Below are 136,974 nucleotides of genomic sequence, written 5' to 3'. Positions count from 1 at the left end.
CAAACCATCAGGGAAGTACTGCCTGATCATAAACCGCAGGAACCTAAACAGATTCCTAGAATGCAAGAGGTTTTCCATGGAAAAGTATTTATTTACTCGGTGCGGGAAAAAAAACTGCTAAAAGATGTCTTTATGACCACTCTGGATCTCAGGGGTGCCTATTTGTATGTCCCAATCCACCTGGAACACCAGGCATTCCTGAGATTCGAGGTAGGTAACCCAAGAAGGGACTCTCCATTGGAAATTGAGGGCCCTCCCTTTCGGGTTAGCAGCCAGTCCAAGGGTCTTCACAAAGAACCTTGCCAAATACAGTGGCCTATCTGCAACTCCAGGGAATAGCGTTAATACCTTACCTGGATGACCTGCTCATCTTTGGTCTGTCAGCCTCTCAGGTAGAACAGATACCCGAAGGGCAATTTCAGTCCTTCAGAAGTTTTAGGCTGACTGGTGAGTGTGGAAAAATCATCCCTGGTACTGGCTCAGATCCAAACCTACTTCTATGCTATCGGGTAGATTCACAGGCCCAAAAGCTCTTCCTCCTAAGGGAGAAGGTGGAGAAACTAGTCGCAGCTGACAGGCGCCCTCATGTGATCCAGGAGAGATATTCTCAGGGTCCTGGGACTCATATCAGCCAGCATCCCAGCAGTCGCTTGGGCGCAATTGCATTCCAGAGACCTTTAATTTTTCCACCTTTCCTCTTGGGATAAAAGGACAAAAGTTTAGTCATAGCTCAGGTAAAATCTTTCCTAGAGTGGTTAGTCCCATAAAATCTGGAAAAAGGCAGACCATGGGGGCAGTGGGATCCACTAAAGCTTACCACTGATGCCTGGGGTTGGGCAGCCCACCTAGAAAAAGTCAAGGCACAGGGCACCTGGGACAAGGGGGCAGTAAGATCCTCTTGCAACCTCAGGGAGCTCAGAGCAGTGGGCGAAGCCTTAAGGGTCTTCAAAGGCAGAGTCTTAGGCAAAGAAATCCAGATTTGCACAGACAACACCACGGCGGTAGCCTACCTAAACCACCAGGGGGAACCAGATCCAAAGACCTTTTGGACTTTGCAAAGGAGCTTTTGAGCTGGGCCGAGCACAGGGTACTCTTGCTGTCAGCAGTCTACATAAAGAGGGTGGACAATCGGGAAGCAGTCTTCCTCACTCGCAAACCTGTCAGACAGGGAGCTCAACTCCAAGGTATTCCAGGCATTAGTCCAAAAATTTGGCCGCCCAAAAATAGACCTCTTTGCCAGTTTCAAGAACAGGAAGGTAAAGAAGTTCTCCCACTCTCAGGAAAGAGTCGGAGGGCCTGGATGGCCTAGCCCAGGAATGGAGGTTCCAAATGGTTTATGCCTTCCCTCCTCTGGCACTGATTCTTTGAGTCATTAAAGAACTCAACCGGTTCTCGTGCTGCTTCCTCCTGGTTGCTCCATGGTGGCCAGGGAGGGCGTGGTTTGCAACCTTGAAAGCATTGTCAGTAGCGCTTATGGACCTTCGGGGCTTGCTCTCTCAGGGTCCACCCCACACCAGAGTTCTTCCACCTGACGGCCTGGTTAGTGAGTGCCAGATCCTCGGAGGTAAAGGCTGCTTAGTGATGGACACTCTCCTCTTCAGCAGGAAACCAGTAACGAGAAAGATATACTTTAAAGTATGGAAAACCTTTTTGTACCTGGTGTACACAAAAACAGGTTGTTTCCACCTCAATGCCCATAACCCTAGAATTTCTTATTGATGGGGTAGAGAAGGGTGTGGCAGTGAACACTCTTCGGGTAGGTGGGTGCGCTTTCTGTTTTCCTTAATGTTAGGTTAGCAAAGCAACCCTTAGTTAAAAGGTTTTTGGTGGCCAGGGATAGGACTACCCCGGTCGCGAAAGATAGGTTCCCACCTTGGAACCTAAGCATGGTTCTAGAGGCATTATCTAGACACCCCTTTGAACCCATAGAAGAGGTTCCTCTTAAATCCTTAAGTTTAAAATAAGCCTTACTGCTGGCAATTACCACAGCTAGAAGGGTAGGAGATGTACAGGATCTCTCCATTAACCACTTGAGATCCGCGCTATAGACGAAATACGTCCGCAGCGCGGCTCTCAAGTGCCAAGTGGCCGTTTAAACACGGCCTTTTATGTGCATTACCCACGCGCGCCACTGGGTGGCGCGCGGCGGGTAAAAACTGTCCCGGCGCATCGCCGAAGACCCGATGCGTGTACCTGGCGGCCGCGATGTCCGCCGGGTACACGCGATCGTCGGTGACATGGCGGTGACAGCAGGGACGTGGAGCTCTGTGTGTAAACACAGAGCTCCACGTCCTGTCAGGGAGAGAGGAGACCGATCTGTGTCTCTTGTACATAGAGACACAGCATCGGTCCCCTCCCCCAGTCAACCACCCTCCCCCCACACAGTTATAACACACCCAGGCTACACAGTTAACCCCTTCCTCACCCCCTAGTGTTATCCCCTTCACTGCCAGTCACATTTATACAGTAATTCGTGCATTTTTATAGCACTGATCGCTGTATAAATGTGAATGGCGCCAAATTTGTGTCAAAAGTGTCCGATACGTCCGCCGCAATATCCCAGTCCCAATAAAAATCGCAGATCGCCGCCATTACTAGTAAAAAAAAAATAATAAAAAAAATCATAATTCTGTTCCCCATTTTGTAGGCGCTATAACTTTTGCGCAAACCAGTCGCTTATTGCGATTTTTTTTTTTTTTTTTTACAAAAATACGTCGAAAAATACGTATCGGCCTTAACTGAGAAAAAAAATAGTTTTTTAAAAAAAAAATTGGGATATTTATTATAGCAACAAGTAAAAAAAATATATATATTTTTTAAATTGTTGCTCTTTTTTTGTTTATAGCGCAAAAAATAAAAACCGTAGAGGTGATCAAATACCACCAAAAGAAAGCTCTATTTGTGGGGAAAAAAGGACGCCAATTTTGTTTGGGAGCCACGTCGCACGACCGCGCAATTGTCAGTTAAAGCGACGCAGTGCCGGACGCTGAGATTTCGCCTGGGAACGAAGGGGGTTTATGTGCCCAGTAAGCAAGTGGTTAAAGAACCTTTTTTGTTGATCTTGCCAAACAGGATCACCCTCAGACCAGATCCTTTATATCTGCCCAAGGTGTCTTCCATAGGATGCAGGTAATAAACCTACCATCCTTTTGTGACAACCCTAAAAATGAGGGGGAGATTCCATTACCTAGACGTAAGGAGATGCCTCTTCTCTTATCTAGAAAGGGTTAGGGGTCCTGGGCTTTCCCCCACCCCTCCCTGGTTTATGGTATGGGATAGTGGGGCCCTCACACTTAGGTTTTGGTAATAATTCCATGTATACTCACTGTGGACGCACGCTGTAATAGATGGTTTGGTCACTCCCATTTGGCTTGCTGGATGGAATGTGGCCCCTTCCTCTCCTCCCCCCCTTCCCTCTCCCTTTCCCCCTTTCTTTCCTCTCCTATCTGGATAAGCTATCATGATGTTTTACAATGAAGATGGTTTTCCTTGCACTGTCTGTAACAACTGTTTGGAGCCTTGTGGCCCTGTTTGTATTATTTGACTGGTATAAGCATGTAACCATTTGATTTTCTTGAATAAATATTCCTTCTGTTAAAAAAAAAAGAGAAAGGGTTAGGGATTTCAGAAGATCCAATCACCTCCTAATCCTTTTTCTGGACCAAGGAAGGGACTTAAGGCCTCAAAATCCTCCAGTCTCTAGGTGGATAATACAAACCATTTCTGTATCCCTGCACCAGCAAAGTTTAAAGCACACTCAACTAGAGCCCTGGCAACCTCCTGGGCCGAAAGCAAATTTGTAATGCAGCCATCTGGTCCAGCCAAGACCCCTTCCTGAAGCACTACCGAGTGGAGGTCCTATCGCAAGACCTAGCCTTCGGTCGAAAAGATGCAACAGGCAGTGGCCCACCCTAAGGTAGGCCTGTGGATTAATTGATTATCCTCTCATGTGTTGTCGTCCTGGAAGGTGAGAAAAACGATCGGTTAATTACCGATAACAGTATTTCTACAAACCTTCCAGGATGGCAGGCCTATTTCCCGCCCTGTTATGGGTGGAGGAAAGAGTGTACCCAATAGGTGGTAAGTGCTTAAGTGTCTAAAGACCCCTTGTAAATCGGTTGGAGAATTACTTTACAACAACTGAGGGGGATGGTGGGGTCTTTTAACAGCTATGACCCAATTGTGTTTCCTGTAAGGAGGAGCCTATCATCTCTCATGTGTTGCCGTCCTGGAAGGTTCGTAGAAATACCATTATCGGTAAGTAACCATCGATCGGTTTTCTCATTCATTAGTATAACTAAAAGCAAAACCCCCCCCCCCCCTTTATTTTTTTTTATAGAGTAAAGAGGAATTGGATCACCTGTGAGTTCTTATTGCTGTCTGTGTCCCCATTTGGGAGATTCACCCTCTTGTCTGTGTTTGCTTTTATTTTCACAGAGAGTGAAAGTAGAAATTCCTAAATTTGGTTTTCTCACAAGATGGGGAAATAAAGAAGGAATAGGGTGAAAATAGTCCAATGGGGAAACTAGTTCTGATGAACCCTGTTTGACAGCCAGGAACACTCTCACTTTGGAGGGATTTCCTTGCACTTCCTCTATTGGCTGGAACAAGTGAAGTCAAGGGAAATCTCCCCATTGGGACACAAATGGCAACAAACCTAACAGAACTTTTAACCTTCCCCTATTCTATTCTGTCCAAAATAATGATGAAAAGGTTTTCCCCTTGGTTCTACTTCAATAAACTCAGTTATTCAGATACAGTTGTGTTAAACTGCCATTAATCAGAAGTAATTGGACACTGGAAAAACAAAAATGTAATTTGCCATCTCACTCCCATCATGCTTCATTATTTTATTTTTTAACAAGTGTTCTAGGAGGATAAATGACCTTTTCCCTATTTGAGAAAAATGGCCCCATTTCTACTAGCCTTTCAAGACTTCATCTGCATGCTGCTGAGCTGGACTTTTTATGCAGCTATTAGTGTATCCTAAAAATTTAAAATGGTATCATACTTACTGTAATTGTCCTTTCCTGGTGCCAATCCATGGCAGCATACATGTGATAAAGCTCCGCCCGACTCCTCCTTCAGGACTAGTGAATAGCATAAATTAAAGACCTCCCCCAACATGCTCCATAATATAGAATACCGAGGGTGGGAGCGTATGCTGCCATGGATTGGCAACAGGAAAGGAAAATTATGGTAAGTAGGATACAATTTTCCATTTTTCCTGGTGCCTCCATGGCAGCATACATGTGATAAATAACTACAGTAGCTCACACGGGTGGGTTTAATGCTTTAATGAACATTTTTTTTATTAGACACAGACATAGTAGCACAAAGTGCTCTTCTCCTGAAACTCTACTGTTGTAAGAGCCCCGGGATCAATGTGTGTCGAGAAGACCAAGTGGCAGCCCTGCATACTGTTTGCAAAGAAACATTTGCCCTCACAGCCCAAGATTCTGGTACCGCTCTTGTTGAATGAGCATTCACCTGAGCCTGGAGGTTCCAAGCTTTCTAAATTAACTTGACAAACCAGGATGCCAAGGTTCTGGCTGAAGCTTCCTTCCCTCTATTCTTGCCCCAGGGGATGATGAATAGTCTTTCAGAGTTCCTGAAACTTGCTGTGGCTTCCAAGTAGGCCCTGAGGACTTTGGATAAGTCTAACTTATGACAGGAGTTTGATTCTGAGTCCAAGAAAACTGGTAATACCCAATTGCACATGGTTCAGATAGACGTGCTGTTGTGGTGACTTTAGGCGTAAACCCATGGAGAGGGCAAAGTTCTAGGGAAAGTTCTGGGGAAAAAGGATATGTGTTCATCCCCCACGCCCAGAGAGTGAAGTTCCGAAATCCTCTTACCGAATGTGATAGCCAACAGAAAAGTTGTTTTTAGGGTTAGCTTCCAAAATTAGGTCTCTTCCACCGGCACGAACGGGTGAGTGAATAAAACTTCCAGTATTAGAGGAAGATCCCATTTTGGAAAGGAACACCTGGATGGAGTACGCATCTTCAGTACACCTCTTAGGAACGTAACCACTAGAGGTTTTTATGCCCACCTGGTGTTAGTAGCTGCAGAAATTGCGGATACTTGTACCTTAAGGGAACTCTGGCTGAGCCCCAATTTGAGATCAGTTTGAAGGAAGCCCAAGACATCAGCAGCAGAAGGAGAGACTGGATAAAAACCTTTTCCTGTGACGTAGGATATGAACTTGTCCCAAATCCGCGCATATGCGTTGGTTGTTGGTTTTCTGTTTTTTATCAGGGTGGGAATGACCTCTTGGGAACAGCCTAACAATTCAAACGTCCCTACACGAACATCCGGCTTCTGTGGGTTTGGATGAGACAGCCTGCCCTGGGTCAACAACTGTGGGACGGGGGGGAATTCTGATTGGAGGATCCACACTGAGGTGCATGGCTAGTGGGAACCAAGGTCTCTTCGGCCAATAAGGTAGTACTGCTAGCAATTGGACTGGTTCCCTCAGGAGCCTGAGGAGAAACTTCGAGATGAGTGGGCGAGGAGGAAAGCGTAAGCTGTCTTGAAGTTCCAAGGACATAACGTGTCCACTCCCTCCATTTGTGGGTGAGGGAGGCGAGAGAAGAATCCGAATTCTGCGTAGCAAAGAGGTCCACCTGTGGGGTCTACCATAGATGGGAGATTTGGTTGAAGACGTGGGGGTGGAGTCCCCAAACCTCCTCGATAAGACATCTGCCTCTGAGTTCATTTTGCCTGAGAAATATATTGCTCTGAGGTCTACCAGGTTCCTCTCGGCCCAGACCATTACAGGTTCCACTTCCCTCAGAAGTGTCTTGCTGTGGGTTCCCCCTTGTTTCTGAAGGTACCAGACTGCAGCTTTGTTGTCCAGATGCAGAAGTACCCCCTGCCCCTTAATCTGAGATGCAAAAGAGGTTAAGGCTAGAAATGCTGCCCTCATTTCTAAGATGTTGGACACTATCCCTCTGGTGGGAAAGGACCATCTTCCCTGAATCCGGAATTCTCTGCAATGGGCACACCATCCCTGGCATCTGAAGTAATTGTGGTCCATGAGTGGGAACCCAAGTTATGGGACCGGGTGAGATTCTCTGGATTCGTCCACCAGTGCAGACTCCTGCTCATTAGTGAACACTCTAGTATCTTTGACACATAGTTATAGGATACAAATAAAATGAATTCACATGGAACAAATGATTTGCCCCATAGGTGAGATGAAATGTCCCAATGATTAAAAAATAATATATAAACCAAAAGTAAAAGGTGAAAAATAAGTCTATTTCAAAACACGAAAAAATTGCATCTGATGATATTTGATAGCAGTGAAATATCGTTCTCCTTCAAGCAGATAGTGACATCAATGCAAGAAAACCTCAGAATAGTGCATGGATAGACAAAACACCTTCACCTTTTCAATCACACTGCCCCTTACCATAGGGGAAGATCCCAACTAGACATCTTCTGACGGCAGATGACTTACTCTCCAGCCAAGGGCTTGTGTGGCAGGATATCTGAGAGCTGAAATTTCTCCCACAGTGGACCGATGATCAGTGTAGTTTAAAACCAATATGGAGAAGGAAAAGAGCTGACATAGTGTGAACCCATTTTTATTGTAAAAAATTTAAATCACACTTACAGAAATGTAGATAAAATTTGATTGTGAATATATATAGCCGGCCGGCTGGCTAGCACAACCCGTTCACTCCAGGACACAGTGTGCGGTTATAGACGTCAGCACGCCGCTACCCTACGCCGTTTCGTCTTAGAAGACTTCGTGCCCCTCGTGTCACATTAGTTGCGCAGCTTGTTTTCCATTGTACTAGTTTTTGTGGGTATCTCACATTTTAAGCTGCTAGCATTTTTATTTAGTTTGTTCATTTACCAGACAGCGCAGTATCACCACATTTTTCTCCTGCTCATTAGTGTTGTCAACCGAATTGTCTGAGATAGATGATGCCGTAAGCGTCCTGTAGGTCTATCAATATTAACCAATCTCCCGGTTGTATGGTTTGGATAATTGTTTTGAGCGAATCCATCTGGAAGCTGTCGAGATGGATGTATCGGTTGAGCCTTTTCAAATCTATTACAGGTCTACAGTCACCTGTTTTCTTCTGTACCAGGAAAAGTGTTTAATAGAAACCTGTAAATCACTCCAATGGGGGGACAGGTACTGCTGCTCCTTGACGCTACTGGTTTAGGGCCAGTTCTTTCTGTGGGGAGGCTGGTGTCTGTGTTTCTTTGAAAGACGTGAGGAGGCTGATTAGAGAGGGTCCAGAAGTGACCGTCATGGATAGTTGATAGGACCCATGGGTCTTGGCACTTGGCAGCCCAGATTGGCGTCAAAAGGACTTCGCCCCCTCCTGGGGAGCGATGAGGGACATTCTGGCTCCTAAAAAAGATGTCTGAGTGCCTCTCCACAATCTTTTGTTATCTTTAAATGGGCAGGACTGCCTGAAGTCTTTGGAATTTGATTGCCAGAATCTGGACAAATAGGCCCTTGTTCTCTGGACCTTCCTGTCCTGGGGGAGCAAGCCAGATTTACCACCTGTTACTCGAGAGATTGCTTTGTCGAGTTTCTCACTGAAGATTTTCCATTAAAAGGACTCTTGCACAAATTGTGCTTTGATGCCAGATCTGCTCTCCAAGGTTTTAGCCACAAGGCTCGTTTTGCCATAACCAAGTGCAGCATTGAGTTGGCAGAACAACGGATTGCGTCAATCACAGCTTCTCCTATGAAATCAACCGCCAACTCCAGAGCTTTATGTCGTCCTTGGGGATGTCTTGGTGCAGGGCTGTCTCAATATTTTCTGTCCACGACCTGATGGCATTGGAAACAGAAGTCAGTGCAATGGCTGGCCTACAAGCCACCGTTGCAGCTAGATGGCTCCTTTTGAGGACTAGGTAAATTCGTCTATCCAGGGGATCCTTGAATGATGTTGAATCCTCCATCGGCAAGGTTACATTTTTTACCAGACACACTACTGCCACATCAACCACAGGCACTGAACTTAAGGACTGAGTATGCAAATCCATTGGATCTGAATCTGATTCAATTCAGAAATTGGATTTTGGACATATTAAGAATGTTCCCCTTTCCACTCTCACTCACAAAGTTGTGTTCCCTGTTGTCAGCACCATTACTTGGTCCTACATAAGAAAAAGGGAGTATTGAGGACTAGAGTATTTTTCTTTCTAAGGTGGGTTTGGCCTTTACCCTCACCAATGACATTGCTCTTCCTTCTCTCTCTAATATTTTAACAGGTAGATGTTCAAGCCTCTTCTGATGCCAGCTTCAGGTGAAAGTTCCTTCAGGCAGCTCTTTGAGCTGCAGACTGCCCCCATTTACATTTTTTGTTATGTGGGCCTGTTTGTTTTGTTACTCTTGCCCACCGCTCCCACCATTTGTCTTCTTAAGGATGCATACATTGTCTCTGATTATGATTTTACTAATATTTTTTTTCTACAAAAAGGGACCATGATGGAAATACAAGGGCTTATACCTAGCTGGCCATTTTTTTTAGGTTTGCCAATATTCAGTTTCTACTGAAAGTGGCATTATAACTTAGTTGTCTCTGAATAACTGATTCCTGTGTCCATTTAAAGACCAAGGAAATTATTTTAGGGTGGGTACAAAAATCCTGTTTCTTTAGGATACTACTTGGGCACAATTAACATTCTATATTCACACCTACAAATGGGCCTGAAAGCATTTCTATGTAATAACCTTAGCGGAGTTTCATGGCAGATAGCTGTTGGGATAACAATGGGAGGCTGCTTGCCTGTAATCGCTATGCAACAAACAACTGTAACTGATTGATCCTGGACAAACTGATCACTTACAGGTGATCGCAGCTATTACATGCAAGATGCGACTAGCTGTGGGAGTCGGCAGCCTTTCAATTGGGCTGCCTTCCACAGCTAATCACACGGAACCCCTCAGGCGTTCTTTTGTGTAAATGCAGTTGGGCCCATTTGCAGATGCGAATGTTGCCTAAAGAGCACAGTTAATGAACAGAATGTTGTAGGATTGCCGATGCCGTCTGTCAAGCATTTTTTGTAATGATGTGAATACATTTAATGGCAACTTGATTAAAAAAAAAATTGCTGTAAAATCGTTTTCGTTGACTTATACAGTGGAGATCTGAAAATCTTAATTGGTTATAGTACCACCTGTTGAAGTAGAATGCTAGGTTTAAAAAAAACAGAAGCACAGCCTAGGCGTAGCCCCTGCTGGTGGCCTGGCCCCCAACCTGCTGGAGGCAGCTTATTTAGTCACAGACAAAACAACCAGAAGAGTGGGTGCTGTGTCTTTCAAAGAATGTAGAGAAATGAATCCTATTTGCTGTACTGTTAATGGGAGGACACAGCAAGGATCTAAAGATTTTTACCATTGGGACATTCCGATGCAGTGTCTACTGAGGAGTGAGTAAAACAACAAAATTCCCTCAGACAAGAAAACTTACACTGCCCCTTAAGACTCTGTGACCAAAAGAAAGATCCAACAATATGTATTTTGTACATGTTCTAAAAATATGAACTGATGATAGGTGACTACCTTGCAAACCAAGAAAACAGATACTTGATTATGAAAATCTCAATAAAGACTAACAATTTTAGTGAAGTGAGCCTAGAAACTGAGGTAACAAATGTTGGTATTGTGACTGTGAGAAGGTTGCCTGACCTGACCATGTAGCAGAAAGATAAACTCCCACAGCCAAGCTTCTTTTGATTGTACCAGATGAGGACAGTAAAAGGGAAGGATGATATCCTCACTATGATGAAAGGCTGACACCACCTTCAGCAAAAAAAGTCTCGGACAAAAAAACACAAGCTGAGAATATGCTGAGAAGGAGGTATCTGTAAAATAGAAAGCACTAAGTTCAGGTGCCACATAAACATGAGAGGTCTGACTAGAGAAGCTGCATATATTGTGATATGCAAGACTGCATATATTAGTGCTGCAGTCTTGCATATCATAGTATTGGGACTCGTTTAGCAGTCTTCCTGCTGACAGCTGTTTTCCACAATAAAGCCCCATACACACTATTTTCTGCAGATTTTTGTCTTCAGATTTACCAAAATCATGTAGTGCAAGGGCCTGCCTGATTGCATACAAATTTAAACTCTTAAGCCCCATGCACACTATTGGATTTTGTGGGGTAGATTCAGAGAGAAGATACAACGGCGTATCTCTGAGTCCGGCCGGTCGTATCTATGCGCCTGATTCATAGAATCAGTTACGCATAGATTTCCCTAAGATCCGACCGGCATAAGTGTTTTACACCGTCGTATCTTAGGCTGCATATTTACACTGGCCGCTAGGTGGCGCTTCCATAGATTTACGAGAGTAATATGCAAATGAGCTAGATACGCCGATTCAGAAACGTACGTCCGTCCGGTGCATTTTTTTACGTCGTTTACGTTAGGCTTTTTTCGACGTATAGTTACCCCTGCTATATGAGGCGTATCCTATGTTAAGTATGGCCGTCGTTCCCGCGTCGAGTTTTGAAAATTGTACGTCGTTTGCGTAAGTTGTTCGCGAATAGGGCTGGACGTAATTTACGTTCACGTCGAAAGCAATGACGATTTGCGGCGGAATTTCGAGCATGCGCACTGGGTTTTTTTCACGAACGGCACATGCGCCGTTCGGAAAAACGTCAAATACGCAGGGTCACAGTTAATATACATAAAACACGCCCACATCATCCACATTTGAATTAGGCGGGCTTACGCCGACACAGATACGTTACGCCGCCGTAACTAAGGGCGCAAGTTGTTTCTGAATACAGAACTTGCACCCTAATTTACAGCGGCACCCTAATTTACAGCGGCGTAACGTATCTGAGATACGTTACGCCGGGCGGACAGATAGACCATTCTATCTGAATCTACCCCTCTGTAGATTTTTATCTTGAGATTTACCAAAACCATATAATAGAAGGTCAAACCTTAAGAGTTTAAATCTGTATGCAATCAGGCAGGCCCTTGCACTACATGGTTTTGGTAAATCTGAAGACAAAAATCTTCAGAAAATGTAATAGTGTGTATGGGGCTTTATTGTGGAAAACAGCTGTCAGCAGGAAGACTGCTAAACGAGTCCTAATACTATGGTATGCAAGACTGCAGCACTTTAGAGTGTGCACAAAGCCACAAGGATATGGTTGCACATGCTCACTACCCCTCCCTTTTCTAGGCCAGCCAAGTGTTGCATGCTTGAAAAAAGGGTCTGGCGTGGATTTTGATTGTTTTCTATTTTCCATAGGGTCCCCCTTAAAAATATTTACTTGACTCCTCTTTAAGGTAAGGGTCTGATTTTTCATGGGGACCCCGCAGTTTTTTTTCTTTTTTAATGGAATGACTTTTTTCAAAATTCATACAAGACTCCTATCGAGGTTAAGGGTCTGATATGGATTTTGGTGGGGAGGGAATCATGCCATTTTTGCATTTTATTTATGGGGTCCCCTTAAAACCTTATACCAGCTCTGTATTCTAGGTAGGGGTCTGATATGGATTTTAGGGGGACACCAGAAAAAAAACCAGTGTGGGATATCAATGAAAATCTATACCATTTTGAGGGGAAACCACTGCAAAAACCTACACTAGGTCTTGTCAATGTGCATGAATCCTTCCAGGAAAAGCACAAATCCTCCCCCCAAACTCTCCTTAACTGTGTTGGTCTACTACATTGGCTCAACACTGGGAGGGTGATTTGACAGCCCCCCCCCCCATACACACCTTCCACAGGGGGCCAGATTCAGGTAGAATCGCGGCGGCATAACGTATCGTAGATACTTTGTGCTTTGCGCGAACTGACGTAATTTTTTCGATCGATGTGCGTAGCGTACTTCCGTATTCCCGGACGTCTTACGCAAACGACGTGAAATTTTAAAATTTGACGCGGGAACGACGCCCATACTTTATACAGCACATACGTGTGCTGTGTAAAGTTAAGGCACCAAAAACGACGACTAACTTTGCGACGGGAAACTAGACTAGCGGGGACGTAGCGAAAATCCGTTGTGGATCGCCGTAACTCCTAATTTGCATACCCGACGCTGGTTTACAACGCAAACTCCCCCCAGCAGCGGCCGCGGTACTGCATCCTAAGATCCGACAGTGTAAAACAATTACACCTGTCGGATCTTAGGGATATCTATGCGTAACTGATTCTATGAATCGGTCGCATAGATACTCTGAGAGATACGACGGAGTATCTGAGATACTCCGTCGTATCTCCGCTGCGAATCTGGCCCATTGTCCCCATGTTTAGGAAAATAATTCCTACATTTCAGCACAGTGGATATGGGGGTCTGCAGGTGGTGGAACTTCTCAGAATCTTGAAGCTCTTGTTTTAAAATAACATAAGTCCCCAGAAATGTCCCTCTCTTCATGAATGAGAAAGGGTAAAAAAAAAAATCCCAGAATGTAAATCCAACCAAATTTAATCAAGTTACCCAGCAATGTAGATCCTTTAATCACGGGGGAACAATGCCCAGCTGGCCTATCAAAACAAAGACCTGTGCCTACGATTCTCTTCCACCCAGATCTTGCTGAAAATTACAGGTCCTTGGCCTATTGATGTATGTAAACATACTGGATGGTAATGCTGGTTGAAATAATTGACTAAACAATTTACTGGTGGGTAGGGATGAGCTTCGCGTTGGAGTCAAACTCATGTTCGAGTCGAACATCGTATGTTCGACCGTTAGTCGAAATACGAACGTTATGGGCCGTTCGCGCCAAATTCGAGTGGCGTGTCACGGCCCATAATTCACTGCGGCATTGCAGTGCATTGCTGGCTGATGATTGGCCAAGCATGCACTATGACCTGCATGCTTGCAATCACAGCGCGCAAAAAATGGAGAGCCATAATTGACCAAAGCCAGGGTGGCTTTGGCCAATTATGGCTCAGGGGGTTTAGGAAACGCCCCACACTATATAAGGCCGCCTCCGTGGCAGCCTTTGTGTAGTGTGTTGCGGTGGTTGAGAGAGAGAGTGTCATTTATTTTGAGGTAGATAGAGCAGGCAGGCGAGTTACGGTTACAGTGTGTAGAGGATATATATGCATCCCAGGTGTTGTATATATATTTATACACTGTATTGAGTTTAGCTAGATCCGCTCTTCCTAATATACTGACAGGCAGGCAGGTGATTGTGCTAGCTGCAGTATTCTCACTTGGTGTACTGTGTCCTCTGCACAGTGTGCACCTAAAGCTATGTGAATACAATTGTTGTTTTTCTCATATTAATACCACAGGTAGTGGCTGATCAGCAAGTATTCTCACTTGGTGTACTGTGTCCTCTGCAGAGTGTGCACTTAAAGCTACGTGAATACAATTGCTGTTGTTCTCATATTAATACCACAGGCAGTGGCTGATCAGCAAGTATTCTCACTTGGTGTACTGTGTCCTCTGCAGAGTGTGCACCTAAAGCTACGTGAATACAATTGCTGTTGTTTCTCATATTAATATACACAGGCAGTGGCTGATCAGCAAGTATTCTCACTTGGTGTACTGTGTCCTCTGCAGAGTGTGCACCTAAAGCTACGTCAATAGATTTGCTGGTGTTTTCATATTAATACCACAGGCAGGGATCTGCTCATATTAATACAACAGGCAGGGATCTGCAAGTATTCTCACTTGGTGTACTGTGTCCTCCGCACAGTGTGCACATAAAGCTACGTGAATACATTTGCTGGTGTTCTCATATTAATACCACAGGCAGGGATCTGCAAGTATTTCCACTTGGTGTACTGTGTTCTCTGCACAGTGTGCACCTAAAGCTACGTCAATACATTTGCTGGTGTTCTCATATTAATACCACAGGCAGTGATTAGCAAGTATTGTCAGTATTTGTGCAGGTACATCTCCCTGCAGGCCATTAGTATGTCTGGAAGGACAACAAGGAGAGGCAGAGAGTCACGAGCCGATAAAAGAGGGCAAGCAGGCTCTGTGTCTAGAGACAACAGTGCTGGTCGTGGACACTGTGCATCCTCATCAGCATATGCCCGTTGGACACGCTCGTCCTTTTTTTAGGCAGCTGGCCATGTTGAGCCGCAACATGCTGAAGACTTGGTAGAGTGGATGACCAAGCCGTCCTCATCCTCTCTCACCCAGGCTCAGGGTACTTTGTCTGGCAAAGCTGCTGCCAACGTGGCCTCTTCCCTAGCCCCACCATGTCCTTCTGAGGAGTCCCCCGAACTGTTTGACCACAGTGTTGGGTACATGCTGCAGGAGGATACGCAGCGTTTTGAAGGCTCCGATGATGGTACACAGCTAGAGGAAGGCAGTAACGTGAGCCCGGAGAGAGGGGGTGCCCAAGAAGGACAGCAATCTGGCATGTAATGTTCCCCCAGCTGCAGCATACTGACAGATTTTATACAGTGATGAGGAGGGAGGGGATGATGAGGTCACTGACTCCACGTGGGTGCCTGATAGGAGAGAGGAGGAGGCACATCTCCAACGAGGCAGGATGCCCTCCAGGGGCCAGCTTAAGGGCAGAACACCGGCTGCATCACAACGCAGAGCTCTGCATGTGCAGGGCGCTGCTGTCTCTCCACGTTATTCCAAAAGTTCTTTGGTGTGGGTCTTTTTTGAGACGAGTGCATCAGATCTCACCGCTGCTATTTGCAACATATGTCGCAAGCGTATCTTGCATGGCCAAAACATCACCCGCCTGGGCACCACATGCTTGACCAGACATATGTCGACCTGCCATGCAGTTCGTTGGCAAGCGTACCTCTAAGACCCACACCAAAGAACCAAGTGGACCTCTCCTTGCTCCTCATTAAGCTGGGATCTCCAACCCCACTATACCCTTAGTCCTCTGAAGCCTGCACTGATAGGACTGAAGGTGTAGAATTAGGTGTGTTACAGTCAAGTAGTTGTGGGCAATCTACTATCGGTACACTGACGTCAGATTGTACCAGGCAAATTTCCCTGCCCCAGCTGCTACAGCGCCAAAAGAAGTTCCCTCCCAGCCATCCACATGCCCAGCGGTTGAATTCTAGCTTTGCTAAATTGCTAGCACTTCAACTGCTGCCTTTTCAGATGGTAGACTCTGCCCCCTTCCGTGAGTTTGTGGAATGTGTGGTACCTCAGTGGCAAGTTCCCAAACGCCACTTTTTCTCACGGAAGGCGATTCCGGCTCTCTACCGGCATGTGGAAGGCAATGTTCATGCCTCGCTGGACAGGGCGGTCAGTGGTAAGGTGCATATTACCGCTGACTCATGGTCCAGCAGGCATGGACAGGGACGTTACCGATCTTTCACGGCGCATTGGGTGACTCGGCTGGCAGCTGGGAAGGATGCAGGACAAAGTACAGTAGTGTTGGAGGTTGTTCCGCCACCACGCCTCCAAAATGCTACTACTGGTTGTGACACACCTCTCTCCTCCACCCCCTCCTCTTCTTCCTCTGTGGCCTCTTCCTGTGCTGATGTGTATAAGGGGCTACGCAGGTACACAGGCAAAGAGATGCCATGCGGTGCTTGAGCTGGTGTGCTAGGGGGACAGGAGCCACACTGGGCCAGAGGTTCTGTCAGCTCTGCAGAGGTGGTTGACGTCATGCCAGCTTAGGCCAGGAATGGTGGTTTGCGACAATGGCACCAACCTCCTCTCCACCCTGCGACAGGGACAACTGACCCATGTGCACTGTTTTTCTCATGTCCTTAACTTTGTGGTACAGCGGTTCTTGGGCAGGTACCCGGGCTTACAGGATCTCCTGAAGCAGGCCAGGAAAGTCTGTGTGCATTTCCGATGGTCATATAATGCCAGTGCTGGGCTGGCAGACCTTAAAAAGGAATACAACCTGCCCAAGAACCGCCTAATCTGTGACATGCCCACCACACGCAGCAGAGGGCCATCAATGAGTATCTGTGCCAATATGGCAGCAGGACAGGGTCAGCGGAGCTTGGTTTTTTTCCCCACCCCAGTGGGCCATGATCAGGCATGCATGCACTGTCCTGTCATCATTTGAGGAGGCCACAAGGATGGTGAGCAGTGACAGTGCATGCATCAGTGACACTGTCCCTCGTATCCACCTGTTGGAGCACACGCTGTGTGGAATAATGGACAGGGTCCTTGAGGCAGAACAGAGGGAGGAAGAGGAGGACTTCCTTACCTCTCAAGGCCCCCTTTATCCAGACAGTGTTCCTGCTTGCCCGCCTATCACACAGGAAGAGGAGGAGGATTGTGTCAGCATGGAGGTGGAGCCTAGCACTCTGCATCAGCAGCAGTCTTCAAGGGATCAATTACAGTCCAAAGAAACCCATGGACTTATACGTGGCTGGGACGAGGTGGATGCGGATCCTGTCGTCCTCAGTGACTCAGAGGACTCCGCATCGAATGCCTCAGCAAACCTACGCTGTATGGCCTCCCTGAAGCCTGCGGAAGGATCCTCGTATTCATGCTATCAAGGAGAGAGATCATTACTGGCTGGCAACCCCCCTTGATCCACGTTACAAGGTTAAAGTGGATGTAAACCCCAATTTTTTTTTGAGGTCACAATGTAGAGTATAAGATTTCCTATCATCTGTGCCCAGTCTTGCCACACAGAGTTAATCCAGCTCTGAGCAATCCTCTTTTATTGTTCAGTGAAAATTAAAATTAATTAACAGACTTCCAGATAAAACCCTGCCTAAATACAAACTCCATACTCTCTCCTTGCTTTGAGTGACAGGTTATTTACATATCTAGCTTGGACATGTTTATCATATGTTATGTTATGTTTATCATAATATGAGGTGATCCACAGGTCATTGTATATTACCAGGATGTGTTATGTGGGGGAGGGGTGGATTTCTCACTTTTTATACTGTGGCAAGACTGGGCAAGATGATAGGAAATCTTACACTCTACATTGTGACATAAAAAAATAAATAAAAAAAATTGGGGTTTACATCCACTTTAAGGTTGCGGACCTTATCTTGCCGGTGCAGAGGGAGCAGAAGATGAAACATCTTCGGGAGGCCTTGTAGAAAGTTCTGTGCAACGCGTTCCCAGAGACTGGGAGATTACAAAATCCTGGTCCTGGACAACGTGTTGCTGAGGCTTCGGTCAGTCACAGAAGGAGCGGTGGAGAAAGTGGCCGTCTGACCGATGCGTTCAGACATTTTTTTAGTCCGCAGCCCCAAGGTATGACCGGTTCCAGCAACATGGTGATAGCTTGTAAGAACATGTTTGGTTCTGGGCACTGCCACCAGTGCCTAAGGCCCAATTTTTCTGCTCCTGTTTAACAGGGGCGTGTAATTACAATTTTTGATGCAATAATTTGCAACAGGGCTCATTCATGCGCTCAAACTAGAGTATCTGTGAGGGGTTACAGTGTTGTGGCACCAGCACCAGTGCCTAAGGCCCAATTGTTCTGCCCCTGTTTAACAGGGGCGTGTAATTACAATTTTTGATGCAATACTTTGCAGCAGGACTTTTTCCTGTGCTCCAACTAGAGTATCTGTGAGGATTTGCAGTGTTGTGGCACCAACACCAGTGCCTAAGGCCCATTTTTTCTGCCCCTGTTTAACAGGGGCTTATAATTACAATTTTTGATGCAATACTTTGCAGTAGGGCTTATTCCTGCGCTCCAACTAGAGTATCTGTGAGGGGTTGCAGTGTTGTGGCACCAGCACCAGTGCCTAAGGCCCAATTGTTCTGCCCCTGTTTAACATGGGCGTGTAATTACAATTTTTGATGCAATACTTTGCAGCAGGACTTTTTCCTGTGCTCCAACTAGAGTATCTGTGAGGATTTGCAGTGTTGTGGCACCAACACCAGTGCCTAAGGCCCAATTTTTCTGCCCCTGTTTGTTTAACAGGGGCGTGTAATTAAAATTTTTGATGCAATACTTTGCAGCAGGGCTCATTAGTGCGCTCCAACTAGAGTATCTGTGAGGGGTTGCTGTGTTGTGGAACCAGTGCCTAAGGCCCAATTCTTCTGCCCCTGTTCAACAGGGACATGTAATTACAATTCTAGATAAAAAAAAAAAAAATTATATCTTTTTTGGGGATATTTATTATAGCAAAAAGTAAAAAATATATTATTATTTTTTTTCAAAAATGTCGCTCTATTTTTGTTTATAGCGCAAAAAATAAAAACCGCAGAGGTGATCAAATACCACCAAAAGAAAGCTATTGTCAGTTAAAGCGACGCAGTGTCCAATCGCAAAAAGGGGCCTGGTCCTTTACCTGCATATTGGTCCGGGTCTTAAGTGGTTAAATTAGCCTTTTTTTTCCTCTTCAAACTTCCTCTAATGTGCAGGGAAATCAATAATGGAGTTTGTTTTTCATAAACTTGACTATATAATGTAAACATGGTTCTCTTGAAAATTTAGGAAATCAGTCTGAGTTAGTGATGCTTATTCAATCCTAATGGCAACAAAACAAGAAAAAGAAATAGAAAATAGCTCTATTGAAATGCAACATATTTAGTTTAAAATGATACTTTACTTTGGCATCATAATGTTTAACTCCTGATGTGCCTGAGAGGTGCACCAGAAACATTAGACTTGAATGGAATTGGGAGGTGTCTAGTATTTTCAACTTGACATACATAGGATTAGGCAGCCGCATCCCACATTTTTTGCATTCTGAACCAATATCTCATATCTAACATTTTGCATAATACATTTTTTAAATCATGTATTTAGTTTTAGGCAACCTGAAAGAGGTCCTTTCCTTAACAAGTACATATGAAAATGAAACACAGACCAGTAGATGCACGTGTACAGAGATGCACCACTGCAATCCAATCATAGGGCTGAAAATACACCTTTCTACTGCTTTATTCATATTTATTGACAATATTTTGTTAGATTGTGCAAGCATTTCATCCGTGTTTCCTGTGCAAATAGGGAGGAGTTCTGGACAGATTAGGGGACAAAGCAGAATCACATTAACCTCATAAGAGGGACAGTTAGCTTAGGTTGGTTCTGACCAGGAAGTACTGGGGATGCAGTTTTCACAAATCATTTGCAAGAATAGCACATAATAGATAGATTCCAGTGACAAGAAGTACAAAAAATACCTAAAAAATTAAAAGTCCTTCTGGGTAACTGGTTAGTTAGTCTTTTCTCCGGATTGGGTTGACACATCACTTGGAACCTGGTGGAAAAAGGCTCAGCCCAGGCTCTTGTCTACAGTCCTCCACATATATCCCGGCTCCTCCTCGCGGGGAGGTCTCTTGGCCATATTTTGAGGGAAGAGGTCTGGGACTACTTTCCTTTGAGTACCGGAAAAGAGCCAGTACTAGGCTGTGACTTACCCCTTTTGGTGGGCTGCTGAATGTCATCCCTTCTATTGCCAGTGCAGGGCACTCCTCTGGACAGATGACTCCTTCTTCTGGGGCTGGTATTTTCATGGGGGTGTAAAGGGATGTCCCTGCTTAGGGACACACTGAGATATGTTCACTTGACCAGCAGTGTCATTAGCAAGTCCAGGTGGGATAACACTGCTTCATAGTCACATCAGCTCCTGGTTCCTAGGCTGTGAAGGTTACAAGTGGAAGATGTCTGGGCCTGCTGGTGTCTCTTACACCCAAAGCTTCCTGGCAAAGGCAGCATGGATGCTGGAAGACAGTTTTGAGGCTTTTCCAGGCTGCTTCCCTACTAAGACTTAAAGTACAACAAAAGGCAGCCTGCATATTTTATTGAACGCTGATTAAAACACCTGAAAGTTACACAATAATAAATATAATTATTATTACCCTAGCATGGAGCTTCAATTGGGGTCTGTAATGCTCTGAAGAGCTTGCACATCATATCCTTCCAGTGTGCTATTATCTGCATCTCCCTCAAGGAACTACAGTTCCCATGATTCCATATGCCTCTTAGTGTGCTGAGTCTATTTTACATGTCACATGTCTATCTATGAATCAGAGGGTGGGGGCATAAATGGCCTGATCATGAAGGGGAGTGAGCATATCCTTGATGTACTTTCTACAGTATTTTGATTAACATGCCATGGAATGTAAAAGGCATGGCTGACTGTATTTTACAGTAGGGACTTCTGCATTTGAGAGTCTTTTTGGGGGTTAGGTTTCATGTAAAGCATGGTTGTGTACTTTGCTTGTTTCAGGCCTAGGCTTATGTAAAGGCTTTTACACCCCTGCTAACCATAAAGAATAAATGTCTGGTGATACTAAGATAATCTTGTCAGGTTTGTATTGATGATTAAATAATGTTAAATCTGCATGGACTTCCTTTATGGTGTAAATAGGAGCTGTTATCTATTAGATCTCAATTGGCTAACCTAATACCCTCAGTTACCCTTTAACATTGGCCTTCTATGAGGCTTGTGTATATGTTTTCAGAAGTCCAAGCCTTTATTATAGTTTCATCATTGTACTCTATATTGTACTTCTTTTACAGTCAGATCTTTATAATCTTTTATAAAGGGTAAATTCACCTTTGTACGCTTTTTTTTTCTCTCCTAAATTCCAGCTTCCCTATGCACTAATATAGCATTCATGTACTTTTTTACAAAAATATCAAAGCTTTCCATTAAATCTACAGTCACTTACTTTTCTTGTCCTAATCCACGTTTCCAGATGTTTCCATTAGTAATGGCTTTCTTCCTTACAGACTGTAAGTCATCACACAGGAAGGAGTTGACCAGCTGAGCTCATTAGCACACACCCTGCATTATCCACCCACCCACTCCCAGGTGCACGTTTTTAAATGAAATGCAATCAATCAGTGATCACCCTTCTCTAAATACTAAATACACAATATACAACCAGATTGCATAGTGTATGGCCATGTTTATACACCTAAAATTTCTAGTTGCGCTTTCAGTGCCATTAATTGTTAACGGCACACCAAACACAGAAGCAAACACACATTTTTTCATGTGAAAAAATGAGGGGCAAATGCTGCAAAACACTCGCCAAAATGTCCCATTAACCAAGTCCAACCAATTGAAATCAACAGGCTGCCCTATGCATGTCACAGGAAAAACAAGACACAAAATGTGTGCTCCCACTATGCTAGATGGGAATGGGGCCTGAAAGTGAAATTGTTGCGATAACACAAGAACAATGAGGCTCCATTCACATCTGTGCGTTTCCTTGCATTTCAGAAATGCACTGCACCAAAAATCACAGTAAAAAACGCACCAAGTTCCACTCTAAAAAGTTCTGCAGCTTCTTTGGGTCCATTGCTGTGTGTAGGGCAGCCTATTCAGGTGGATGGGCTGCCCTATGTGTGATGAGTGAAAATGCTCCAAAACGCCTCCTTCTTGCAAAAAAAACAAACACATGTGGGAATGCGAGTTCTCGCTATGCAGAGTTGTGAACAGGGCTTGACAGCTGAGTTTCTGTTCATTCCCTCCTATGTATTTGTATAAAGATGGCCATACAATATGCAATCTGATTGTGTATTTAGTGAGAAGGGTGATCACTGATTGATTGCATTTAATTTAATAAACGTGTACCTGGGAATGGGTGGGTGGATGATGCAGGGTGTGTGCTAATGAGGTGTGCTGGTCAACTCCTTCCTGTGTCATGACCTACACTCTGTAAGGAAGACAGACATTACTAATGGAAATGCCCGGAAACATGGATTAGGACAAGAAAAGTACGTGATTGTAGATTTAATGGAAAGCTCTGATATTTTTGCAAAAAAGTACAGGAATGCTATATTGGTGATCTAATACCAAAAATTTTTGTAAGCTACTCAAAATCTGTAACACCTCCTATCGGGACAGCTTCTAGCACTGATCACGTCCCATACGACCATGCAAATGCAATATCTGGATGTTAGCATAAGTGCCTTGATGCGATGACACTAAATAACAAAATGAGTTGGCGTGCAAAGTTTTTTTTACCATAGAGCATGTGATCACAGCATCACAAACCGTATAATGCACATATGTGTTGAAATGTATCAAATATAGTGATCCAAATACATACAAAATAATATTTAAAGTGAATCAATGATCAAAAGTGCTGAGTACACACACAATAAGTGCAAACATTTCATATAAATAGTAACATCATTAAATATTGCAGTCCATTCCAAAATGAATCACAGCTTTTACTGGTGATAAAACTCGTGTTCACTCAGGGTCTCCCCATTATGTGTGTATGCTTACCTTAGAATGTGTGACCTCAGTCAGAACACGCTTGTGAACCACCCCTGGGTTCAGTGTTAGTAATGGAGTCCTGGGCTGCACAGTTCTCAGTTATTTCACCAAAAAGCTGAAATAGTGTGTCTTTCCTTTCTGAGACAGTTCAGTTGTCTCCTGCTTCGTCCTGTCCCCTCCCCAACATGTGTCGATACAGGGATAAATCGTATCTTCCTCAGGGGGATTGTTTTTTTTTTTTTTTTTCAAATTTTCCTTTTTATTTCGTTTCTTTTCCAAGAAAACAAAAAGCAAGAAAGTGATACAGGAAACATAAGAAGAGGACTAAGCATAGTCCTATACATCAACATATATATGGAAATTATATTTATTCTCTCTCTTCAACTCTATTTACTATTCATAATATCTGTATCACTACTAGTTTCAATCCATTCCTCTATGATAGACCAAATACTTTCTACTTCTAAACTAATTTTCAAACTACCCGAGTATTCCATCTCCCACTAAATATCCATTTATTCTTTATCTAAAGTACTAATTCCCTCCTTATTCCCGCAGCACTTCCTTCCTCATTTTATCCCCCCTTTCCCTCCCCCCTCATCCCTACCTCTAGACCCCCTTCTTCCCCCATTCCCCTCCTCCGGCCGTCTATCCTCAGGCCGGAGAGAAGAATTAGGAGAAGAAAAAAAAAAAAAAAAAAAAAAAAAAAAAAAATTTCTTAACAAGACAATACAAAACACCCCTCCTCTCCTCCGCTGTCCTCCATCCGTGCGCAAAATGTTCTCTCTCCTATTTTCCTTCTTTCTTCCATCTACTACCCTTTATCTTATTCTCCTATTAGCTTTTTACCTTCCTCCGACTGTAAAAATAATTCCCAAGGTGCCCATATCATTTTAATTTGCTCTTTCTTATCTATTGTTTTTGGGAGGAGTTTCTCCATTATTCCTATTTTCCTTACTTTTTTCAGCCACATAGATATTGGAGGTGCCTCGGGGTCTTTCCATTTTGTTGCAATGCAGCTTTTCGCCGCATTTATCAAATGACACATCATTGATCCCTTATATCTCACCGGATATGTTTCAGCATGGTGTAGTAGAAAAAACGATGGGTCAACTGGAATATGATATTCCGTAAATACTTGTGTAATTCTCCGTACTGTTTCCCAGAATTGTTGTATTATTGGACATCCCCAAAATGTATGTAGCATTGTCCCTTTCTCCCCACAGCCTCTCCAACATCTATCTGACATTTCAGGAAAAAATGTATTTAAACGCGCTGGCGTATAGTACCATCTTGTTAATATTTTATAATTTAATTCTTGTATTTTCGTGCATCTTGAAGAGTTTAATGCTAAATTTATAATATTTTGGCTTTGTATTGGGGAAAAAACTTGGCCTAAATCTCTCTCCCATTTTACTAGGCTCGACATTCTAAAGTCTTCTGGTGGTGCAGTCAATAATATATACATTTTAGAGATCATATGGGCTAGTGGTTCCTTTCCTCCACAGTACTCCTCAAACTTTGTGAGTGCCCGTTTATACTTTTCTGCACCATCCAGAGTCTCCAGAAAGTGTCGTACCTGTCGCGCTTGCCATATCGGTATCTCGCCGCTCCCTCCCCTTTGTGCTATTTCTCCTATTGTCATCCACCCCCTTTCACCCAGAAAGTGGGAGGCTTGAAATCTACCCTTTTCTTTTAATTTCTTGAGTATATGAGATTCCATGCCAGGCTGGAATTCTGGATTTCCTATTATTGGGTAGAGGGGAGAATTATTAGTTGAGAAATTCGGATTGTGACATATTTTATTTCCCGTCCATAAAGTTGGAATTTAACATAGTGAGGAAGGGCAGCAGGAGCTTAGCCACTCTAGCCTTTGGAGGTTAATTCCCCCTATTTTCGGTAACTACGGGATAATTGAAGTCCTACGTAGAAGCCGTAACATAAAATTCGTACCTCATAAGACCCCTATAGGAGGAGTTGGTTGAGCTCTCTCCTTATTTTTATTTTTTATTTAATTATTTATTTTTCCTTTTTTTTTTTTTTTTTTTTTTTTTTTTTTCTTTCGTTGTTATTTGTTACCCCCCCCTCTCTCAGCTGTCGGCCAATCCTGGTGCGTTAGATGGATACAATAAGGATCACCTCTCTAAATGTTAGAGGACTCAATATCCCAGAGAAGCGGAAAATATTATTAAACGAACTAAAATCTCTCAAAACGGATATAGGATTTATTCAGGAAACACACTTTAAAGAGGGGGTATCTACATATCTTCAAAACAGGAATTTTCCCAATGTATACCAGGCCTCTAACAAGGAAGCTAAAAGTAAAGGGGTGGCAATTCTAATAGCAAGTAGAATACCATGGTCCGTAACGGATAAATACGTAGATCCAGGAGGGAGATTCTTGTTTCTTAAAGGGAAAATAGGGGGCGAGAATGTAACATTAGCGACGATTTATGCACCGAATATACATCAAGATAGTTTCTTATCAAAGGTGATTACTAAACTGATGAACTTTAAAGAGGGCAAATTGATATGTGGTGGAGATTTGAATATAGCTTTGAACCCAAAGGAAGATACCTCAGTAGGGATGTCGTCAGTATCAAATAAAATTAGGAAACAAATCATAAAAAAACTATTTGAATTTCAGTTAGTAGATGGATGGCGCATATTACATGCAGGAGAGAAAGACTATACATATTTTTCAAACCCACATCAAATATATTCAAGAATAGATTTATTTTTGATACCTCATCAGTGTCTACACTTGATAAAGGACATTTCAATTGGAAATATAACTTGGACAGATCACGCCCCAGTAACAATGGAAATAACTTGGGGAGAGGGAACTCAGACATCAGAGCGGAGGTGGAAATTAAATGAGAGTTTACTACAGAATCCCGATATAATTGAAGACGTAAAAAAAGAAATAACGTGGTATTTCCAGACAAATGATAATGAAGAAAGTGATCCGGGAATAGTTTGGGAAGCCCATAAATCAGTGATTCGAGGGGTTTTAATTAAACATGGCTCCCGAGTTAAGAAAGCTAGAGAAAAACAAATAAAAGAACTATTAGAAAAGATACAGAGATTGGAGATACAACATAAAAAAAAGATAGAAACAGGTATAGGAATTGAATTAACACATTTAAGAAGACAGGTAGCGGATCTCCTGAGATATAAGGCTGAAGCAGTTCTACAATATGCAGAGAAGATGACATATGATTCAGGTGACAAATGTGGGAAGTTACTAGCAAAAAAATTGAAAAAATTACAGTCACGGTCATATATCCCATTTATTAAAACCAAAGAAGATAAAAAATTCCACCTTTCAAAAGAAATAGCACAAGAATTTAGGAAATATTACGCCGCGTTATATAACCTTCAAGGGAAGGAGAACCCCTCTGGGGCTGTTGAGAAATATATATCCTCAGCAGGTCTGACTAGATTAACATCTCCAGAGCGAAGAGATTTGGGAAAACCAATTACTCTGGAAGAAGTGCAATCAATAATGAAAACAATAAAACAGGGTAAAGCTCCAGGCCCAGATGGTTTCACCATACAATACTATAAAAGCTTTAGTACACTATTAGGGACCTACATGACTAAATTGTTTAATACAGTAGGACAAATAAGAACGTTACCCCCGGAGACGTTACTAGCACATATTACGATTATCCCAAAAGAAGGGAAGGATCCAGGGGCATGTACTAGTTATAGACCAATATCATTAATAAATGTAGATATTAAAATTCTGACAAAGATCTTGGCATCACGTATACAGCCCTATCTATCTAAACTGGTACATTTGGATCAGGTCGGGTTCATCCCAAATAGAGAAGCAAGGGATAGTACTATTAAAGTGTTAAACTTAATAAACCAAGTAAAAGAAAAGAAGATATCGAGTGTTTTCTTGAACTCAGATGCAGAGAAGGCATTCGATCGAGTGAATTGGGAGTTTATGTTGGGAACAGTAAAACAAATGGGATTAGGAGAGCGGATGGCTCAGTGGATAGCGGGGGTGTATGCGGGACCCAGAGCTTTGGTAAAAGTGAATGGGGTGTACTCTGAGCCTCTAGCAATTACAAATGGTACTAGGCAGGGCTGCCCCCTGTCGCCTTTATTATTTGCATTGACATTAGAACCATTATTAAACAAGATTCGACAGAACAGAGATATAGTGGGTATTCAAATGGGAGGGAGGGAATATAAAGTATCGGCCTACGCAGATGACATGCTCTTCTCCCTAACAAAACCACAGATATCCCTTCCAAATTTAATGAAAGAAGTAGAACTCTACGGGAGGATGTCAAACTTTAAAATAAATTATAATAAATCTGAAGCAATGGGGGTCGCTCTGCCAGGGTCGATTAAGAATGGTTTGGAATTTAGTTTTAAGTTTAAGTGGACGACGAGGGCATTGAATTATTTGGGCACTCAAATGCCACCAGATTTAAAGGATACTTTTGAACTAAATTTTAAGCCATTATTGGGTACAATCAGAACAATGTTAGAAGGATGGAGTAGAGGGATGCACTCTTGGTTTGGGAGATCTAATATTTTGAAAATGAGTGTAGTGCCAAAGTTTTTATATCTTTTTCAAGCTTTACCAATTCGGATCCCCATGTCGTACTTTAATCAAATTCGGGCCTTATTTACAAAATTTATATGGGGGAGTAAAAGGCCCAGGATTGGTAGGAAATTATTGATCCTACCCAAGAAGGTGGGAGGGATATCAGCACCGGATATGTTAAAGTACTATCACGCAGTCCAGTTGGGAAGGATAGCAGATTGGAGTAGACATGGGGATTATAAATTGTGGATCACTATAGAGCAACAAATGTGCCCCGTACCGTTAGATAGGGCAATATGGTGCTATTCTGCGTTACCCCTTACAGTTAAAACTCACCCAACGATAGGGGGATTGTTATCTGAGGAAGATACGTATCTGTATATCGTATACGTATCTGTATCAACAGATGTATGGGACAGGACGAAGCAGGAGACAGCTAAACTGTCTCAGAAAGGAAAGACACACTATTTTGGCCTTTTTTGGCATTTTGTTTGGCTTTCTATAGAGTGGTGTACTGAAGCACCCAGCAAATGTAAGTACCCTGTCAGAGGGGATATGGTTTATTAATAAAAAAAAAAAAAATCAAAACGGTATTATACTATCATACTATCAAGTCCCTTTATGTTTGGCACGAGCAGGGATGGACTGGCCATTGGGACTACAGGGAGTTTCCCAGTGGGCCGATGGCTCAGTGGGCCGGCTTCAGTGACAGCGGACCGCCGCCCCCCTCCGCTCCTCTGTCTCTCCCTTCCCGCAGCGCTCACCTCATCTCCCTGCCCACAGCGCTCAACTGGGGGGGCACCAAACTGATTCTTTGCCCCGGGTGAAATAATGTCTAGCTTCCCCACTGGTACTGCCAATAAGAGTACCAGTACCAGCCGTTTTACTCTAACAAAGTAAAACGGCTAGTGGCTAGTGAAGGGGGAGAGGGGGCTTGGGTGGGGGGGGGTGCGGGAGTTGTCTGGCCGCTGTGGGAGAGACCTGTCAAAGTGGGCCAGTCTGGATGAAGTCCAGGGCCAAATTTTTGTCACAGTCCAGCCCTGGGCACGAGTGTGGAAGCAGCAGAACTGAGCAGCCCAAGACTCCATCACTGACACTGAACCCAGGGGTGGTTCACAAGCGTGTTCAGACTGAACTTAATTTTAAGGTCACACGCTCTAAGGTGAGAGTACACACATAAGGGGGAGCACCTGAGTGAACACAAGAACACGAGTACAAGCTGTGATTAATTTTGGAACAGACTGCAATATTTAATGATGTTACTAGTTATATGTAATTTTGACATTTATTGACATTTATTGTGTGTCTACTTTAGATCACTTACATTTTTTTTTATTTTTGCATGTATTTGGATCACTATATTTAATACAAGTTTTTGATTTTTATTTTGTATGAATTTTTTGGAGTTTGCACGAAAATACTTTGAATATTTAATTACCAGCACGGAGGCACTTTATACATTTCAACACATATGTGGATTATAAGGTATGTGATACTGTGATCACACGCTCTATGGTAAAAAAAATGTTTGCACTTCAGCACATTTTTTATTTAGTGTCATTGCATCAAGGCATTTATGCTAACGTCCAGATAGAGCAGCATTTCCTCTATAAATAATGCTATATTGGTGCATAGTGGAGCTGGAATTTAGAACAAAAAAAAAAAGTGTACAAAGGTGAACTTACCCTTTAGCTACTTGAGCCCCGGGCCATAGTCAAAAGACGGCCTCATGGTGGCTCTAGAAATCCAGGAGGACATCATATGACGTCCTCGGTTCCTCCGGGCACTGGGGAGCGCGCACGCCGGCGCGTCCCCGAGATGCCGATGCGCGTGCCTGGCGGCCGTGATGTCCGCTAGCTACCCGCGTTCGGCAATGACAGAGCCAGGGACGTGGAGCTCTGTGTGTAATCACAGAGCTCCATGTCCTGTCAGGGAGAGGAGACCGATGCTGTGTCCCTTGTACATAGGGACACAGCATCGGTCACCTCCCCCAGTCACCCCCCTCCACACACAGTTCGAACGTACCCAGGATACAAATGTAACCCCTTCCTCGCCCCCCTAGTGTTAACCCCTTCCCTGCCAGTCACATTTATACAGTAATCAATGCATTTTTATAGCACTGATCTCTGTATAAATGTATAAAATTCGCAGATCGCCGTATTACTAGTAAAAAAAAAAAATAATACAAAAAATGTCAGAATTCTATCCCCTATTTTGTAGTCACTATAACTTTTGCGCAAACCAATCACTATACGCTTATTGTTTTTTTTTTTTTTTTTACCAAAAATATGTAGAATACGTATCGGCCTAAACTGAGAAAAAAAATAGTTAAAAAAAAAAACAAGGGATATCTATTATAGCAAAAAGTAAAAAATATTGGCCCAGATTCTCGTACGAGTTACGCCGGGGTATCTCCAGATACGCCGTCGTAACTCTGAGTTTGAGGCGTCGTATCTATGCGCCTGATTCTTAGAATCAGTTACGCATAGATTTGTATTTTGTAGTCACTATAACTTTTGCGCAAACCAATCACTATACGCTTATTGCGATTTTTTTTTTTTACCAAAAATATGTAGAATACGTATCGGCCTAAACTGAGAAAAAAAATTGTTTTTTTTTAAAAAAAATGGGATATTTATTATAGCAAAAAGTAAAAAATATTGGCCCAGATTCTCGTACGAGTTACGCCAGCGTATCTCCAGATAGGCCGTCGTAACTCTGGGTTTGAGGCATCGTATCTATGCGCCTGATTATTAGAATCAGTTACGCATAGATTTGTATTAGATCCGACCGGCGTAAGTCTCTTACGCCGTCGTATCTAAGTTGCATATTTACGCTGGCTGCTAGGTGGCGCTTCTGTCGATTTACGCGTCGAATATGGTAATGAGCTAGATACGCCGATTCTCAAAACGTACGTGCGGCCAGCGCTTTTTTTTACATCGTTTACGTTAGGCTTTTTTGGGCGTAAAGTTACCCCTGCTCTATGAGGCGTACCAATGTTAGGTATGGACGTCGGAACAGCGTCAAATTTTTCACGTTTTACGTCATTTGCGTAAGTCGTCCGTGAATGGGGCTGGACGTAAGTTACGTTCACGTCGACTAGGCATTGAGTGGGCGCAGTTTAATTAGAAAATTCGACGTGATACTGAGCATGCACGCGCATGCGCCATTCGAAAAAAGCATCAATTACGTGGGGTCACGATTAATTTCCATAAAACACGCCCACCACTTCCACATTTGAATTAGGCGGGCTTACGCCGGCCCAGTTACACTACACCGGCGTATCTTAAAGCGCAAGTTCTTCGAGAATACGGGACATACCGCTCTAAGTTACGGCGGCGTATCGTATCTCAGATGCGCTACGCCCGCCTAAAGATAGGCGATTCTACGAGAATCTGGGCCTTTGTGTTTTTTTTTTTCAAAATTGTCGCTCTTTTTTTGTTTATAGCGCAAAAAATAAAAACTGCAGAGGTGATTAAATACCACCAAAAGAAAGCTCTATTTGTGGGAAAAAAAACGCACGACCGCGCAATTTTAATTTAAAGCGTTGCAGTGCTGAAAGCTGAAATTTCGCCTGGGCAGGAAGGGGGTATATATGCCCAGTAAGTAAGTGGTTAAAGTTAGTCTAGGAGGTGAAGCATGTACAGATGTCTTTTTCTGTGCAGTGTACATCTTTGTATTATACTGTATCATCTGTAATACTCAGTCAGGACTAGCCCTTTTTTCTTTTGCTGTATTTATTTAGCTTTAGATAATGTCCTTCAGTTTTTGATTATTACTGTCCAGTTCGGCAGAAATACATTTTAAAATGTTTTTGGAGAGGCATTTTCTGTTCCTGTAGGAGGAGGTGCCTATCTCTCATGTGCTGTCCTGGAAGATTCCTGGAAATTGAATTATCAATAACTGTAAAGCCTCGTACACACGATCAGTCCATCTGATGAAAACGGTCTGAAGAACAGTTGTCCTAGGTTAACCGATGAAGCTGACTGATGGTCCGTCGTGCCTACACACCATCAGTTAAAAAAACTATTGTGTCAGAACGCGGTGACGTAAAACACAACGACGTGCTGAAAAAAACGAAGTTCAATGCTTCCAAGCATGCGTCGACTTGATTCTGAGCATGCGTGGATTTTTAACCGATGGTCGTACCTACTAACGATCGGTTTTGACCCATCGGTTAGCAATCCATCGGTTAAATCTTAAAGCAAGTTTGCTATTTTTTAACCGAAGGTAAAATAACCTATGGCGCCCACACACGATCGGTTTGGACCGATGAAAACGGTCCATCAGACCGTTTTCATCGGTTTAACCTATCGTGTGTACGAGCCTTTACTCTAGATTTTATTTATACGTTTTTTGTTTACAAGGTTCTTTTTTAATTTTTTTTTATCAATGATGGAACTGTACATTGCTTATTTCAAGATTTGGGGTCCACCTTAATGAAATGTCTTTCATTTGTGGTGGCAAAACGTTCTATAACCAAAGTGCTGCATTGAAACATTTATTTAATAACTGGTCTACAATACATTTTATAGGACTGACTGAAACATAATATATACTCAAATGTATATGGATACAAAGTGATGTTATTGGTGATCTGACTGAGAAATTATGAATAATATTTCTCTTCAACATTGTGTGCTGGGTAATTAGACATAGACATTGGTACTGTTTAACCACATCCTTAGTGCAGGGGTGAAGATAAGAACTGAGCCGGAGATGGAGACTGAAAGAAAGAGCCAGAGGAAAATACGATCGAGAACCTGAGCTACGAATTTCCAGTCTTGTACAACCTAAGGATAAAGAATTCGATGTTAATTAGTTGTGGTTTCCCAGGAGTTTGTTTTAAATATTTATTTTTTGTGTGTGGATTTTTATGTTTAACATTTTTTACCAATTTCTACTAAGAGATTGTCCTATATTTCTTAGATGTCTACATATAAGGAGATCAAACCACTAAGCTACCATGTTAGCCGATTAAATGGCAAAGGTATGTTACAGCTTTTAGAGGACATCTATCAAAAACAAATCACTTTTCTTTTACCCATATGTGTAGCTTACATATATACAGTGCTTTGAAAAAGTATTCATACCCCTTGAAATTTTCCACATTTTGTCATGTTACAACCAAAAAAACTTAAATGTATTTTTATTGGAAGTTTATGTGATAGACCATGGATATGCAATTAGCGGACCTCCAGCTGTTGCCAAACTACAAGTCCCATCATGCCTCTGCCTCTGCGTGTCATGCTTGATGCTGTCAGAGTCTCGCTATGCCTCATGGGACTTGTAGTTTGGCAACAGCTGGAGGTCCGCTAATTGCATATCCCTGTGATAGACCAACACAAAGTGGCACATAATTGTTAAGTGGAAGGAAAATTATAAATTGTTTTCAAAATGTTTTACAAGCAAATATCTAAAAGGTGTGGCATGCATGCATTTGTATTCAACCCCCTTTACTCTGATACTCCTAACTAAAATCTAGAAGAACCAACTGCCTTAAGATGTCACCTAATTAGTAAATATAGTCCACCTGTGTATAATTTAATATCAGTATAAATACAGCTGTTCTGTGAAGTCCTCAGAGGTTTGTTCGAGAAGCTTAGCGAACAAACCGCATCATAAAGGCCAAGGAACACACCATACAGGTAAGTTCATTACTTTTTTCTAACACCCTAGAGCAGGGGTCTCCAAACTATGGCCCTCCAGTTGTTCAGGAACTACGATTCCCATCATGCCTAGTCATGTCTGTGAATGTCAGAGTTTTACAATGTCTCATGGGACATATAGTTCCGCAACAGCTGGAGGGCCGTAGTTTGGTGAACCCTGCCCTAGAGAATAAAATGGCGGTTGTTGCAATACTTTTTGTCACACCGTATTTGCGCAGTCTTACAAGCGCACTTTTTTTGGAAAAAATTCACTCTTGAACTAAAAAATAAGACAACAGTAAAGTCAGCCCAATTTTTTTTTTATATTGTGAAAGATAATGTTACACTGAGTAAATTTATACCCAACATGCCACGCTTGAAAGTGGCGCCCGTTAGTGGAATGGCAATACTTTTACCCTTAAAAATCACCATAGGTGAGATACTACAGGTTGCATGTTTTGAGTTACAGAGGAGGTCTAGGGCTAAAATGATTGCTCTCGCTCTAATGATCGTAGAAATACCTTACATGTGTGGTTTGAACAACGTTTTCATATGCGGGCGCTGCTCACGTATGTGTTCGCTTTCTTTCTTATTTATTTTACCTTTTTTTTTTTGGTCACTTTTATTCTTATTACAAGGGATGTAAACATCCTTGTAATAGAAAAAAAGCATGACAGGACCTCTTAAATATGAGATCTGGGGTCAAAAAGACCTCAGATCTCATATTTACACTAAAATGCAATGAAAATAAATTAAAAATGTAATGCCATTTAAAAAAAAGTCCCTTTAAGAGTATTGGGTGGACGTTGTTTCCGCCCTGCAATGATATGGAGACGGGTAGGGGCCATCTTCCCCTCACTCATCTCCATGTCAGGCCAGGAGAAGGATCCGATCACCTCCGCCGCTAACGACAGCTCCGGTAAGCGGTGGAGGGCACCGGAGAGCGGCGGAAGGAGGCCCTCTCCCGCCGCCAATAAAAGTGATCTTGCAGCGAATCTGCAGAAGAGACCACTTTTATCTTGAAGCGGACTGCCCGTTCTGGAAGAGGATACTGGGGTTATGATAGCTAGCTGCTACCATAACAACAGTATTTCTCTTCAAAGTAGCGACGTATAACGATGGCGGGCGGTCCGGAAGTGGTTAATAAAAGCTACTGTTTAACAAAAAAAAAAAAAACGCTACAATCATTATTAGCTCACAAAAACACAACATACATACTTACATAATTTCCGCAAAATTTCTACTAAATCTAAAATTTTAAACTTTAAGTCAATAAATAAAAACTATTTGTAAATTTAAAAAATGGAGAGTAACTGAGCATGTGCAGCGGAGGGTGAGACAGTATATTACTGGATTTTAAACATCATAGGCACTTATTTTTTGTTTTATATAGCTATACCTGCAAAAGAGGCCAACCTGAAATGATCAAGCAGGAAATAATTTTCTGACTAAAGTTCCACTTCAAGTTGTTACCTGTTTCTCAGCTATACCACTAAAAATCAGCAACACCACCTTGTGATGGTATGACTAACTCAAAGGAAACATAGTATAATCATACTTACTTGTCTAATAAAGTGTTCTTTTTTGACATGTGTCGAAATATATTTTATAGAGTCTGCTGCCTTTTCCAGAAAAGCAATTAGAACCCTTTCTCCGTCACTAGCTTGAATAAGTTTTCTTTTTCCAGACGGCTTTGATTTTGTTGGCTGTCCAGTATTTTCTGGGTCTAGGAAGGAAAATCGATCAACATGTCCCTTCATACACAACAACTTTGGAAGCTTCTGTAAGAAAAGGCCTTTCACCCAGGGAGCCATTGGATGATATGTTGCTGAGGAACGGTGGTGGACATTAATGACAAATACAGTCACTATTATTGACAACGTAACAAATATCATAATGAATAAAAGATATTCTCCAATCAAGGGAATTACCTTTGAAGAGGACGGAATGATTTCTTCGATGACAAGAAGGAACACTGTAAGAGAAACTAGTACAGAAGTGGACAATGATAATTTCTCCCCTTCATCAGACGGCAGATAGAAAACAAGAACAGTTAAGAAGGATAGTCCCAGACAAGGGACTATAAGGAAAAGAGTGTAAAACAAGGGTAGTCGTCTCAAAACAAAAGAATATGTGATGAATGGATATGAATACAGCCCATCGTTCCTCATTCCTTTCAGACCTGTGGCATTTAAAATGTCCCATTCTCCATTATCAAAGAAGTCCTTTCTATCTACATTTGCATCAAGAAGAATGAGATCAACCATATTGCCATCATAAGTCCATGATCCAAATTTCATTGAACAGTTTTGGCGATCAAAAGGAAAATATGTGACGTCCATAGTGCAGGAGCTTTTATAACTGGCTGGTGGAGTCCACGTCACTGTTCCATCATATTTTATTATTGCTTTTGTCATCAAAGAGCCTTCAAAACGTCCATCTGCACTGTAACATAACAAAGATTCCAAAAATATCAACTGTTTATAAACGACTTTCTATGTGACCATGTTTAGAGTAATTTTAGAGATAGTTCAGTTGATTTACTAAAAATAGAGAGTGCAAAATCTCCCTCGCATGGTGGAAAGCTCTTGCGAGCGCGCTCCCGTGATACAGCGGTGGCCATAGCCGCCAACTGTATCACTCGGCTCCGCCCCCCAGCGCGCCGCGTCATTGGATGTAATTGACAGCAGCGCCAGCCAATGGCTGTGCTGCTATCAATCCATCCAACCTAGCCAATCAACGGCCAGGCTGGAAACCCGAACAGGATGACAGTGACGCGCGCAGGACTTTAGAGGGGTGAGGTAAGTAAAACGGGGGCTCGGGGGGGGCGGTGCTGTCGGATGTTTTTTCACCTTAATGCATAGGATGCGTTAAGGTGAAAAAACATTTACCTTTACAACCCCTTTAACCTCCCTGGCGGTATGATTCTTTCTGGTTTTAGGTGCTGAAAGCGGTACAATTATTTTGCATGAAAATTTGGTGTTTTACATTGTAGGCCTGTAATTCTTAGGCCCCGTACACACGACCGGATCTATCCGCTGGGATTGATCCGCGGATCAGTTCCAGCGGACAAATCCGGTCGTCTGTACGGCCTAGCGGATATTTATCCGCGGAGATTCGTCCGGCCGGTCCATTTCAAGTGGATAGAAATTTCTTAGCATGCTAAGAAATCTATCTGCTTGAATCGGGACCAGCGGATTGATCCGGTGGTCTGTACAGACTCACCGGATCAATCCGTCCGCTCCCCTCCCTCGCATGCGTTGTGAAGATTCGACGCATGCGTGGAAGTACTTACCTTCCAGCGTTGCGCACGTCGCCGCGTCATCGTTGCGGCGACGGCGCGACACGTCACCGCGGAGGAATTCCGCACGGATTTTGATCCGATGGTGTGTACACGCCATCGAATCCAAATCCGGAGGAGGAATCTCCGCTGGAAACGGTCCAGCGGAGATCCAGTCGTGTGTACGGGGCCTTAGGAATAACTCACCTAAATCTGTCCAAACAAGAGTCTAGCAGACATCTCGGGTATGATAAAGTTTGAAAAACAAAATCATAAATTACAATATAATAAATAACTATAAATAATTATAACAAATAATAATGTAATTATAATAAAAATTATTCAATAATGTAATCAAATCAAAAACACTGAAATTTGCTCAGTTGCAGAATTGTCGCTGTCATTACTTTTATTTTTTTATGATGAATTAACCCACAAATCGCTATCGCTCAATTCTGCAAGTGATTATAATTTATTATCACTGTTTTCTAGCTACTCTAAAATCACTTTTGAAATAAAGGGACACTTTTGGTTGCTATAGACAATCTACAGTTTGCAGGCAGAAAGAACAGTTTTTATTTTATAAAAGTACATGCAGAACACTGGGCAGACCACTAGGGACAAAGAGGGGTGTATTTTTTACATACAGTACTGTAATCTGTAAGATACAGTATACTGTATGTAATGTGTTTATTTACTTTTTTGAATTTGGTACCGTTCTCTGCCCCCGTGCGTCGTAACGTCGCAGGGAACGGAGATCGGTGGCACACGGGCACTGTGAATCGAGCGAGGAGGACGCCGCTCGCTCACACAGCGGGGATGCATCGCAGGATCCAGGGACAAGGAAAGTAACTTGTGCCTGTGGATGCTGCGAGGCGATCCAGAGTCTGGCTCGGGGATACCGCTTTTGGTATTGAAATCTTACCCCGAGCCAGACTTAGGATGGGCCTACCGACAGCCTCCTCAGCACCCAAACTCCAGCTTCCTCCCAAACTCCACTGTCCCTGCTGTCCTGACCCTGATTATTTAGGAGGCACCCCCCTGCCAGCGCATTTGGCCGGGGATTGTTTGGGGCCTTTATCAATGTTCCAGCCAGCTCCTCCTAACCCCCCTCCCATTCTTCTGCCAGGCTAATTTACATACACTAATAAACTATGTACACTACCCTTTCTAGTACACTAGAGGGTGCTACAATAGAAAGCCACTTCTGACTTTACAACTACTTGAATTCACAAAGCTTTAACGCAAGGATAAGGATGTTGCCTTTTTAGTGCTGTGACTGTATTTTTTAAATCTCATTGGACTGTCACTTTTTCAAATATACTGCAATAAGTAAGTACTTGTGTGTCCACTTTATACTGTATATTGAGCCTAAGACTATGGGTCTATTGATCCAGCAATTAATTTGTAATTTCATAGGCTAAAAAAGTAATACATATATTGGGGTTATTTTTTGGTACAAAAAACATTCTCTTGACCATATTGTCTTGCAAAATTTGTTTATTTTCTATGCCATTTATAGACAAAAGATATAAAAAAATAAGTAAAAAATGCTCCTTTTACCTGGTTTGATCAGTATTTGTTTTAAAACAACTAGGAACATATTTATAAAGCAGTAAATGCGATATTCCCCAAACATTCACTGCAGGGAAATCAATCACTGTCATTTAAAACACACACCAGGAAGATTAACCTGCGTGAATGTTTAGGGAATATCACATTCACTGCTTTATAAATATACCCTCCGTAGATGAAAGTATACATTTATCAAATGTTCAGTTAATAATTATAATAATAAATTATTTACAAATTAAATAAAGTATTTCCCCCCAAAGCTTCAGATAAAAAAAAATTGAATGAAGGTACAAAAAGAATAAAAAAAAATGACATCTTAAATTGCTTTAACTGAAATCAAATGTAGTTCTGGCTAATTAGTCTAGGTTAAAAAAATACCAATCCTTCTGATTACTATCCTGGATGGTCTGGTGTTACCTGTACTGCAAACCTGATACACCACATTTTTTTTTCTTTTATTTGAAGCTCCTCGTGTGCACACTCCAAGCTAATCCCCAGGTGCATAAAAAATAAGCACACAAAAAGTGCACAGGGTGTACACATGGTCCTCCTCTGAAGAGTAAGGACTTTGACCCTGAGAGGGCAAGGCTTCTAACAGGGACTGGGGTACTCATGGTCCAACCAGCAGAAACCAGACAAATACCCAAGTACTATGTGGGGGCTCCTCCCAAGGGAGACCGCATGGAAGGGAGAGAACCTGACCAAAAGGCCATGTGCCCTCCCTCCCAGGACTTTCAGGGCAAACCAGAGGACCTACACCCTACTAGTTGGGAGTAAGTTCCAAGCAGTGCATGTGCAAAAAAAAAACAACAAATGACAAACAACATAAAAAAAGGGAAGGGGAAATGCTTCAGTGCCAATGTGTAGCACAATGGCTGGCCTTTTGGCCAGTTAAAAAACTCCTCCGGTCCCAGCCAAAAAGCCCAGGTCAGGAGGCATGGTTTAAAAAATAATATGCAATGGGTAATATAACCATGGCACTATAATAAAATCAAAGTGAGCTACCCCACCTTGAGGATTTCTGGCACCCTTGAACTGCCACTCCCGGGGGAAAAATAGACCATGGGCTTTTCTCAGCCCGGCCTCTGGCCAAAGCACAGCAACACCATTCCTACCCGAATAGCATTAGAACTTAGGTAGAGTCCTTCCTTCAACCGGGGACAAATCTGGTGCACCAGACCAGATTAAACTTGGGAGGCAAAGGACCTTATTACATCGGGCAAATACTAATCAGCACCTCACCTGGCCTCTCTGTTTTCCCTCCCGAAAACAGATAAGAACAGATACTACCAGGGTTTTTTTTTCAGGGGGACCTTGGTGGAACACAGTTCCACCACCTCTGGCTCAGACCCTTGGGGGTGGGGGGTGGGGGGTCTGCTCAATCACAGAAGTTCGGTTTCTGTGTTTACAAGTGACAGCTCTGCACTCTGTATGTAATGTAATCCTAGTATTTAATGCCCCTTTAAGACCCTCCTACTATTTGTGAAATTTGACTGGCCAGACGCACTATTTGATGTGATTTGGAGGGTGTGTGTAGGGGGAGGGGTTTTGGGGGGTCGTGGTTGAGTTCCAGCCCTGGATACTACACTTGATCTTAGCTAAAAGGCTGATACATCATTGTGTCCAAGCTTATTTGATCGTTTACCGGACAAGTGAAATTTTTTTTTGTCTGTGTTGCTGTTGTAAAGTTACCCTTACTTCCTGTATGGTAAAACATTGTCCCCGGTGTCTTATAACCACCGTTCACCTTGGGCCACTTGTTCCTTTGTCAAAGCTATCAGAGAAGAGTGTTCTGACAATATACGCATCAGAATAAAGTGTAAAGCTGTCATTGCTCCCCACAGGAGGGGAGGAAACCAACGTTTGTATGTGACTCATTTGAGCAAACTTGTACTGAGGCAATATAGGGTTTGAATCACTGCATTTACATAATTACAGAAATCTTTTAATTGTAATCTTGTCAACCAAACTCATGTGGCTGCTGACACACACACACTTCCTTCTTGCTTTATAGAAGTTTCACTTTCTAACCTTAACCACTTCAGCCCCGAACCATTTGGCTGCCAAAGGACCGGGCCACTTTTTGGGATTCGGCACTGCGTCGCTTTAACTGACAATTTGCGTGGTCGTGCGACGTTGCACCCAAACAAAATTTACGTCCTTTTTTTCCCCACAAATAGAGCTTTCTTTTTGGTGGTATTTGATCATCACTGCTGTTTTTATTTTTTGCGCTATAAACAAAAAAAGAGCGACAATTTTGAAAAGAAGCTATATTTTAAAATTTTTGATATAATAAATAATATATATGTTTAGGCTAATATGTATTCTTCTACATATTTTTGGTAAAAGCGTCTGTAGCGTCTACAAAATAGGGGATAGGTTTATGGCATATTTTTTTTATTAGTAATGGCGGCGATCTGCAATTTTTATGGTGACTGTGACATTATGGTGGACACATGGGACAATTTTGACGCTTTTTTGGGATCACTGTCATTTATACAGTGATCAGCGCTATAAAAATGTGTCCTAGGGACTGATTCTAACTGTGGGGGCTGGGCTACAAGTGACACCACAGTGATCACTTCTCCCGATGACAGGAAGCAGTAGATCTCTGTCCTGTCACTAGGCAGAACAGGGAAATGCCTTGTTTACATAGGCATCTCCCCGTTCTGCAGCTCTGTGACACAATCGCGGACCCCCGGCAGGCATCGAGTCCACAGGACCCGCGGTCACACTCACGGAGTACGCGGCAGGCGCCGCGATTTAAAGGGGATGTACAGGTACGTCCCTTTGCTATGCCGTGCCATTCTGCCGACGTATATCGTCGTGCAGCGGTCGGCAAGCGGTTAATATCACTTTAAAAAAATATATAAGTATGAATTAATTCAGGTTCTCTCTGAACAGTGCCTTAGATATTAGACCAGGATATCACACACTGCATACAAATTAGAGTAATTGTTTTTGTATATCACTTGGTAAGAGAACAAAACATCCTTACTTTTCAAACAAGACAATGTCAGGAAGCCACAATGACTCAGAAGGCACTCTAATATATGTAATTCCACCATAATCCTTAGGATTCCATTTTAACTTTAGGTCCACCCATTCCTAAGGAAGGAAATGACAGAAATGCAATAAATATTAATGGATTCACAGTGTGTGTGTGTAGATAAAAAAAGAAAAAAGAAAAAAGAATGCACTGTTTAGAAACATAATTATATGCATGATATTGGATTAGCGAGTTGTGGGACTTTAAAATACAGCTAGAGGTGCAACCATCTTCCAACCATTGAAAGTGATCTATTTACCATGTCTGGGTCACCCAAGCAATGCATATTTATGCCTATGGACCACGGGGAATGAGTGCAGCTAGAAATGTTGTGAGTTCTGTGGACTTTTATATTCTTTATTTGTAAAATTAGCCAATATTGCTTGATATGTTCTGTGGTAGTTAGCTTATACATTATGTCAGGTCTGAGTTTTCTTTTCCAATCATTTTTATTGCAAAGTTTACATGGTATACAAAAGCATAAACATTGTCAAATAAATGTCAAAAAGGCGAAAAATCGTCCTATACCATTATGTAGTGACCGTGGAACAGGAAAATCAAGAAAAACTTGGCCTAATGTTCAGGCTCTGCCTAATAGAGCAACCACATATTTAAGCTTGTGAGCCCAGATGTATCAGCAACTGGTTACTAAAATGAGATTTTAAAAAATACATTAAAAGATTGTGAAGTAACATTTCAATAAACTATAGGGCAATCAAGTAGGTCTAAATTTTAAAGAACATCTCTGAAATACAAACTTTACTGCTGTACTAACAATCCTCCTGACTGAGAGGTGCAGGAGGCATTATGATATACATGTAGAGGTGTGTGAGGTTCCCCCCTTACGTCTGGGAATTAAGTGGCTGAGAGGGTGGGCTTTGGCTGTGGAAGAAATTTTGTCTTCCAATTGATTCCATTCATTGGAATATCTTGAAGCTTGTGGGCCCCGATGCAAAGTTGACCTGCCCCCCCCCCCACTACCACCTGCCGCTTACATTATGTGCCAAGATGTTCATGCTGCTGGTTGCCTGTGCACACAAGGTGGGGCCAGGCAGGCCACACCATAAGCTGCCAGGTGAAAGTGGTGGGCCTGCATGTAAAAAGGAAACTCAGAGGGCCAGCCTGGGGTGCGTGGGCCCTCTGATTTCCATATTCACATACCAGCCATTTCCATATTCACATACCAGCCATTTCTCAGTAGTTTTTTATTTAGATTTTCATAAGAACAGACATACAGATTAGAATATATACCAGTTTTTCGTCAAGAATGTGTATGCAATACACAAGAACAGTGAACAAGGTACATAGGTAAAGCAGTACAGGCAAGCAAGTTAACGTTGGAATGAGATCGCTGTTACCCCGAGTAGCTTAGCGGCCCCCGAGTTCACAGAAACCTCGATACTCCGGACCACTCTGTCCATGCGCTCCATAACTCTTGAGCTTCCCTGAGGTTCCCTTTGCTTGCGGCCAGTGTCATTTCATAGTTGTAATGCAGATTCACCAGGTCTAAAGTACTTTCTATTGTCGGAGAGTCTGTGGACTTCCACAGTCTGGTTAGGCTCAGTCTAGCAGCCAGTAAAATGTTGGTGGATACCAGTCTTAGGTCAGTAGGGATCAAGTCAATGTCTACATTCAGTAGCGCCAGAGCTGGAGATGGTAGTATAGGACTCCCGATAATATCTGACAGTATGTGGAATACGGTGGACCAATATTTGCTAATGATCTGACATGACCACAGTATATGTAAAATATCTCCTTTAACTTTGGCGCACCTCCAGCAGGTATCGGGGGCGTTCCCTCCGAATTTAGCTATTTTAGCTGGCGTGAGGTACCACCGTAGTGAGATTTTAAGGGTGAGTTCCCAAAGCCCCGCATTACGCGTAGCTTTGTGAATGGATCTGAGAGCCGAGTGCCATTGAACCTCAGTGATTTTTTGGCCTGTGTCCGTGTCCCATTGGTCATGTTGTTTGGCTTTGGAAAAAGTCAGTTTTTGGTTGAATATGTTATAGAAGAGGGAGATCCCTTTCTTTTTTGTGGTGTGATCAGTCAAGAACGGCCACACTTTGGAAGGTATGGCGTATAGTGGCTTAGGTGTTTGTGATAAACAATGTTTAATTCTGATGTAGGTGTATAGCTCCGATGGATTAAGTTGATATTTTTCTTGCAATTGGGGGAACGTGAGAAGTGTGTCTCCTCTGAATATATCATGGACGTGGTGTATGCCCGTGGCCTTCCAGCGTGACAGCTGTAGGTCTGTAGTGCAATGCGTTAGGCTAGCTAAAGGTACAGGAGGGCGGAACGGTCGTGGGTGATTTTCACCGATGTGTACGAGGAATTTCCAGGCCAACGCCGATGCCTTCATCGTGGGTGGGAGAGAGTTAGGGACAATCGTGCCGTGCGGGACCCCCATGATCCAGTCGCGTAGATTGGTGTGTTTGATCAGTGACGATTCCAGCCGACCCCACAGAGTAAGCGGGCGCGGCAGGAACCAATCCCTGAGCTGAGTTAGAATCGATGCCCAGTAGTATTCTCTAAAGTCTATGGACCCAGCTCCCCCTGCGGATCTATGTTTAGTGAGAAGATGTTGCGCACAGCGGGGTTTCTTGCCTCGCCATAAAAACCTGTTCAGGATAGTCTGTAGGGAGTGGAAATATGACGCCGGGAGGGGGATGGGGAGAGTCCGGAATAGGTACAGTAGCTGGGGCAAGTGCATCATTTTGAATGCTGCGAGCCTGCCCGACCACGAGAATTCATGTTTGGCCAAGTTAGTAGTGTCTTTCTGTAGTGTTTCGAGGAAAGGTTTGAAGTTGCTTTTAAATAAGTGTTTGGTGGAGGTCGGTATTTGGACACCCAAGTAAGATATCTCACGGTCCGCCCAAATGTAGGGGAATTGTGTTTGTAGCAGGTTTCTGGTAGTGGCATCAAGACCTAGGTCTAATATATAGGACTTGTTGGCATTAACTTTGTAGTAGGACACCTCACTGAACCATTTGAGGGTTTTTTGCGTTTCTGGGAGTGATGTCGTCGGGTCGGTCAGCATAAGGATGACGTCATCCGCAAATAAGCTTATTTTGTGTGAGTCAGGCCCTATCTGGAATCCAGAGATGCGCCGGTTTTGTCTAATATGTTCTGCGAGGGGTTCTATAAGGAGGTTGAAGATCAACGGTGAAAGCGGGCAGCCTTGTCTGGTGCCGTTAGTTATGTCAAATGGTTGGGAGAGCATGTCCGCCGAGAACACTCGTGCCGACGGAGATGTGTAGAGAGCGAGTACGGCGTTTAGTATGTTACCCTGGAACCCAAATTTTTGGAGAACACTTCGTAGGTAGCCCCAGTGGATTCTATCGAACGCCTTCTCTGCATCCAGAGCCAGGAGCAGAGAAGGCGTTCCGCTGGCTTCGGCGTAGTGTAGAACATCTATCACTCGACGTGTTGCGTCCGACGCTTGTCGTCCGGTCGTGAACCCCGATTGGTCCTTGTGGATCAGTGTGGGCATGATATTTAGAAGCCTAGTAGCTATCATTTTCGCATATATTTTGAGGTCGAGATTGAGGAGTGATATCGGACGGAAGTTTTGGGGTGTCGTGGGGTCCTTTCCCGGTTTGGGCAGGGTGACAACCAGTGCCTGTAGGGATTCCTTAGGGAATGTGGAAAAGGTCGCAGCATTGTTGAACATTGCGGTGAGTGTGGGTGCGAGTTGAGGGGCAAATTGTTTGAAGTATTCTCCCGTGAGCCCGTCTGGGCCGGGGGATTTACCCATTGGTAGGGAGTGGATGGTTGCAATGATTTCCGGGGTCGTGAACGGTTCATTCAGCTTGACCAGTTGGTCAGCAGAGATGGACGGGAGGCGTATGTGGTTGAGAAATTGGTCTATGTCAGTTGGAGACGGTTGGTGGGTGTCACGGTCATTGCACAGGTTATATAGATCTCCATAATATGTGCTAAACGCATCCGCGATCGCCTGTGGGTTTTCGAGATGTGCTTTAGTGTGTGGGTGAAAAAGATGGTCTATCCGATTTTTAGCCCTCCTACCTTTGATGCGTTGTGCCATCACCCTCCCAGCCTTGTTTGAGGTGGAGTATGAAAAGGCTTTCAATTTCCTTTGTGTGTGTTCATAGGAGTGCAAAAGAAGGAGTCTCAATTCTTGTCTCAAGGAGAGTATGTTGGCAGCCCTAGTCGTGTCTGGGTTGGATTTGTTGAGACGCTCGAGAGCGTCTATTTGGGAGGTAAGATTGTCGATTTTTAACGTCCTATTCTTTTTATGGGCTGAGCTCATCTGTATCAGAATCCCCCTAATGAACGCCTTATGCGCGTTCCACACCACGCCTGGATCGGACACAGAGCCTGTATTGGAATCAAAGTATTCCGTCAAGTAGTCTGAAATTTTCGGTGAGAAAGAGGGGTGTTGTACTATATAGTTGTTTGCTCGCCATACATATGTAGGCCGCATGACATGTGGTTTAGCAAAGGTGATGGTAATGGGGGCATGGTCCGACCAGGTCGTGGTGTGGATTACAGATGCGCTGACAGATTGTAGGAGCCATTTGTCGGTGAGAAACAGGTCGATACGTGAGTAAGTTTTGTGGAGGGGAGAGAAATACGTGTAGTCACGTTCCGACCCATGACAGCACCTCCATACGTCAAACAGATCATAAGTATTGATAAATGGTTTCAAAGGGGATTCCCTTCTCTTAGTAGGAGTGGTGGAGTCTAAGTGGACTTCAGGGACTAGATTGAAATCACCACACATAATAAGACTACCTCGTTTCACGGAGTGAACAAGTTTCATTACTTTTCGGAGGAATCGGATCTGTTTGACGTTGGGGGCGTATACATTGACCAGTGTGTAGTCTACATCATTCACTTTACATACTAGTACCAGATAGCGACCTTCCTGGTCTATTTCAGCGTGGTGCAAGACGAACTTGACTGAGTCCCTTATTGCTATGAGCACCCCTCTTGTTTTGGAGACAAAGGGGGCCGAGAAAACATGGGGAAAGTGCCTGTTGGTACAGGCAGGTGCCCCAGCAGAGAGGAAGTGTGTTTCCTGTACACATAGTATGTCACATTTTAAGTCTAATGCAGTTTTCCATAGCGAGTGTCTCTTTGCCGGGTGATTCAGGCCATTAGCGTTGAGGGACAAGATTGTAGTTGCCATTGAGGCCCGTGTTTGTGTAGAAGGTGGTTGTGAAAGTCACTTACGGTTTCGAGGTACGGTCGCGGCTGTCCACTGTAGTGGTACTTAGGTTTCTGCGGAAGTGAAGTCGGGCGAAGATCTGTTTCGTGCAGAGCCCTGCACAGGTGATTGGTTCACTGCAATAGTAAGTCGGGTGATCGTAGTTATACAAGCAAAAAAAACTGGATGCGAACAGTTAGCGCAAACTAACGGCGGAGGTACCGCCAAGGTATTGAACAATGGAGTAGGGGATCAGAGACCCCAACTAAACCACTACCAGGGGGCGACGAATGTCATACAGTAACTGAGTTAAGTCAACGGAAAATAATAGGAACAAAAACAAGTAGAGAGTTGAGTGCCGGGGAGAGCCTCTGTCTCGTAGATAACTTTACAGGGGTCTTCGCCTTTCAGGTCATCTGGTCCGATCTTCCACTGCGGCTATCTGGGTTGCGCCTTACAGACCTGGATCCACGCTTTTCTTTCGGAGGCGATGGGTCCTGGGGTGGGTCTGGGACGATTCCCCAGGAATGGAGCAGTTGCATCCCCTTCTGTAGATCCTGTATTACGTGTGAGGTGCCATTTCTCACAATGAGCAAGGTAGCAGGGTAGCGCCATTTATATTGGACCTTGCTGTTGGTAAGGCCCTTAGTAATTGGATTGAGCTGTCTCCTGAGTTGTAGAGTGTATTTTGAGAGATCAGGGAATAGTAGTACTCCTTCAAACGGGGCTTGTAGAGGTGGTCTTCCTCTGACGGTCATCAGCAATTGTTCTTTAACATGAAAAAAGTGCACTCTCATTAATACGTCCCTAGGGACTGAGGCCGCCAGATGCGAAGGTTTGGCAATGCGGTGGATTCTATCAATTATGAGGTCTCGAGGCGATGCGTCGGGCAGGATCAAGTGCATGAGTTCTTTTGCGTATCTGGGAAGATCCGTGGGTAAAATGGATTCCGGGACCCCCCTGAGTTTTAAGTTATTGCGCCTGGAGCGGTCTTCTAAATCGGCCAGCTTGGCCCTCATCCACTTCTGCTCCTCTTTCATGTCATCATAGGAGTCAACTAGCTCATTTACGGTGGTCGTGCATTCCTCCATACTATCCTCCAAGTGTGTCACCCTGTCATCCATAATATGCAATTCAGTGTTGATTTTGGTAAAAACTGTGGATAAGTCTGTCATCAGGGAGTTCTGGAGGGACAGCAACATATCTTTCAATGTGGTGTCAACCACTGGCTGGCCTGTGGTAGGGAATGAGGCCATTGAGGATTGCAGGGCCTGATTCGCCGGTAGTAGGCCGCAAGCCGGGGCCTCGATTTGTGAGGACGTCCGCGGCGGGCCTGGATCAGTGCGCATCCGCGCTTTGGCCGGGCTCCCCGTGATCGGGTTCTCCCCCGTTTTGAGGACTGGTGGCGAGGCAGCTCTAGCCAGGTCCTGGGTGGCTGGTTCGGCATCCGGGAGCTCTGAGTAAGCTTCGGACCGCGCGTTCTCGGCGGCGCCATCTTGCCTCTGACTGACCTGGGCCGGGTACTGGAAGAAGGCCGTGAGCTTTTGCGGGTGTCGTTCCGGCTTGCGCTTGCTCGACATGGCTCCGGTCCGTGCTCTGGGTCCCTAGAGGCTCTTTGTGCTAGGTGTGGATGGCTGGTTCGGGTCCTGTTCGCTCCGGTGCTCTCCCCTGACAGACGAGCTAAAGGACTAAGCGGCCATCTTCAGCGCCGGCAGACCACGCCCCCCACATACCAGCCATTTCCATATTCACACACCAGCCCACCTCTTTCACCCGGCAGCTCAGAGAGTGGCCTGCCTGGCCCCGCCTTGTGTTCGTGACATGTTGTACTGGGATGGGCAGGGGAGGGGGGATGAAGGGCCTGCCTGTCGGCCCGTGTAGGTGAAACCGGAAATCTGTAATCTGTAATGTAAATGTAGAGCAGGTGCACAGGAAGAGGGGAGGCAGCAGAGTGCTGAAGCCTGAATTGAATGACACTACTGCTTCTCTTTGAGGATGGATTGCTCCAAAGTGCTTGCAGATGCAGAAGTCATTAAGAGTTTCTTTAAAGCAGATTTGTGGCTCGTAGAAAATATGTAAATGTCCACAGCCTCACCACAGTTACACTTTAAAGTTATTGATAGTTGTATTCCACAGTTGTCTGCAGTTAAGAGTGTAAAGGGTACTATAACAATAAGCCTGAACACAATTAATGGGTCTTCTTTAGATTTTAGAATTATTGTAATTGTACTATATGTACTTTTTTTCCTAATACCTTAAAATGTTTGTAATTATTTGTCCCAGATTAAGTAAGAGCTTGGGAAACTTTAATGTGATCTTTGCTGACTGCAAACCCTTTGTGAATACTAGTATCTAGCCACTAATAAAAAGCTGAATTTGAGTTTGAATCTAGTGAAAAATGCCAGATTCCAACTGGCATATACGCAAATATATATACTGAATGAATCCAACAATTTTATTGTTGAAGATAGATCATTATTCAATTACTGTTTTCCCAAAATAACACACAGCTAAGAATGTAAATAATTCCTGTTTAGATCTTAGAATATTAATCTTCTAGATCTACTAGCTGAAGTGGAACAGTAGTATATACAATACGTATATACAATACGTATGTGCTTTAAAGGTCAAGAGGCATAAATTATATTACCTGTCTCAGCCAAACATTCGTGGTCATGAGCTGTTTCTTTTCATCCTGTCAAGAAAATAAAAGGAAATGAGATATATATTTTTAGAGAGAGAAAATAATAGGAGAATACTGAATTACGTACAGAACTGACATTTTCATTGTGTCAGTTATTTTAACCACTTGCCTACTGTGCACATACACCCCCTTCCTGCCCAGACTAAATTTTAGCTTCCGGCACTGCGTCACTTTAACTGACAATTGCGCGGTCGTGCGACATGGCTCCCAAACAAAATTGACGTCCTTTTTTTCCCACAAATAGAGCTTTCTTTTGGTTGTATTTGATCGCCTCTGCGGTTTTTAGTTTTTGCGCTATAAACAAAAAAAGAGCGACAATTTTGAAAAAAAACACAATATTTTTTACTTTTTGCTATAATAAATATCCCATTAAAAAAAAAAAAAAAAGAAATGTTATCTCCGTTTAGGCCGATACGTATTCCTCTACATATTTTTGGTAAAAAAAAAAAATATTGCATTAACCGTATAGTGACTGGTTTGTTATATTGCCTACAAAATAGGGGGACATAATTATGATTTATTTTTTACTATGAATGGCGGCGATCTGCGATTTTTTTTTCCAGGACTGCGACATTATAGTGGACACTTTTTTGACACATTTTTGGGACCATTCACATTTATACAGCGAACAGTGCTATAAATATGCACTGTTACTGTATAAATGTGACTGGCAGGGAAGGGGTTAACCACTAGGGGGCGGGGAAGGGGTTAAAAGTGTAGCCTAATCAGTGTTCTAACTGTGGGGGGAGGGGGGTGACTGGGGGAGGTGACCGATCTGTGTCCCTATGTACAAGGGACACAGATCGGTCTCCTCTCCAGAGACAGGACGTGGAGCTCTGTGTTTACACACAGAGCTCCACGTCCCCGCTCAGTTACCGGGCAATCGCGGGTGCCCGGCGGCCATCGCGGCTGCCGGGCACACACACAGTGTTCCCAGTAACGCGACGGGTGCGGCTAGCAGCTTCTAATGACAGGACATCATATGACGTCCTGTCAGAACAACAGGGGATACCGCCCGCCGTCATTTGACGGCGTGCGGTATTAAGGAGGTTAAATAATTTCCCACCAGATTTTATATGCCAAAACTTTGATCTTAAATAGACCATAAATCTTGTGTAGGTTCTGTAGAAAGGACTCTTCTTGTGAGTCATAGGGAATTCTTCCTTCCATGTTTCAGTTTGGGATGGATGAACTTGACTGGCATGCACAGAGTCCTGACCTCAACCCGATCGAACACCTTTGGGATGAATTAGAGCAGAGACTGTGAGCTAGGCTTTCTTGTTCACATCAGTGCCTGACCTCACAAATGTGTTTTTGGAAGAAAGGTCAAACATTCCCATAGATACTCCTAAACCTGGTGGGCAGCCTTCCCGGAAGAGTTGAAGCTGTTATAGCTGCAAAGGGTGGGCCAACTCAATATTGAAACCACAGACTAAGACTGGGATGACATTAAAGTTCATGTGTGTGTACAGGTAGGTGTCCCAATACTTTTAGTATTATAGTATATATCTATATATTTTTGTCTATCTACTCATGTGATTTCTCTTGCTATCTAGCAGTACAGAGGCTGTTGTAAGCTCTGTATTGCTCCCTCTATCTTATCACAGCTCTCTAGCAATACCTAGATATCTATACAATTATGTGTAAAAACCCATGATACCTCCTTCCATTTTATTTTCCATTATTTTTCTTTCCCCCAGAAAGGTCAAATTAATTTGTACACAGGGTTTTCACAGCTGCTATCAAGGGTTTGCCAGAGCACTGTGACATGGGAAAGGATACAATAAATAGCCTACAACAGCACAGATAATGTTAGATGGTATAGCAAGAGACAAAGGGCCACCCTACCAAAATTGAGTTGCTTCCAAATAGAACCATATGTTGATAAAGCAACACATTCCTGAAAAATTATTGTTGATAAGTATACAAACAAAAACATATTTATATCTTATTGCTTAGCTATCTAATGAGCAATCTGAGAAAGAGAAAATTTCAGGGGCAATTTAATGGTTGGGTAATACCACATTACTTTTGTACAAAGTTCTGTAAGTTCTAAGGATGGAAAGTCTACTTTAAATCTCCTTTATGAAAGAGGAACCTGCAATTACCCTAAGGTCTTGTCTTGTCTAGAAAAAATATTAAATATTAATGTTTCTATAGTTATCCATTAACAAACATGTTAAAAAAATACAGCAACAGAAAGAACAAATGGCATCGAGGATTATATACTGTATATACTAATAAGGAGTATATGTTATACTGATATACAGTGAGTATAGAAAATAGAAAATAATCTCCCCCGCCCCCCTCTTTTAAGATATGATTTGGACCAGTACACAAAGCAAGGTCTATAAAGACATGGATGAGCAAATTTGGGGTGGAGGGACTTGACTGGCCTGCACAGATTCCTAACATCAACCCGATAGAACAACTTTGAGATGAATTAGAATGGAAACTGTGAGCCAGGCCTTCTCGTCTACATCAGTGCCTGACCTCACAAATGCGCTTCTGGAACAATGGTCAAACATTCTCATAGACACGCTCCTAAACCTTGTGGACAGCCTTCCCAGAAAAGTTAAAGCTTGTATAGCTGCAAAGGGTGGGCCAACTCAATATTGAACCCTACGGACTAAGACTGGAATGCCATTAAAGTTCATGTGAGTGTAAAGGTATGTGTCCCAATACCTTTGGTAATATATTGTATTTTAGCTAACATTTTCTAATAATCTAAAGAAGTGATATTTCTTCCCTCCGCCTTCCACGCTGCTTTAGTAAAATAGGGCTGTAGTTTTGTACAGTCAGCTGTTTTTTTGACCTATTTAATTTCATCTGTCTCATTAATTTTCCCTGCCAGCTCTTTGCAGTTACCAGTCTCATGCAGGAGCAGAAATACTCTAATGCAAACATCAGTTCTATTGCTAGTTAAACTAAACTAATATTTTTGGCAGTCTATCAGGCTCAATGATATTCAACATATTTTATTATGGGGATGAGATTATGCTGTCCACAGCAGATTTCCTGTTATGTAAACTCATTTTGTGACACTGCAATTGGAAGCTCTTCAAACTTTACAAGCCTAAAATAGGTATATGCATTAAAGAGTAGGTTAGAGCTTATATGACTGTGATGTGTGGTGATAGACTCATTGTTTTTCCAGCTAAAACATATTGGGGCAGATCCACAAAGAGAGTACGCCGGCGTATCTAGTGATACGCCGGCGTACTTTCAAATTTCCCGCATCGTATCTTTGTTTTGAATCCTCAAAACAAGATACGACGGCATCTGGGTTAGATTCGACAGTCTTTGGATCTTAGAAGCAATTCTTCGGCGTCCGCTGGGTGGCGTTTCCGTCGTATTCCGCGTCGAGTATGCAAATTAGCTATTTCCGACGATCCACGAACGTACGAGCGGCCGTCGCATTCTTTTACGTCGTTTCCGTTTGGCTTTTTGGTGGCGTATGCAATGTTAAGTATGGCCGTCGTTCCCGCGTTGAATTTGAAAATATTTTATTTTGTTTGCGTAAGTCGTCCGTGAATGGGGCTGGACGTAATTTGCGTCCACGTCAAAACAATGACGTCTTTGCAACGTCATTTAGCGCAATGCACGGTGGGAAATTAAGGGACCGCGCATGCGCAGTTCGTTCGGCGCGGGGACGTGCTTCATTTAAATGAAACACGCCCCCTATTCGCCGATTTGAATTACGTGCCGTTACGCCGCGAGAGATACACTACGCCGCCGTAACTTACAGCGCAAATTCTTTGTGGATTCAAAGATTAAAAAAGTAAGTTACAGCGGCGTAGCGTATCTCACATATGCTGCGCCCATGCAATTGTACGAGGATCTGCCCCATTTTCTTTAGTTTTGGATAGAGGGAGAAAGAGTCATGCTGCGTACACACGACCGTTTTCCGGGTTCTAAAAAATGACGTTTTTAAGGGTCTAGAAAAAACAACGTTTTTTTCAACCCAAACATTAAAACGGCCTTGCCTACACACGATCGTGAAAAAAAAATGCTCTAGCAAAGCGCGGTGACGTACAACACGTACGACGGCACTATAAAGGGGAAGTTCCATTCGGATGACGCCACCCTTTGGGCTGCTTTTGCTGATTTTATGTTAGTAAAAGACGATTCGCGCTTTTCAGTCTGTTACAGCGTGATGAATGTGCTTACTTCATTACGAACGCTAGTTTTACCAGAACGAGCGCTACCGTCTCATAACTTCACGTCGTTAAAGCCCACACACGACCATTTTTTACAACCTTAAAAACGACAACGTTAAAAACTTAGTGAAAAAAATAGAGCACTTTCGAAATTTTTAATGCCCATTTTTTAGATAGTAAAAAATGCTCTGGAGCCCACACACGATCGTTTTTAATGACATAAAAAAAAAACGTCATTTTTTTTTAGACTTTCCATCACTTCCTGTTCTGTCAGATGTTTATTACTTTCTTTGTGCCCGTCACAGATTCTCCCTTACTTCCTGTATGGTGAAACCATTTATTAATAGCAGAGCAAATAAAGGGCAAACCTCTTTAACAGAGTCCTGTGTAGCAATAAAAACCTGAGAGGGGTTCTAATCCTTCCCCACTCTATCCATAACTATATAAGAAACATTTTTGACTTGATGTAAACTTATATATTAAACTATAACAATGAGCATTTGAATATTTACTTTGTATAACCAAACCTGTATTTTGTGCTTTTCACTTCTGCATTTATGTTTCAACAAGAAAACCTTACTCAATAAGTACATTGATGCCAAGTGTTGTGGATCCTGTGGCACATTCCCAGTAATCTGGACACCTCCCATTGTGTCCATGTCCCACATGCTCCCAAGCCAGTTTTAAAGTCTGAGGCAATATGCCCACCGGGGGGGGGGGTAATTGCCACCAGGCTATTTAATCCCTGGCCCTTGCCTACCACTGTTTAAAGGCTTGTAGAGCCTATTTCAGCAATTTTACCACCCTATGAGCACTTTTTGTGGGAAGCCACAGCTAAAACTGCCCACACACACACGGTGCTAATGGGGGAGCTGTGCTCAGGTCAGCTGGCTCCTCTCCCTTCTCTAACACTACATGATGAGGCGGCAATGCCAAGGGTCAGTAATCTCCTCCCTCCTTCCCTGTCTACACAATGTGCGGAAGTTTGTTTTTTGGGAAGACACCTTGCAATCGGAAATGTGGAGCCTTTTTCCACAGCCACCATTACGTAAAAGACAGAAGGAAAAGATTGTTACAAGAAAAGACTACATGGTTACATTGAATTTACTTACTTGTGTACTAACTTAAGAGCCCATTCAGATTTGTGCATTACAAAATGTGCGATAAAACACGATTCCTTGAGATGTGGTGTGTTGCGATGCCATTTATTTAAAATAGCATCCTAACCCACACCACAATGTACATACCGTGCTGTGTTGTGCATTAAAAAAGGTTTTAGGTAAAAAAAATCTACATAAATGGACTACGTAATGCAGGGAAACGTGTTGGGTTAGTGCAAAACTCCAGGAAGAGGTGCAGGAATACGTTTTAATATTTACTTTATTATGAGCTCAAGCAGGTTCCTCCATCAACTGCACCACCCAGCCCCTCTCTAAGGTACTCCCAGGCATGGTCGCATGTTTACCCCCGACCATGTACAGTGCAGGGTTACTGCATTGTGCGTGATGAAAACATGGGACTGCCCACAGAGCAGAGCTTCAGGGAGAAAAGGGCAGCTAAAAGTTGATATACAATATTTCCCCTGTCACCGTATCCCTAAAAAAGCATTTCCAAAATTTGTATGAAATACCCTGTTTCTTTACAGGCATCTATCCAAATAGACAGCAATTGTTCTTATTCCACGCTGTAGCTGGTTAAAATATGAATCTTTTACTTTGCATTGCTACTTTAGGGTTTCTATGAAAAAGTCAAGCCTTTGATTTGAGTCAGCATAGGACACAAATTATTGTCCAGAATAAAAGGGTTAGAAAGTCCTGTGTAGTGGCTAGATACGTGATGAGCATGAGAACGAATTGGCTTATTGCAGAGCTGCTGACACAGGTAACAGGATTTTCAGAAAGGACGATTTTGGATCCTTCAGAGTGTCAAGTGAATCACACACATGGATTACTGAGCTGTATAGTAATAGTACTGCAAGCAATATGCTCTCTATAATTGTACGAATGTCTTCTGTTACATGTTAATTCTTTCTTTTATGAAGTAGAGTGAATAGGATATATTGTTTTTTAAATGATTATATTTCTTGATATGTTCTTTAGCTCAGTGGTCATCAACCCTGTCCTCAGAGCCCACTAACAGGCCAGATTTTATGTATTATCTTTTGAAGATGCAGACTAGAATACTGCAATCACTGAGCAGCAAATGATATCGCCTGTGATGTATTTCAGTTATCTTGCAAACCTAGCCTGTTAGTGGGCCCTGAGGACAGGGTTGATGATCACTGCTTTAACTAGTTGCTACAAAACACGCCAGCTTGTTTGTATTGCTTAAATATACCAAATAACCCATTGCTTTCCCTATTATTTCACGACAAATGACATCCAGAGTCTGGATACGTAGAAAAACAATTATGTTTTCATTTTACTCACTTACAGTTTTGTTCAAAATTATTCAACCCCCCAATGCTGTAAAGGGTTTTAGGGAATTTAGTGTACATTTGTAATTGCATTCAGAATGAAATCCTACAAGGACTTCTTAAAGAACCATATGCAACTAAAATGACATTAATTGGTTTTGTAATACAGTAGTAAATGTTTATTTTGTGAATTCTTCATTTACACAATTATTCAACCCCTTAAAGACTACCACTCTGAAGAACAGAGGTTCATTGAAGTGTTTTCAATCAGGTATTGAAAACACCTGTGGATGTCAGGGAGCAGCAATAAAGCCTAATAAGCACCAATTAGGCAGCTTTAAAATGACTGTGATACTCAGCTCCTTCTAGACGTTTACTGGTGTGGTTACAAACATGGTGAAGTCAAGAGAATGGTCCAGGAAGACAAGAGAAGAGGAGATTACTCTTCACAGAAAGGGCAATGGCTATAAGAAGATTGCAAAGAAGTTAAACATACCAAGAGACACCATAGGAAGCATCATTCGCAAATTCAAGGCAAAGGGCACTGTTGAAACACTACCTGGTCGTGGCAGAAAGAAGATGCTGACTTCGACTGCTGTGCGCTACCTGAAGCGTAGAGTGGAGAAAAGTCCCTGTGTGACTGCTGAGGAACTGAGAAAAATTTTGACAGATGTGGGTACTGAAGTTTCTGCTCAGACAATACGGCGCACACTGTGTAATGAAGGCCTCCATGCCATAACTCCCAGGCGCACCCCCTTGCTGTCTCCAAAGAATAAGAAGAGTCGACTGCAGTATGCCAAAAGTCATGTGGACAAACCACAGAAGTTTTGGGATTGTGTTCTGTGGACTGATGAAACAAAATTACAACTGTTTGGGCCCATGGATCAACGCTATGTTTGGAGGAGGAAGAACAAGGCCTATGATGAAAAGAACACATTGCCTACTGTGAAGCATGGCGGGGGTCAATCATGCTTTGGGGCTGTTTTGCTTCTGCAGGTACAGGGAAGCTTCAGCGTGTGCAAGGTACCATGAATTCTCTTCAGTACCAGGAGATATTGGATGACAATATGATGCAGTCCGCAGACCTTCCAACAGGACAATGATCCCAAGCATACCTCCAAGTCCACTAGAGCATGGTTGCAGATTAAAGGCTGGAACATTTTGGAGTGGCCATCGCAGTCACCAGACTTAAATCCGATTGAGAACCTCTGTGGGACTTAAAGAAAGCAGTTGCAGTGCGCAAGCCTAAGAATGTGACTGAACTGGAGGCTTTTGCCCATGACGAATGGGCGAAGATACCCGGAGATGCAAGACACTTGTGTCAAGCTATGCTTCACGTTTAAAAGCTGTTATAACTGTAAAAGGATGTTGTACTAAGTACTAAGATTGAATGTCACTTGGGGGTTGAATAAAACTGATAATGATGTGAGCACAGAAAAGACATTTGTGGTTATTTCATTATAAATGTTATGTTATATTTGTCTGACCTACACGTGCCTCTTTGATTTAATTGTAAGCAGGATGACTGAATGATCAAAATCAATGTCAAACTGGCCAAAACAATAAATTTCAGTGGGGGTTGAATAATTTTGAATACAACTGTATATGGTGCTTTGCAGTTATTCAGCAGTGCTTTACAGAAAATATTTGCACATTTGTTATGCTTTCTTTTCCTGGAACAGACTGGAAAGTACGAGTTGACTAAATGCTGACCATTTAGGATATGCCTGAAATGAAATTTGGCAACGTGCTCTCCTCTATTACTAGTGTTTTGGTCAACTAACTCAAAGATGCAGTGGATGAATTGGTAAATGGTAATTGCCTTTGAGCCTACCAGCTGCACTCAAAAATCTCTGCAAGAAACACTTTCAGAATAGGAATGGGCTCTGTATATTTGACCATAAAATGACATAAGAATAGCTACAAATTCTTCAGGTGAAATGTCACCATGTTGTAGGTGGGGTGCAGCATGGTGCGGCAGCAACTGTTCAACAGTTCACACAATCAGGTACAATATAAAATTTGTATCAAAGTAATGCAGCAATAGTTCACAATAGACAGTGGCGTATCTAGGGTATGGCAGCCATGGCAAGTGCCATGGGCGCCATATGAAGGGGGTGCTGTTCAGTCCCTGGGCAGCAAGGCATTTCCCAGGGTCTGAGGGTCTCTTCAATGGCAGCGCTATCCCTGCTGCGTTCATCCACAGCCTCCCCTGTTCTCCCAGGCTCTCTCTTTCCATCTGATCAGATTGGCAGCGCACAAAGGAGGAACATCAGTTTCTCTGTGAAAATTGAGGCCTTGAGTGATGAAGAGTTCATGACTTCCAGTATCGGTTCTGCATTTACCTGGCTGGTATTGGCTAAGCAAGCAGCCAATATGCCTTGGAGGGCAGAGGAGGGATAAGGGGGTCTAATAAACCCCAGATTTCTCCATAAAGAGGATATGTCACTAGCCAAGGTATCACAAGGGATGATAAATATCACTAGTTTTGTTGGCTGTTTTTTTTTGTTAAGGTTATCTGAAAGATGGGTTTCAAATGTGTCGAAAGGGGCGCAGTTTCAGTGCTTGCCATAGGCGCTATTTTCACTAGATACGCCTCTGGGGACAGGTCATTTGGAGTCATATTGACCCCCATAGCTGCTGACTTGTCTAAATTGATTTTTAAATTGGAGATTACCCCATATCTTTTAAATTCTTTAATCAGGTTAGGAAGGGACACCACAGGGTCTGCAAGGGAAAACAAAAGGTCATCCGCATATGCTGAAATCTTGTACTGGCCTTGGTTTATCGTGATGCCTGTTATGTCCGGGTTCCGTCGGATCATGCACAGGAATGGCTCTAGGGCTAAGATGAAGAGAAGGGGGGACAGCGGACAGTCCTGGCTGGTGACGTTAGAGATAGTAAAGGGTTCAGAGAGAACTCCATTGGCTTTAACTTGTTGGTTATCTTTTGGTCACTGTTTATTGGTTTATTTATTGCACTGTGTTCTGTTGGAGGTGGTTGTGTGTTATTGCCTTTTCTTAATAAATTATATTTTTACCTATATATGTTTTGGGTCTCCTTTTTGCAGTCACAGTCTGGTTCACTAGCTTCTCTGACACACCTGCAGTGGAGACAGCAGACCAAACCTGTCTACTCTCTCTCCCTCTTTAACAGATGCCGCCATCGGCATCACAATAACATGGAAACACAGTAACACAACAGAGTATAGTTAAGCAGAGTACTAAACAACTTTAAATAACATAGTCCAAATATCTTGCAGGGAGTTGCCTACGGTTAGACCGCAAAGGCCTCTGGTGCTCTTGACTTTCAGCCGAGCCACTTGGCAAAGGTTTGTCTTCGGGTAGTGGCCACAGGTGGCAAGGGGTCATACATGTCCTCCGCTTGCCTATCACCTTGGCTATGGGCATCCTCAGACATGTCAGTAAAGTCGGTTGTTCTGAACAACATATGAATTGTACACTAGTGTAGCACTAGTGTACAACAATGTATAAAAGTAATAAATAGACATATGTCTATATATACATATGATAAAAGTCTCTGATATGAAAAAAATGGAAGGGTGACAGTCCAATATGAATGAAGGTGCTGGTGCTCCCAGCTGAACGTGACAGAGTGAAAAAATGGCTGCCACCATCTTGAGAGAGGCTTACTTGAAAAAGTGAACCCTAAAGAACATATGTTCAAAGGGTCAACTGGGCATGGTATAAACCACTGTAGGACCGGATCCTCCGCTGCAGTTCCCACACAACGTCTCACACACCAAACTGCTGGACCAGGGTATGTAGATAAGGGTGCTTATGGGCAATGACCCAACAGATGTCGAGCAACGGAACCAGATGGAGTGTGTTTAAGAAAAAAGAGAAAGGCACATAGCGTAATACCAGCAGATCAAATTAGATTATGGTGACATACAGGTCTCCTCACTACAGACAGCAAAACTACCATCCCAGTCGGTTGTGCTGGATGGGGTTGCTGGGTCTTCTGGACTCCCAGCATCATAGCTGTTAGTTTCAAAGTCAGTGGAGCCTGGTGGCTTGTCAGGAAAAGTTCCATTTGCTGGTGACACTGCCTGATATTTTGCGTGCAGTACTGTGGTCCACCAGCAGGTGTCTCCTGGCAGTTTGGAACTGCCAGGGGAGCTCCCCTGGTGGTGGTATTATGTGACATCTCCTGCCATCAGGCGTCACCTGAGGCTGATTGCAGGAGATGTGTACAAATACCCGGCAGACACAATCATACTTTTCCTTGGTATCTCTCCTTGTGCCCCGACCCTGAACCTGAGAAGCTCCGCATCTGTACCCGATCCTGTCTGTTATCTGAACCCTGAACCCTGTGTTGTGCCTGTGCCTTGTACTTATACCCGTCCCTGTGATCCATTTATCCTCTCCTTGTCCTGTTGGGTTTTCCCTTTCCCCAGCTGCTGACCTTCTCTTGACGGCCCTGGCCTGGCCCTGTTTATGATTCTGGTTTTCCCCATTACTTGTACATATTGGTCTGTTACTATTATTTGTGGGTTCTGTTGGTATTGGTTGTTGTGCACTGTGTGGTATTGGAGGTGTTTGTATTTATATTATTTCACTTAACTTTAATAAATGATCATATTTCACTTAAACACGTCTGGGTTTCCTCTGTTGCAGTCTACATAGTTCTGGTCAGGGATGGTATACTGTCATGTAATAACTCACATTCATACATACACATACTAGGGCCAGTTTAAAACAGGATTCAACCTGTGATTGGCACTAGCGGGCTCACCCAAGGTCATCCTTGCAGTGAGACACTCGAGGATTTCTCAGGGGATAAGATAAGTTTACTACAGTAACGGATAGAAAAACTAATATTTAAATATATAAAAATAAAAAAATTAAAAAAAACAAGCTCATGCTTGCCCTGATCGAAGCTTGGCCACCACAGAAGAGATAAGGGCAAATTACAAGTGGGGCCAGAGAGAATATAAAATAAAAAACTAGCTCATGCTCATACTGTCATGTATCAGATGCGGCCCAAAGATCACATAATACCACCACTAGGGGAAAACTCCCCTTGCAGTTCCAGACTGCCAGGAGACACCTGGCAAGCGGCAAGATCCGCTGCGTCAAACACCTCCCAGTCATTGGTAGGCTTCCTGGGAAAGTTACTGCCCAACACACAAGGACTCAGCATGTTTCAATACAGTCTCTTTTTCATGGGATCGGGCCCCTCTGAGACAGGGTCATAGACTGGGAAGTGTAAGTGGGAAAGGCTGCCCCAGCATCCGGTTCCGGGTGCGGTCCCACTTGAACTCCAGCTTGCTTCCTCTGGTTTCTTTGTTGTTCTTTACCAACACCTTGGAGAAGATGATAATAGCATCAAGGTAAGCAAGCGCAGTCTCGAAACTGAAGTACCCAAGACATCTCTGCATTAGGTGCTGGAAATTTTTTTTTTTTCTTCTAAAGGCTGAAGGGCATACGATTGAACTCAAACAGGCCCAGGGGTGTAATAAAGGGGGTCTTCTCTCAGTCTTGGACTGCGGCTTACCTGGATCATTCCACCTTGTAGCATATTTGCGAAGTACCTCCTAAGTGTTTGTAAAGTCAGTGTTCACAATCACTGCCAGCCTCTCTGTTATAACAAGCTATGCTACACAGTGTATGTGTTTTTTTTTTAATTCTGCTGCTAAATACCTTTTTTCACATCGCTGATGTGCGGTCACATGACTGCATGACGCTCTCCTTTCCCAATCTAAGGACTACAATGGGAGGGGCTTAGATTTCCAATGTACAATGTACACAAAGATATTTAGCTATAGAATAAGAAAAACCCCATACAATGTGTAGTATATCTTGTTATAACAGGAGGGCCAGCAATAATTGTGAACACTAACTTTACTGCCACTCGGAATAGCGACAGGAGGGGAGGGGCAGCTCAAACACAGGAGCTGACAGGCAGGGAGGGGGAGAGGGAGAGACTGCAGGATGATGGAGGTGCATAAACTGCCCACTGTATCATGGATCAGAATCCATGTTTACAATGGTCAGTACACCTAGGGGGACACAGGAACAGGCAGAATCAAAAAAGTTTTTTACAGCATACAAAGGGACAAATGACACAGAACAAGCATTATGCTGTTTGACATGTTTTAAAGCAACAGGATCTTTTATTGTTTTTATCTTTAAGGGTTACAACCTCTTTAACCTCTCCCAGATAGGTAATGTTTCCCCCATATAGATGGCTTCGGTGAATCTGCAGTCCTCAGGACTGGTGGCAAACCAATAGGTGCTTTTCCCATAGCTGATGAAGCGGTCTCATTTAAGGTAAGAAGTCTTCAACGTCCAGCAGTTCTATGAAAGTCTCGTCCCAGGAAGCCATGGCTGCCTGCAATGGCGCACATACCACCTCAACCCCTGGGTGGGTCTTGGAGATGCAGTGGGGAGTTACGTCAGCCAATGCAGCGTGCCTGGGCAGCGAGACTGGGGTTGTTCCCAGGTTGATGAGCTTTTCAACACCCTTCCACAATCAACTTTAGATAGGGTATGGCCCACCAGCCATTCTCCTGGTGTTATGGGGTCCTTGTGAGGCTCTACTATCACTGTAGCTCCTTATAGCTTCCTGTGGCACCCATTGGCAGGAACCAGACCAACTCTTGCAGTGGTGCCAAAATTAACTTTACAGACCTCCTCCTCTTGTTCAGGTTGCCTCTTAGTAGCCCTGTGCTGTGCTTCAAAAGCCTGAAGTACTATGGTACGTTTAACTTGTAAGGGGGGCTTTTGTGGCATTAAACCTTTTAAAGCAATACACACTATGTGGACAATTCATCTTTTCACATGCTGTTGCTGGTCCCTTGCAAAGTGTACTTAAAATCAGGTGAAGTTGCGGTTCGAGCGGTGGAGGCTCTGTGGGATTGAAGATATATTCTATCCTTAATTGTGGTGAGTGCATCCCCACAAGGGGAGACCCCCTCACGCCGTGTATCGGTGTTGGTGAAAGGTGCACGGATTAAGATCGATTGTAAAATCTGTTGCAGTTTTACTGCTTCACATCATCCCTATATGAACTTTATAAGGAAGTTATGTCAAATCTGTGGTTTGACTAAAGCGTTGCTACAATATTTTTAAGGACTTAAGTAATATTGTATATGATAATTTTTGACACCATTTTTGCTTATAAACCTGAATTGCTCTATTCCTGAGCGCTAAGCAGTGCTTTTTTAGGTAAGGTGGTATAAGCATCCTGGTTTGAATACTATGAGCCATACTGCCCGCAGGCCGCAGACATGGGCCTGCCAGCCTGAATGCTTGTATTTGTCTAACAGGCAGTGTAGATTCAAGTCCTTCAAGATGTTCATGCCCAGCTCCACGGGCACTGTAGAAATAACTGGGTCTGAGGTCACGACTACTCGGACTCACCCCACCACCTGGTCCTCAATTTGAATCTTCATCTAAGTGATGACTTCTACTAGGATAGGTAGATTATTGGCCACTCAGAGGGACAGGCAATAGGGGTCCAGCTGTTCCTGAGCTCCAAATTTCTGCACATAGAAATCATTTTCCATAATTATGACCTCGGACCCAGTGTCGATCAAACATAAGACCTCTTGCCCATTGACTAGGGTGGACACCACTGGGCTCGGAGCGACCATGCGTTCAGACTTTTTGTGACTTTAGGTTGACTGTCCCGGGGGTTGCCCCCCTGCCCGGGAGTTAGTAGTTTAACAACAGTCTAGAAGGGTTCCTGGGTCCAGATCGCCCACAGTTCTTGGATATGTGTCCGTAGCGACCACACTGCAAACATTTACTGTCTTCTTCCAGGTCCTTGTGCAATGGTTTCTTGACACTATGAGGTTGGGGGCGAGTCCTTTTTAGAGGAGGCTACCTCCTCAAGGTGGCAAGGTCCTGAGCTAGCTTTGTCAGTGTTGTTTGCATGGCTGACAGGGGTGACAGTGCCAGGACCTCCTGCTTGACATGTTCAGGCTCAAACTTCTTGGTGATGGCTACTGTTGCATTTGCCTCTTCTTGTTCCCACGCTACCACATGCACCAGCACATTGTGAAAGGAAATGATGGGTTGTGCTTTCTACTGCAGGGCTCTCTGGAAATACAGGGCCTGTCTTCAGACCAGTCATGAAGTGATCCCTGTGGATGTGATCTGAATCAGTGATGTCACCACAACTGCGAACATCCCTATTTTTCAGGCATCTCCAGAGATTTTGCACGGACACCGCATAGTGGGTGAGGCTCTCGTCTTCCTGCTGCTTCCTTAAGAAAAATCTTCGCCACAGCTCCAGCATTGATAGCTACTCCTCAAACTTCTCTGCCTCTCTCCCCTCACTGCATTACTTTTTAAGTAGTTGTTGGGGGCATAGCAAAGTGGAATACTTGAGTGATCCTGCTGGGGCTGCTGACCCAAAATGGCAGTGCTCAAAAACAGTCTCAGTCTCTTTTGGATGTCTACACAGGGGAGGCTTTTACAGGTGTAGCGGCCTGCTCCTGTTGAACAGGCGCTGCTGTAAATTTAGAGGGGTCGGAGTTGTTATTTCACTCACACATGTGTAATTATGGGAAATTTTAGCCTCTGTTCCAGTCATGGCTGTGCTGGGAGTAACCACCATTGTTCGCCCGGGGGTGTTATTACCATCCCGGGCCAAGGGTGGCAGCAGCAGAGTCAGGGTGTATTGGGTGTCCCCCTCAGCAGCCAATCAGTGGGGGTCATCGGTCTGTTGTCCCACGCGCCTCGTGGCCTGCCTGGCCGGGGGTGTGTGCTCCTGAAATCCTGGCTCCGAGAACATGTTGGTACGGGGTTGTGGTTTATCTAAGTAGGCCCAGTAGTCAGACTGGGTCTGCGCTTTCAAGGTGATCCTGTGCTATCTGTCCTGCGGGAGGAAGCCACTTGATGAAGGAAGCCAGGGGAGGACCTATCCTGGAGAGGACCATGCAAGAGGCTGGTATCTTGGGAGAAGGCCTGGTAACTTCATCGAAGGATGCACCATACACTGAGAGGCTTGATGGTATCGCCTGTTAGATCTCAGTTCTACAGAAGTTAATCTGGAGAGATCCGGGTGCTGAATCCTGTGTTAGGGGATTCTGGACCAAAAGTGTCTCCTCATAAGGGAAGGTCTGTGGCAGAGACTGTTCTTTATTCCGGCTGCTAGGCCAGTGAGAGGGACCTATCCGGGTGAGCAATACCCACTCTGGCTAGAGTGGCGACGAGAACTGTTTGCTGGAAGCAGGAGTGTTTCCTAATTGAGATTATGCACCTGAACCTATTTACCTATTACCCTTCCACCCCTCCACCAATTTTCTTCTTTTCTAGCCAAGTTCTGCAAATAAATCTTAGAAAAAGAGGTGTCAAATGTGGAAATTGAACTTTTTCAACTCTCGCTATTACCCAGGACAGCAAGAAAATAGAGGTAACATGCTGCCCAAAATATCCAGCAGCTCCTCCTCCCCCGGGGTAGTATTACACAGGTAAATAATTTGCATGTAATTTTATTTTGTAGAAAAGAATTGTCTGCCATCATATTCCCTTTAAATGTAGAATAATAAAATTCCAATGTCAAGCAAACTTATTCATTAAACCAAAGTAAATGTACAATGATATATATAGTACAGAAACCAACTAGATTGCAGAATCCTACATTGGTATCCATATGTGCCCTCTTTATGTCACCTTTCCTTGCCCCTTCCTCCTTTACGTGTGTCCTCTTTGCCTTTCCCCTCCCCCCATATTTTTCCCATCCCCTCCTTTCCTCCTGTACCTTATGGTTCCCCTCCCACCTTCTTGTACTGATTGGGAAGCATTCCAGCACTTGCCCCCCATTGCAATAAGATACACAATCTGAAGGCCGACTACGGAACCTTTACTTTTGCATTGCTCATGGCTGACTCCGTTTTTCTTTCTGTGGCTTACATTATGTACCAATGTGTTTTTTTTTTTTTTCTTGCACTGCTATGTACGGGCCTATATGCCTTGTACCTTAATAAAAGTTTCTCCATAAAAAAAAAAAAGAAACCAACCAATTTTTAGTTTACTGTCAGAAAACCAAAGGAAGAATTTAATTGTCTGCCATACAAAAAAAACAAAAAAATTATAAAGCACAGCCATGTGCTCTACTAATGTGAATTGTGTTGCTCTGGCTTTGAGTAATATAAATGAGTTGTAATGTGGTTGTTTAAATGTAACTATATGATAAAAAAAATAAAATGCCTTCTTACCACATCAACAAGCTGTGATATCTTCAAGCCAAAATTCACTTTTATTGTTTTATTGGGGTTTATAACAGGTCTAACCCATTTCTGATAACCTGTAAAAAGGTTCCGCAGGAGCGCATCTTCTATTTCTGCCAAAGGATGGATGCTGCAAAAGACTTAAACAAAAAGAAGACCTCTGATAAGTTTTAGCATGCTTCCATTGCATTAATGACGTTGTAGAGCATAATATGTATCGATATACATAAGCACCTAAATGCATACTTTAATGCCTTGATATTGATGCAGTTGCACTGATTACATTTCTCTTAAAGTGTATCTAAAGTCAAAGTGTAAAATCTTATATTCCACATTCCATTACTAGCCTACTCCTATTAGTCTGAATGATTTTGAAGTTTGAAAACTTACTTGGTGAAGATCCTCACGCATTTCCTTCCTTGAGTGCATTGACACATGGCCAGTTGTGTATAGTAACCAATCAGCTTTTAGCTTCAACTTGTTCAGCTAAGCTTTGGAAATCCGCCTTGGTTCACATTGGTGCGATTTGACATGTCAAATCGGCAGCAATTGCCGGTAATGGCACCATCCTAATTAATTTTAAAAAGTTGTTTCTGTACTACTTTTTGCGATTTCAGGGTGCGATTTGCATTGACATCTGTGCAGAAAACAGATGTCTCTGAAATTGGCGCCGAAATCGGGACTGAAATGCGGGAATGAAATGGCTAAAATGTAGAAGCTGATTGGTTACTATGCACAGCTAAACCCGATTCTGTTTTCACCAGCTCTAGTAAATCTCCCCCATATTCATTATGTCCTATAAATAGGCACTACTGTGTCACATATTTCACAGAGCCTGCCTTCTGAACTACAGGAGGCACAGTCAGTATATGAAACACAGTAAGATTATATTTGATTGTAAAAAATAATTATTGTTTGTATTGCTATTACAATGTTGATGTTATAAAATGAAAGTGCATGCAGTGATTTTAGATTTCCTTTAAAGCACTGTTCCAGCCGATTTATTTTTATTTTTTAAAGTCAGTAGCTACAAACACTTTGGTTGCTGACTTTTAATAAGGACAATTACCCGTCCAGGGAGCCCACGATGTCGGCCCCCAAAGCCGATCTGGTGCCGGCACCATGATTCCAACTAAGGGAAACTGTCAGTGGAGCCTTATGGCTTCACTGCCGATTTCCTACTGCACATGTGCGAGTTGTGCGGTGCTTTGTGAATGACCGGCTGTCTTCTGGGACACATAGAGGTCCCATAAGACAGTGGGGGAGCTTGCCGCAGAAGAGGACGCAATGTCGTGGGCCACGGCCCGGTTGGATACACTCAGATACACTCGGTATTTCCAAAAAGGTAAGAAAGAAAAAATAAATATTTAATATCCAAAAACTAGGTGTTGAGAGGTGGTCCTTCATTTAAGACCACCTCTCAAAAATGGGTGGATCTCTGCTTTAACCACTTCAGCCTCATTTCTTTAGTGTTGTCACATGAAAAGATATAATAAAATATTTACAAAAATGTGAGGGGTATACTTACTTTTGTGAGATACTGGAAATTTAAGTCAGCCTTTGTCAACTCTTTTACCCCAAATTAACTATTAAAATAACTTTCAGGCTCAAAGGAATACAGTACCTTCTAAAACCAATTAATCAGGTTTCAGTGGGAAAAATGTCCCTTACATTGGTGGTCAGTGGGAAAAATGCTCCCCTTACAGTGGTTGCCAGTATGCTATTCCTACAGATAGCTAAAAACATACAGTTGGCTCTGCCAAGTAGCACCATTACATGTCAAATCAACGTCATTTGACCGCAATTGTCGGCAATGACACTGTCCTAATTGGTGCAACGCTGCATCTGCTCTGTAATCGCGTCTGAAATCGGGACTGCACCTTCTTTTTATTATACTGGCCATGTGCTTTTAGAAAATGTATGGTTTGGGGGGTCTTTTGCAAATTCTGAAAACTTTAAGTGAAAAAGGAAAACCTCCAGATTTTCTAAGAAACTTTTGCGTACGTCCGATTTTCACTATTTCTCAAAAAGGTACAATTTAAAATGTACAAATGTTTGTTACTTATTAACTCAATACAGGTTAATCTTTTATATTTAGTAGGAATTTAGCAGGAATTTTGTAAAATTTGCTGTATTTGTATCTGCTAATGATTTTAGTGTATTTTTAGCGAACATATTGCTTTGGTAAACATTTGCGCAAATATCATGGGGCCTTAGAAATCAATAGCACCTTCTTTTTTATTCTACTGGTCCTTTGCTTTCAGAAAATATATGGTTGCGGGGGGGTCTTTCATAAATTCGGAATACTGTAAGGGAAAAATGAACACCTTATTATTTTTTTATTTTATTTGTATATTTACATTTTTGCGCACGTTCGATTCTAACCATTTTGCAAAAGGGCTCAATGTAAAAATTACAAATATTTGTTATGAATCAACTCCATACAGGTTAAGGTAAAATGTCTGTCTTTGCTGATGACACTAAGCTATGTAGTGGAATAACGTCCTTAAGGATGTCTCCAATTTACAAACCGACACTAAAATGTCTAATTGAGCAACTAAGTGGCAAATGGGGTTTAATGTTGATAAATGTAAAGTTATGCACTTAGGGGCTAATAATATGCATGCATCATACATACTGGGGGGGGGGGGGGGGGGGTACAACTGGGGAAATCAATGGTGAAGAAGGATCTGGGGGATTTGGTAGATCATAAGCTCAATAATAGCATGCAATGCCAATAAGCTGCAGTTTCCAAAGCGAGCAAAGTCCTTTCTTGTATTAAGAGAGGTATGGACTCCAGAGAGAGTCCCTATACAAATCATTAGTAAGAGCTCATCTGGGAAATGCAGTTTAGTTTTGGGCACCAGTTCTTAAAAAGGATATCGGGGAACTGGAGAAAGTGCAGAGAAGGGCAACCAAACTGATAAGAGGCATGGAGGAACTTAGCTATGAGGAAAGATTAGAGGAACTGAATCTATTCACTCTTGAGAAGAGGAGATTAAGGGGGAATATGATCAACATGTACAAATACATAAGTGGTCCATATAGTGAACTTGGTGTTGATGAGTTATTCACTTTAAGGGCATCACAGAGGACAAGGGGGCACCCTTTACATCTAGAAGAAAAAAGATTGTATCTCCAAATAAGGAAAGGTTTCTTCACAATGAGAGCTCTGAAAGTGTGGAATAGACTCCCTCCAGAGATAGTTCTGGCAAGCTCAGTAGATTGCTTTAAAAAAGGCCTGGATTCTTTCCTAAATTTACAGTGCCTTGTAAACGTATTCACCCCCTTGGCTTTTTACCTATTTTTTTACATAACAGCCTTTAGTGCAATGATTTTTTTTTAATCTGAATTATAGCCCCACTCCCCTTCCCCAACCCTAAAGCTGGGATTTGGCTCCCACCCCCACATCCTCAGGTCCAACAGCTCCAATTCCAGGGTCCGCCACCATTTAGTGTTTGATCCAGGGCTCCCCCGATCGCCCTTGTGGGATCAGGAAGGAATTTTTTTCCCCGGTCACGGCAGATTGGCATAGCACGGCCAGGGTTTTTTCGCCTTCCTCTGGATCAAACGGGGAGGAAGATTTGCCAAGTGTTTTGCGATTTGGAAATCGCCCTTCCCATCATCATTGAATACCTCCCCGATCAATTATCACTTTTCCCGGCGTTTTTCTGCGATTATGTCTATTCTGAGATACTCTGCAGAAATCATTTGGGGTCTAAAGCCATTCGCCTCAATATTACCAGCCGTCACCAAAAAAGCTCTAAGGAATGAGCAACTGTTAAGAATCAATTGACAGTCAAAAATTACACGCATTTACCCCAACCTAAGCACATATCATGCGCTTTGGTCAATACAAGGTCGGCAGTAAAACACCAACAAGAAATCCATGATTTCATTCTACAAAACGATTTAGACTGCCTCTTCATCACAGAAAGCTGGCTCACAGCTGACTGTAACACCATTCTGGGAGAATTGGTGCCAGAGAATTATCGCATTCTAACAGAAAACAGAGTGGGGCAAAGAGGAGGTGGCCTGGCGGTGATCCACAAGACTCACCTCTCGATCACTAAACCAGGCCTTCAGTACTCACTTCCATTTATGGAAACCCTCACTCTGCAACTGCAAACAAATCCCCAGGACACTGTTCACATACGCCTGTGCTATATACCACTGGGTCCAAAAACGCACCTGCTCATGTCATTGACAGAGTTCATCTCCACCTATACCTTAACACCAAACATCTCCTGCTGCTCGGGGATTTTAACCTCTGGGCCAACTCCTCACTGGACCCCGTCGCCGACGCCGGCATCAACCACTTGGAAGGATTAAGTCTGCAGCAACTAGTACAGGGGCCCACACATGCTTCAGGTCACACGCTTGATCTCATTTTCAGACAAGATCTGGAAATCAATATTCTGGAAAATGAGCCGCAACCATGGACTGATCACCATGCCATTAAATTCACAATCAACATAAACGCCCTCTCAAAAAAAAACGGTAAAACCGGTGACAACACACTGGATTAGATCTCAGAAGAAGCTCCACTCGGAACTCTTCAAAACTACATTAGGGAACAAAATAAAAACAATCCAACTACATCAAACAGCCACAGAAACTCTTGATGCTATAAACAAGGCTCTGCTACAGTCAGCCGACTTAGTAGCGCCAAAACGCACAACGTGCATCCGGAAAAACAACTCCAGCTGGTTTAACGACCAGCTGTCGTTGCTAAAGCAAGAGCGCAGAAGAGCAGAAGCAGCCTGGAAAATAAGCTCTTCAGAGGAAAACCACACCATTTATAAGATAATAACCAAAAAATACCATAAAGAAATCTTTATTGCCAAAAAAAAAAAAAAATTTCCAATATTATCACCAATGCCCTAAACCGCCCCCGTGAACTCTTCAATCTAGTTACCAAGACCATGAACCCAGTCTGTCTAGAAGCCCCTAATTCTGATTCACAAGAATTTTGCAACGAATTATCGGATTATTTCATCAACAAAATTGAAAGAATCCGTGAAAGTATTCAGCAAAATACAACCTCCATCTACCCCCCCCCCCCCAATCACAAACCTAATACCCACATAATTCTGCCACAATCACCTAACTTCACTCTAAAACCAATTTCCATCGATGCCACTAAAAATATCATCAGGACTCTGCGAAATAGCACAGCGCCTAATGATATCATCCCCACTAAACTGCTGAAAGAATGTGCCGATATTTTGGCTCCAGCTATCATGCAGCTCATAAACCAGTCATTCAAGGAGCACGTGGTGCCACCCTTGCTGAAACGAGGTATAATCAAACCAATTCTAAAAAAAAAACACCCTCGACCCCAAAGACCCTAACCACCGTCGCCCCATAACAGGCCTGAATGTTTTCTCCAAGGTAATGGAGAAAGAAGTTGTACAACAGCTAGAACATCACTTAGACACCCATAAATTACTTGGTCCATTCCAGTCTGGTTTCCGTCCGGGTCACGGGACAGAAACAGCACCGCTCAAAATATGGGATGACGCTCTAGAGGCCGCAGACGAAGGAGAATCTTGTCTTCTAGTACTGCTGGACCTAAGCGCAGCTTTTGATATGGTAGACCACGACTTATTGCTGACACGGCTAGTTGAAGTAGCCAGAGTTGCGGAATGTGATTTATCGTGGTTCTCCTCCTTCTTGCAAAACCGATCACAAATAGTGAAATTGGGCCCTTTCACTTCTGAAAAACGCACGGTGTCATGCGGAGTCCCCCAGGGATCCCCTCTGTCGCCTGTTCTTTTCAATATCTATCTCCGCCCGCTTTTTGAAATCATCAGCAACCAGAAGTTACTTTACCACTCTTATGCAGATGACACACAACTATATTTTCGCATCTGCAACAAAAAGGATCATTATCTCGGTCTAGAGAAATGCCTTTCTTTGATAGAAAAGTGGATGACAAAGAGTTATCTCAAACTCAATGGCTCAAAAACAGAACTTCTCCTGTTTCAGGCCAATCGGAAGATTCATCCCGCAACAACATGGACGCCCCCGCCCATTCTGGGTCAATCCATCACCCCCAGCACCAAAGTCAAAAGTCTCGGAGTCATCTTCGACACCTACATGACAATGGATGCACAAATAGGGTCAGTAGTCAGCGGATCGCACCATCTGCTGCGCCTTCTATGCAGACTCACTCCCTTTATCCCAAAAAAAGACATAGCAGTCGTGGTGGGAACAATTATCAACTCCAGACTTGACTATGCAAATACCCTCTATCTTGGACTCCCAAAATACCAAATTACTCGTCTGCAAGTCGTTCAAAATACGGCCGCTCGACTTGTGACTGGGAAAAAAACATGGGAATCAATCTCACCTTCGTTGAGATCCCTTCATTGGTTGCACGTAAAAGACAGAATCACTTTCAAAGCTCTCTGTCTAATGCATAAGTGTATTCTGGGAAATGCCCCCCAATATCTATGCGAGAAACTAAAAGCCTATAACCCCAATCGCATTCTGCGATCCACCAACCAAAATCTACTCCAGATACCCAAAGCCAGATACAAGTCCAAAGGAGAACAAAGTTTTGCAATCCAAGGACCCAGGCTATGGAACGCTCTACCAACCACCATCCGATTGGAGGTAAACCACTTGGCCTTCAGGAGAAACATCAAGACCCATCTCTTCTGAGGGCCCAGGGAATGGATACCAAGCGCCCAGAGGCGATTCAGTTTGCATGTGTTGCGCTATATAAGTTTCTCATTCACTCACTCACTCACTCACTCATATGTGATGTATCAGAACACAATAGTCTAACTTGGTGAAGTAAAATTAAAAAATATATACATAAAGCTATTTTTCAGAAATAAAAAAATTATAATTGGCATGTGCATATGTATTCACCTCCTTTGTTATGAAGCCCATAAAAAGCTCTGGTGCAACCAATTACCTTCAAAAGTCACATAATTTGTGAAATGATGTCCACCTGTGTGCAATCTAAGTGTCACATGATCTGTCATTACAAATACACACCTTTTTGAAAGGCCCCAGAGGCTGCAACACCTAAGCAAGACGCACCACTAACCAAACACTGCCATGAATACCAAGGAACTCTCCAAACAAGTAAGGGACAATGTTGTTGAGAAGTACAAGTCAGGGTTAGATAATAAAAAAAAATATCCAAATCTTTGATGATCCCTAGGAGCACCATCAAATCTATCATAGAGTAGCCAGAAGAAAGCCAATACTTTCAGCAAAAAACAAAATGACATGTTTTGAGTTTGCGAAAAGGCATGTGGGAGACTCCCAAAATGTATGGAGGAAGGTGCTCTGGTCTGATGAGACTAAAATTAAACTTTTTGTCCATCAAAGAAAGCGCTATGTCTGGCGCAAACCCAACACATCACATCACTCAAAGAACACCATCAACAGTCAGCAGTTGGGACTGGAAAACTGATTAGAGTTGAGAAAAAGATGGACAGTGCTAAATACAGGGATATTCTTGAGTAAAACCTGTACCACTCTGTGTGATTTGAGGCTAGGATGGAGGTTCACCTTCCAGCAGGACAATGACCCCAAACACAATGCTAAAGCAACACTTGAGTGGTTTAAGGGGGAACATGTAAATGTGTTGGAATGGCCTAGTCAAAGCCCAGACCTCAATCCCATAGAATATCTGTGGTCGGACTTAGATTGCTGTTCACAAGCGCAAACCATCCAACTTGAAGGCGCTGGAGCAGTTTTGCAAGGAGGAATGGGCACAAATACAAGTGGTAAGATGTGGCAAGCTCATAGGCCTCATACACATGTCCGAGAATCTCGTCAGGAAAAACCCGTCGTTTTCCCTGACGAGATTCTTGGCAAGAAACTCTTGCCGCCGGAGTGTACTGACTTTCATTTCAAAAGAACCGCGGTTCTCTTGAAAGGAAAGAAAGTGGTGACATCATCGTGTATGACGAGCATGCGCTTGTCACATTCGATGCCGTGGCCACCATCTTGCTTCACCCTACCTATGCCGTGGAAGCTACCGCGCATGGGTCAAAGTCATTTCGAGCATGCGCGGGTTTCCACAGCGACGGGTAAGTATACACACTCTCTGGTTTCTCATCGGTAAACAGGCCGACAAGAATCTCGACGAGAAAAAAGAGAGCAGGTTCTCTTTTTTTTCTCGTCGAGATTCTGGCCAGATTTCCAGACGAGAAACCTGAATGCCTCGTACACACGAACGGGAATCTCGGCAAGAAGCAGTTTTCTTGCTGTTTTTTGTCGAGAAACCCGGTTGTGTGTACGAGGCCATAGAGACTTATCCAAAGCCGTAAAAGGTGGCTCTACGAAGTATTGACTTTAGGGGGTAAATAGTTATGTACATTGCATTGACGTTTTCATTTTTTTGTCCTATTTGTTGTTTGCTTCACAATAAAACAAAAAAAAAACATCTTAAAAGTTGTGGGCATGTTCTGTAAATTAAATGATGGAAATCCTCAAACAATCCATGTTAATTCCAGGTTGTGAGGCAACAAAACACGAAAATGCCAAGGGGGGTGAATACTTTTGCAAGACACTGTACATAATATAACTGGGTACTAACATTTATAGATAAAGTTGATCCAGGGATAATCTGATTGCCCCTCAGGGGATCAGGAAGGATTTTTTTCCCCTGCTGTAGCAAATTGGAGCATGCTTTTCTGGGGGTTTTAGCCTTCCTCTGGATTAACTGTGGGTGAAGGATTGTGTATATGGGATTGTATTTTTTTTTTTTTTTGGTTAAACTAGGTGGGCCAGATTCAGATAGAATCGCCTATCTTTAGGTGGGCGTACGTATCTCAGATACACTACGCCGCCGTAACTTAGTGAGGCAGGTCCCGTATTCAGAAAGAACTTGCGCCTAAGTTACGGCGGCGTAGTGTAAATGGGCCGGCGTAAGCCCACGTAATTCAAATTAGGCTGGTAGTGGGTGTGTTGTATGTAAATGACTCGTGAACCCAGGTAATTGACGCTCCTAACGAACGGCGCATGCGCCGTCCGTGAACGTATCCCAGTGCACATGCTCAAAATCATGTCGCAAATAGTCAATGCTTTCGACGTGAACGTAACTCACGCACAGCCCTATTCGCGTATGACTTACACAAACGACGTAAACCACATAAAATTTGACGCTGTTCCGACGTCCATACTTAACATTGGCTACGCCTCATATAGCAGGGATAACTTTGCGCCGACAAAAGCCTTATGTAAACAACGTATATCAATGCGCCGGGCGCACGTACGTTTCTGAATCAGCGTATCTAGCTCATTTGCATATTCTACACGTAAATCTACGGAAGCGCCCCTAGCGGCCAGCGTAAATATGCAACTAAGATACGACGGCGTAAGAGACTTACGCTGGTCGTATCTTAGACAAATTCTGGCTTATCTGATTGTTTGAATTAGGCGCCAAGATAAGACGCCTCACACTCAGAGTTACAACGGCCTATCTGGAAATACGCCGTCGTAACTCCTTTCTGAATCTGGCCCGGTGTCTTCTTTCAACCTGACTAACTATGTAATTATGTAACTATCCACTAGGAACTCAAATCAATTACCTGTTCCGAGTTCTCCCTATTACAGGAAGGTGTACACATGGGCCCCCATAAATAAGGATTCTCAAAGTTCAAGTGGTTGTGTCAAGTTCAACCACTTGATGGATCATTTCACAAAAGTGGTTTTGAAAATTTGACATCCAAGAAAGGAGGTTTTCTGAAGTGGGATCTCACCTTGTCACTAGATTTCCTTTTAAAGCCTCCTTTTCAAAACCCCAATCAGTGTCCACAAAGGGACTTTGAGATTTAACCCTTACGATGTGAGGAGCCTTTTATTTATTTATTTATTTATTTTTACCAGACAGGATGGTGCTATATCCAGTGCAGGAATTGCTTCTGAAGGTTACATCTTCCTTTTACCCAAATCAAGAATGGGTGCTATTTGAAGGGACCTGAAAGCCATCAGCTTCACAATCTCGATGTGTCTAGGTCCCTGTCAGCACCAAGATCATTAAGGTCCTCTAAGAGACTTTTCCTCATCCCAGAAGCTTTACCTTGAATCATTTTATCTTGGCTTGTTAAAATGATATACAGACTATATAGGTCTAGTGGACAGGAGCCTCCAGAGACCATAAAGGTGCATTTGACTAAGAGCATCTCTTCTTCTTTAGGCAGTAAGACCACTACTTGGTCATGTTGTCATATATTTTTAAGCCACCTACCAAGTTGATCTTGATATGCTGACTATGTGGATTTCAGGAGATCGGAGATCTCTGTTCTTTAGCTATTTACAAGAATGACAGGGAACTGGGAGTTTTTACATTTGTAAATATTAGTCCTGTGAGTTGGAGAGCTAGAACTAGCAACCATAATTATGCTGTCATGAATAGGGAGCTGACAGCATAGTATTTCAAGGTCTGGGGTGTTTTTTCCTTGTTTTGGTAGGTAATGTAAAACCAAATAAGAATTGTGTGTGTAGGCTTAGAAGGTTTACAAATTATACAACAGAATAAAAAGAAAGAACTTTAGTTGGTCAGTATGAGACAAATGCTGTGTAACGTGTCTTGAAAAATAACATGTGTCTACTTTGGAATTCAGAATCGGGGGAAAATAGTTTTTCATCAGAGTGATGATTCCTTTACGGTTTTACAGGATTAAAAATCTCCTGTAGTGAAGTTTTAGAAAGAAATTTAAGCTGGGACGAAAAAGAAAGAAATTGAACTCCTGCAAATAGATAACATCAGGAGGGGGTTTGTAGCAATCAATAAAAACTTCGCTTCTCTTTTAATTCTCTTGTGCTATGTGATATCACATTGCACACGGTCAGTCTTAGATGTTTGTAGACCCTAACAATTAACTTCTTTTATTTTCTTTATTTTTGTTCTTTTTCAATAACTATAATCAATAAAAAATTATATATTGTAGCGTATCAATCCGTATATTTGATGGTGGCTTTAGTTTTAATTTTTCAGGCTAAGAACACCTTCAACAAGTACAACAAATACATGTAGATTTTACTAAAATGCATTGTCCTTGCCACTACCTGTGAAGAAGACAAAATACATCAAACTTTTCTTTTCTAAACTAACAATGCCTTCAGCCACCATTAAGATAAACAAAAGCAGACATATAGTCCAGCCTGGGTGATATCAATGGCTACCTCCATGGATGCAGTGGAGGAGAGAGCATGGACAGAAAACTGGGTAAGCACAGTTAAGCACGGGCTGAATGTCAGGCGGCATCACCTGGTTCAATAGATATTGGCCGACATTCGGCCCATGTGTACTGCACCATTCGTTCAGCTTCTGTAAAAGGGGCATGACCAAAAAATGCCTGCCCATTGGCTCCTGATTAGAGCTCTGACCAAAAGTGTTCTGGCTGGGGGCCCCCTGTCAGAACACAATAGAACAGCAGTGGAGATTGCAGTACTAACATGGGATTGTTAGTACAGTGGCTCAGACCTGAGCTGTGAGTTTGTTTTTTCGTTCAGCCAACTGGATTGAACGGAAAAAAAATAGCAGTGTATACTAGGCTTTCGTTTTTGTTCAGTCGTCAGCTGAAAAAAGTGCTGTGGATGCAGGAACCCCCAGGACACTGTATTCACTGTATTCTAATAGGGGCCATTCCACTGTCAGAATACGCTGATCAGATCTGAACGCTGATTGAATGAGGTTTTCCAGTAGTCCTCTTGTAATGATCGGCTTCTGTCTAAAAGGGAGGGTTACACACAGATCAAAATCTGGCTGGTCCCTACTGAACCAGTTGAATTTTGATTTGTGTGTACCCAGCTTTAGTGTGTTGTTCACGGGAAATCCAAATTAGAATAATACTGGAAAAAAAGCCTGAACAATATAAAGTAATGCAACCACCACATTTAACAATGGGCAGGCTGCAATATATAAAATTGTTGTTTTGGGGTTGAGATTCACTTTAACTTCCTAAATTACCCTTGGCATCTGCATCAAAAATGAAAAATCGGAAAGGAATGAAGATCTTCATTAGTGTAATAACTGCAGTTTTTAGAAGGAAATAGATAAAATGGAACTCCTGCACACAGTGGTGGGGCAGATGAGAAAAGGGGTATATTGATGGGGCAGATGAGCAGGGGGGTTACAGTGGTGGGACAGAAGAGCTAGGCAGTACAGTGGTGGGGCAGATTTGCAGGTGGTACAGTGGTGGGAGGGATAACAAGGGGGTTCAGTGGTGGGACAGAAAAGCCGGGGGGGGGGGTACAGGGATAGGGCACATAAGCAGGGGGTTACAGTGGTGGGACAGATGAGTGGGGGGATTCAGTGTTGGGCCAGATGAGAAGGGGGTTACAGTGGTGGGAAAGATGAGCAGGGGGGGTTTAGTGTTGGGCAGATGAGCAGGGGGTTCAGTGGGGGGACAGAAGAGCAGGGGGTACAGAGGTGGGGCAGATGTGAAAAGGGGTGCATTGGTGGGACAGATGAGCAGGGGGTTATAGTGAATGGGCAGAAGAGCAGGGGGTACAGAGGTGGGGAAGATGTACAGGGGGCTACAGTGGTGGGGCAGAGGAGAAAGGAGGTACATTGGTGGGACAGATGGGAAGGGGGTTACAGCGGTAGGGCAGAGGAGCAGGGAGGTACAGAGATGGGGGAGATGTGCAGATGAAGTGCAGAGGAGAAAGGAGGTACATCAGTGAAACACATGAGCAGGGGGTTACAGTGGTGGGGCAGAAGAGCAGGGGGAACAGATGTGCAGGAGGTACAGTGGTGGGGAAGATGAGAAAGATGGTTACAGTGGTGGGGCAGATGAGCAGATAAGTTCGGTGTTAAGACAGATGAGAAGATGGTTCAGTGGTGCATGAGACAGAAGAGCATGGGGGTACGGCGGTGGAGCAGATGTGCAGGGAGGTACAGTGGTGGGGCAAATGAGAAAGGGAGGGACATTGATGGGGCAGAAGAGCAGGGGGTTACAGCAGTGGGACAGAAGAGCAGGGTTGTACAGTGGTGAGGCAGATGTACAGGGGGTTACAGTGGTGGGACAGATGAGCAAGGGGGGAAGTGGTGGGGCAGATGTGCAGGGTAGTACAGTGGTGGGGCAGATGAGAAAAGGGGTTACAGTGGTGGGGCAGATATGCAGGGGGTTACAGTGGTGGGGCAGATGAGAAAGGGGGTACATTAGTGGGGCAGATGAGCAGGGGGTTACAGTGGTGGGACAGAACAGCAGGGTGGTTTAGTGGTGGGGCAGATGTACAGGGGGTTACAGTGGTGGGGCAGATGAGCAGGAGGGTAGAGAGGTGAAGCAGATGTGCAGGGTAGTACAGTGGTCAGACAGATGAGCAGGGGGGTACAGAGGTGAGGCAGTTGTGCAGGGGGTACAGAGGTGGGGCAGATGTACAGGGGGGTACAGTGGTGGGGCAAAGAAGAAAGGAGGTACATTGGTGGGACAGATGGGCAGGGGGTTACAGCGGTAAGGCAGAGGAGCAGGGAGGTACAGAGTTGGGGCAGATGTGCAGATGGGGTGCAGAGAAGAAAGGAGGTACATCAGCAAAACACATGAGCAGGGGGTAACAGTGGTGGGGCAGAAGAGCAGGGGGAACAGATGTGCAGGAGGTACAGTGGTGGGGAAGATAAGAAAGGGGGTTACAGTGGTGGTGGGGCAGATGAGCAGATAAGTTTAGTGTTAGGACAGATGAGGAGATGGTTCAGCGGTGAGACAGAAGAGCATGGGGGTACGGCGGTGGAGCAGATGTGCAGGGAGATACAGTGGTGGGGCAAATGAGAAAGGGAGGGACATTGATGGGGTAGATGAGCAGGGGGTTACAGCAGTGGGACAGAAGAGCAGGGTTGTACAGTGGCGAGGCAGATGTACAGGGGGTTACAGTGGTGGGACAGATGAGCAGGGGGGGGGAAAGAGGTGGAGCAGATGAGCAGGGTAGTATAGTGGTGGGGCAGATGTGCAGGGGGTTACAATGGTGGGGCAGATATGCAGGGGGCTACAGTGGTGGGGCAGATATGCAGGGGGTTACAGTGGTGGGGCAGATGAGAAAGGGGGTACATTGGTGGGGCAGATGAGCAGGGGGTTACAGTGGTGGGACAGAACAGCAGGGTGGTTCAGTGGTGGGGCAGATGCACAGGGGGTTACAGTGGTGAGACAGATGAGCAGGAGGGTACAGAGACAAAGCAGATGTGCAGGGTAGTACAGTGGTGGGACAGATGAGCAGGGGGGTACAGAAGTGGGGCAGATGTGCAGGGGGATACAGTGCATGGGGGTTACAGTGGTGGTGCAGATGTGCAGGGGGGTACAGTGGTTGGGCAGATGTGCAGGGGGTTACAGTGGTGGGGCAGATGTGCAGGGGAATACAGTGGTGAAACAGATTTGCAGGGGGGACAGTAATATGAGGTATGAAGGTGCATGAATTGGGGCTGATCTGAGGCGTGAGAGTGCAGAATGCTAATTTCTTACTACTCAAGTAGTTTACAGAATTTACTTTATAAAGAATCCCTTTCGTGATTGAGAGTGTGAAGTTAATACCATTATACAAGGTGTGCAAATGATACTGTGTTACAGCACAACACAGACATGAAACTTAGGATCCTCAGAACAGTGTAGTACAGAATGTAACATAACAAGGTTTTATCAAAGTGGAAAGTAGAGTGTATTTTAGTGAGGATATATTCATACCTCCCAACGCATTTGGGACCATATGTCTCTGTCCCTCTTTCTTCCTCAGTTGTCCCTCTTTTTGGTCTGATATAAGGATCTCTATAAAAAAATGTGTTATTTAAATATCAAAATTGTTTTATTGCACTAAACTTTTTATATAACGTTTAAATTAGTCAATGTGTTGCTTTGAAAAGCCAAAATAAAGGAAAAGTAGTGTTAAAGTAAACCAATCATATTTTGCACATGAATCCTCATTGTCTGTATTACTGAAAGCATGGCAGGGGTGTGATGTTTGCCTGTATTCTTTGTGCGTGTCTCACTTTCCCATCTCAAAAAGTTGAGAGGTATGTATGTTCTGAGCTTATTTTGCAGAGTTTACAGTTTATATTACCGTATTTGTTTTGACCTTCACATTTTTACCTGCCTACTTTTTATTTTTTTCCCTGATAATTTAATAAATTAAATGGCTTGTAGATTAGCTACTAGAGGCAGGGTAGCTTAGCTACTACAAGGACTATGCTTTACTTAAAAAGAATTGTTGAGATAAGATATCAGTCACACAGGAAGTCCATTGTCAGAAGAACCAGAAAAGCACAATGGCTGTGTAGCACTGCAAAGAAGGAAGCAGAACCTGCATATGTAATGAGCCTATGTGGCTGCCTCCATTTACATATACTGTAACTTCAAATTACAATATAGCACCCTCTACTTAGGTAGGTGCTAGAGTTAGGATTTTTGTGAGAGCAGGTACTTTTAGGCAGGCCTAGCTGGAAGTTTTTTTGTGTGGGCTGGGAGTGACTCAGAGTAGGCTGGTGACTCACAAATAGCATCACTTCTCGGTTACCTCCCTCTGGCTTTTAGAGGATTCTAGACGAGAGGAGGGGGAGAGAGGTGGAGCTGCCTTGGGCGTTCTAAGGAGCCCTGACCAATCCCCAACTTGATTTGGCAGGGGGTGGGCCTCCTTAATTACCTAGAGTCAGCCCAGCTGAGGAGGAGTTGTTGGGTGGAAAAACCGAGGTTGGAGTACTAGGTTTTTGGGGCCTTTGAGGGCGCTCCTCATTCTGAGGGGGGGGGGGGGTGACCTTGGGCCTGGGACTCGGTGCAGAAAGGATTCTTTCAAGACCGCATAAAGGATCTGGACAGGAGGCACAAAGAGAGGAGTCAGAGAGGACAGCAGGATCTAGTGCTGCTGGACAAGCCTTCAGGAGGGAACCACCGGTGTGTGTGCAGTCAGAAGGGCTGGTGAGTAAAATGTAGTATCGGGAGTACTAGAGAAGCATGCCGAGAGGACTGCAAAAGTCAGAGCTGGGTGTGGAGCCAGTGAGGATTGCAATGTCACATGCAGTGGAGTCGGGCAGCTGCAGCCAGGAGGGCTAGCAGGGCCTGAAGAGAGATTGGTGGGAGCAGTAGTCTCCATAGGACAGCTAGCACTAAAGACTTTCTATTCTATTTTGCTACACAGAAAGGGACCCGCAGTCCCTGCCTACAAATGGCAATTCCTCAGGCCTGACTGTGTCAGTGTTGGGCCTAACCATACGCTAGCTGTGCCTGGAGTCAAGTGTTTTGCAGGAGAGAGGGAGTGATAGTCTGCAAGCAGGTGTTGTGCAGGAGGAGTTTGGAGAAATTTTGTATACAAGGGGCCAGATTCTCAAAAGAATTACGCCGGTGTATCTACAGATACACCGGCGTAATTCGAAAATCCCGCCGGCGTATCATTGTTTTGTATTCTTAAAACAAGATACGCCAGAATTAGGCTAGGATCCGACTGGTGTAAGTCACTTACACCGTTGGATCCTAAATGCAATACTACGCTGGCCACTAGGTGGCTTTTACGTCGATTTCAGCGTTGCATATGCAAATGAGCCGATACGCCGATTCCCGAACGTTTTTGCGCCACTTCGTCGTAGTTTACGTCGTTTCCATAAGCGTAAGGTTACCCCTGGTATATGAGGGGTAACCTTACATCGGTCCGCCGTATGCCATGTTAGGTATGGCTGTCGGGACAGCGTCAGGTTTTTCCGTTGTTTACGTCGTTTACGTAACTCGTCGCAAATAGGGCTGTGCGTTAATTACGTTCACGTCGAAACCAATGTATTTGCGGCGTACTATGGAGCATGCGCACTGGGCTACGTTTAAGGCCGGCGCATGCGCAGTTCGTTCGGCACAGGGGCGCGCTTAATTTAAATACAAGCCGCCCCCTTTGAATTACGCGGGGATACGCCGGGCCATTTACACCGCGCCGCCGCAAATTACGGAGCAAGTGCTTTGAGAATACGGCACTTGCTCCACTAAGTTGCGGCGGCGTAGTGTAAATAGCTTACGCTACGCCGGAATCTACGTGAATCTGGCCCAAGGAGTGTACATAGTTCTGTCCCAAATTGACTATTCTAAAATTCTACTGTGCATCCCATATATTCACATCCCTATCCAAGTTCAAATCCCTCAATAAAAATACAAATACAAATATATGGACTGTTCATTGACTCAAGGTGATTGGGAAGTGAATGCCGGGCTGGACTGGGTGACGTGTGGACCACAACTTTCAGCGGGGTACCGCTACAACAAATAGTAGCAATGTTTTTTTCAAGAAGTATTGCATATCAACCATAGTATTACCTTTAAGATAATCCCATTTACACATGTATGTAAAAAACAAAAAAAAATAAAACAGTCATTGAATGCAAATTTCCTGCAAGGTAAGAATAGGTCCCAAATGGCTATACTGTGTGTTCTTGGTCAACCATAGACGCTCACAAATCCACAGGGCAGCATTATACTGTATATTAATTTATGACAACACTTTGTACCTTTGTCTGCAAACCTGAGATGCATCTACAGTACGTACAGTATGAAGGGTAGCTGTTCACATTATTTGAGGTAGAGTGTTTTCATCTTATCTATCTCTATGATGGCCTTATCTGAGTAAAATTAAAGGCAGATTAGGTTGTTGCCTCTACAGAGGTTCTCAAAAATGTAGTATTTTGCTTGTCCTGCTATAAAGTCAGTCAGAAAAAGAGGACATATTTGCATTACGGACACAGGCAGCAATGCAAAGCTGACATAGGTTCTATCCTTCCCCTACTGTACTAAAAAGCATATTGCCATTGGAGATTTACCTTAATTTCCTGTCTGGTGAAACCATTGTCAGCAGAACAGAAAGAGGCAATCTTTCTAACAGAGCCCCAGAAAGCAGCAAAACTCAACATGAATCCAATGGTATGACAATTGCCATAGCAGCCTACCCAACTGCAATGGGGCCTTGGATGGGAAGGGTCCCCATTAGGGAGATTACTAATGCCGTGTACACACGGTCATTTTTTGTCTTGGAAAAAAACATTGTTTTTTATCATGAAAAAAAAACAACGTTTTTCAAACTTCATTTTTAAAAACGACGTTGCCTACACACCATCGTTTTTTTTAAATGCTCTTGCAAAGCGCGGTTACGTACAACACGTACGACGGCACTCTGTTCCATTCAAGCTTGCGTCATAACTTGCTTCTGAGCATGCGCAGGTTTAAGAACGTCATTTTAAACGACGTTTTAGCCCACACACGATAATTTTTTATGACACAAAAAACAACATTTTGAAAAACGACATAAAAAATTGAAGCATGTTCGAATTTTTTTTGGGTCGTTTTTTAGAAGACATAAAACTACGTTTTGCCCACACACGATCATTTTAAATGACGTTTTTTAAAATGTTGTTTTTTTTCATCACACAAAACGACCGTGTGTACGCGGCATAAGATGTAGTCAGTATAGAAAAGCTGAAGTCAGACCTCAGGATCGCTAGTTACAAATCCCCCTCTGTGCAGTAAAAAGCAGTGTAGACGTATTGCCCTTTGAACTTCTACCATAGACTAAAATGAACCTTTTATGCCTAATACAGTCAAAAAGTTTTAAAGAACAGTTGTGTTTCTACACAAAAGTTTAAAGAAGCTAGAATTTCAGAAAGTTTGTATTAGGCTTATAGCAATCGTGTACAAGAGCATTCAGAATTTTGTCATAATATAAAACATCCATATGCTTGTTATTATTGCTACAACAACTATGCTGACAGCACTCCATCTGCCATTCCTTAACTGCTCGCCGACCAGCCGCCGCAGTTTTACGGCAGCAGGTCGGCTCTGCTGGGCGAGAGCATGTAGCTATACGTCACCTCGCCCAGCAGCCAATAGGGGCGCGCTCGTCCCTGACTCCCGTGCACGTGCCCGGTGGGCGCGATCGCCGCCGGGCACCCGCGATTGCTCGTTACAGAGCGAGGATTGGGAGCTGTGTGTGTAAACACACAGCTCCCAGTCCAGTCAGGGTAGAAATGCCTGACCGTCTGTTCATACAATGATCAGTCATTTCCCCTAGTGAGGCCACCCCCCCTACAGTTAGAACACACCCAGGGAACATACTTAACCCCTTCCCCGCCCCCTAGTGTTAACCCCTTCCCTGCCAGTGGCATTTTTATAGTAATCAATGCTTTTTTATAGCACTGATCGCTATAAAAATGCCAATGGTCCCAAAAATGTGTCAAAAGTGTCCGAAGTGTCCACCATAATGTCGCAGTACCGAAAAAAAAACCCTGATCGCCGCCATTACTAGTAAAAAAATTTTTTTTATAAAAATGCCATAAAACTACCCCCTATTTTGTAAACGTTATAACTTTTGCGCAAACCAATCAATAAACGCTTATTTCGAATTTTTGTTTACGAAAAATATGTAGAAGAATACGTATCGGCCTAAACTGAGGAAAAAAATGGTAAAAAGTTAAAAATATTTTTTTTTTTCAAAATTGACGCTCTATTTTTCTTTATAGCGCAAAAACTAAAAACCGCAGAGGTGATCAAATACCACCAAAAGAAAGCTCTATTTGTGGGAAAAAAAGGACACCAATTTTGTTTGGGAGCCACATTGCACGACCACGCTATTGTCAGTTAAAGCGAAGCAGTGCTGAATCGCAAAAAGTGCTCTGGTCTTTGACCAGCAATATGGTCCGGGGCTGAAGTGGTTAATTTAGGAATAGTATTAAGATCAACAACATGCACTCTTAACGCCGGGTACAGACGATCGGAAATTCCGAAACAAAACTGTGGATTTTTTTCCGACAGATGTTCGCTCAAACTTGTCTTGCATACATACGGTCGCACAAATGTTGTCGGAAATTCCGAACGCCAAGAACGCGGTGATGTACAAGACATACAATGGCATTATTAACGGGAAGTTCAATACCAGTCGTGTTAGTAGAAGTTTGGTGAGAGACGATTTAAGCTTTTCAGCCTCGTGCTTTTCAGTCCGTTACAGCGTGACGAATGTGCCATCTCCATTACAAACGCTAGTTTTACCAGATCGAGCGCTTCCTTCTCGTACTTGATTCAGAGCATGCGTGGAATTTTGTGCGTCGGAATTGTCCACACACGATCGGAATTTACGAGAACGGATTTTGTTGTCGGAAAATTTGAGAACAGCTCTCAAATTTTTGTTGTCGGAAATTCCAACAGCAAATGTCTGATAGTAGGTAAGTAGGCTTGGTTTTTCCCTGGGCATTCCCCAGGTTTTTGTTGTTAATGTCTGATAGGGCCTACACACAGTCGGAAATTCCGACCATGTGTACGCGGCATAACAGTTGACACACTGACAGTTGCTACAGAGAGCTATCTTGGGGTGAGAATTTGCTATGGTGCTCCATGATTCATAGTTATGCCCTTGCAGGGATCCTAACCCTTCCCCAACTCTAATTAAAACAACAACAAAAAGCAAACATTTTGGCTGAACATACAATTTAAAGGGGAAAGCACATTTGTAGGCAATGACTTAAGGTATAGATGGGACTTAGAGGAGTGATGTTGGCCTGCAATAAGCTGAGAATGTGGCAGAGGAGTTGGGAAGAAGCATGGCTTTGACCCTTGAATGAGGACTAAGTGAGAACATGTTACAGAATTGTGAGTACTGCAATCCATCTGGCTGGACATTGTTGAAGGTTTACTTTGTTATGTGACTGTTCACCATCCACATGGACTGTATGTAACCATTTACTAAATGTATGGAACTGCACTATTCCCATAAATTTACATTTATTTCCAGTAAAAAGCCTAACAAGCAACAAGCAGCTGATACATAGTTACATACAGTGGGGATCGGAAGTTTGGGCACCCCAGGTAAAAATTTGTATTAATATGCATAACAAAGACAAGGAAAGATGGAAAAATCTCCAAAAGGCATCAAATTACAGATTAGACATTCTTATAATATGTCAAAAAAAAGTTAGATTTTATTTCCATCATTTACACTTTTAAAATTACAGAAAACAAAAAAATGGCGTCTGCAAAAGTTTGGGCACCCTACAGAATTTATAGCATGCACTGCCCCCTTTGCAAAACTGAGACCTGCCAGTGTCATGGATTGCTCTCAATCATCATCTGGGAAGACCAGGTGATGTCAATCTCGAAGGTTTTAAATGCCCAGACTCATCTGACCTTGCCCCAACAATCAGCACCATGGGTTCTTCTAAGCAGTTGTCTAGAAAACTGAAACTGGGAGGCGCATGTGAGGAGCCCAGAGGATGGCTGCTTGAGCCGGGAGCTCCTCACCACCCCAGTCCAGCGGTGCCTGTAAGTAAGCCAAAAACAGTCTGGAAGTCGTGCCACCGCTACACACAGCACCCCCAGACACCAGGGCACCCCTCTATATACTTGGATTAATTAAAGGGACACATTAAAGCTGTTATTTTGCTGTTTAAAAACACTGCAAAAAACGGCAGAAATCCAAGATGGCTGCTGCTGCTGCACCTCACAAGAGCAGAGCTGAGGAGATGCCTGAGGGAAGGAATCTTTCAGAAGCGGCTCCCCTACTTTTTAACCCCCTGGTTCAAGTGAATAATCAGCAAGATATACTTCCCTCAATAAATTCTGCAGAACCCCTGGTAGGCTGTAATATGGAGGACTTTGCAATTCCCCTCATGGGACCTAACATAGGAAATCAGGCTGCTCAATTCTCTGTCAGCCCCCTGACTGCAGCCTCTGCATTCTCAGTGACTGATTTATATCAGGCACTGGCTGAACTTCTGGATAGGGGACTTTCTCAAACTGCTACCAAGATAACAGGAGAATTAAAAGCAGATTTTCAGAATTTGGGCACCAGAATTGAAGCTATAGAAAACAAGCTTGATCAAACTGTGGCAGCAACAAACCAGAACTCAGAGCATATCCAAACAGTACAGGAGCAATTGGATGTGGCCCTTTCCAGGATTGACGAATTGGAGAACAGATCCAGGAGGTATAATATCCGGATCAGAGGTCTGCCTGAATCCATCACTGACATTCCAGCAGCGGTACAAAATGTGATCCAGGGTCTGATCCCTAACATTCCTCAAAACCGCCTAGAGCTTGACAGAGCCCACAGAGCCCTGGGGCCACCCAGAAAGGACGGCTTACCGCGGGACATCATCGCCAAACCTCACTTTTATGCAGTAAAGGATGAAGTCATGAGACTAGCACGTTCTGTGCCCAATGTTTTGTGTCAAGGTCATCCCATCCAAATATACGCAGACCTTTCTCCCTCCACAATACAGCGAAGACGGTCATTGAAACCGCTACTTCTAGTCCTGGCCCAAAAGGATATAAAATATAAATGGGCATTCCCCTTTGCGGTCAAGTTCTCAGAAAAAGGGAAGAATTACTCCTTCTCCACTTTCCCTGATGGTGAAAGATTACTTCTACGCCTTAAGCTCATATCGCAAGAACCCGCCATGGATACTTCTCATTGTATTCCAAATACTTCCAAGAGACCGACCCCCACCAGTCCTCAATCCCTGCTCTGGACCAGGTCAAAGTCCAAGAAGGCTAGAGACGGCGGACCCATCTGACCTTGGTTGACACATTGGTCATATTCACCTTGAACTTTGGAGGATCTCGGATGGACCTAAGCCTGAGGATTAGACTTTCTCTGATCAGCTTAACAATTTCTTGGACACTTGCTATTACACCGTTACTTCACTTCCTTAAAAGATCGGCCCCCCCCTTTTTTTTTTTTTTTTGCAGGGGGATGTCCCCACCTTGATTTTGGGGTCCCTCCCTCCTCGATTCCCTCAGAGGGGAGGACGGGGGGACTTTCGGGTCGGACCTAGATCCGACCGAACTGGGTCTTGACTTACTTGATTCCTTCCAGTTACTGTTTTTGAAAATTGTTTCATGCTTTTTTTTCAGGGGCGCCCTGGCTGGGGTGGGCCCCATGTACCTCCGCCTTTCCCTCAGACTCCAGAAGGTCTCTGGGGGCGAGGTCGCTTGTTCCCTCCTGGAGCAAGCTTGACTTGTTCTACCTTGGTAGAAGTTCTCGAGGGGCGTCTCCCAACCCCCCCCCCCCCCCGAGAATGTATTTTCGCTTTTTTTACCTATTCTCCTTTAGTTGGATTGGGAGACCTTCCTTTCATCTCTTTTTCTCTTTCGATTCTGTTCTTTCCTTTTCTGTTCCTTGCCTTTCCCACATGTGCCTAACCTTTCAATATTTTACAGCTTGCATTACCTACGAACAAAGGGTGTTCACCTGGCTGCCTGATGTCCATCCTGACAGCTGGCAGGTTTGGGAGAGCGGAAGACATCTAAGGGTGAGTGGAGGTGGAGACAGACACAGTGACTTTTCGGATCCCCATGGCTGATCACGTACAGAGCTCCCTCAAAATAGCCACACATAATGTTCAGGGCCTGAACTCCCCCGTCAAAAGGCGAAAGATCTTTGATAGTTACAAAGCACTCGGACTTGACATCCTCATGATACAAGAGACCCACTTTCCTGGGCGGTACAGTCCCAAATTTGTCCACTCTCATTTTCCCCTTTTCTATTTGGCTAATGCTGAGAATAAAACTAAAGGGGTTGCAATCTTTCTCTCCAAATCCTGTAACTTTGAATATCTCTCTGACTTCAAAGACCCAGAGGGAAGGTTTATATTGGTTAAGGGCAAAATTGAGGATCATCTTTACTCCCTGGTCTCATACTATTCTCCCAACAAAGGGCAAGACAAGTTTTTCCAACTAATCTTGGATACTGTAACCCCCCTTATGGAAGGCACAGTCATTTGGGGGGGGGATTCCAATGTGGCTTTTGACCAAGGTTTGGACAAATCCAAACCTCCATCTGCCCAACTTACTAGACCCACTAGGGTCAGCCTGAAAATTGCCAAATTACTCCATGACAGGGGGATGACGGATGTCTGGCGGGAGTCTAATGCTTCAAAGAGAGACTACACCCATTACTCTCACCCGCATAATACCTATGCCAGGATTGACCATATTTTAATTCCTTCATTTGTCCTTCCGGCAGTGATCAAGGCCCAAATCAGAGACACGGTCCTGTCTGACCACTCCATGGTCATCATGTCCATACGCACTATAGCCGGTATGGCAAAGAGTGGACATTGGCGGCTAAACGAGTCCATTCTCTCTAATCCAACCACAACAACAGAAATCAATAAAGCTCTTCAAGAATATTTCACAATTAACAATGTTGAGGATATCTCCGCAGAGACCCTATGGGCAGCCCATAAAGCTTGTATTAGAGGTAAAATTATTCAGATCTCCACACGAATCAAAAGAGAACACGAAGCGGACGTTGTGCGATTGGAGAGGTCATACAGGACCCTAAGGGCACAACACAAAAAGAAACCGTCTTTAGCCTTACTAGAGAATATTGACAAGCTGAGACTAGAACTTAATTTAGTTCTCACAACAAAAGCGGAGAGATCTCTCCGCTGGAGTGGCAATAAGTTTTACACCCAAAAAGAAAAGATAGGTCAGATGTTAGCGACCAAATTGTCCCCTAAAACAAGGTTTCATTCCTTGCCCAAGATACGCACAGCGGGTCAAGAACCTACGGCCAATCCAAAAAAGATTCTGGAAGCATTTCAAACATTCTATTCTAACCTGTATAGTGCTCCTCCACAGCTTCCCAGGGACTCGATCGATGATTTCCTGGACAGCCTATCCATCCCATCCTTAGACACAGAACATAGAGACAGGTTGGAAGCACCTTTTTCGGTTGAGGAGGTGGCGACAGTAATCAAGGGCCTCCGTAAGGGTTCAGCCCCTGGCCCAGATGGTCTATCAGTCCCCTATTATAAAACATTTGCAGATACCCTAGTCCCACATATGACAAACTTTTTTAATTTCAAGACTCAAGGCTCCCCCTTGGGTACACAACTGAATACTGCATACATTACGGTTATTCCAAAACCGGAGAAAAATCTAGAAGAAGTTTGTAATTACCGCCCCATATCCCTGATAAATAATGACCTAAAAATTCTTACAAAAATTCTAGCTGTCCGCATCTCCTCTTTCATTGGTAAATATATTCACAAGGACCAAGTTGGGTTTATCCCAGGTCGACAAGGCCCAGATCAAGTGAGAAGGGCAGTAGACATTGTCTCAATCTTGCAATCCAACTGGGACAGAGGTCCGAAACAACAAGGCTTTCTCCTAGCACTTGATCTGCAGAAGGCCTTTGATTCTGTGTCCTGGCAATATCTCCTCCCCCTACTAGAGCGATGGGGCTTTGGCCCGAGATTCCTGGGGGTGATACAAGCTCTCTATTCCAACCCCAAGGCCCTAATCCGAATCCAAGGGTACTATTCTTCCCCAATAGACATAGCTAGGGGTACCAGACAGGGATGCCCTCTCTCCCCAATCATTTTTGCAATGGCAATTGAAACCCTGGCAATAGCTATCCGACAGAACCCTGACATTTTGGGTGTATCATGCGGAGATCAAACTCATAAATGTGGGCTCTTTGCCGATGATTTACTATTATTTCTAACCTCTCCCATTACTTCCTTACCAAACCTCTACAGGGTAATTTCAGAATTCTCTAAAATCTCTGGGCTTCAGGTTAATTATGCCAAATCACAAGCCTTGAATGTGTCCCTCCCACCTTCCACAGTATCCCTCCTCCAACAGTCATTCAAATTTGAATGGTGTCCCTCATCCATCAAATATCTAGGGATTTCCTTAACAGCGCGTACAGAATCCCTATACACAAACAATTATCCTCCCCTATACCGAAAACTTACAGCAGACATGAATAACTGGGCCAAATATGAACTTTCCTGGCTAGGCAGAATTAACTCTATAAAGATGACCTTGCTTCCTAGAATCTTATATCTATTTCGCTCCCTTCCCATCCCCATCAGAAAAGACCAGTTGCAGTCTTTACAAAGCAAAATACTCAAATTCATCTGGGGCAAGTCAGGTTACAGAATCCCCCAAAACACCCTATATAACCATAGGAAAAGAGGGGGGCTGGGATTACCGCATCTATATAAGTACTTCTTAGCCGCCAGGCTGGCTCAACTATCAGTAGTTTACTCCAAATTTGATAAACCGGACTGGGTCCACATAGAGAAACAGGCTGTCCCCCATCTTTCCCTAGACTACTTACTTTGGTGCCCCCAAAAGAGAAGACCACCCATTTTGTCCCCCTCCCTCTCTCAATCTTACGCCCTTTGGGATAGAATCCGTCACCTTCCAGCCCTGGTTTCGAAAGCGCAACCTCTAGCCAATATATTTCAAAACCCAAATTTTCCACCTGGAATGGACAATAAGGCCTTCAGTTGGTGGTTGGACAAGGGCCTGTACCGCATAGGACACTATTTCACAACCAAGGGCCCTCTTACCCTAGACCAGTGTTTAACCAAGTTGGATCTCCCTGACACTGAAAAATTCAGATTCAGACAGATATCACAATTCCTACACACTCTATGGACGGAGAGACCTCTACCTCCCAAATTCACAGACTACGAGCTCTGGTGCGGGCAGGCCATGGGACAAAGGGGAGGGATATCTGTCATCTACTCTTCCCTCACTCGCCCGACCGAGAAGTCTTCCTACATGATGGCATGGGAGGCCGACCTCCAACTTGAATGGGACCTGGAGACCTGGCAAGCGGCTTGCTTTGATTCATTTCAGGGTATTTTAAATACTTCCTTGATAGAAGCAAACTTAAAAGTTCTCATGAGGTGGTATATGACTCCCGCCAGACTTGCGGCCATCTACCCATCATCAGATCCCAGTTGTTTTAGAGGATGCCAACTCCTGGGTTCGATGGTGCATGTCTGGTGGGAATGCCCCCGAATTAGACCAGTCTGGAAGAAGATTTTTAACCTCATCTACACAGTCACTAAATGCTCGGTCCCCAGGTCAGCATCTGTTGCTCTCCTAAACGCTCGGATTCCGGGTATATCCAAGCCCAATCAGAAGCTGATCCGATTTATGCTCCTCGGGGCTAAAATTACCATCGCTAGGGCTTGGAAACAACCCAGGGTTTTCATTAAAGCAGTAAACCGCAAGATTTTGTGGATCATGATGCAGGAAAAGCTGGCCAGCATCCTATCTAACACGAAACAAAAATTTGAAGCTGTATGGGAACCATGGGCGTCCCACTGTGGTTTATCTCTAGATACTGGGGTACACCCTGGGCAACCTGCATCCTCCAGCTCTAATTAGGCACATGCTCCCTTCCCTTTCTTTTTCTCTTCCCCCCACTTCTCTTTCTCTTTCCTACCTCTTATCCTTTTAAGATAGTTGTTTGACTTAAGGGTAATGTTTTATATTCGTTTTTTTTATAAAAAAACAATTTGGCAACACTATAGGCCTAATTGAATTCGTAAGTACGAGCTAGAAGTGCACTGAAGTCAAATTCGAACCCACTAATTTTCTTACGTATGCTTTTATTGGAGGGGTGGATTGGGGGGGGGGCCTGGCCGGGGCACAGAATGATCCCATTAGGGGTGCCCGGGACAGGTAGGACTCCCCTGAGCGAGTGACTACTATATTCATTTTTTTCCTCCCCTTCCCCTGTTAGCAAGCTCGTATATTTCCTTTAATCAGCCTACAATCGGGCAATATGAAGTCGGTTGAGGCCTTGTTGCTGACATTTTGCCTTATTTGTTGAATGTTTTGATGTTGTAGACACGGCCTTTGGTCATACTGTAATTGTATTCTATATTTGGAAAAATAAAAATCTATTGAAAGAAAACTGAAACTGAAAATAGTTGACGCTCACATATCCTCTGTTCGGAATGTAATTAAGAAATGGCAGTCATCAGGAACAGTGGAAGTTAAAGCAAGATCTGGAAGACCAAGAAAAATATCACAGAACAGCTCGCAGGATTGTGAGAAAAGCAATTCAAAACCCACGTTTGGCTGCACAATCCCTCCAGAAAGATCTGGCAGACACTGGAGTTGTGGTACACTCTTCCACTATAAAGAGATACTTGAACAAATATGGTCTTCATGGAAGAGTCATCAGAAGAAAACCTCTTCTACGTCCTCACCACAAAAATCAGCGTTTGAACTTTGCAAATGAACATATAGACAAGCCTGATGCATTTTGGAAAAAAGTTCTGTGGACCGATGAGGTTAAAATATAACTTATTGGCCGGAATGAGCAAAGGTACGTTTGGAGAAGAAAGGGCACAGAATTTAAGCCTAGAAATCTTAAAGAACTGGAAGACTTTTGTAAGGAAGAATGGGCAAAGTTACCTCAAACAAGAATTGAAAGACTCTTGGCTGGCTACAAAAAGTGTTTACAAGCTGTGATACTTGCCAAAGGGGGCAGTACAAGATATTAACTCTGCAGGGTGCCCAAACTTTTGCAGACGCCATTTTTTCGTTTTTTGAAAGTGTAAAAGATGGAAATAAAATCTAACTTTTTTTGACATATTATAAGAATGTCTAATCTGTAATTTGATGCCTTTTGGAGATTTTTCCATCTTTCCTTGGCTTCGTTATGCACATTAATACAAATTTTTACCTGGGGTGCCCAAACTTTCGATCCCCACTGTAGTTAGTCAGGTTGAAAATAGACACAAGTCCATCTAGTTCAACCAAAAAAAAATCCTTCACCCACAGTTGATCCAGCTTGCAACAGCAGGGGAAAAAAGTCCTTCCTGATCCCCGGGAGGCAATCAGATTTTCCCTGGACCAACTTTACCTATAAATGTTAGTACCCAGTTATATTATGTACATTTAGGAAAGAATCCAGGCCTTTTTTAAAGCAATCCACTGAGCTGGCTGGAATCACCTCTAGAGGGAGTCTGTTCCACATTTTCACAGCTCTTACTGTGAAGAAATCTTACCATATTTGGAGATGAAATCTCTTTTCCTCCAGACGTCCTCTGTGATGACCTTAACCACTTAAGACCCGGACCATTAAGTAGGTTAAGGACCTTACCCCTTTTTGCGATTCGGCACTGCGTCGGTTTAACTGACAATTGCGCGATCGTGCGATGTGGCTCCCAAACAAAATTGGTGTCCTTTTTTTCTCACAAATAGAGCTTTCTTTTGGTGGTATTTGATCACCTCTGCGGTTTTAATTTTTTTTGCGGTATAAACAAAAATAGAGCGACAATTTTGAAAAAAATCAATATTTTTTACATTTTGCTATAATAAATATCCCCCAAAAATATATATATAAAAAAATAGTTTTCCTCAGTTTAGGCCGATACGTATTCTTCTACCTATTTTTGGTAAAAAAATCGTAATAAGCGTTTATCGATTGGTTTGCGCAAAATGTATAGCGTTTACAAAATAGGGGATAGTTTTATGGCATTTTTATTAATAATTTATTAATAATTTTTTTGTTACTACTAATGGCGGACACATCGGACAATTTTGACACATTTTTGGGACCATTGTCATTTTCACAGTGAAAAGTGCTATACAAATGCACTGGTTACTGTGAAAATGACAATTGCAGTTTAGGAGTTAACCACTAGGGGGGCGCTGAAGGGGTTAAGTGTGACCTCATATGTGTTTCTAACTGTAGGGGGTGGGGCTGGACGTTATCAGGGAACAGACGATCACTGACATTGCCACAATGAAGAACAGGGAAGGTGTGTTTACACACACCTCTCCCCGTTCTTCAGCTCCGGTGACCTCTTATCAGTTTGGTTGCCCTTCTCTGCACTTTTTCCACTTGCCCGATATCCTTTTTGAGAACTGGTGCTGAAATGAACTGCATATTCCAGATAAGGTGGTGTGATGAAATGGATTAGAAATGTGAATATATTGGCTGACAAGTTGGTCTGGGTGGGTTTTGGTGGCGACAAAGCAAGAAATATGCCCTGAGTAGCCCTGTCTAATGGTAGGGCCCCAGCTACAGAGTATGGCTATATAACGTAACAATGGGATACCGTCTACAAATTTAAGCCTAATGCTTTTTAAGTAGATACAGCAGATGTTTTTTTATCATATAAAAGCTGACCATTGTAACTAGGGATGAGCTTTATGTTCGAGTCGAACATAAGTTTGACTCGAACATTGGCTGTTCGCTCGTTCGGCTAACAGCAAATAATTTGGGGTGTTCGCGGCAAATTTGGAAAGCCGCGGAACACCGTTAAAAGTCTATGGGAGAAATCAAAAGTGCTCATTTTAAAGGCTAATATGCAAGTTATTGTCATAAAAAGGGTTTGGGGACCTGGGTCCTGCCCCAGGGGACATGTATCAATGCAAAAAAAAGTTTTAAAAACTAACGTTTTTTTTGGGAGCAGTGATTTTCATAATGCTTAAAGTGAAACAATAAAAGTGAAATATTAATTTAAATATCGTACCTGGGGGTGTGTATAGTATAGCTGTAAAGTAGCGCATATTTACCGTGTTTAGAACTGTCCCTGCACAAAATGTAATTTCTAAAGGAAAAAAAGTAATTTAAAACTCTTTTTTGCATTGATACTGAGGCAGGACCCAGGTCCCCAAACACTTTTTATGACAACAACTTGCATATTAACCTTTAAAATTAGCACTTTTGATTTTTCATGTTCGCGTCCCATAGACTTTAACGGCGTTCGCGTGTTCGAACTAATTTTATGCCTGTTCGCAAGTTCTGGTGCAAACCAAACAGGGGGGTGTTCGGCTCATCCTTAATTGTAACACACTTGTCAGTGTTTTATGGTTTGTCTTAACTGCAACTGACACTTTTGCTCCTCAGCTTGGCCTGTTAAAGAAAGGGGGGAAATAATTGATCTACTGTCAGGATCAACAGGTAATAAACTACATTACACGGTAGACTGAAAGGATAAGTTCACCTTTACAAAAAATAAATGTACATTTTTTTGCAGGTAAAAAAATGCTTTTTTTTTGTTAGAAGCCTGGAAAGCATTTCACCCACGATCAGCAGATAGTGGGTGTAATGCAACAGTCCTGCAGACTCTCTGTGTATCTGTCTGGCTATACCTCCGATATAGGGATACAAGAACTACTCTGACATGAACTACTAGAGTGCTCAACAGCACCCTGGTATGTCATTATGAACTACAAACCGACAGCTGCAAAGGCTGACAGTACTTGTAGTATTCACATTCACAGAACACTGTGAATGAATAAATAAAATAGCTGGGTGGACAGTCATTTAGAAGATCCCCCGCTCGCTATCAAAACAGGGGGCCAGGGGGCTGTGGAGGCTTTTGTAACACCTTGTTACACCTTGAGTCTGGAATCACACTTATGCGAATTGAATGCTGCTTTTACACATTCAATTCACATGACAGGAGAGTGCGACCGGCTCTCAATGGAGCTGGTTCACACCAGGGTGGCCGTGGAGCGCACAGCAGAAGGGTGCTGTGTGTCTTTGGCTTTGTTTTCAGATCCAAATTCAGGGTAAAATTCAGACCTAAATCAGACCTGAAATGGCGAAGGGGGACGCACCGGACCCTGCAGTGCACATAGTGTGAACCCAGCCTTAATGTTGATGTAACATGTTACAAAAAAGTGAGCTTATCGTAAAAAAAAACTAAGATTTCTGTGTAATTGTTATTGTCTGCCATTTTTTATTTTAACCATAATGGTGTTTTTTTTTTTATTATTTGTTAGGTTTTTACATGAAAGTAAATTCTGTTTAATAAAATGTGTATTTCTTCAAAAATGATTTTCTTTTCCATATCTAAACATTTACTAAGATTTATTGTAAATCTTTTAATTCCTAACATTTTTGCTGTTTAGCATCTCAAATAGTCTTTTGTCTTGCAAAACCAGACTGTTAAGTAGCTTACTTCATATTACTTATTTATGCTGTTTAGCAACAGATGAAAAGTGAATGAACATCAAGTGCTGTCAAGCTAAGGCTTTCTGCTATCAGATGTACCGTAAGTTGATTTCTAGGGCGAGCTAAGTCGAGCAGCAACTATTTTATCTTGAGGGGCATAAAGAATGAGTGGTTATGTTCATGGACTTTTTGAGTGAAGATTGGTCTGTCCATCTATCAAAAATCAAAAATCAAAAATCAAAATAAAAAGTATATCCCCATACCAAAAAGCTTTGAGTGGAGGAAATATTGCTTGCATACAAAAAAATATTTTTTTTGATTTTCAGGAATAAAAAGGAATGAAATTTTAGCCACCATAAATGTGCTCTGAATGCATCTGGGTTTCAATTTACTATATGAAACAGAAAAAAGACCAAGTGGTCCATTGAATCCATTTTCTTAAATCTATATGTGTTTTTTTCATTTACATTCTTTTTGTCTGAGTATAGATCTATGTTTGTCCCAAGCATGTTTGAATTCACTTACTGTTGACTGACCTACTTCATCTGCTGGAAGTCCATTCCAAGCATCAACTACTCTTTTAGTAAAACATTTTTTTTAACCATTTAAAACATATCCAATAAAAAAAATTGCATGCAGCCCCAGACCATGACACTCCCACCACCATGCTTGACTGTAGGCAAGACACACTTGTCTTTGTACCCCTCACCTGGTTGCCACCACACGCTTGACACCATTTGAACCAAATACGTTTATCTTGGTCTCATAAGACCACAGGACATGGTTCCAGTAACCAGAGGTAAGCAGTATGCAGTACACAGTGCAAGGATCTAGAGTATGTAATGCGTAGTGCAGGAGTCAGGAGTAAGTAACGCAGAGAGCAGTCAGTAGTATATAACACACAGTGCTGGGGTCAGAAGCAGGCAATGCAGAGTTCAGGGGTCAGGAGTAAGTAATGTATGGTGCAGGATTCAGTAGTCCAGAGGTCAGTAGCATGCAATGCAGAGTACAGAGGTCAGTTGTATCTAATGCACAGTGTAGCATTCAGGAGCAAGTAACACAGAGTTCAGGGGTGAGCAATTAATGCAGAGTTCGGGGTTAGGACTATGTAACACAGAGGCAAGGGGTCAGGAGTAAGTAATGTAATCTACAAAGGTCAGTAGTATGTAACAAACTGTGCAGGTGTCATTGGTATGTAATGCAGAGTTCAGAGGTCAATACTATATATTTAAAAAAAAGTGTCTTAAGCGCTAGCCAATAGTGAAAATAATGAAGTAAAAACTAAATAAAAAACTAAATATAAAAGTGCAATCTAACAAACTGCTGCTCAAATCTATATGTGCTAACGCCAAAATTGTGGATTGAATAAGTGTGGGGTGACGAGCGCAATCAAATGCACTAAACAGTGAACAACAGTGAACACTGATTGAATAAATACAAACAATGCTTAACCCCATCCCGACCGCCGCATGTATATATACGTTGGCAGAATGGCATGTACAGGCACATTGGCGTACCTGTACGTCCCTGCCTTCTAGCGGGTGGGGGGTCCGATCGGGACCCCCCCCGCTACATGCGGCGGTCGGATCCCCTGGGGGAGCGATCCGGGACGACGAAGCGGCTATTCGTTTATAGCCGCTCCGTCGCGATCGCTCCCCGGAGCTGAAGAACGGGGAGAGCCGTATGTAAACACGGCTTCCCCGTGCTTCACTGTGGCGGCGTATCGATCGTGTCATCCCCTTTATAGGGGAGACACAATCGATGACGTCAGTCCTACAGCCACACCCCCCTACTGTTGTAAACACACACTAGGTGAAGCCTAACACGTTCAGAGCCCCCCTGTGGTTAACTCCCAAACTGCAACTGTCATTTTCACAATAAAGAATGCAATTTAAATGCATTTTTTGCTGTGAAAATGACAATGGTCCCAAAAATGTGTCAACATTGTCCGAAGTGTCCGTCATAATGTCGCAGTCACGAAAAAAATCGCTGATCGCCGCCATTAGTAGTAAAAAAAAAAAAATTAATAAAAATGCAATAAAACTATCCCCTATTTTGTAAACGCTATAAATTTTGCGCAAACCAATCGATAAACGCTTATTGCGATTTTTTTTACCAAAAATAGGTAGACGAATACGTATCGGCCTAAACTGAGGGAAAAAAAAATGTTAGATATGTTTTTGGGGGATATTTATTATAGCAAAAAGTAAAAAATATTGCATTTTTTTCAAAATTGTCGCTCTATTTCTGTTTATAGCGCAAAAAATAAAAACCGCAGAGGTGATCAAATACCACCAAAAGAAAGCTCTATTTGTGGGGAAAAAAGGAAGCCAATTTTGTTTGGGAGCCACGTCGCACGACCGCGCAATTGTCTGTTAAAGTGACGCAGTGCCGAATTGTAAAAACCCCTTGGGTCATTTAGCTGCATATTGGTCCGGTCCTTAAGTGGTTAAGAGAACCAAGTGATAATATTTTTTCACTTGATTCTCTTAAGCATTGTTTGTATTTATTCAATCAGTGTTCACTGTTGTTCACTGTTTAGTGCATTTGATTGCGCTTGTCACCCCACACTTATTCAATACTATATATTGCACAGTGCAGAGGCTAGTACTAAGTGAAGCAAAGTGACCAGCATTACATAACACACAGTGTAGAGGTCAGGATTAACTAACACACCTTCCAATACAAACATTTCCAAACCCCCCCCCCCAAAAAAAACTAAAATTGCTCTCAGCACAAATACACCCCCCCCCCACCCTTTAGAATCACTCACCAGACATCAGATGCAGCAACACTCGGCAGAGTGAGGGAAGTTTCCTCAGATCTCCCCTAGGATATGTCATATGACACAATAGATTCGAGAAGGTAGAACTTTCCTTGGCTTTGCAATTTCCTATTGTCCCTCTGATCTGAGGTCTCAGGCCTCATACAAACACGATAGGATAGCCAGAGGACAACGGTCTGAAGGACCGTTGTCTTAGGTTAACCGATGAAACTGACTGATGGTCCGTCACGCCTACACACCATAGGTTAAATAACCGATCGTGTCAGAACGCGGTGACGTAAAACACAACGACGTGCTGAAAAAAACGAAGTTCAATGCTTCCAAGCATGCGTCGACTTGACTTGATTATGAGTTTCTGTGAAATCTCCATGAATAGTTGTAAAACATTGTAATTATGAATAAAGTTCATTTAGCTTTGTATCAATGTGGGTGTGTTAGATAGCTTTTGCATGCTAACGATCGTTTTTGACCTATCGGTTAGGCGTCCATCGGTTACATTTTAAAGCTTTTAAAAGTTCCTATTTTTTTAACCAAAGGTTAACTAACCTATGGGGCCCACACACGATCGGTTTGGACCGATGAAAACGGTCCTTCAGACTGTTGTCCTCTGGCTATCCTATCATGTGTACGAGGCCTGAAGCCTCGTACACACGACCGAGAAACTCGACGGGCGAAACACATCGTTTTGCTCGTCGAGTTCCTTGTTAGGCTGTTGAGGATCTCGGCGAGCCAAATTTCCCCATTGCCGTCGAGGAAAAAGAAGACATGCTTTCTTTTTGGCTCGACGAGATCCTCGACAGTTTCCTTGTCGAAAAGTGTACACACGACCGGTTTCCTCGGCCAAAAAAAACCCCCAGCAAGTTTCTTGCTGTTTTTTGCAGAGAAAGTCGGTCGTGTGTACGAGGCCTGAGAGGTAGCAACCACTTCTAAAAGAGGGGCATCACAGCAGGGTTTACCATGATTGCTGTGTAAGTTGTGATTGACCAGTTGCCAACTCCTAGGCTAGCCTCCCCTCACAAAACTCTATAAAAACAAAGATTGACTACCATGTCTGTTCTTATAAGGTCCCTGTGATTGGATGGTACTGAGAAATGTATCTGTTATAACACTGATCAGTTATGAGAACCTTGTTTGTGCAGCCTCTGAAATACAGTGAGGAAGCCATCCTTCATTATCATTCTCTTGGTTATAGTGTCACACTGTCATATTCGCTTACATTGCAGACTATAAACTGTCCCTGATTTCGAGGGACTGTCTCTGATTTGGAACAAATTTCCTCTGTCCCTTTTTCAAAAGTCAGAATAATTACATAATTTAATAACAAAAGGACAAAAGGTAGTTGTTTGATTTTGGTAGGCGATTTTAAAGCAAATTCTTTGCTGCCGTTAAGGGTTCTACAAAATGATTTCTCTTCACCACAAAGCATAAATATGAACTGCTGGAAGTATAAATTGCATAATGCTCTCTAAAGCCTTCCTCTCTGCAGCTGAGTTTTCTAAAAGGATAAAAAAATGTGCGTGAAGAAGACACAAATGTAATCCTAGGGCATAATTCAACACCAGCAAGGACATTGCCACAAGAAAAACTGAATTACTCATCATAATGACATTATACGTTATTCATGTTACAGTTTGCATAATTCCCAAGGGGTGGGAAAAAATTGTAAATGGTGTATTCCTATCTGTAAATTAAATGGTCATTTGGAGACTAAAAGGAAACTTGTTCTGAAGGAAATGTGGAGACTACTTTTTATAAGCTCTTTTTAGTTAAGCTAGTTTCTTGGTTGTTGTACAGATCTAATGACATCAATGTTTAGAGTCAGAACTCTAAAGCCTCGTACACACGATTGGACTTCCATCCAACTTTTCCATGGATTTTGGTCTGAAGGGCGTTGGTCGTGAACTTGTTCTGCATACACACAACACAACATTTTCACCAAACCACATGGTTTTTTAGCTCTTTACCGCCACCCTTTGGGCAACTTCTTCTATTGTTGTCTGATGTTTAGCATTGGTTCCGAGAATGCGTGTTTGTACTTTGGATTTTAGTTGGACGGACTTGTGTACACACGATCGGATAAACCAACGTAACAGATTTATTGCCCAACAGTTGCAGAGCAGGAACTGCCAACTTTTGTTGTCGTTAATTCAGCCAATAATTGTCTGATGGAGCATACACACGGTTGGATTATCCAACACAACACGTCCATCAGACAATTATGGCCATAAAGTTGGATCGTGTGTACGAGGCTTTAATCTGCATTCAAGTATGGAAGCTATTAGAAGGCCATGAGTAGGTCTTCACTAGTGGCCTCCACGTTTTTAGACAGGTAGTGATTAATACTGCCCCAGTTGGGAAGTGGTGCCTTATGAGTTTATGTGAAATCTCCATTAATAGTTGTGAAATATTGTATTTATGAATATATTTTATTTAGCTTTGTATCAATGTGGGTGTGTTAGATAGCATCACAGAAATCTCTGACGATTCAGTGCTAAAGATTGTGTATCTAAACAATGGGACCCAAACCTCTTTGTTCTACAAATATTCACTTCAAAGGATTCCTTGTTTAGTTATGCAATGAGGGCCGTGGCCAGCCCGGCATGAATACTTAATTTCCCTTAAAATGTTTACTTACAAGGTTAACTCTCACGCTCAAATGTCTGTGCCAAAGATTTGCATTAAAGGGGGCTGACTTATGCAAAGTATAGGAAATGGAGATGTAGCCAATTCTTAACCAGGAATAGGAAGGCCCACCAATCAGCGCCATGCCATGCCAACCAATAAGGCATCAGCCTGTAATGATATACACAGACTAGATGGGAGAGAACACACACACACACACCTTCTTTTGTTGCCATCTCTTACTGAGATGTAGACCCCTCCTGTGCCTGTGACCTCTGGACGCCATCTTGGTCCACCTTGGCTGCTGCTCCTCCAAGTGCAGTTAGCAGCGCCCATCGACGTGGATGGCTTGGCATGTTGGCGGGTTCTGAGCATGTGACGTCACTCCGCACAACATGCCCCATGTCCTGAAGCGGTGCGGGGTGACCCTGCGCACTCCGTTCCCGGGAGACAACCACTCTGGTGCCAATAGGTGTGATGTGCACCTGGTGCCAATCATTAGAGCCTGCTCCCTCCCCTCCTTTCATCAACGCATATATATATATATATATATATATATATATATATATATATATATATATATATATATATATGCACAATGTCCTCTTATGCAGCAAACAGGGTAACTTCTGACTTACAGGTCGCACCAGGCAGGGAGGATACACATAGGGATGTAAGCTAACTCCCTGTGTTCTTATACATAGATTTTATGTCGGAGATCGGGGGGCTAGATTTTGTATCTTGCCGACCTCTCCTTATGATACTACCTACTTTTCTTATACACTTGCTGTATATCTGCTTATCTTCCTTTTAAGATCTATTTGGGACCCTTGCATCCCCCTGCATCATCAGTTGCTGCGAGGGAGATGTTATCGGCATTCCTTCTGCCTTGATCCATCTCCCATAGGAACGGGAATAGATCTGCACCACCGGGGCCCTCAGCATGTACACAGGTATGCTATCTGCATGGCGGGGCTCCATACCAGGGGTCAAGTCCTGGGGAAAAAAGTGTGGGAACTCCCACCCAATATCCACTCCCCCACCTAAAAAAACAAATGATACGCTCATATGCATAATTACTAAACCGCATTTTTTTTAAAGCAAGTTCTTTCTAAATCCCGCGGTTATTGCGGCAGACCTCCGCAATGTCTCCTGGGAACAATAACAAAAGCTCCCAGGAGACATTGCGGCGTCAAGGAAGTGACGGAATACCCGCACACTACCCGATGAATCCATATACAGGACGCGGCCAGTAACATAAAGGATTAATAAGGTTCGCCTGCCCCTGACAGTGACTCGAGCTGGGCATCGCCGCTTAGTGAAGGATTGTCTCGGGCCGCTCGGCTGCTCTAGTCCTTCAAAGGGAACTGCGTTCCTGCTGTGAAAAAAGTGCAGGAACGCAGTTCCCACGCGTTCCCGCAGGACTTGAGCCCTGCTCCATACCATTACTGGGAGTGAAGTAGTGGAGAGGGCAAGGGCTCCATGTGCCCCTCCCAAATACACAAGTAACCATGAAGATATTTAGTACATCGAGAGAGTTTACTCATGTCAGTCATTTGTTTCAGCAAAGGTATCCCATGTGTAATGCAGTAATCCTATTTAAAGTGCCTAGCATAGCCCAGAAGAACCTACCCCTGGGTAGGACTCTCATGTGACCCTTGTTTGGCACCCAATGAGGAAGGAAATATGGAGGACGTGATGACCACCCTGTCACCCCATCACCCCGCATGTTTTTTTTTTTATAGGACCAAACATTTTTTAATTATCTAATGGTGATCTCTGTGATTGACCAGCCATGTTCACACACTAGTAAAGACAATTACAAGCTTGACGCACTCAGTTGGTTAGATTGTGTGCTGTGTGAGAACAGAGTCAGGAATTATGGCATGTGATATATGCCCTCTTAATAAAAAAGAAAGAATAATAATAAGAAAAAGAAAATAATCAGCATGACTTGATTTTTTTTTTCTGCATGTGATATATACCCTAGTTTTCTTAATAAAAAAGAAATAATAATAATAATAATAATAAAAAGAAAATAATCAGCATGACCTGATTTTTTTTTTCTGCATGTGATATATACCCTAGTTTTCTTAATAAAAAAGAAATAATAATAATAATAATAATACAAAGAAAATAATCAGCATGACCTGATTTTTTTTTTCTGCATGTGATATATACCCTAGTTTTCTTAATAAAAAAGAAAGAATAATCGTAATAAAAAGAAAAGAATCAGCATGACCTGAATTTTTTCTGCGTGTGATAAAGCCACCTTTTTTAATATTTTTTTTTTGTGTGTTTGCAGCACACAGTTAACATGCAGATGGCCACGCAAAAGGAACTCAAGACAATATTTAAGGCTGAAGCAAGTCCACCAAGGTCTATGACTAATATCTTATCTATTTTACTAATTGATTATTATATTTTACAGTCACTTTTTATTATCATTACATGTGTACATTCAAAATCTAGTTAGTACTATACATGCATTTTTTTTTAATGATAGTTAAAAGACACTAAACCCATAGTATAACTTTAAGGCACAAGATGTAAACCCAAACTGAACAACATTTAAGCCTCGTACACAAGACCGAGGAACTTGACGGGCGAAATACATCGTTTTCCTCATCGAGTTCCTTGTTAGGCTGTCGAAACTCGACAAGCCATCTTTCTCCATTCCCGTCAAGGAAATAGAGAACTTGCTCTCTTTTTGGCTCGTCGAGTTTCTCGACAGTTTCCTCGACGAAAACGTACACACGACCGGTTTCCTCTGCAAAAAAATATCTCCCAGCAAGTTTCTTGCTGGTTTTTGCCGAGAAACTCGGTCGTGTGTACGATTCCTTAGTTTGACACCTTCACATCACAGTTATTACAATGAGATTTAAACATTTTAAAAAATACTTTTAAAATCACATTACCATATTAGTGCTTATATGAGATTCTAGTGATTGGGCTTTATGTATATTTAAAGATGAATATTTGGCTTTTCTCTTGTCAATGTTCAATCAGGATCAATTATAATATTATAGCACTGTACAATATATACTAACTATGCATTGTATATTTTGCCCATACCTGTGATATACTAACAATATCTCTTTATCTTACAATTACACTCCTTCCACACTACACACTACTTCAAGGCAGGGGATCAATATACAGCTTGAGCTGTGAAAAGTTAAAGTTATAGCTAAACAGACATAGATACAGAAGAAAAGCCATATTAACTTGAAAACATTGTAAACACATGTATAATGAAATAATGCACTCACCAGAATTGATGGAGCAAGCAATAATGAGTACAAAGGGGAGATGAGTCCACTGGATCATGTTCATCTAGAGTACCTTCTGTGTCAGTTTTAGTGATGTACTGTCATAGAGCAGATTTATATGGCACTGCAAATTAATCCTTGAAAAGACAGAGGAAGGATTTATCGCAATTCCATCAGCATGAGAAATCATCGAAGCATACTTTACTGTTTCAGCTGCCTGCTTCTAGTGCTCTGGATCTTAAGCTCTGCCCTTTTTAACCCTCCTCATGCCCGCTGTCTTCTAAGGAGATATGATGGTGACAAATATTAACGCAGGAAATCTACGAACACTAGCGGTTGGTGGAATCCTAATTGTTATTATATTTCTATTGTCACATGTTGTATTGGTATGCTATTTATTAAATATGCTATGTTTTTTTTTTTTATGACATTTTTAAAATGTTATATTTTGCTTAGAATTTTTCATTTTTTTCTACCCTAATAAATTTGAATAAAACAAGATACAAAATTAGATGAATATTTGTTGAAGATTTCGTCTGGAAACGTTCAATTAAGTGGTTCTAAAACCTCAATTTATTTTTTATACATTTTTTACCTTTACCTATGCATTAAAGAGTCACTAAAGGAAAAAAATGTTTTTGCTGAAATGACTGTTTACAGGGTATAGAGACATAATAGTTAAATGATTCCTTTTAAAAATGATTAAAAATAGATAAAAACCAATCATATAATGTACCTACAGTTTAGTTTTGTTTTTGCATGCTGTTTCCTGGTTCTTTTCCTGGTTCTCTGATGTACGGAGACAAAGACCCAATAGAGGGCAGTGAAGGTTTTGCAAAACGAAACTGGATTGGTGCTGAGGAGTTTTAGACACACCTCCTTGATTAGTCACCACAGTGAGAAATCTCCCAGTACTGTGGTGATCAGGAAACAGACAACCAGGAAGTGGCCAGAACAGAGCGGAATTACAGCAACATCAAAGCAAAAACGAACAATGAGGACATGAAACCAGGACTGCAGTAAGGTAAAGGAAGCTATTTAGCTAAAAAAAAAAAATTCCTTTAGTGACCTTTAAGGTAAAAAACCTCCTCTGTGCAGCTCCCCCCATACTTACCTGAGCCCAATCCAGCATTGTGCATGAGAGCAGAGGCTCTCTCCCTCCTCAATGGCTCAGAGACAGCAGTGTGAGCCACGGACTCCCGCTGCTGTCAATCACAGTCAAGGGAGGAGGGAGTGGGGGGCCGGGCCAAGCCACGCTCTGTGTGTCTATGAGCCGACTCAAGAGCATGCCCACATGAATGTCCCTGTGGCTTGCTATGGTGGGCACTCAGTGGGTGGCAGGAGCGCCCGTGGGAGACCCCAAAAGTGGAGGATCGGGGCTACTCTGTGTCAAACCTTTGCACAGTGCAGGTAAGTGTAACATGTTTGTTATTAGATTTGTTTAAATGTGATTATTTACAATCCCTTTAAAGTGGTTGTAAACCCTTACACACCACGTTTACCTACAGGTAAGCCTATAATAAGGCTTACATCTAGGTACTGGAAATATCTCCTAAACCTGCACGGTTTAGGAGATATTTACCATATAGGCTTGCGCCGACGTCATCGGCGCATGTGCACTAAAGAAAGGGCAGGACCGCACCTTTTCTATAGGGCTCGTGCCATGACCATCCGCTCCTACACGCATGTGCGGGAGTGACGTCATGCGACTCCGGCCAGTCACAGAGCCGGAGTCCATGGCCCCAGAAGGAAGAGGGGTGAAGATGGACGTGGAAACCAGAGGGGACCTCTGGGACATTGTGGGCTTCGTTTGCAGTTAAGTGCAACATAATGGGCTAGTTTACTAGCCCATTATGCTTTTACTGTGCAGGGGAATAAAGAGGAAGTAAAACCCATCTGCGTTAACATCCTCTTTCAGGCTGGGTTCACACTTGTCCTACATTGGGAGCTCATGTAGCATGACGTGTGAAAATCAATGTTTTCCTATGAGAGCTGTCTTAACTGGTCCGACACAAGTCGGTCCGACTTTGAAACTACTCCCTGTACTACTTTGGTCCTACTTTGATCCTACATCAGCCCATTGAATATCATTAAAGTAGGATCAAAGTAGGAGCCTTGTCCTAACCATCCGACTTTTGACATCCGACTTGTGATTACAGCAGCAGTAAAAGGAATTTATCTCACTCTGGGATTGTTTTGATTGGTCAAAGAACAAGTCAGACTATCACAAAGTCGGATCAAAGTAGTATCCTGTTCATGAAAGTAGGATGGATGTAGGACCAATGTAGGATCAATGTAGGACCAATGTAGGACCAATGTAGGATCAGTGTAGGACCAATGTAGCAGAGCAAAGTAGGATCAAAGTAGTGTAGTAGTGTGAACCCAGCCTTCGAAGAATTAATCACCTTTAAAATACCCCCAATAACCTGATTGGGTGTTTGCAGCAAGCACAGGTTATCTGGTTTTGTAGATATCGTTTAGTACATTTCCCCATTTTAACCACTTAAGCACCGCCTAACGCCGATATACGCCGGCAGAATGGCACGGCTGGGCACAGGCACGTACAGGTACGTCGCCTTTAAGAGCCCAGCCGTGGGTAATCCGGTCCGAAGCTCCATGACCGCACCTGCGAGACCCGCGGACCCGATCGCCGCCGGTGTCCCGCGATCGGTCACAGGAGCTGAAGAACGGGGAGAGGTGTGTGTAAACACACCTTCCCTGTTCTTCACTGTGGCAATGTCAGTGATCGTCTGTTCCCTGATATAGGGAACGACGATCACTGATGTCACATGTCCAGACCCGCCCCCTTACAGTTAGAAACACACATGGGGTCACACTTAACACCTTCAGCGCCCCCTAGTGGTTAACTCCTAAACTACAATTGTCATTTTCACAGTAATCAGTGCATTTTTATAGCACTTTTTTCGCTGTGAAAATGACAATGGTCCCAAAAATGTGTCAAAATTGTCCGGTGTGTCCGCCATAATGTTGCAGTCATGAAAAAAATCGATCTATTTTTGTTTATAGCGCAAAAAAATAAAAACCGCAAAGGTGATCAAATACCACCAAAAGAAAGCTCTATTTGTGGGGTAAAAAAAGACGGCAATTTTGTTTGGGAGCCACATGGCACGACCGCGCAATTGTCAGTTAAATCGACGCAGTGCCGAATCGCAAAAAATGGCCAGGTCCTTTACCTGCATAATGGTTCGGGTCTTAAGTGGTTAAAGCTAACAAAACAAGAGGAATCCATTCATCTATTTTCTAGAAATAGTATTTAGATAACCGTTATCCACAGGGTTCTATAAAACTGATGCACAACCATGTACTCGTGAAAAGCCTTGCTAAGCAATATATCAAAGCTGGACTCCAGAAAGTTATAAAAACACCAGCTAATTTAGTTATGAATTATTTTAAGGAAACTAGTAATATATACAGTGGAGAAGTAAATGTAGCCACCCTAAGACAGGAGGTGTGTTACTGACTACCCACCAGATGAAAATGAAGGCATAAAAGCTTGGAAAAAAAACAAATGCAGCCACCACATCCAATGATTTGTAACCTACAATATATATTTTTTTGTTTTTGGGTTTAGTTATGCTTTAGGTGTCTTTTTAAATGCACCTAGTGTAACAGGCTTTGGGTCTGACCAAGCTGCATCTGCAGTAGGGGTCAAATATATGTCTATGTAGTCTGACAGGGGAGTATTGATGACAGAACTGGATTGAGTTATGAATACTTTAGAAGGTAGGAAAGTTCAGTATGAGCCCTTTCACACTGGTGGGCTTTTTTACGGCACTACACTTTTGAATGTGAGGAGCAGTATTGGGAAGTAATTCAAAGGAAACCTGTCATCAAGTAACTACATATACTGACCTATTTTGAAAAATGCTAATTGCTTTGCTTTAATACTTTCAGCAAATATGTTTAACGTCCACTAGATGTCACTATTCCTTATCTGCTTTTTAAGAAATACAGTAAGAACAGCTGGAAGTGAATAATCCCTGGTTATATATTAAATAGTATCTAAATCTCAAATCTATACCCCCAGAGTACTAATTGGTTCTACAGTTGGTACATACTGAATAAGGGCATCCTAGAGGGTAAAGAAAAGGGAGTGAGAAAGGCCACAAAGTAGTTAATAAAAAAAATAAACAGTAATTAATTTGTTGTACTTTGTTAACATAATATTTTACGATTGTATGAATTAAATACACATATTTTATAAAAAATAGTAGGGAATATGACATGTATGACATTAATACTAAATCTGCCATTTAGGGGATGTCATTCTTCAACTCCATAAGCCCTGAAGAGCATTATTGACCTATCCTGCTATGTCTTCTGAGACGGTTAAACTCCTCCAAGACCCTCATCATATTGTGTTCTTTACATATGGAAAGCAGTTTTTATCACTCTAGAGATAGCTGAAAACAACATTCCCATCTAAAATAGCCCTACTTTCAGCTGGAAAAATTAATAGATTAGGTTTCAATTTCATGTTTCTACTTTGATAGGTAAAAATATCAATCACACTAAATATACTGTATATTTAATATACTGTATAATGCAATGGGGTTGATTTACTAAAGGCAGCTAGGCTGTTTACTTTGCAAGTGAAGTTGTACTTTGCAAGAGAATTTTCTTCAGAACTTACCGAATGTGGTGAAATTTCACTTTGCAAAAAATACCTAATCACATGCAAGGGGAATTTAAAAAAGCACGCAAGGAAAAAAAAACAGCATTTTGTTTGCACATGATTGGATGATGGAAGTCACAGCATTTACTAAACTCTGGGCTAAATTGTAACCCCCTGCAATGAAAAATGTAAAAATATCTTTCTTTAATGTGTAGTTGCCTCAATCCAAAGCACCTAGTGTAATTTCTCTCAGTGGTTCAACTGTTATTTGCATGAGTCACTTCTGGCAATCTATTCCGCCACCAAGCAATCCTGGGAGGCATCCCTTTTCCCCCTCCAGCACACAGAATGTAATTGACAGCCTCAACTGTGCATAAGACTGTGTAGAGGGTGTGTTTGTGAGTCCATTGCCTCCATTCAGGTCTCAGATTACACTAAGCTCCTTGCTCTATGCTGTGCAGTGTGTGATTTCAGATCTCCACCTCACTACCGTCTGAAAACTCAGAAATGCTGGGTAAATTCTGTAGAGGTGAAAGGGCTAAAGATAAACAGGTACAATTTTTGTAGGATAGTTTTTTTAATCTCTGTGTACCACCCAAGGCTAGTCTCTTCACTGAGTTTATGTAAGAGTTTACAACCATTTAAATGTCTGAGGTCACAGAAATAGATATGCAGTCAAATAGCCACTGTACCAATCACCTTCATTGTCATAGTCTTACTTTTACTTTCCTGTTGCAGCAGCTGTGCACTGTATCTTCAAATGATTGTGTAGTATGAAGCCAGCCATAGATGTTTTGAATCTCCACAGGTCGCTGCAGAACCGGCCGAGATTCATACTATCTATGGGCAGACTGATTTTACCCAAGTCGATCTATCGATTGACTTGAATACAATTAGTATGTCAGATTTTCGGGACAGCTCCCCGTGCCCAATAGAGCACAATAATTCTGTGTGAAGGATTCTAGATTCTTCTTTCTGTAGTCGCAGGAAAGAAAATCACATCACATATGGCCTTTCTAATAGACACCAGAGATTGACCTACTACACTCAGTAATCAGCACTTAGGGCCAGATTCACGTAGCCCGGGCGCATCGTAACTTAACCGATTTAGGTTACACCGCCGCAAATTTTCTGGCTAAGTGCCCGATCCACAAAGCACTTACCTGGAAATTTGCGGCGTTGTATCCTAAATCCGTCCGGCGCAATGCGGGCCAATTCAAATGGGGCGGGTACCATTCAAATTAGGCGCGCTCCCGCGCCGGACGTACTGCGCATGCTCCCGACGCAAATTTCCCAGCGTGCTTTGCGTGAAATTACGACGCGCCGATCTTTTGTGAATCGCGACGTGAAAAAAAGACTTGCGCCGGGAATTTTTTTTTTTTTAAAAAATTCAAAAGCGACGCGGGAAAGACGGGTATACTTTTACATGGTGTACTAATTTTACACTTTGTAAAAGGTGCCCTATCTTTGCAACGGAAAACTAACACTTGCGGCGACGTAACGACGGGAAAAAGTTTTGTGGATCGCCCTAACTGCTAATTTGCATACCCGACGCTGGTTTACGACCCGAACTCCCCCCAGCGGCGGCCGCGGTACTGCATCCTAAGATCCGACAGTGTAAAACTATTACACCTGTCGGATCTTAGGGATATCTATGCGTAACTGATTCTATGAATCAGTCGCCTAGATAGAAACAGAGATACGACGGCGTATCAGCAGATACGCCGCCGTATCCCTTTTGTGAATCTGGCCCTTGGTAACGGAACACTCCCTCCTACCTTTTCTGTGCAATAATAATGAATTTAACCTCTTGCCGACCGCGCTATAGCAAAAATACTGCTACAGCGCGGTCGAGTTACTGTGACAGGACGTCCCTGGGACGTCCTCGTGCACTTCCGCGTTTGCGCGTCCCCTGGGGCGCGCTCGCGGAAGTGTCCGTGCTCGCCGGGTCTAGAAGACCCGGCGCATCACGGATCACGGTAAATTGCCGCGAATCGCGGCTGTTTACCACGTGATCGCTCCGTCAAATGACGGAGCGATCACTTGTAAACAAACCGGCGTCATTTGATGACGCCGGTTCCTCCCTCTCCTCTCTGTACCGTTCGGTACAGTGCGAGAGGAGAGGAGAGGAGGGGGGGGGAGCGCGGGGTGTCAGCAGCTGCTGTGGGCTGGATCTGTGACAACTGCAGTCACAGATCCAGCCATCCCTCCCTGCGCAATACTCTGCAGTACCATCAATACTCTGCAATACCCCATACTCTGCCATCCCTCCCTGCGCAATACTCTGCAGTACCATCAATACTCTGCAATACCCCATACTCTGCCATCCCTCCCTGCGCAATACTCTGCAGTACCATCAATACTCTGCCATCCCTCCCTGCGCAATACTCTGCCATACACCATACTCTGCCATCCCTCCCTGCGCAATACTCTGCCATACCCCATACTCTGCCATCCCTCCCTGCGCAATACTCTGCCATACCCCATACTCTGCCATCCCTCCCTGCGCAATACTCTGCCATACCCCATACTCTGCCATACCTCCCTGCGCAATACTCTGCCATACCCCATACTCTGCCATCCCTCCCTGCGCAATACTCTGCCATACCCCATACTCTGCCATCCCTCCCTGCGCAATACTCTGCCATACCCCATACTCTGCCATCCCTCCCTGCGCAATACTCTGCCATACCCCATACTCTGCCATCCCTCCCTGCGCAATACTCTGCCATACCCCATACTCTGCCATCCCTCCCTGCGCAATACTCTGCCATACCCCATACTCTGCCATACCCCATACTCTGCCATACCCCATACTCTGCCATACCCCAATACTCTGCCATACCCCGTTACTCTGCCATACCCCGTTACTCTGCCATACCCCGTTACTCTGCAATACCCCGATACTCTGCAATACCCCGTTACTCTGCAATACCCCGATACTCTGCAATACCCCGATACTCTGCAATACCCCGATACTCTGCAATACCCCGATACTCTGCAATACCCCATACTCTGCAATACCCCGATACTCTGCAATACCCCGATACTCTGCAATACCCCAATACCCTGCGCAATACTCTGCAATACCCCAATACCCTGCGCGATACTCTGCAATACCCCAATACTCTGCAATACCCCCAATATCCAAATACTCCGCAATACCCCAATACTCTGCAATACCCCCAATACCCCAATACTCTGCAATACCCAAATACTCCGCAATACCCCAATACTCCGCATATATAATGTTTTGGGGTTCTATGTAATTTTCTAGCAAATAAATTGTGATTTTTCCATGTAGGAGAGAAATGTCAGAATTGGCCTGGGTGCTCCAGAACGCCTGATGGCGCTCCCTGCATGTTGGGCCTCTGTATGTGGCCACGCTGTGTAAAAGTTGCACACATGGGGTATCGCCATACTCGGGAGGAATAGCAGAATGTGTTTTGGGGTGTCATTCGTGGTATGCATATGCTGTGTGTGAGAAATAACCTGCGAATATGACAGAAACAAGTTATTTTTTTTTTTTTTTACAGAATTTTCGGTCGTTTTTCTTTTATAGCGCAAAAAATAAAAAACCCAGAGGTGATCTAATACCACCAAAAGAAAGCTCTATTTGTGTGAAAAAAAGGACAAAAATTTCAAATGGGTACAATGTTGTATGACGGAGTAATTGTCATTCAAATTGTGAGAGCACCGAAAGCTGAAAATTGGTCTGGTCAGGAAGGGGGTTTAAGTGCCCAGTGGTCAAGAGGTTAATAGCATTATATTTGATATCATGCATTGTCCTATTGCTCAACTCCCTTTACAAGACCTCTCTCTGTGAACCAGCCTGTCTCTCTTATCAGCAAAGGACGATAGGGAATCTATCTTAAATTTCCATTACAGCCACAGCATAGTTAGTTGTTGTAACTCTGCATATGTTGTTTTTTTGTCACATGACTAAATTAAAATAGTTATGCGTTAATTTGATGCCACACAGCCTGGGTTTACATGAATTTTACTTGTACTATTTCTTAAAAAAAACGAACTAGTTTTTTAACAGTTGCCCCCCACTATAGAATGTAATTTGTTCTGGTAAATTGCAGTTTATAAATTGTTTTCATACGGAAGACTGGTAGGGGTAGGTTATCTTTTTATGTGCAGTTCTTGTTAAATTGCCAAGTTATCTTTTACACCATTCCAGCTTGTGACGAAATAGACTGGATATCTATCAAAAGAACAAAATTAAGTTTGCAATCATCACTGCAACGTCTGGCTAGGGATCGGTGTGAAATAAAAAGATCACAATTCATAGATCATATGTTAATGCCAATGTCATTTTCAAGAGACACAATTGCCTTCAGCCCATAGTATTATGCATCAGTCTTAGGCCCCATACACACGGGAGGATTTATCCGCGGATACGGTCCAGCGGACCGTTTCCACGGATAAATCCTCTCAAAGATATCCGCTGATTTCGATGGGATGGAGTGTACACACCATCCCATTGAAATCCGCGCGGAAATCCTCTGGCGAGGACGTGTCGCGCCGTCGCCGCGATTATGACGCGGCGACGGGCGCGACGCTGTCATATAAGGAATTCCACGCATGCGTCAAATCATTACGACGCGTGCGGGGAATCCCTTTGGACGGATGGATCCGGTAAGTCTGTACAGACGAGCGGATCCATCCGTTGGGATGGATTCCAGCAGATGGATTCGTTGTGCAGCACAACAAATATTCGATCTGCTGGAATCCATCCCAGAGGAGATTTCTCCGCGGAAAGAGATCCGCTGGTGTGTACACACCATAGAATCTATCCGCAGAAACCCATTTGCTGGGATTTATCTGCGGATGGATTCTATCGTGTGTATGGGGCCTTAGAAGATAAGATGAACGCTTCTCACAGCTGCTTGTCTTAGTTCTGAAAACAATAATTGCTGGGGAGAAAGCAAGAAAAATATACAAAGAGCAAGTATATAATAATGTAATACATAATATTAACATTGTTCCTTTATCAGAATTTCACACATGTACTAAGATAACTCTATTTATATGTAAAAGAATGGAATTTGTGTACTTACCATAAAATCTATTTTTTGGAGTTCATTGAGGTACATAGGAATTCAGGAACTGCCAGGTAAGTTTCAAAAACAATTATTAATGGTGAGAAAGCAGGGAAACAATATAAAGAAAATGTATATAATAATTCAATACACAATATAACATTGTCCCTTTATCAGAATTTCAAACATGTACTAAGATAACAAATATATGGGATTGAATGATTATTTTTTCCAATTTTTTTGGTTGAACTAGATGAACTTGCGTCTTTTTTCAACCTGACTAACTATCTAACAAATCTATGTATATGCATGGGCGTCCGCTCCATAGTGCAAGGGAGGGCAATTGCCCCCCTGGAATCGAGAAGGTGTTGAAGAGTGAAGACACCCCTCTGCGACTGAAGCAGTGACAGCGCCGCGGTGACAGGCAGGTTAGAAAAGGGAGAGAGAGGCGAGCTGCTGGCTGTGGCGTTGCCAGGGGGCGGGGGTTGGTCTGGTGCGGGGTGACACCACTGCACCTAACCAACCATCCCCTTCTCTAGCGGCCGCGGGCTGTCTGAGCGGTCCCGGGTCTGGATGTCACACAGGCACAGCAAGCCGAGTGAAGCCGCCTCCCCTTCCAGTGTTTATGTGTACACAGGGGGAGGGAACCTGCTGTGCCGCGCTGATCTGATGTATAGGATGAGATGGGGGGTCCATCTGTGCTGAAGGGGGGGGGTCTGTGCTTAAAGGGGTCCATCTGTGCTGAATGGGGGGTCTGTCCTGAATGGAGGGGTCTGTGCGGAATGGGGGGGTCTGTGCTGAAGGGGGGTCCATCTGTGCGGAATGGGGGTCTGTGCTGAAGAGGGGTCCATCTGTGCTGAAGGGGGGGTCCATCTGTGCTGAAGGGGGGTCTGTACATTCTCTAGGCTATATTTATATGGGCATGGAGTAAAGCTGAATTATCTCAAGAGCTATTTCACACTGCCAGCTGGCCACGTTATCGGTAAAGCGGTGCCTTACCATCATTTTAGCTGCGCTATTCGGCCGCTAGCGGGGCGCTTTTAACCCCCGCTAGCGTTTGGAGAAAAGTTTAAATGCGACTGTGCATCGTCGATGCCGAAGCAACCCCCTTCCCTGAAAAAATTTCAGCGGACGCCCATGTGTATATGTAAAATAATGGAATTGGTGTGCTAACCATAAAATTATTTTTTTTGCAGTACATTGATGGACATAGGAGTTCCGAAACTGTTGGGGTTATACTGCTGCCTTCAGGGGAATTGAAGATTGGCAATTCCAAAAAAATTGTGACAAGCACAGGATAAACTTTGCTACTTCCAGCATATCTCAGTTGTGTGCTGGCAAAGCAGTAACAAAAGCATAATTTTAGATACAATGGAGGTGTAGCTCAAAGAATTCTATGAAATAAAGTTTAGGGTATCCCAATTTCTTTCTCATTCATTGAGGCCCACAAAAAAAAATAACAGAAGTGGGGACTGCCTGAAGAGCCACCTAAGGGACCTTACATCTGAAGGTGGCATCAGAAGAGGCCTGAACACCCAACTGGTAAAACTTAGAAAATGGGTAAACAGAAGAATAAGTGGCAGCCTTGCAAATCTGGGGATTGTTTGCTTGATGACGAAAAGCCTAACGAGCACTCACAAATCTAGTAGAATGTGTCTTGACAGAAAAGATTGAAATCCAATCCTACAATCCAGTCTTGAAGATGGTTTTCTCTAAGTCACGAGAAATGATGGAACAAAACATAGTTCTCCTTTAAGGGGATCCTCAGGAATGACAAAGAGAAAGTATTTCTAATGGAAGCAGTGGCAATAAGGTAGATGTAAACAGTAGATGAGCAATGCAAGCAATCCAAGAAATAAAGGGAGATCTTGTTTTGATGAGCTGGAACGGGACGAAGAAATTAAAGGATAATGTCCTGATTCAGGTGAAAGACCAAAACTATCGTAGGATAAAAGAAAGTCCTGGGTCTCAACACCACCTTGTCCTTGTGTAAGATCAGAAAGGGTTCTTTACAAGATAAGGATACCAGCCTAGATACAGAGATCCTCTGTGTTTCAGAACCAGATCTTCAGCAGGCATGCTGTTAAAGCCAGCAACTGTTTAATCGGATCCCTGAGATCTGGATCTGGATGACCTGGGAGAGCCCATGAATCATCTGCCAGGTATCTGGTCAGGTTGAAGTACCGCATATGCCTGGGTCAGTCCACGGCTATGGGGATCACTGTAATACCCTCCAACTCAATCCTAAAAAGCAGACGGGGAAGGTGTTTTAGGGAAGAAAAGGTGCAGATTGAGGTGTACTAATACCACTGAGCCAGAGCATCCTCTGCTTCTGCTAGATGATCCCTGTACCTGAAACATATCTATCCAGTTTGTTGATGAACCTTGAAATCATGAGGTCTACACTGGGCATTCCTCATCTGCAACACAGGTCCTAGAACACCTGTGGGGAATAAGGACCACACCTCCCAGTCCAGGCACTTTTGACTAAAGAAGTCTGCCAATCAATTGAGATGAGATGTAAGCAACGGATAAGGCTGGATTGTAAGGTTCTGCCCAGCACTGGGTCATTTCTATCTCTCTTGCCCCAGTGAGAAATATGGTTTCTCCCTGATGATTGATGTAAGTCACTGTCGTGGCCATGTCTGACTAAATCCAGATCGAATGACCCATAAGTTGGGGGGCCAGCAGTGCAGAGACAGACAAATTGACCAATGTTTCAGAATGTTAATCGTAAAATAAATTTGCTACAACTTCCAAGTCCACTGCATCAACTGGGTATCTAGGTCTCCTTCCTTGCCCAACAGCCTAACATCCATCATAAGGATCCTCCAGAGGAGCAGAAGTAAGAATTTCCAAGATTCCAAAACAGGGTTCCTGAACAAACAGACCAGGGACAACCTGGTCCTAAGTGCCAGATGAATTGGTCTCTCCGAGAACTGGACTGACTTGTCACATGATTATAGAATGTTGTATTGTAAAGGTCTTGAGTGTAACTGAGCAAATGGGACTGCCTTGAATGAGGCTACCATTAAGGCAGCAAGGTTAGCATAGGGGCCAGCACCTTGGTGAATACTTGGGGTGCAGAAGACACACTAAATGGCAGCAACAAAAACTAAAAGTGCAGAAAACCCACAGCAAAGCAAAATAAACTGATATGCTTAAAAGATGGAAACATGTGAGTATGTGTGTCTGTATGTATGTCAACAGAGGCCAGAAAAGTCTCCCTGATAACAGACCTGGTGAATCTTATACAAAATTTCCAGGCCTGAATATATTGTAGACATTTAAGGCTTTGAGTTTTTAAGTTGGTGTGAATGCCCCGATTTGGTTATGGAACTGTAAAAAGGTTGGAGTAAAATCCCTGGAACAGCAGGGACTGGGGCGGTGACATCCTGCTCCAAAAGACCTGCCAGGTATAATGGCCATATTTAAGTGAGTGCTGCAATGAACCAAATAGTTCCGAAGTCCAGAATCTTCAGAAGCCATGCATCACCAGAAAGTCACAGGCTCTATTCAGAACCATTTATCTGTCATATGCATACAAAGAGAGTGATGTTTTGGAGCATGTAGCAGTCTCTCCATTACAGACTGCTATTGTCACTGTCTGCCTGATGAAAGGGCTACTATAGGCTCCAAAATGTTGATGTTTTTGTATGTAAAACCAATAACCTATTCTAAATTAAGCTTGTGATGTGCTTGTCACACATTGTTTATGGAGGGCTGTATTGTCATCTGCCAACATGGTGACACAGGCAGGTTGTAAGCCATAAACTATTATATATTGTAGTCCCCAGAAACCACTACCCACATCCAAGAAAATTATATTCATGTTGTCCAAGTTTCTGCAAAGGCTAAAGAATGTTCCCTAACTTTGGAATGTATAGCCACCTCATCATGCTGAGGAGGATTTATCTGAGGGTATGGGGGACTTGAAAGTCCAGGGTTTATGGGTGGACTGGAAATCAGACTTGGGTATGGTTTTGGAAGTGAAGGCTTGGGAGTAATGAAAGGAGCTCTTCTTTGCCTCTGATGATTGATTGGGTCTTCTCAGACTGAGCCCTGGGCTTCTTCTGCTGAGAAAGATGGGTCTTCTTACCCTGGGTAACTGCTTTAATGTATAATTCTTTAATGTATATAATAACGTATCTATTGCACCATTACCAAGCTCCATGTTTTAGCCCTCTTAATACCAGCACATTTCTTCATTTCCAAAATTTGTGGCAAAAATTAGATCACCTTAGGTTGTCTACTTACCAACATTTCCACATTTTGGAGGGTGTTATACTATCCTGGCATTTTCATTTTATTTGATATGTTTTATAACATAAATAAATGGCCTTTTTACCCTTGTTTGGTAAAAAAAAAAAAAAAAACAGAACTCAACATTGATTATACATCACTAAAAGAAGCTCTATCTATCTCAAAAAAATTATAAGAAATTATTTTGAATAGAGTGTTGCATAACCAAGTAATTACCACTCAAACCATCACAGTACTTCAAAATAGCTATTGGTTTGTTTAGTCAGGAAACGTCTGGAGCCATAGAGGGGACAGACTTTTTTTTTTTTTTTTTACAAAGTGCTCTTTAAAGGGATAAAAGGATAACAGGAGCTTGGTGGGAAGGCAAAATCTTGTCAGGGTTTTTCCAATCTCCATAAAGTAAGACTGTAAACAGTGAGTGCACAGGAAAAGGACATAAAAACCTTAAAGTAACCTAGACTAGGATCAGCAATGGTAGAAGCTACAGGCTAATCCTGAAGTTTTAATGTTGTGCACACTGTGTCAATAATGGCTGACACAATTTCCTTAAGTTTGGAAGTGATAGTAGAAGACTGTAACCGCTCTTGCTAAAGCTTATGCCTTAAGAACCTAATGGTCTCTGTATGAAAAAGAGCATTGAGGGCTCAAATGCCTCTAAGGCTGCCAGCCAATCAAATATGCATTTTGCAGATGAAGGCATGGAGGCACACTTGCAGCTTGTGTGCTTAAAGGTAGCAATTACGTTTGTGTTTTGCCCTATAAAGTCCTACATGTGAAATCCTCCCAGGATAGGACTGAGGAGGGGGTCATGACCAATGGGGTTAAGAAAGGCTCAGATGAGGGTATGGACTCTACCAAAGGGAAACATTTCAGGCTGTCAATGTCTGGTACCCCAGGGGGCACATTGTGGGTGGCCCCAGAAGCATTAGTAGAAAGTGAGCTGGAGGAACACTGTACAGCAGGACTGGCCTCCCCTGTGTCTATGAGTAGACATGTTGCAGGACAAAAAGCAATGTTGCTCAGGGTACAAAGATAGGCCTCAAGTACTCACAAACCCATCTGCTGGTTAGCAGGAGAAAATTCAGGAAACCAGGTCACTGAAGTCAGGCAGCAGAAAGAACCACTTGCACTCTGGGAAAGCAGCAGAATGGTGCTTCCCCAAAGCTGAATGGCAATAAAGAGGGTACATGCACAACCCTCAAACCATCGGGTGACATTAGCATCTAATCATTCAGCAATAAACTCTTCTGTTGTAACCCCACAGAAAGCAACATTTGTAATGATGACCAAAGGGTCTAGTAATGAGTTAGCTCGTGGTGCTTGGCCTGCGAAAACCTACTCAACCCGAACCTGGAGAGCTTCCTGCAGCTAACACAGAACACTTTGGTACCCAAAGGTTATATTTTAGGCTAGCCATGCACGTCCTGTCCAGCACTTGAATGTCAGTCTTGTGAAAGGCCAATCTGAATTGCTGTGTAGAGAGACCAGCTCAGTAGCAATGTAGCAGGAAATCTTGATTGATGAAAAAATTATAAAAAACTATTGATCAACAAAGAGCTGGCCTTTTCTCCACAGAGCAGAGAAAATACATCCATACTCCTAGGACACTAGGCATGTGGGGAGTAGAAGGGGTGAACTGGGCTGGCCATAATTTTTTTCTGTGCCCAGTTCTGCTGAAGATGGAAGTATAACCCGACAGTCTCTGAATTCATGTGTCCCTTAATGGGCAAGAAAAAAAAAAATGGTATGTTATTTAGAGTCCCGTGAGGAAGTCGCTAGGTATACTGGAGCTAAAAAAAATCTGTTAGACCCCATTCACACTGGGGCGTTTTTCAGGCGCTTTTGGACTAAAAATAGTGCCTGTAAAGCGCCTGAATAACGGCCCCCCTGCAGTCTCAGTGTGAAAGCCTGAGTGCTTTCACACTAAGGCGATGTGCTGGCAGGACGTTAGAAAAAGTCCTGCAAGCAGCATCTTTGGAGCGGTCAAGGAGTGGTGTATGCACCGCTCCTCCGCCACTCCTCCGCCACTCCTCCACCGCTCCTGCCCATTGAAATAAACGGGCACTGCTGCATAAGCGGCTTCAAACCGCTTCGGAAGCGGCGCTACACAGGTGCATTTAACCCTTTTATGGGCTTCTAGCAGGGTTTAAAAGTGCCCCGCTAGTGGCCAAATAGTGCCGCTAAAATGACGATAAAGCTCTGCTAAAACTAGCAGCGTTTTACCATCAACGCCCGCCCACCCCAGCAGCCTTAATCTTTTTTTTATGTTGTACCTATATTCTTCCCCAGCTGTTCATTTACTCTGAAATGTCTGCACCTAAATGCTTATATAATCTTGCTGTCTCCTCGTTACATAAAGATCAAAGTATCTAGATGGCATACTAGCTTCCCTGTTGTGTATATAAATTGTATGAAACCATTGCAAGCTGTAATTTATATATTTGTGTGACTTATTATTCCAGCTGTGAAATATTTTATACCTTATTATGACTGTGTGACCGTAAACATCCTTAATGCTGCGTACACACGATCGGAAATTCCGACAACAATACCGTGGATTTTTTCCAATGGAATGTTGGCTCAAACTTGCGTTGCATACACACGGTCACACAAATGTTGTCTGAAATTCCGAACGTCAAGAACGTGGTGACGTACAACACCACGACAAGCCGAGAAAAATGAAGTTCAGTGATTCTGAGCATGCGTAGGATTTTTGTGCGTCGGAATTGAATACAGACTATCGGAATTTCCGATTTTGTTGTCAAACTTTTGTTGTCGTAAAATTTGAGAACCAGCTCTCAAATTTTTGTTGTTGGAAATTCCGACAGCAAATGTCCGATACACACGGTCGGAATTTCCGACAAAAAGCTTGAACATTTGTTGTTGGAATTTACAACCGTGTGTAGGCGGCATTAGCCTGTTTTTAATGTTTTTTTAGACATACAAATCAAACAGATCAGTTTAAAAAGTTGTATCAAAGTGCCTTAAAGTTTAAAAAAACTTTTTTTCCATGTATATTTTGTATTATACTGTATGTGTACAAACATATTTGTCATTCCATATTCCGGCCTCTGCTTCCTGCCTGGTAGTCAATGGTTTTACTTTATGGCTACTGATCACAGTGCACATTTTTGAATCTTTATGTGTACATTGGGGCAGACAAATCTGATCATTACATAAGCAGGCTGTGCTTCCTCCTAATACTCTTATCTCATTGGTTTTGTCTAATTTATAGACTTCCTACAGTTTCTACTTATATCCAACACCCACCCAACACCTGATAATATGATTTATGTGGTGTGATTTTTAATGGCATTTAAAAGGCTTTCTGGCAATGCCAGCGCCATATCGTTGCCATAATGTATTGGTCACTGAAAAGAAAACATTTAAGGCCAGCCAATTGGGAGATGAGAGTGTGGGAACAATTGATGGATTTAGCATAGCTCCCAACTGTCCCTGATTTTGAGGGACTGTCCCTGATTTGAAACAAAGTCCCTCTGTCCCTCTTTCCTCCTCATTTGTCCCTCATTTTGGTCTGATCTATATAGTTGTATATAAAATGAACTTTTTATATAAAAAGTGTTTCCCAGTGCTAAATCTTTCATCCAAATTTCTAAATTGCTGCATTTGTACATTTCAAAAGCCAGTATAAAGGAATAGCAGTGGTAAAAACAGCACTTTAACGAATCACTTTTTAGATAATTCTCCTTTGGGTTGTGACAGGGAGTGTGTCCTATTCCCAGTGCTTTAACTGGGCCGGAACGCGGCGGTACTCAGTACCGCCACTTCCAAAAATGGCCCTGGAGAGTACCAGCACCTCTCCGTGCGCCCAGTACGTGGGTTTTCCGTACCGGAACGCAGCCCCAGGCCAGGAATATGATGATCAGTGGCGGAACTACCGCCATAGCGACCCACGCGGGCGCTATGGGGCCCGCAGCCGAGTGGGGCCCGCTGATGGGGAGGCAGATCGGTGCGCTTTGACAGTTACAGAACCGATGCTGTGTATCTCTCCCTCCTGTTGGCATCATTTCTGTAACTGTCACAGCGCACTGATCTGCCTCCCTGTTCAAGCCACATGTGATCCTCCTATAGGTGCCTGGTCTCCCCCCAGCGCTGCCTGCTTTCCTCTCCCTAAAAGCTGGGGGACACTGTGAGAGCGGGGGAGGGCTTTCCTGTCTTAATGCACAGGCACTTCTGTGAACTGCCCAGGGGTCCTAGGTGCATGGGGGGCCTTTGAAGTTTCCTCCCAGCAGGTTCGGGCAGCAGTGGTAACAGGTCTCCTCACGTTGGCTTTACAGGTCAGTTCTGGCTGTGTCTGCAATGCTCTCTCTCTCTCCCTGGCATCTTCCTCCCTTTCTCAGCCACTATCTGGCCGGCCGTCCTGCTCCCTGTCGTCCTCACACAGATCCATTCATCTTTGCCTGTCACACTGCTCCTCTCAGATGGTTGTTATCTCTCCCCCTCCCTTCCCTGACTTTTCCCTGCAGACACTTTACCTTCACACATGTGTGTGTGTGTCCCCCAGGATCTACAAACATTACAAATGTCTGGAACAGTGGCGGCTGGTGCTCAAAATTGGGGGGGGGGGGGCGCAAAAAAAAAATTGAAGCCTCACTGTGCCCATCACATGCAACCACTGTGCCATCAATTGTCACCACTGTGCCATGCCATCAAACAGCAACTGTGCCATCAATTGTCACCACTGTGCCATGCCATCAAACGCAGCTACTGTGCCATCAAACGCAGCCACTGTGCCATTAATTGTCACCACTGTGCCATGCCATCAAACGCAGTCACTGTGCCATGCCATCAAACGCAGCCACTGTTCCATCAATTGTCACCACTGTGCCATGCCATCAAATGCAGCCACTGTGCCCCTCAATTGTTGCCACTGTGCCAATTGTCACCACTGTGCCCTTTAATTGTCACCACTGTGCCCCATGATGCCACTGTGCCCATTGTCACCACTGTGCCCCATGATGCCACTGTGCCCATTGTCACCACTGTGCCCCATGATGCCACTGTGCCCATTGTCACCACTGTGCCCCATGATGCCACTGTGCCAATTGTCACCTCTGTGCCCTTTGTCACCACTGTGCCCCATGATGCCACTGTGCCCATTGTCGCCCCTTTCCCTGTAAAAAGCACTTACCTGAATTTAGCATTTATGTTCAGTAGCTCTTTCTACAGTAGCTCTTTTTCAGGGTACTTTCTAAGGGTATTTTCATGTTCAGTATTGGGGGGGGGGGGAGCACCGGCGCCTAATAGAGTACCGGCACCTCTTTTGGCCCACTTAAAGCACTGCCTATTATTACATATTTTTCCTAATAGATGTCCCTGGTTCCCATCTCAAAAAGTTGGGAGGTATGGTTTAGGCCTAGGAGGTTCCCAGACTGTTTAGTTACAATGTTTAGTGAGGCCAACCAGTCAGCCTTTCAAAGCTACCAGGCTCATCCTGGTTTTAAAGGATGTCCCTCTCATAAAGAACAGTTCGATCACCACAGTTGCATTGTTTTGTGTGCAGCAGTAAAATCTATTTTACAGTAGATTATGCATCGTTCACAACTGTATGTGTGTACTCTTCAGAAGACTGTAGGTAAGCATGGGTGCTAAAGATAGGTCATTTTGGGAATGTCTCAGGAATGTATTTTTTTTATTTATCTTGGTGTAAATTAACATCTACTGTCATCCCAATGCTCCTCTGCCATTACTAGTAAAATAGGGAGTGATCTGAGCATACTGCGATGCTCTTAAAAATCACTTACTGTCAGGATACTTGAAGATGTCCGTTCAATGGATTTGGTCATTTCTACCTTTACAATTTTCCAGTACTTGAATTCTTCCACTAAGGGATAATTATTTTAAGTCATATTTTAAAAAAGCTTATTTTGATATTTTATATACTTCCTTTACTCTACAAGTAAGCATTTAATACATTTTACTGGTGCCACCGATAATTATGGGTTTTCAGTAGCTGTTTGCTTTCAGACTACCTCTCTCTTATTAAAACACCTTATGGCCAAACATATCAGAAAGAGGGGATGGAGGAGGGGACTCTTGTCACTAATTTAGTGGAATGTGTAATATGTTTTTGTTAAGCAAATGGCTAAACTAAAAATACATTTATTTTCAGTGAGCACGTATCTTAAGTAATTATTTCAGCGTTTACCTTAAAGTAATTTTTGATAGGAATTTCAATTTGACATGCTTATTCATTTATATTTTTATGTTATTACAGTGAGGGGGGAAGTATTTGATCCCCTGCTGATTTTGTACGTTTGCCAACTGACAAAGAAATGATCAGTCTATTGATTGATTGCTTTTGTGGACAGGTATCTTTTATACAGGTAACACGCTAAGATTGAGAGCACTCCTTTTTAAGAGAGTGCTCTTAATCTCAATTTGTTACCTGTATAGAAGACACCTGAGAGCCAGAAATCTTGCTGATTGACATTGATTAAAATGCACATCAATTTATAACTTTTTTGAAGTGCGTTTTTTCTGGATATTTTTGTTGTTATTCTGTCTCTCATTGATAAAATAAACCTACCATTAAAATTATAGACTGATCATTTCTTTGTCAGTGGGCAAACATGCAAAATCAGCAGGGTATCTGTCAGGTCACCTGTGGCCAGGTGACGAGTGCACCCCGTAGGGGTCAGGGATGCACCACAGGGTGGTGAACCCTATGGCCGACTACTGCTAGCAGAGACGAAGCGTGAACTTAAGATCACCCAGGGCACGGAGTCTAAGACCCAGTTTTGTATTCACCAGAGCCTTTGATGGTAAGGATGGTCTTGGCCGCAACTGGGTCCAGGTCGCATCCCCGAGATTCCTCAAGTCACACTCCGCAGGGAGAAAGGGAAAGCAGTCAGCAGGACAAACAGTGGTGATGGGCAAGCCGAAGTCAGGGCAACAGGCAGACAAGGATAACCGTGGGACATGCAAATAGTCAGGGGCACAGGCAGACAAGGAAGTCGGGAACAAGCCAAAACGGTACACGGAAGATGAATGAAGCACTCTGCAAACAGGAACTAGCAACTACACTGCAGACAGGAACTAAGCATAGGAACACTGTTGAACAGCACTGCAGACCTGTAGAGCAACAGTTAATATAGGCTTCCTGGGATGGACTAGGGTGGAGCCATACAGGAAGAGGAAGTGATAAAAAGGGGAACCAGAGCAGGGTCAGCCTCTAATGAACACATGGAGATCAGGTAAGCAGACAGACTTGTTGCATATTCATGACAGTATCAAATACCTTTTTCCAGCTTATTTGTAGACTAGTCACTAGAAGGATATTATTAATTGCTGGATGTTGGATAATCAACAGCACCACATTCCTAAATTAACATAGATATAATGAAACAGAAGATAATGGGACTTTTAAGGTGCCACAAAAAAATTGTAAAAATATGGAATTTATTAATACATAGATAAAACCATCAGGATATCATCATACAATAACCATATGATAGAAAGACAGCAGTAACTTCTTGCTCTACATGTTTTACCCATAGAATGGCTTCCTCAGGAGGTCTCAGGTAAGTACTGCATGTATGGTCACTATAAGTTGAGAACAATATATTAGAAGATACATTATTGATGTAAGAAATCACATCATAATACAAATATATGAACAAATCATGAAATTTTAAAAAAGCATAGGCTGGAAAACTGATCACAATATTTCCCTACCTGAATAATGATGTGTATCCTATTTAAGCAAAAATCACGGCTCAGAAATCTGGATGATATTTTTTTATGACGAAGATATTTGGTGCACCACAGATAAAGACACGGGAACTCCAATATCATGACTCGAGTATAAGCCGAGGGTGAGAATGCAGCAGCTACTGTAAGCGGAAATATGGGTCAACAATGCCCATTTGCAGCCTGACCTCACTGTGCCCACTGCAGCCTGACCTCACTGTGCCCACTGCAGTCTGAACTCACTGTGCCCACTGCAGCCTGACCTCACTGTGCCTACTGCAGCCTGACCTTACCGTGCCCATTGCAGAATACGATCTGTGTACGGTAACAAGTGACGAGTACGGTAACGTGATAGACGAGAGGATGAGAGGGCGATCGTGATAGGCAGAGCACTGAACACAGTGTTTTCTGGGTGTTCCGCCTATCATGGAACAGCAGAAGGTGGAGCGCGATCTTTTAAAACTGTACGGCCGCCGTCTATGTCACAGACAAGTACATAGATCGGATTCTGCAATGGACTCAGGTACTGACTCAAATGTAAGCAGAGGGGGTCATTTTCAGCCCAAAAAAAAGGCCTGAAAAACTTGGCTTATACTCGAGTATATACGGTATGTTTACCTGACTCAAACAATATAAAAAAAAAAAAAAAAATTTCTTAATCCTTAACATAGAGAATAGAATTATAGAAAACACTAAACAAATACATTTGTTGTCTTCCCACCTATAAAACCTCTTATTGCAGTAATTATGCATTTTGCTCGGAACACCAGACAAGAAAAACAATGGAAGCAAATTCAGCTCTACAATGGGATGTGCTTTCCCTGCAGTAAGTGCATCAATGTTTCAGGCCAGGAGTGCACAAATGGAAATCCCTATTGCCAGTTATCCCAACTGATGATTGATATGGTTCTTGGCTCTCAAGCAAGCCGTCTATAATGAAAAGGTTCAGTGTCAGGTTCACTGGAAGGGGCTGTTGAGAGAAGGTTTCAATTATTCATTGTTATTCACTTTGACCTTAGTAACCTTTTTATGAGTTCTGTCTCTGCAGACATCCAGAACTTCCCTCTTCGTATAATGTAGGCTGTCTATGATTTCTCTAAACCTCTTTTAGCTTACTACAGAAAGACATTGTAAAACCTGTCACTTGAATGATGCTTGATGATGAGGTTCAAGCCATTTGCTCACTACTATATTTGATCATATTATTACTTGGTAACAATTTTATAGTTCGGTTATTTGACAGTTGATACCAGAATCACTTATATTCACTTTACAAATACACAATGTTATTCAGACCAGTACCAGTAATTAAATGTAATGCCTTACACAAAGCATATTCAATTATTTAAAGAGAAATTCCAACCAGGATAAAAAAAAATGCAGCTACCAGGGGTCTACAATATTGAACTTTTGAACAATATTCAAATTTTCTGAGATACTGGATTTGGGGTTTTCACTAGCTGTAAGCCATAATCATCAAAATGAAAATAAATAAATGCTTGACATTTACTGTATCACTCTGTGTGCAATGAATCTATATAATATATGAGTTTCACTTTTTGAATTAAATTACTGAAATCAATTAACTGTTTGATGATATTCAAATTTTTCAGATGCATCTGTATACAGTGGAAGGAGGAAGTGAAGGGGCTAATGTATTGGTGACATAAAGTGGCATCGTGTAGATTAAGGGTTTCATGTTTAGTTATGCAGGATATGGTAGGTGAAGAGTATTAAAGGTCACTAGAGACAGTATAGAGATGGTATGGGTAGGACATAAGGGGGGAATAAAAAAGGTTAAAAAAAAATCCTGCATCAGTGAAATAAATGAATCTACAGTACAGTTGCAGCTGCTGATCAATTCATTCTTTGATGAGTACTTGATCTCTCTCCTTCCTCTTTTGTAAGGGAAAGGGATTCACATTGTAAACAACGGCGTGTGATTGCTGTGCTGACCAATTGCAGTGATCACATGGATCGGGTCAATGCAGAGTTTCTGTGTACACAGCCATCTAATGACATCATGAAACACAGCGATTATCAAGCACAACAGCCACCCAACATCTATTTATCTAGTACTGTTTATAAATGGCACTGGGGAAACAACAGCCCACCAATCCCCTAGACCAGTGTTTCCCAACTCCAGTCCTCAAGGCACACCAACAGGTCATGTTTTCAGGCTTTCCATTATTTTGCACAGGTGATTTGATCAGTTTCACTGCCTTAGTAATTACCACAGCCGTTTCATCTGAGGGAAATCCTGAAAACATGACCTGTTGGTGTGCCTTGAGGACTGGAGTTGGGAAACACTGCCCTAGACAGTCACTGGATTTCTGCTCACTGAGCAATCAGTTCAGTTTTTAGCTAGGTCCAAAACTCCATGGGGGATTCAAGGCCCCCCATGCCAAGAGAGATGTAAATTGGGGAGAGCCCTCTGAGGTATTAGGCTGTAAGTAGACTTTACAATGCAATTTTACAATCTCCTTTAGATTATGTTTCAAATGTTACTATATGCATTGACATACCTCCTTAGGCCCAGTCTGTTTGGACAGTATGGTCACCTGCTGACATGGCACCATCTACTGGCAGCTTATGTCTTCAATAAAACACAGAAGTTGAATCCAACACAATTTGTATTTGGAGTACAAAGGATGTTTTTCAGCCTTTTGAACTAAATATCAGCACAGACTGAGGGAACATTAAAGAAGTGGGGATTGTCTAGCTTGGACTAAACTATCTAGCAATAAACAGGTGGGGGAAACAGAGGAAGATACCAAAATCACACTGTGAATAAGTTGCAGTGGCTCAAAGGCTCACTAGATGTTAGCGTTGTACAGAAAACTGATAATTTATTGCAAGACATATAAAATACATTAAAGTGGGACAGAACCAGTGTTGCTCATCTTACTTTAAAAAAGTAATTAGTTACAGTTACAAATTACTTCTCCGAAAAAGTGATTGCGTTAGTGACTCAGTTACTACATTGAAAAAGTAATTAGTTACTCAGCAAAGTAACTGTGACTTTTTTTTTATATTCTACAACATGCCTCACTGTGCCATCTGTAACATGCCTCACTGTGCCATCTGTAAACATGCCTCAACGATCTCCATACCTTCTCCTGTTTGCAGAGATGTCAGACGGCCGCCATCCATTATTCAAAAGCCGCGCCTCCTCAGGCTGTTCCATGATAGGCGGAACAGTAGTTTTCCCAGCAGAGCCTCTGTTCAGTGTTCCACCTATCACGGATGTCCTCTCGTCCGAGGCTGAGGATGAGAAGGCATCCGTGATAGGCTGAACACTAAACAGAGACTCTGCTGGGAAAATTAGTGTTCCGCCTATCACGGAACAGTCAGAGGAGAAGGCGCGCTTTTTTAATAATGGATGGCTGACACAGGTAGATGTAATTGCGGTAACGCCGCCCAAGTAATGGGGACGGCGTTACCGTGAGGGGAAGAGTAATCAGGTAGATTATTCGTTACCCTCAAAAGGGGCATCGTTAGGTAACGGCGTTTATTTTAACGCCGTTACTGACAACACTGGTGAAAATGGCAGCTGCAGTCAAGTGGGTTGGCAGTGTCTGAAGAGGTGGTGCTGGGATCAGTAGCCGCAGGAGTGATGCAAGCTGGACATTGAAATTCTGCTACACAACCATGGGCCTCGGGTTCTTGCCAGTAATGGGCCATTGCTTTCATCTGACTGAGTGACTTTTAGGTATTCACAGTGTTCCTGCTGTGTTCTGCAAGCAAGTGAGGAGTGCAGGAGGAAGAAGAGGAACCGCACATAGAGACTCTGTATAGGAAGAGTTGTCCCTGAAGTTGTTGTTAAAGTCAAATGGGCATCCCATAATCTCCCATCCTTATCCAAAATACTGCCCTCAATAAATAACAAAACACAGTCATAGACTGTTCTCTGACTCAAGAGTGCCTGTGAAAATTTGGTGTGCCTGGTTGTGCAGGGTGGGGATCACAGTCTACTTGAGGCTCTTATGGGGTGTGTGCTACACAAAGTTTTGCCACCTAAATGTGATCTTACAAAGATTGTACAATCAGACTGTAAAGTGTATGGCTAGCTTTAGTTCCTGTCATATTTCCAGGCACTGTATCCTTATATTCATCCTCATGAATCTATCAAACAAATACAATTTAAAAAAAAAGACTGATTATTTAGTTATTTTTCAGTTTTCAAACATTAAACATTTTCAGAGAAAAATAATCAGTCGATGAACATGCTGTGTAAATTGAAAGTGGCAAATTTTCCGTGTCAGTCTCTCCTGGGTAGCAAGAATGATGGATCTGAAGTTTTCTTTTCATGTACAAATTTAAACACACCTGAGACTCCATCTATAAACTCAAAGCCAAATGGACTTTTAAGAAATTCCCAGGATTTTACCTGATAGAACAATGATTCATCTATTATCTGTCTGATAACAGTCCATCTGTAAAAAAAAGGACAGGATACAATTCTATACAGTAACAAGTGCCAACACTCCAGTTCATCATGGGATTATTATCTATCATTTTTTTTCCAAATTTCATAGAACAGCCCAGTAGCTGACACTTTAAACTAATTTCCAGGGACACTTTGATGTTAATCTACACTGAGATACACAGAATAAGACATGCTTTTTTTTTTATGATAGTTGATTTTTTAGAGGTTATACATTTTATTCTGTTAAAAATCTTATATATGAAAAAAGATTTCCAAACCACTATTTAAGGAGTCAACATAACAAACCCTGCTTGCACTGCAGCTCCTTTTGTTTGACTTAAATCTCCTGCTGATATAAGATAGGACTCTAAGGCTGGGCTAGTTTATTTAGAATTTTGACTATGAAAGTCTTGCTGTAGTGGTGAAACCAGTCATGGTTTCTTTAAAAATGTGATACCTCCCACGGCTTACTCCTATTTAAATCCCATTGGCTGTTTATGTCACATGACTTGGGGAAGGGCCAGGCCCCAAAACGCGTTGTCACAACAACCACCCACTTCCTTTACTCTTCTTAGCTTGCACTCCACCACACTGTGCTCCAAGCCTGCTTTTGGATCCGTGTTCCCCGAGCATAAGTGGTTGCTCCAGCTGCCCCTCGGCTTCCCCTCCTTCCACGGCCATTTTGGCACTCTCCACCAGAGCTCCGGTTTGAAACACCTGGCTCCTTGATTGTTTTGGGCTGTTTTGTATCTCACAGACTGCAGGTTTGATTGTTTCCCCATGCATTCTAGAAGCATCTAATACATAGTGGGCAGGAAAGTCAATTAAGCAGCTTAAATATTTATTGTGCTTCAGCCAATCCCTGGGAAAGGTGTGCCCAGTAGGTGGCTGAAGGGGCATAGAAATAGTCTGAGCTTTAGAACAGCAGGGTCTTCCTGTTAAAGGATTTCACCCATCCGGGTGCCCCCATCCACCCCCCCTCACACATCGTCCTACTGACTTAAGCTGATGTTTATCGCAGTCTCGGCTGTGGCAGAGCTGGGGGCCTACATCTGAAAGTGTTTTTACACCCCAAGGCTTCACCTAAAGGATCCAGTCCATGCAGCCTCACTGGAGGGTATCTGAAGGAAGCTGAAACTGGAGGGTAGGGATGAGCTTCGAGTTAGAGTCGAACTCATGGGAGAACAGCGAACAATTTGGGGTGTTCATGGCAAATTCGAAAAGCCGCGGAACACCCTGTAAAAGTATATGGGAGAAATCTAAAGTGCTAATTTTAAAGGCTTATATGCAAGTTATTGTCATAAAAAGTGTTTGGGGACCTGGGTCCTGCCCCAGGGGACATGTATCAATGCAAATTTTTGTTTAAAAACTAACGTTTTTTCGGGAGCAGTGATTTTAATAATGCTTAAAGTGAAACAATAAAAGTGAAATATTCCTTTAAATTTCGTACCGGGGGAGGGGGGGGTGTATAGTATGCCTGTAAAGCAGCACTTGTTTCCTGTGTTTAGAACTGTCCCTGCACAAAGTGTCTTTTCTGAAGGAAAAAATGCTATTTAAAACCACTCGCGGCTATAATGAATTGTCGGCTACCGGCAATACAGAGAAAAGTCATTCATAAAAAAAAATGCGTGGGGATCCTCCTAAATTCAATTACCAGGCCCTTCAAGTCTGTTATGGATATTAAGGGGAACCCCACATCAAATTTAAAAAGAAAATGACATGGGGTTCCCCCCAAATATTCATACCAGACCTTTTATCCGAACACGCAACCTGGCAGGCCACAGGAAAAGAGGGGGGGTAGGAGAGCGCCCCCCCTCCTGAACCGTACCAGGCCACATGCTCTCAACATTGGGAGGATGCTTTGGGGGTTTGTGACCCCTCAAAGCACTCATGGGGACAAGGGCCTCATTCCCACAACCCTTGCCCGGTGGTTGTGGGGGTCTGCGGGCGGTCGGCTTATCAGGATCTGGAAGACCCCTTTAACAAAGGGGACCCTCAGATCCCGGCCCCCCTATGTGAATTGGTAATGGGGTACATTGTACCCCTACCATTTCACAAAGAAAGTGTAACAATTGTAAAAAAAAAACACAGACACCATTGGGAAAGTCCTTTTTTGTAGCGGTGGTAATCCTCTCTTGGTATCCACTCTTGGTCTCCGCTCTAACTCTGTCGGTATCCTGCGATGGGTGATCTCCTCTCCCAATTTTGTAATTGCATTTTGCTGAAGACAACTTCTTAGAAACGCCAAAGGGATGCATAGAGCTCTCAGAGATAGGACGTTGAGACAGGATAGCACCTACTCCAGTCTCAGATGCATGTAGGATCAGGATGTGCCAGCACTGGAGCTGTAGCAAAAGTGGTGTCACGATCGCTGCCAAACAGACAGCGAGGCGTGGTCACGTCCCAAGTGGCTCTGGGTGGGATTGAACCCAGGACTTCTCCATTGCTTCTCCAGGTCTTTGCTTCTGAGCCACTTCTCAAGTTGATATTCTGCTTGCTGTCCGTCGGAGCCTGGTTCTGAACTATGTGCTGATTGCCTGTCTCTGGATCTCCCTACAATCTGAACTTGTTTATCCTGGTTCAGCTGAGGCAGGTTTCCTAATCAACCAGGGTATAAAGCCCTGCCTCACTATGAGGAAGGTGTCAGTTCATTGTTCTCTGATGGTCCTGTCTGTGCCAACGGATCCTGTGGTTGTCTTCAGCCTACTAGACTGACCCCGGCTTCTGACCCTTTTGGCTTATGTACCCTGGAATGCTGCTGTCTCCTGCCCTTTGACCCCGGCCTGTACTTTTGGATTTTCCCTGCCTTCTCCAGCCCTTGATCCACGGCTTGTGCCCCGGACTTGTCTTTGCTTCCTGTCTGCAACCCTGAACTTTCTGTCAGTAGTTACCTGACTCTCTCTGGAATCCTGGACCACGGCTATACTTCGACTATCCTTGGCAAATCCCTATCAAGCCCCCATGCACAGACTCACAGCCCAGGTAGTGTCTTACCTTATTACCGTGGGCTGTGTGTACCTGCAAGGGTGAGCTTACAAATCTGCAAAATGGACTCCACTCAAGGTAAGCCCTCACAAGTGGCCTTGAGGGAATCAAAGGCCTTAGGAATCTGGGGACCAATTTTGTGGGTTGCCGTCTTTCCTGGTGACATCAGTCAGGAGTTTGACCAGAGGATGAATTATGATTTCCGTTACGACTTGACAAAGCCAAGAAAACATTGCAGAGGACATAGACCAATGGGTCGAGGCCACTGTAAGACTGCAAATAGTTTCTCTGGGTACATTGGAAACCCGGCAGCAGAAATGACATACCCTAAAAATGTAATTTGTTAAGATGGAATTACCACTTTTCTAACTTGTAATACAGGTTGTTCTCTCTCAACCTCTGCAGCACACAGGAGATGTCTGTGTGGTGATTCTCTAGGTATTTGGAATATATGAGAATCTAATCGCGGTAAACTACCTGCAGCATGTCTCAGAGGCAGGGCTTTTTTTCTCAGAGAGAAGGTGCAGGAACTCACCCGCCCCCTCCTAGGCCACGCCCCACCCCCGCCCGTAGAACCGCCCATTCCCATCCCCTAGAACCATGCCTTTAGAAGAAGCTCAGCCCAGTTTAGCAAAGAGACAGCCCAGTCCAGCAGAGACAGCCCAGTCCAGCAGAGACAGCCCAGTCCAGCCTAGCAAAAAGACCATCCAGCCCAGTCCAGCAAAGAGACCGCCCAGTCTAGCAAAGAGACCGCCCAGTCTAGCAAAGAGACCGCCCAGTCTAGCAAAGAGACCGCCCAGTCCAGCAAAGAGACCGCCCTGCTTAGCCCAGCAAAGAGACAGCCCTGCTTAGCCCAGCAAAGGGACAGCCCTGCTTAGCCCAGCAAAGGGACAGCCCTGCTTAGCCCAGCAAAGGGACAGCCCTGCTTAGCCCAGCAAAGGGACAGCCCTGCTTAGCCCAGCAAAGGGACAGCCCTGCTTAGTCCAGGAAAGAGACAGCCCTGCTTAGTCCAGCAAAGAGACAGCCCTGCTTAGTCCAGCAAAGAGACAGCCCTGCTTAGTCCAGCAAAGAGACAGCCCTGCTTAGTCCAGCAAAGAGACAGCCCAGCCCAGTCCACCAAAGAGACAGCCCAGTCCACCAAAGAGACAGCCCAGCCCAGTCCACCAAACAGACCGCCCAGCTTAGTCCAGCAAGAGACCGCCCACCTTAGTCCAGCAAAAAGACAGCTTAGTCCAGTAAGAGATCGCCCCGCTTAGCGAAGAGACCACCTAGCTTAGTCCAGCCAGAAGACCACCAAGGCCAGCCCAGTTCACAGACCACCCAGCCCAATCCACAGACCACCCAGCCCAGTCTGCAGCACAACCCCATTAGTAGCATTTTGCTCACAGTCACAATAGTAACATACCAGTTTTTCATTGCCCTTGCATGGTCTATGATCTCCAGTGTGTTCCAGTGTATGCCTGGCTGACTTCTCTTCCAATACCTGTTATATCAAAGGGTTTTTGACATTCCCGCTTGCTCCACCTCTGCTGCCAAAAGCCTCATATCCATTAAACAATGTACGAGAACTGCTGCTGACTATGCTATCGAATTCTGTACTCTGGCAGCAGGGATTGGTTGGAACAATGAGGCTGCTTTTTTTCCATGGCTTCCAGTGTTTTCCAGTGTATGAGATGGCCTCGCTGACTTCTCTTCCAATACCTGTTTCTGCTTTTGCTCCTTAATACGCTGACTTCTGGCTT

General features: G+C 43.3%; 1 protein-coding gene across 3 annotated transcripts; it reads right to left on the bottom strand.

The window, feature by feature from the left end:
• Positions 1-32,117: 32,117 nt before the first annotated feature.
• On the bottom strand, positions 32,118-106,411 carry CHRNB3 (cholinergic receptor nicotinic beta 3 subunit). 3 transcript variants are annotated; one of them, XM_040324417.1, is made up of 6 exons: positions 106,159-106,410; positions 65,827-65,978; positions 49,005-49,049; positions 41,131-41,240; positions 34,840-35,722; positions 32,118-32,422 (listed from the first exon to the last, which is right to left on the bottom strand). In XM_040324417.1, the coding sequence occupies exons 1-6, from the start codon at positions 106,220-106,222 to the stop codon at positions 32,279-32,281; spliced, it is 1,398 nt and encodes a 465-aa protein (XP_040180351.1). In that variant the 5' UTR covers positions 106,223-106,410; the 3' UTR covers positions 32,118-32,278. The 3 variants fall into 3 exon arrangements, with proteins under 3 accessions (XP_040180351.1, XP_040180360.1, XP_040180369.1); XM_040324426.1 differs by lacking the exon at positions 106,159-106,410 and adding an exon at positions 80,484-80,559; XM_040324435.1 differs by lacking the exon at positions 32,118-32,422 and having other exon boundaries at positions 34,978-35,105; positions 35,209-35,722; positions 106,159-106,411.
• Positions 106,412-136,974: the final 30,563 nt, after the last annotated feature.

Source organism: Rana temporaria, chromosome 1, assembly GCF_905171775.1.
Source record: "Rana temporaria chromosome 1, aRanTem1.1, whole genome shotgun sequence".
NCBI lineage: Eukaryota > Metazoa > Chordata > Amphibia > Anura > Ranidae > Rana > Rana temporaria.
Note: the sequence above shows the minus strand (reverse complement) of the source record. Positions and strands in the feature narration are given on the sequence as shown.

What these genes read in the sequence shown, in the direction of transcription:
- CHRNB3 (XM_040324417.1), bottom strand. Translation starts at nt 106,222, where the DNA reads ATGAACATGATCCAGTGGACTCATCTCCCCTTTGTACTCATTATTGCT. An exon ending in GACATTGTCTTGTTTGAAAA is followed by an intron (nt 35,723 to 41,130) that starts GTAAGGATGTTT and finishes GTTATGTTACAG; the next exon opens with TGCAGATGGACGTTTTGAAG. An exon ending in AAGAACACTTTATTAGACAA is followed by an intron (nt 32,423 to 34,839) that starts GTAAGTATGATT and finishes CTTTATCCTTAG; the next exon opens with GTTGTACAAGACTGGAAATT.